Genomic DNA, 144,179 nt, shown 5'->3' on the forward strand with positions numbered 1-144,179 from the left:
TCTTTAAAACATTTAAACACATTTCTGCCTTATCAGTACCCTCTTTCCCCATCCCAGTTTAACACATTTCCGTTTTGATTATCTGTCTTTGAAACACCAATTTTTCAAATGGAAATCTTAAAAAGCAACTGTAAACCTCTCATCTCTGGCAAAATTCTTGCTTCCTTTTTAAGCCTTTGTTATAAGTGTCATCTTCTCTCCCCACGGCTTCAAAAGCAGCACAGGACTCACCCTACCCCACCCCACCCTCTCTTTGCTATCCTTTCCTTTCCCGTTGTAAGTAAAGGATGGAAACAATGGTTGACATTCATCGAGTACCTGCTCTACCCCTGTCAGTGTGCTCATTGCTTTACATACATTGTCTTATTTATTCCTTGTGATAGAGACTTCTAATTGTCTCCCAGTATCCACAGTAATCGAAATTTTAGCTGGGCATACAGCCATCCAGAGTAAAAACTATGTTTCTCAGCCTCCGTCACAGCTAGGTGTGGCCCGTAAGTAAAAGCATCCTGTGGAAGTTTCCAAGAAAACAATGCCATCCTTAAGCATATTTTCTTCTCCCCTGCCTTCAAAGATTCTCACGAATCTTTATAGTGAAAGAATCTAAAGCATAATCCACTGATAAGCTCCACTTTGATTTTTTTCCAGTGATGGTTCAGGGATTACTCACTATTCCTTGATTTCTCTATCTCACCCTTTATACATTGATGGTCTTTGTTCTCTCCTTCTTAGGTAAGCTAATCTTAACTTAAAGGAAAGAAGTCTACCAACTTCAAACAGGCTAGAATAATTTTCCTCTTGCCCTCTTCTTTCTGGATGCTGCAGATCCTCCCCTTCTCTCTCTTTTTTCTAATTCATATATAACACCACCATTCACCAGGACCCTTCAGCCTCCCAGAAGAGACAGCAAGGATAGAATCCCTGTGAGTCCTCCCACATCTGCATCTGCTGACACCACCCATACACCCACTTTCCTCTGTTCCATTTCTTCTCAGAACTTATCTCCTGGCCTACATTATTTTACTCACCTCACATGTCCTCTTCTCTCATGACTGCTATAGCAATACTGGCTTCTTCCATAACCCTCATTAGATTAAGACAAATATTTATTATTATTACCATCTTACCAATGGGAAAATGGAAGAAGAGAGCGGTGTGGGGATTTGCCCAAGGTTACACAAAAGATGGCAGGTAACACCATATGTTTGGATTCCACTCCAGGATCCTACATCTTCCCTTACATTCCTTTTTTCTCACAAACAGCCTCCTAGGTTCCCCGAAGGCCATCCAAAAGGTAGAAACTCTGACTTTCATTTGTACATACATATATAGTGACTTTTCCATGGTCCCTCACCAAGTTTGCACTGAAATGGTGGTCTTCACTATACCAGCCCTATGCTCTATTACAACCTGATAACAGAGAGTCAAGTCTATTTATAAAGATGGCAGCTTATGGAATTCCAGGTGTGAGGAGGAGATGGATACAGTTTTAAACAGTGGGTCCCTCAATACTAGAGAAGACGCACCCATGAAAATTCATGGGAACCCATGTGTTGGAGAAAAAAGAGCCTTGGCCTGAGCCTTACCAGTCATCAGCTCAGCAGAAAACAAAGAGCTCAGGATGCAATACTAAATAATCTGTGTGGCCTTGAACAAGGCCCTTCCCTTCTCTGGAAAGTGCTTTCATCCTCAGCATCACAATCTACTGAGACCAAGCACTCAGGCCCTCAAGGGATGCTGAGTATCATTCAGAAGCTGCAACGGCAGCAAGAAAGCATCCTTTACACATGGAGGTGGAGACTCAGGGGCTAGTGTATTTCATTTTACTCAGCCTAGATTTGTGAAGTAAGAAGAAGTGGATGGAAACAGAGAAGTTACTACTTCATAAGGTTAAGTGTCTTAAATGAACCCCTGGTTTTTGTCACCCGCAATAGGTCCTAAATATTTGATAATCAAAAGAAAAAATGAGTAAAATGGGAGAGGGGCCAGGAAGAATTTGACCAGATATCCCATATTAGGTAAGATCGCTCCAGATTCAATCTTGATATTTGTGGCTACATCATCAGTTCCAGATACCCAAAAGGCTGAAACTGGAGAACAGCAGATTTTCCTTATTTCACATGGTTTCACACCTTGCATTTTAAGTGCATTTTCATGCATTATCCTATTTATTGTTATACCAAAAAATAACCAACAAAGAAGGTCACAAAAATCACCGTTGTATTATGAAAGACCTGATTCTCAGAAATATTCAAGTAGCAGATTCCACATATTCTGACCCCGAACCTGTGCTTGTTCCAGGATCAGATACACAAGAAATTGGACACTGTAGGGCAGTCACCTACAGAGGGATTGAACCATCCAACATCATATAGTGAAGAAGTGCATAACACACCATTGATTTCCATTTTTTTGGACAAGGATGCTAGACATATAACCCTCATTATTGGCCCCCTGGATGGCCCAAGGCAGCACAGCAATGCAGTTGAAAAAGGGACATGCAAAGGAGTGTGTCTAAGAGATGGCTAAGAGTGATGAAGATAGTGATGAAGTGATGAACATAACTGCAATAGGTAGTTATGTTTCCAACTCGGTAAGGCAGGGGAGAAGAAAGAGCTGAAAATTAACATTTCTTGAGTAGCTACTATGTGCCCAGTTCTGAGAACATACTTTGTATACATTATGTCTTAAATACCCACAACAGTGCTCCATAGTCAATAGCATTAAGCTATTTAACAGATAAGGAAACAGAAGCTCAGGGGGTGACCTCACTTTTCTGAAGAAGACAGAAAAGCCATTGCTGAAATTCAGGTCCATAGGGCTCCCAAACCCATCCTCTTTGTACTCTTTACTCTGCCAAATTGTAAGAGTATTACCAAAGTTGTTATAAGGTTATTACCAAAGTACCAGGGCCATCACAGAGATAGAGAAATAGCATAAAATGGAGTTATTTTTGTAGGGGACTCTGTCAGTTGTCTACCTGCCCTCCATTCCCTTCTTCGTTTTTCCTAGAGGAGTCCCAATTTTGTTCAACTATCCATCATTTTCTCATGTAGCACATGTGACTCAGGAAGATTTACTCCATCTCCAGCTCTGGATTTGATTCATGATTAGTCTAAACAAATCAACGATTGCATTTTCCTGGTGATTCTTACCGATCAGAGTGAGCATATGACCAAAATTTACCCAATAAGATTAAATGGAAGAAATTACATTCATATTTGAGGAATAATTTCTCCCTTTCTCTTCCCTCTCTCTTCCCTCATGTCTCTATCTTCCTCTTCCTCTTTCTTTCTCTCCTTCTTTCTCTCTCTCTCTCTCCCCTAATGGATTAAATCAAGGGTATGAGTTTTCTCAATCTCTTTTGGCAGCTATCTGTGACTAGAAGAATTAGTTAGAAGGCGAACCCATGTACAGATGTTATGACACAGATGTGGAGATAATCTGGCTTCTTGCTATTTCTGATGCACTGAGCCAATCAACTCTGAAGTTTGTCCACTTATGGACTTGCTGCTCTATAAGATGATAAATGTCCTATTTGTTTAAGCCAGTTTGGATAATAATTTATGTTACTTGCAGCCAAAATCCTTTTTTTATTTATTTTATAAACATTTTATTTATCTCCTTATTCAAAAATCTCAGCAGGATCACATTCTTCCAGAATAAAACATTCTCATCAATACTTAGAACACTGAATAGAGTGACGATACAGTGTAATACAATAAATAGTAAGTTAAAGAAAAGATCCCTGATGTAACTATTTTTTCCTACAAAGTAACTTTTTTTTACAATTGTGCCATTTGCTGAACATATTTTATGCGTTTAAATAGAAGCTGTTGACCTCTCTTACCCCAATAATGTTCACTCACTACCTAATCAAAACCCTCTATGCAATTTCTCACATTTGTTTCTTCCTAGAATTTATAATTTATTTCTTCTATATGGTGGCTCGAAGAAGAGGTTCTTTTTTTATTATTATTATACTTTAAGTTCTAGGGTACATGTGCATAACGTGCAGGTTTGTTACATATGTATACTTGTACCATGTTGGCGTGCTGCACCCTTCAACTCGTCAGCACCCATCAACTCGTCATTTACATCAAGTGTAACTCCCAATGCAATCCCTCCCCTCTCCCCGCTCCCCATAATAGGCCCCGGTGTGTGATGTTCCCCTTCCTGAGTCCAAGTGATCTCATTGCTCAGTTCCCACCTATGAGTGAGCACATGCGGTGTTTGGTTTTCTGTTCTTGTGATAGTTTGTTGAGAATGATGGTTTCCAGCTGCATCCATGTCCCTACAAAGGACACAAACTCATCCTTTTTTATGGCACTTGCAGCCAAAATCCTTCTAACTGATAGCTTGTTTTACATCTTATATCTTTACCAAAAAAACCTGATTCAAGTTGGATGGGGGTGGCTAATGAGGAAATGAGAGTTTGACTCACTAATACTTGCCCTATAATTGACTACAGATGAAGATGATTCTCAATTTACATTCAAGTTATATGCCAATAAATCCATTGTAAGGTGAAAATATTATAAGTCTAAAATGAATTTAATACACCTGAACTACTAAACATTATAGCTTAGCCTAGCCTAACTTAAACATGCTCAAATTTGGGCTCGAGGTGGGCAAAATCATCTAACATGAAGACTATTTTATAGTAAAGTGTTGAATATTTCATGTAATTTACTGGATACTGTACTGAAAATGGAAAAGCAGAATGGTTGTAATGGTACTTAAAGTATGGTTTCTACTGAATGTGTATTGCTTTTGCACCATCATAAAGTCAAAAAATTGGAAGTGAAACCATCGTAAGTCAGGGACTGTCTGTAAAGTTGTACTCATCAACATGGAGCACTGCTGCAGCACCATGGACAGCATCTCTCTGACTTCTTGCTTTCTAGATGCCTCTTGCATTTCCTGATGTCTTCCTAGTAACTTTGGATTTTATGTAAAAAGGAACAAGACTCATGCCATATAGTCATGTGGCCTATGAGTGGTTTCAATTAAGCAATTAGAGGCTGAGATGAAGCCCGTGGTGAATTTGGAAAATCCTCTCACTTCATGGTTGTGTAAGACAGAGGTTTGGCTCAGCAGAAAAGCAGCTGCTGAGTGAGTGTATAAGAAGAGTAAGACCACACCCCCAACGGTGTGGATTAGTGTGCATGTGGATTTTTTGTTATCCATTTTGTAGGTTCAGGAATGCTTTCAAATGAGTAAAAGAGGGAGAAAAGAATAATGGAAGAAAAAAGCCTTCCAGTATAGGAAGGGTGCAAGTGAATGTGTCTAAGAGCTGGCCAAGAGTGCTGAAGGGGGCCCAGGAGCTAAAGGACTGTGACTCTCTGAGCACTTTTGATAACCTGAAGGCTTTGGGATCTCCCAGAAGAGAAAAACTATCCCCATGAAAGCACCAGAGAGGCAAGGTCTGGGAGTGCACCAGCGTTTTACAGACATTTCCAACAACAGTGGCAGTATAAAGGCACTTCTTTCAGCAGTGTGTAGACTGCAAACCACTGCCAGGAAGTTGAGGAGGAAGGAAAGGAAAAAGAAAACAGAGAGAGAGAAAAGCCCACCTTTATGGATACAAATGAGTCACTCTCTGGAGACTCCTACAAAAATCTGAGAGAATTTCAGGACACTAAGTGCTTGCCGTTGTAAGATGGGGGACCCAGAGCTATCAATTTTTGGGTATTGATGGCTATGTGGTCATATTTGAGTTTACATGCTGCTGAATCCCAAGACATCTGGATTGCAATAGTATTCCTAGGGTAACCAACTCATCCCGGTTTTCCTGTAACTTTCCTGATTTTAGCAACAAAAGCCCCATGTCCTGGAAAGCCCCTCAGTCCCAGGCAAGCTAAAATGATTGGCTACCCCCTGAAAATCCCCCTATCCACCCAACTCTTAGACTCAACATGCCCCACATTGGTCATTCTCTTAGTCTACCTCAAAGTGGTTCAACAAGATCCAACAAAAAATAAAAATTAATGATTCTGACTGCCCTGAGCCTCACTTGAGCTCCTAAAGTTATGTTGTTAGCGTTAGAAATTAAAGTGCATTCTAAGAGGCAGAAACCTGGACCCAAAGAAGTGATAGGAGGAATGGATATCAAGGAGAGGGAAAAATCCTCTGTGTACTAAGTCAACCCTTGCTTACTTTGGAAGCTGTCAAGCATCTAATGAGCAAAAGAAAGGCTAGTTCGAATGTCTCTTAAAAATAAATGAGTCAAGGAATAATTAAAGCCCTTGAATGAGCAATCAGCCCAACTGCCAAAGATGTATAAATCCTTCCTTGATCAAAACAGTAAATTGAAATTATCAGCCTTTAGAGGCAAATTACTTTTTTTGAAATTAGTGAAAGTGTCATTAGAGTGATGAGGAGCTACAAGAAAAAGGTTACTAAAGCCCTTATTTAGAAAGAAGAGTTCTAAATTTTTTATTCAAAACCACAGTAATTAAATCAACAATATATTTAGTCAACACAGGTATCCTTGAACTATTATGTTGAATATTATAGTCTGTTCCAAGTCATCTTGGAGCAGATAGGTTATACACCAAACCCAATCAAGGAAAATAAAAGTTTATGTGAACCAAATTGTTTGCTATGGTCACCCAAATTCAGTCCTTGGAATCAGCACTAGATAACATCAAATTTGGTCTATTTATGCACTGATTCTGATTTAAAAGCATCCTTTCTTCTATGTTCATTGTAGAATGTATGTTCAGTGAGATTTGGTCATTTTAATTGCCCGGTTTGGGATATTCCAATAATTTAGACCACTGATTATCAAACAGAAGCAAATTTGCCTTCGAGGGGATATGTAGCAATACCTGCAGACATTTTTGTCATACCCGGAGAGGGGAACGCTATTGGCATCTAGCAGTTAGAGACCAAGGATACTACCAAATATCCTGCAATGTACAGAATAGCTCCCCACAATAAAGAATTGCCCGAACTAAAGTGTCAATAGTGCCACTGTTAAGACACTGATTTAGACATACGCTAATTTGAAGCTCAAATTTGAAAAGCTTTCTTGACGAATGGCACTAGCATAGTAAACAAATGTTATTTTAATTGATTAATCAGATAACAGTATTTGAGAAACTTTCTTGCCTGCTAACATTGAGTGTAACAATGACAATATATTTTTTTCTTTTCCTTAAAGCCAATCTGTCAGGATTTTTAATTGGCTATTTGTGATTATTGTTTCTTCAAAGTATTTACATTATGTATTCATTCCATTTCTTCTTCTTCTTTTTCTTTTTTTTTTTTTTTTTTTTTTTTTTGTGAGACAGAGTCTCTCTCTGTTGCCCAGGCTGGAGTGCAGAGGTATGATCTCAGCTCACTGAAACTTCTACCTCCAGGCTCAGGTGATCCTCCCATCCCAGCCTCCCCAGTAGCTGGAACCACAGGCACACACCACCAAACTTGGCTACTTTTTTGTGTCGTTTTTGTAGAGACAGAGTTTCGCTGTGTTGCCCAGGTTGGTCTCAAACTCCTGGGCTCAAGCAGTCTACCCAACTTGGCCTAATTTTTTCATACTTGAAACATTTTTAGCTATTAACTGGATTTCTCCATGCCATTGAGCCAATTTACTCAATTAGTGAAGTTATTTCTTATTGTAATATAAATTAAACTCCAAGTAGAAAAATAGAGATAGAGATATATGATGCAGTTATACTAAGTGCTCACTTCAGCAGCACATATACTAAAATTGGAGCAATACAGTTATTCTAAAATGACCTAATATACTCATATTTTTTATTTTTAAGCAAATTTCTCCTAAATGAGAACTCAACTAAAGATATAATTTTAATATATTTATATTTTATTTTTTATCTAGTTAACTAAGCATCCAGAGTTTTGAGAAAAAATAATAACGAAATAGCCACTGTCTCTTTACTCAAATCTTGGCTTTAGGAGCTAATTTTTTGGCTGAGGTTTAAATACATTCCCTATTTCCAAGCATTCAACATTTATTACCTGGGAGACTCCTTTGTCAACAGAGCACATATCAACTCAGTTACTGAAAGTGTGTTAAGATTATATATGTTAATTTGCATTTGACAAACATGCCTGCTGAGACACTAGCTAAATGCTCAGCCTGACTTGTATTATCAAAACTCACATAAACAGAAAAGCCAAATCCCCACATGGGGCACAACATGAATTACACGATCCAGTGAGGGTTCCTGAGGGAAATGGCAGCCCAAGAAAAAAATATATATATTCTTCCAGGGCAAGTCACAACCTTTGTTAGGTCATGTGTTTTTTATCTTACTGGCTTTCTCCAAAGGGGTAAAGGAGTGCCCTTAGAAACAAGAACCATATGTAACTAAAACCCTAGAGTGTCACTGTCAGAACTTTGAGCTTTGGCATGGCTACTTAACTTGTAGTATATAATTTTCCTTTCACCCCCTGAAAGCAAGAAAATAACTTCAAGAGAGCAAGCCTGGTGTGTGTTAAATTCCCAGATTCCAGTGCCACTCTGTCATGGGGGCTGGGATGTGAAGTGAGACCCGCCCCTGCAACTCCCTCCCTCTCCCCCACCCATTCCCGCTTCTCAAAGTTCCTGTTTCAGGGCCTATTACACACTGGGTCCAGGAGGGCAGTTTGGCCCCAACTAAAGATCCACAAGTCTCTTTAGCATATTGTTATAGACTTTATTTTGGGAGGGATTTTAGGTTTCCATAAAAACTGAGCAGAAAGTACAGAGAGTACCTATACACACTGTCTCCCCTAACTCTCATTTCCCCCAAACATTAACATTTTCTATTGGTGTGGTGCATCTGTTACAACTGATGAACCGATCTTGGTACATTATTACTAATTAAAGATCACAGTTTACTAGGGTTCACTATGGTGTAATTTTTGCAAAATGCATAATGTCATGTATCCACTATTATCGTATCACACAGAATAGTTTCACTGCTCTAGTAATGCCCTATAATCCACCTATTATTCCTTCCCCAACCCCGGCAACCACTGACGTTTTTACTGTTTTTATAGTTTTGCATTTTCCTAAATGTTACATAGTTGAAATTCTCCTATGTGGTGTCTTTTCAGGTTGGATTCTTTTACTTAACAATATGTATTTAAGTTTCTTTCATGTCTTTTTGTGGCTTCATAGTTTTTAATCATTGAATAATATTCCCTTGTATAGAGTTATACAATGGAATAATACAGTGGAATATTTAGTGATTTTAAAATGTATCCATTGTACAGATATTGTTTCTCTATTCAGCTATTGAAGAATACCCTGTTTGCTTCCAAAATGTCACAATTATGACTAAAACTACTCTTAACATTTGTGTGCAGTTTTTTTGTGTAAACGTAAATGTTCAAGTCACTTGAGTAACTACCTAGAATCCCAATTGCTGAGTCATAAGGTAAGACTACGTTTAGCTTTATAAGAAACTGCCAAGGTGTCTTTCAAAATGGCTTTATTATTTTGCTTCCCCACCAGCAGTAAATGAGAGTTCCTGTTGCTCTACATCTTTACCAGCATTTGGTGTCATGAGTCTTTTGGATTTCAGCCATTCTAATAGGTATGCGGTGGTATCTCATTGGTTTAATTTTCAGTTTCCTGATGACTATAATGCTAAGCATTTTTTTATATGCTTGTTTGCCATCAGTATATTTTCTTTGGTGAAGCAGCTATTGAGTTGTTTTCTTATTGTTGAATCTTCAGAATTATTTGCATATTTTGGATACAAGCCATTATCAGATATGTGTTTTGCAAATATCTCCTCCCAGTCTGTGACCTGTCTTTTGAATCTCTTAACAGTGCATGAAATTAATTTTTGCAGAGCCAAAATTTTTAATTTTTAATGAAAATTAACTGGCCAGGTACTGTGGTTCACACCTGTAATCCTAGCATTTCGGGAGGCCGAGGTGAGTGGATTGCCTGAGCTCAGGAGTTCAAGACCACCCCGTGGACAACATGGTAAAATCTCGTCTCTAGTAAAATATAAAAAATTAGCCAGGCATGGTGGTGGATGCCTGTAGTCCCAGCTACTCAGGAGGCTGAGGTGCAAGCATCACTCAAGCCTGGGAGGCGGAGGTTTCAGTGGGCCAAGATCACACCATTGCACTCCAGCCTGGGTGACAGAATGAGATCCTGCCTCAGAAAAAAAAAAAAAAAAGAATAAAGAAAATTAACTCAATGTTTTATTCCACTGATTAATTATGCTTTTGGTGTTTTATCTAAAAACTCATTGCCAAACTCAAAGTCAACTAAATTTTCTGTTACTTTCCAGAAGTTTTATAATTTTGCATTTTAGATTAGTCCTGTGATCCATTTTAATTTTCATGAAAGCTGTAAGGTCTGTATCTAGATTTTTTTTTTCTGCATTTAGATATCAAGTTGTTTCAGCAATATTTGCTGTAAAGAGTATTCTTTCTCCTTTGCATTGCCTTTGTTCTTTGTCAAAAACCAGCGACTATATTTTGTGGATCTATTTCTAGGCTCTCCGTTTTGTCCCATAAATCTATCTGTCTACTCTTTTATCAATAAAAAAGAGCCATGCCTAATCCAAAAAATCAAAATTTGAAATACCTCAAAATCCGAAAATTTTTAAGGCTAACAAAAATGCTCAAAGTTCACGCTCAAAGAAAATGCTCATTGGAGTACTTCAAATTTCAGATTTTCAAGATTAGGTCTCGATGTTCCTATATGCAAATATTCCAAACTCCAAAACAAATCCAAAACTCAAAACACTTCTGGTTGCAAGCATTTTGTATAAGGCATACTCAACCTGTACCACACTATCTTGATTACTGAAGCTTTATAGTAAGATTTGAAGCCACATAGTGTCAGTGTTCTGACTTTGCTCTTCCTCTTCAATATTTTATTGACTATTCTGGGTCTTTTGTCTTTTCATATAAAACTTTAGAATCAGTTTGTTGATATCCACAAAGTAATTTTCAAGGATTTTTATTGAGATTGTGTTGCAGGTATACATCAATTTAGGAAGAACTGACATCTCAACAATATTGAGCCTTCCTGTCCATGAACATGAAATGTCTTACCATTAACTTAATTTTTTTTCTGTCAGAATTTTGTAGTTTTCCTCATACAGATCATATACACACTTTGTTATATCTATACCTAAGATTATTTTAGTTCTAATGTCAATGATTTTGTGTCTTTAATTTCAAATTTCAACTGCTGATATATAAGAAAGCAATCACTTTTTATATATTAACTTTACACCAATAGCCTTGCTATAATCCCTTACTGGTTCCAGGAGGGTTTTTTGTTTATTCTTTGGTATTTTCTGAATAGACAGTTATGTCATCTTCAAACAAATATAGTTTTCTTTCTTTCTTATTATGATGCATACCTTTTATTTCATTTTCTTATCTTATTTCATTAGCTAGGACTTCTAGTACAATGTTGAATAGAGATGGTGAGAAGGGACATCCTGGCCTTTCTCCCAGTCTTAGAAGAAAAGTGCCCAGTTTCTCACCATTAATTATGATGTCAGCTCTGTATTTGTTACACATGCTCTTTATCAAGTTGAGGAAGTTCTTCTCTGTCTTGGTCTGTTTTGTGTTGCTATAACAGAACATCTGAGACTGGGAAATTTATTAAAGAGGTTTGTTTAGCTCATGATTCTGGTGGCTGGAAAGTTCAAGATTGAGCATCTGCACCTGGTAAGGACCTCAGCATGCATCAACTCATGGCAGAAAGTGGAAGAGGAGCCAGCATATACAAAGAGATCACATGCTGAGAGAGGAAGCAAGATAGCAAAACCAAAGAAGTCAAAAAGTTTAACAACTTACTTTCTCAGGAACTAATCCATTTATGTGAGAACTAACCCAGTCTCACCAAAGTGAGAACTCACTCGCTACTGTGGAGAATGACACAAAGCCATTCACGAGGGATCTACTCCCATGACCCGAACACCTCCCACTAGGTCCCAACTCATGGCTTTGGGGATCAAATTTAACATGAGTGTTGGTGAGGACAAACCAACCATATCCAAACCATAGCACCTTCTATTCCTACTTTGCTGAAAGCTTTTACTATGAATGAGGTGTTGGAGTTTGTCAAATGTTTTTTCTGCATCTATTGACATGATTATATAATTTTTCTTTAGTATGTTGATGTGATTTTTCCATTGTTAAACCATACTTGTACACCTGGAAGAAGTTCTAATTGGCATTAGATATAATTCTTTGTATATGTTGCTAGATTTAATTTCCTAAGAGGGGTTCTTTAAATGTTCATGGAAAATATTTATTATGAAAAAAACTATTAAGGCATTTCAAAAACTTTTGCATCAAAATCAACTCATGCTAACTTATTGTAACATATCTAAATAGAACCTAGTTTGAGGAACCATTAACAAAAAGGATGAGACATCAGTTTGAAAAGGGCCCCTATCAGAGCAACATGAATTCTGCTCAAATTGAAACAAGAACTAACATCAAATTTATGGTGAAACTTGGGTGGAAGAACAGTGAAATCGTTGGCGCTTTATGAAAAGTTTATGGGGACAATGTCCCAAAGAAATCAGCAGTTTACAAATGGATAACTCATTTTAAGAAAGGACAAGACCATGTTAAAGATGAAGCCCACAGTGACTAGACCACCCACATCAATTTGTGAGGAAAAATTTAATCTTATTCACATCCTAATTGAAGAGGACCAACAATTGACAGCAGAAACAACTGCCACACCATAGACATTTCAACTGGTTCAGCTTACACAATTCTGATTAAAAAATTAAACGTGAACAAAATTTTCACTTAATGGGTGCGAAAACTATGGTACCCACATTAGCAGCAAACAAGATTAAAGCTTTTGATGGAAATTCTAAACAGGCGGGATCGATATCCTGAAGCATTTCTTTGAAGAAATGTAACAGAAGATGAAGTATGGCTTTACCAGTACAATCCTGAAGACAATGCACAATCAAAGGAATGGATACCAAGAGATGGAATTGATCCAGTGAAAGCAAAAGCAGACCAATCCAGAGCAAAGGTCATGGTAACAGTTTTTTGGGATGCTTAAGGCATTATGCTTGACTTTCTTGAGGGCAAAAGAGTAGCATCTGTTTACTTGACAGTGTTTTGAGAAAGTTAACCAAAGCTTTACCAGAAAAAAACCCAGGAAATCCTCACCAGAGAGTCCTTCTTAACCACAACAATGCTCCTACTCATTCCTCTGATCAAACAAAAGCAATTTTGCAAGAATTTCTATGGGAAATTATTAGGCATCCACTCTACAGTCCTGTTTTGATTCCTGACTTCTTTTTGTTTTCTAATTTTAAAAATATCTTTAAAGGGCACTCATTTTTCTTCACTGAATAATGTAAAAACTACTGCACTGACATGGTTAAATTTCTGGGACCCTCAGTTCTTTAGAGATAGACTAAATGGCTAGTATTATTGCTTAGAAAGGTATATTGAACTTGATGGTGTTTATGTTAATAAAGTTTATATTTCTTGTTTTTATCTTTTAGTTCCATTTATTCCATGAACTTTTGAAGTTCCCCCGTATTTTCCTGAGGTTTTTTTCCATCTATATTCACAATGAATATTGGTCTGTAGATTTTCTTTCTTGAAATGTCTTTATCTGGTTTTGGCATAAGGGTAACCCTGGCCACACAGAATAAAGTAGGATGTGTTCTCTCTGCTTCTTTTTCTCAAATAGATTATAGAGTATTCACATTATTTCTTTCTTAAATGTTTGGTAGAATTCACCAGTGAAACAATCTGAGCATTGTGCCTTCTTTTTTGAAAGATTATTAATTACTAATTCAATTTCTTTACTGTATATAAACCTATTATCTATTTCTCTTTGTGTGAATTTTGGTAGATTGTGTCTTTCAAGGAATTGACCCATTTTATGTAATATCAAATTTGTGGACATACAATTGTTCATAATTTTTTATTATTCTAATGTCCATGGAATTAGTAGTGATGGCTCTTTTTTCATTTATGATTAATAATTTGTGTCTTCTCTCTTATTTTCTAGGCTAGCCTGGCTATGTGGTTATGAATTTTCCTGATCTTTTCTAAGAACCAACATGTGGATTTGTTGGTTTTCTCTATTGTTTTCTCATTTTTAATTTCACTGATTTCTGCTCTGATTTTTATTATTCCTTTTCTTCTGCTTAGTTTTGATTTAATTTGTCCTTTTTTTAGTCTACAAAGTGGAGGCTTAATTCACTGGATTCTTTTCTAATACATGCAGTCAATGCTATAAATTTGCCTCTGAGCACTGCTTTTGCTGCATCCCACAAATTTTGATGGGTTGTAAATGAAAATATTTTTATTTAGTTCAATATATTTTTTAATTTCTCTTCACATTTATTTGATCATGTGTTACTTAGAACTTTTTCTGTCTACAAATATTTTGGGATTTTCTAGATATCTTTCTGTTAGGGATTCCTACTTTAATGCCATTGTGGCCTGACAGCATGCTTGTATGATGTCTATTCTTTTAAATTCGTCACGATTTTTTTATGGTTCAAAACTTAGTCTACCTTGTGAATGTTCTCTGTGTGCGTCGGAAGCATATGTATGCTGCTGTTGTTGTATGAAGTATTTTCTAAAATGTCAATGAGATTCATTGACTGATGATGGTGTTCAGTTCAACCATGTCCTTACTGATATTTTGCCTGCTGGATCTGTAAATTACTGATATAGAGGTGTTGAAATCTCCAACTATAATAGTGGACTCATCTAGTTCTTGCAGTTCTATCATTTTTGCCTAATGTATATTGGTATTCCGTTGTTGACACATACACATTTAAAATGATTGTCTCCTTAGGGAACAGATCCCTTTTATCATTATGTAACGCCCCTCTTTATCCATAGCTTTTCTTGCTCTAAAGTCTGAAATTAATATAGCTACTTCAGCTTGCTTTTGATTAGTATTAGTATAGTATATCTTCATCCCTTTATATCTAATCTATCTGTGTTATTATAAAGTGGGTTTCTTGCAGATAACATATAGTAGTGGGGTCTTTTTATCCACTCTGACATCTTTGTCTTTAACTGATAAATTTTGACCATTCTTATTTTAAGTAACCATTGTCATCGTTGGATTAATATCAACCATATTTGTGACTGTTTTTTATTTGTTGCCCTTGTTCTTTGTTTCTTTTTTGTCTCTTTCTGCCTTCTCCCATTTTAATTGAGCATTTTATATAATTCCATTTTCTCTTCTGTCTTAAAATATCATTTATACTTTTAAAAAACATTTTTAGTTATTGCTCTAGAGTTTACAATGTATGACTAACTTCAGTTCCCTTTCAAATAAAACTATACCACCTCATGTGTAGTACAAGTAATGTATAACAGAGTGTTACCAATTCCTTCTTCCTATCTCTTATACCATTGTTGTTATTCATTGCACTATTGCACAAACTACAAACATTTTTCTCTTGGCATTTTGGTCTAGGAAACTTCTCCTTACATATTTTCAAGCTCATTAGTTCTTTCCTTTGCCATGTCCAGTCTACTGATGGATAAGCCCATCGAAGGCATTCTTCATTTGTTACTATGGTTTTGATTTCTAACATTTCTTTTTGATTCTTAGAGTTTTTTTCTCTCTCTGCTTATATTACCCATCTGTCCTTGTATGTTGTACACTTTTTTTACTGGTGCTCTTAACATATTCATCACAGTTATTTTAAATTCCTGGATAAAATAATTAGTTAACTGCTGGCTGAAACTTCAAAATCTCTGCCATATTTGACTGTTTCTAATGCTTAATTTGTCCCTTCAAACTGTGATTTTTGCCTTTTAGCATGCCTTGTAATTGTTTATTAAAGCAAACATGATATATCAGATAAAAGGAACTGAGGCAATAGGCCTTTAGTGTGAGGTTTTGTATTTATCTGGCTAGGGGTTAGAGAGTGTTTACTGTTTCCTGCAGTTGTGGTCTCAAATGCTAACATTTTCTCTAGTGTCTTTTTTCTCCCTGTTGTCCTTGGGTGTCCCAAGAAACTCCTTAATTAGGATCTGAAGTTTGCAGTTCTTTCAGCTATAATTCCCTGTTGTTATACAGAAGCCTTCTTGATATGGTGGTAAAATGTGGAGAAGAGGAAGAATTCTATAGTCATATGATTACGTGTCAGTCTTTTAGTGAATCTAGGATGGATATTTCTCTTTCCTATCCCATTCATCCCACACGCTATTCTCTAGTCAGGTAGGCTTTGGTAAAACTCCAATCAGATTCTGATAAAATAGCTTTCCCTGAGAGCAGGACTTGTTAAGGAGCACAGAGAGCGCTGGGTATATTTCAGAATGGTTGTTTTTCCATTCTGAAAATCTCTTGACGCAAGAGACTTTTTTTTTCAGTCCTCACAGTGAAAACTTGGCAGGGTTCCTGAAGGTGAAATTCGAAAGACTGGAGAGGTCCTTCTAAACCTGTAAGTCCTTGGCATTTTTAACTCTCAATGAGCCTCCAGCAACTGGTCAATTACAGTTTAAATTGCTCCTACCAACAGTGGCTTTGACTGTGGATTTTGCTTCTGGTCTTCTGCTACTAGTAAGCTGTGATTAACTATATCTTCCAGATTCTCTCTCCATTTTAGAAAGCAGTTTGCCCTGTGATCTCCATTCTGTGATGGATCCAAGAAGAGTTTTTATTTTCAGTTTGTTCAGCTTTTTTTCTTGTTGTCAAGATGCAAGTGATGACTTCTGAACTCTTAGAAAACAGCTTTTCGCATTTTCAAGAGTAATGCATATAATTAGAGGAATAAAGCACTGAGAGAAAAAACATTCAAATTATTGTCTTTCTAGGGTCACATCACTTGTCATGCAATTTCATATAAATCTTGTGGTCAACACAATTATATTAAGAATTTGGCAGCTTTTAAAAACCATTACTTAAGTTAAATATAATCATGTAAGCTTGTCACAACTGTTTCTTCTTTTTTAACCTGTGAACTTGCCCTCCCGTTAGAAGTAGTCAGAGCTTCTCTCAGTATCTGCAAGGTTTTCCCTCTATTCAAATTCACCCTCTCACCTCTCAAAGCCCATCTCCCTTGATATTTGTACAAGACATAAAAGATAATGATCACTTGAAAGCAGAAAGCACAATAACTCATGTGAAGTACATGAACTCCCATGTAAACATGATTTACCTATAACCTAAAACACGTATAATAAAAACAACAAGAATAAATGCCATGATTATTTCAATTTATTCATTCATAAATCAGAACACACGCTATATTGTTAGTCTTCAATTCTCCAGAAAATTTTGGATTAAAGATATTAAGGATATTTGGATTCATTATTAATCATGATTAAACTATCCCTTTTACATTTTAAAAAGCAGGAGAATTTGTCCCATTCAATATAGTCTCAGTTGTAATCTTGTGAGGTTTTTATTGTGTTGCCATAGTCTGCTCTGCTCTCAGTAAAGTGCAATGGGGGACTAGAAACAACAAAACACTGATAAAATCATCTATGAAACAGAGTCCCACCCTGGTGGGGAAACACTGAGATCTGGTGGATCTAAGATCTACTGAGGAATAGAAAGGCAGAAGCTTGAAAGTGCTCCAGACAAGAGTGGGCAACCTTGAGAAGGCACTAATCCCAAGGGAACATGAGGCATCCGTTGGAGACTTTGTGATGAAGGAAAATAAGCAATGAAGTTTGAAAATTAGAAAAAACTATTTTAAAATTCATATGGAACCAAAATAGAGCCTGAATAGCCAAGACAATCCTAAGCAAAAAGAACACAGCTGGAGGCATCATGCTACCTGACTTCAAACTATGCTACAAGGCTGCATTAACCAAAACAGCATGCTACTGGTACCAAACAGACACATAGACCAATGCAACAGAACAGAGACCTCAGAAATAAGACTGCACACCTACAACCATCTGATCTTCAACAAACATGACAAAAAAAAGCAATGGGGAAAGGATTCCCTATTTAATAAACAGAGCTGGGAGAACTGGCTAGCCATATGTAGAAAATTGAAACTAGACCCCTTCCTTACACCTCATACAAAAATTAATTCAAGATAGATTAAAGATTCAAATGTAAAGCCCAAAACTGTAAAAACCCTAGAACAAAATCTAGGCAATGTCATTCAGGACATAGGCATAAGCAAAGATTTCATGATGAAAATGCCAAAAGCAACTGCAGCAAAAGCGAAAATTGGCAAATGGGATCTAATTAAACTAAAGTGCTTCTGCACAACAAAAGAAACTATCAACAAAGTAAACAGACAATATACAGAATAGGAAAAAATATTTGCAATCTATCCATCTCACAAAGATCTAATATCCAGAGTCTACAAGGAACTTAAAGAAATTTAAAAGGAAAAAACAACCCCATTAAAAAGTGGGCAAAGAACGTGAACAGACACTTCTCTAAAGAAGACATATATGCAGCCAACAGATATACGACGAAAAGTTCAACAGCAGTGATAATTAGAGAAATGCAAATCAAAACCACAATGAGATACCATCTAACGCCTGTCAGGATGGTGATTATTAAAAAGTCAAAAAACAAGAGATGCTGGCGAGGTTGTGGAGAAAAAGCAACGCTTCTACACTGTTGGTGGGAGTGTAAATTAGTTCAACTATTGTGGAAAATAGTGTAGCAATTCTTCAATAATCTAGAGGCAGTAATACCATTTGACCCAGCAATCTCATTACTGGGTATATACTCAAAGGAATGTAAATCATTCTATTATAAAGTTACACTCACATGTATGTTCATTGCAGCACTATTCACATAGCTGAGACATGAAATCAATGCAAATGTCCATCGATGATAGTCTGGATAAAGAAAATGTAATACATATACACCATGGAATACTATGTAGCCATTAAAAGGAATGAGATCATATCCTCGGCAGGGACGTAGATGGAGCTAGAAGCCATTATCAATAGCAAACTAATGCAAGAACAGAAAACCAAACACCGTATGTTCACACTTATATGGAAGCTGAACAATGAGACATGGGGAGGAACAACATGCACTGGGGCATATTGCGATGGGTGGATGGGGAGCATCAGGAGAATGGCTACTAGATGCTGGGCTTAATACCTAGGTGATGGGATGATCTATGCAGCAAACCACCATGGCACACATTTACCTACGTAACTAACCCGCACATCCTGAACATATACCCCTGAATGTAAAATAAAAGTTGAAAATTTAAAAAGAGTTCTAAAAGAGAATTATAAAGTCAAATGACATACCAATGCTCTCACCCACCACCAAAAAAAAAAGGCCTTCTAATGAAGAAAATGTATTTCATTATGCCAACAAAAGAGGGCACTCCTGAACCACGTAAGCCACTCAAACCTCTCACCCTCACTTATATAGAACCATTTGTTATAGCTGGCCCAGGAAAACATAACATTTCAAAATGAACAGAATACAGCAGTAAAATCATAATTTTTTGAAAAGCATACAAAAAAATAACGTTTCAGCTGATGATCTTTTAAAAACTCCCCAAAAAACTGACTTTACACAGAAGAACATTGTATCACACCTCAACCCAACATGAACTATATAGCCTTTAACATTTTTTGTATGGTTTAAAAAACAAAAAAAACACTCCAAATTAGAAATTCACAAATTCCCCAGACCTGAGATCCTGGACTCCGGAATGAGCATGGATGAGACCAGAGAAGGTGTGGGTGGAAACAAGCTCCATGGAAAATAAAGTGTAAACCAGGATGGTGAAGATAAAAAGGAATTCATAAATTCAGACAAGGAGAAAAAAGCAGGAAGATGTGAAATAAGAATTGACTGAAATCAGGAAATAAATTGGAGGGAAAAAAATCAAAAAATCAAGCCAGAAATTGTGCCAAGTAGTACTACTGTCCTTTTAGTGGGTGCTACATTTTCCAGAATCCCTTTCCCTGAGTGCTTCCATATTAATTTATCAAAAGATGAGCATGCATGATATATGGAAGGTAGAGGAGAAGTAGCAGTCATTATTCTTTGAAGGTCTTTGTGGTCAAACACAGTGGCAGATGCCAGACTAAGTTCTAGTTTGTCTTTGTTCTCCTTTACTCCACACCTCAACCTCATTTCCTAACCCTAGTCCCTGCTGACTAACAGTAGCCCTAAGCACACCACCAGATTGCTGGCTATAGACTATCAGTGCCAGTGGCTACACAGAGGCAATAAATTTTTGTAAACTGATTTACGACCTCCAGCTTTTAGTCCCACTTTACTGGCTGGATATGCTTGACTTTTCAGATTTCTCTGCAAGTTCTGAGTTGTCCACCCACACAAGTGCTTCAGGAGGAATAGTCAGTAACTCCTGGATCATCCCATAGTCACCCCTTCCAAACCAAATTACAAAGTACTCAATAGAGAATAAATTAAGTTGGAAATATTATGAGAGGAATGAATGATGTACTGGAGCCAACTCACACCAAGGTGGCAGAGCAAATTCTGTGTGTATCTTCTTAATGCTGTGTTCAGTGACATCCCATTGGTAGCTTGACATTAGTCATAATGGGAGTATTTACACCATTGGAATTTGCAAATGCTATAAATCAAGGATTTTTTTCCAGAAGTGCTATTAAACATTTACCAGCACATGACTGGAAATGGAGGAGAAAAGATTAAACGTCCAAGATAAAAAAAAAAATACAAATTAGTGGGAAAAAAAGATCCCACAGATAGAATTGTGGCCTTGAAACAGGAAATAAACCAATTTTAATATAGTAAAACCAGTATTTAAAAGTCTGATCATGTAATGCTTTTCAGAAATAAAAGATGTGGATCAACACATTGAAATGGTCCACTGTGTAACTAGAAAAATTGACCTCAACCAGTCATCTCTAAGATACTATATATCCAATTAAAATCGGCAATAAAAAAGAATGAGATCCTGTCACTTGCAACATGGAAGGACCTGAAAATGATTATTAAGTAAAATAAGCCAGGCACAGAAAGACAAACATCACGTTCTCACTTATTAGTGGGATCTAAAAATCAAAACTGTTCACTTATAATACAAACAAAAATAAAAATCTCTGTCCCTTCATATTAAAAATACCAAATATTTTACAAAGGAAAGAAAAGCCAGGTTGGCATTGAACTTCTAAATAGCAACATTCAAATCTTGACAACTTCAAAGCAACATTTTAAAGATTCTTGATGAAAAAAGGATGTGACCCCAAATTTTTCTGTTTAGCCAAGATATTTTATATGCAATAACTACAGAATACTGCCCTCAAGAGCTCATTTTGAAGAATCTACTAGAGGATGAACTTCTTTTAATCAAGAGATGACTGGGGAAATTTGACCAAATTCAATTGCAGTATTGCAGATAATTAATTATAACTCTAAGACTGAAACAAAGATGAGTCAAGGTTAAAAAAATGCTATGTAAATGTTATATATCCTGACAAAGAAAAAATAATGCAACTTTATAAATTAAAGCAAAATGGAAACAGAGAAGAAAACACAGAATAAGTTTATTGATTGCCACACAGAGACCTGACAAAACAGTAGTTGCTTAAAGAAGGGGAATGTTTTGATATTTTGAGTATAAAAGGCATTGATACACAAATAATTACTATAACAAAAATACAAACATTCTTTTGTGTGTGTGTGTGAGGTGGAGTTTCATTCTTGTTGCCCAGGCTGGAGTGCAATGGTGTGGTCTGGGCTCACTGCAACTTCAGCCTTCCAGGTTCAAGAGATTCTCCTGCCTCAGCCTCCCAAGTAGCTGAGATTACAGGTGCCTGCCACCACACTCAGCTAACACAGCAAATAAAACACACAGCAAACATAATAGAAAATAATATCACAGAGTTGAGACTAAATATATCAGTCATACCAATAAATGTAAACAAACTTTTTATTGCCTTAGATTGTGTTCCCCTAAAATAAAGCCTGGTATGGAATTCTTGTTAAAGTGAGTTCATGAAGATGTGCTCTCAAGAGAAATTTATAAGAAAAGGAAGCAAGATAGAGCAGAAGCAGCAGCTAAGCAAATATGTGGATTCATAAAAAAGTCTAGCTTCAGCCCATCCATACCACAGGAAGTTCTAGATCATGGATTGCACCACAGGGTTTTTCCCATCTAGAAACAAGAGTGCTGGGTTGTTATATATCAACATCAGTGAGTCACTGTCTGGCATTGGAGGCTGGGGTCGTAATTTCAAGGCATCTCCCAACTAGGTGACTCCCATCCACCAAAGGCAATCTTCCAAAGACAGGTGAAGGTATGAGCCAGTATTAGGCAAGACACGGAGTAGCTGGAAGATAAGTGCACTGGCCCAGTTAAGGGAATTGGGTCCAGGCACAAATGTTAATGCCTGTGCTTACCACCTAAAGGAAAAACATTTCAGATTGGATCACAAAGCAAAACTGAACTCTATGTTTTATACTCAAGAGACAACCTAACACTGACACAAAGACAGATGAATAGACCAATACAACAGAAGAGAGAGCCAAGATATAAACTCATGAATAAAAGGTCAACTGGTCTTCAGCAAGAGTACCAAAATACACAATGGAGAAAAAACAGTCTCTTCAGCAAAGAAAACTAGGAAAACTGGATATTCACACATAAAATATGAAATTGGATCCCCTATCTTACACAAAAAAATCAATTCGGAATGAATTAAAGTTTTAAATGTAAGACCTAAAACTGTAAAACTCCTAGAAGAAAATATAGGGGAAAAGCTTTTTGACACTGGCCTTGGCAATGATTTATTGCACAGACACAAAAAATGCAAGCAACAAAAGCAAAAGTAGACAAGTGGAATTGCATCAAACTAAAAAGCTGCACAGCAAAGGAAACAATTAGCAGAGTAAAAAGGCAACCTATGGAATGGGATAACATATATGCAAGCTATATATTTCATAAGTTATTAATATTTTAAATTCATAAGGAACTCAGAGAACTCAATAGCAATGAAACAACTTAATTTTTAAAATGGGAAAGGGACTTGAATAGACATTCCTCCAGAGAAGATGTATGAGTGGCCAATAGGTATATGAAAAGATTCTCAGTATCACCAATCATCAGGAAACAGCAAATCAAAACCCCAAGGAGATCGATATCATCTCATACCTGTTAGAGTGGCTATTATTAAAAATATATATAAGATAAGTGATGCTGAGGATGTAGAGAAATTGGAACACTTGTAAGCTGTTAGTAGGAATGTAAAATGGTGTAGCTACTATGGAAAATAGTATGGAGCTTCCTCAAAAAAAGTAAAAGTAATACGACCATATGATCCAGCAATCCCAGTTCTGAGTATATATTCAAAAGAATTGAAATCAGGATCTCAAAGAGATATCTGTACTCTCATGTTCATTGCAGTGTTATTCGCACTGCAAGATATGGAAAAAATTCAAATACTCATCAATAGATGAATAAAGAAATGTGAATAAAATGAATAAAAATGAATAAAGAAAATGTGATATATTTATAAAATGGAAATTCTATCAGCCTTTAAGAAGAAGGAAATCTTGTCATTTGCAAAAATGTGGAAGAAACTGGAAGATACTTTGCTAAGTGAAATTAAGGCAGTCACAGAGGGAAAAATATTGCATGATTCCACTTATATGAGGTAACTAAAATAGTCAAACTCATAAAAATGTTAAGTAGAATGGTGGCTTCCAGGGGTTGGAAGGAAGGGAAAATGGGGAGTTGCTGTTTAACAGGTATAAAGTTTCAGTTATGCAAGACGAATAAATTCTAAATATCTATATCAACATAGTGTCTATAGTTAATATTACTATATTATGCACTGAAAAATTGTTATAAGGGTGGATCTAATTTCAAGAGTTTTTACAACAATAACAAAGAAGAAAAAGGAAATTTTAAAGGTGACTGATACGTCTAAGCACTTTTATTGTGAACGAAGTTTTCATAAGTATATTCGTGTGTCCAAATTTATCAAGTTGTAGTCATTAAATATATACAGTTTAATGATTATACCTAAATAAAGCTATTTTTAAAGGAGACAACCTAAACCAAAATTATTCAAAGAGACTAAAATTAAAGAGATGGGCAAATGTATACAAGGCAAATGAAAAATACTAGAAAGCAGTGACTGCAATCTTGATATCACACAGTGAAACATCAAAAACAAAACACTATATGAAATAATAAAGGACATTTTTAAAAGTCAAACAATAAGTTACAGTAAAAACATAGTTAATAATATCTGTACCAAATAATTAACAATCATATTATTAAAGGAGAAACTACAAGAAATTCAGGGAGAAACGGGCAGAAAAACATTAACAATAGGATACATTAACAAACCATTCTCAGTTCAAAGTAGGTCAAATAGACAAATAAAGTAAGCATATAAAAGATCTAAACAAAATAATTAGTAAAATGTAGATTAAAATGTATATTAAGCTCCCAAATACAACAATAGAGAATGTAACTTTTTTTCAAGTGTACATGGAACATTCACAAAATTGACCATACATTAAGTCACAAAGGAAACCTCCATAAGTTTCATTTAAAAATAGAGACATAATAAAGGATGTATGGCAGACATATTCTAATGATCCATGACCTTGTACAATCCCCTCTTCGTGAGTATGGACAGAACCTACAAAGTGCTTCTAGTCAACAGAATATGACTTAGGGATGGGATGTCACTCCCATGAGTATACTATGTTAGGTAAGACTCCATATTAACAGACTAGAGTGAGAGATTCTTCTGTTGGTGATATGGTTCAGATGTGTGTTTCCTCCAAATCTCATGCTGAAATGTGATCCCCATTGTTAGAGGTGGGGCCTAGTGGGAAGTGTTTGGATCATGTGGGTGGATCCCTCATGAATGCCTTGGTGCCCTCCCAATTGTAATGAGTACATTCTCACTCTGTTAGTTCAGACAAGAGCTGGTTCTTTAAAGGAGCCTGGCACCTCCTCCTCTCTCTCTCTTGCTCCTTCTCTCACCATGCAACATGCTGGCTCCCCCTTTGTCTTCCACCATGACTGTAAGCTTCCTGAGGTCCTCACCAGAGGCAGAGGCTGGCACTATGCTTTGTGTGCAGCCTACAGAACCATAAGTCAAATAAAACACTTCTTTATGAATTACCCAGTCTCAGGTATTACTTTATAGAAATGCAAACAGACTAACATAGCTGGCCTTGAAGTACAAAGCCATGTATGAATTGCCTATGGAGAAGATCATGTGTCAGGGAACTGCGCAACCTCCAGGACCTCCCACCAACAGCAAGAAATTGAGGACTGCCATCATACAGTCACAGTAAACAAATCCTACCAACAACCTGAATGAGCTTGAAACAGATTCTTTGCTAGTTGAGCCTCCAGATGAGAATGCAGCCCAGGTCACACCTTGCATGCAGCTTTGTGAGACTCTGAGTAGACACTCCAGCTAAGCCATGTTTACATAGCCTCCTAACCCGTAGAAACTATGAGATAACATGTGCTGAGTTTGTAGTGAGGTATTACAAAGCAATAGAAAACACACACAGAAATAGGATGGTGCTATAACAAATACCTAAAAAGTGGGGAATGGCTTTGAAACTGGGCAGCACACAGAGGCTGAAAGAATTGAGTGGCATGATAGAGAATACTTAATTGCCTTGAACAGACTGTTAGTAGAAATCTGGACTTGAATCTGCTGGTGTGGACTCAGAATGAAGCACAGAATATGTTACTTGAAACTGAAGGCATGATGATTCTTGTTATGTAAGGCACAGATCTTAGTAGAATTATTCTTTGCATTTATGTGGAAAGCAACACTAGCAAGTGATGAAGTTCAGATATATAGCTAAGATTTCTAAGCAAAACGTTGAAGATGCTACCTGTTTCTTCTTGCTGCTTATAATAAAATTCAGTATGAGAGGGATAAATTGAAATTTGGACTGTTAAACAAAAATTGACCAGAATTTGATTATTTTGAAATGTCTTGGCATCTCCAGACACTAAAATTAAGAGATTCAATATCAGGAAAGCAAGCCCTAAAGAAAAGACCAAGAGTATGGTTATACAATGTTTTGCTAAAGCCTCAAAAAGAGCAAAAAATTAAATTACTCAGTCATGAGAGGACTCTTTCAAGAAATTAAAGATGTGCCTCACAAATCTTCTCAATCAACCAGAAGACTTAAGTGTGGTCCCTTAGCCATCTCAGCAGAAGTCAAGAGACAGAAGGGTTTATCTCAAAAAGATCTGTCAATATGGCTTTTGTCTAGTGGAATGAACCCCAGGGAAATCTACAGGAGATATACAAAGTTCTTACGGAAAATGTTTCAGCAGAAATACCATTGGCTTGAACAAAAAAGAAATAGAAAGAGTACAAAATATATAACGACTGTCAGACTCCAAAAATTCTACAGGTAGTGGAAGGGCTGACAAAATTACTCACCTGCATACTTGCGCTGGCTTTCATAAAAAGGAAGGGTGGCTCAGAAGGCAGAGCCAAGAGCTCAAAGGACAGAGAGAGGGAGCTATAGAGAATTTTCCATTTTCCGCAGGTTTAAAGTGTTTCAAAAAAAAGTGTTGAGCATTCAAAAGCTAGCAAAGCTAGCAGAAGGCAAGAAATAACTAAGATCAGAGCAGAACTGAAGGAGATAGAGACACAAAAAACCCTCCAAAAAAAATAAATGAATCCAGGAGTTGGTTTTTTGAAAAGATCAACAAAATTAATAGACCCGCTAGCAAGACTAATAAAGAAGAAAAAAGAGAAGAATCAAAGAGACACAATAAAAAATGATAAAGGGGATATCACCACCGACCCCACAGAAATACAAACTACCATCAGAGAATACTATAAACACCTCTACACAAATAAACTGGAAAATCTAGAAGAAATGGATAATTTCCTGGACACTTACACTCTCCCAAGACTAAACCAGGAAGAAGTTGAATCCGTGGATAGACCAATAGCAGGCTCTGAAATTGAGGCAGTAATTAATAGCCTACCAACCAAAAAAAGTCCAGGACCAGATGGATTCACAGCTGAATTCTACCAGAGGTACAAGGACGAGCTGGTACTATTTCTTCTGAAACTATTCCAATCAATAGAAAAAGAGGGAATCCTCCCTAACTCATTTTAGGAGGCCAACATCATCCTGATACCAAAGCCGGGCAGAGACACAACCAAAAAAGAGAATTTTAGACCAATATCCCTGATGAACATCGATGCAAAAATTCTCAATAAAATACTGGCAAACTGAATCCAGCAGCACATCAAAAAGCTTATCCACCATGATCAAGTGGGCTTCATCCCTGGGATGCAAGGCTGGTTCAACATATGCAAATCAGTAAACATAATCCAGCATATAAACAGAACCAAAGACAAAAACCACGTAATTATCTCAACAGATGCAGAAAAGGTCTTTGACAAAATTCAGGAGCCCTTCATGCTAAAAACTCTCAATAAATTCGGTACTGATGGAACGTATCTCAAAATAATAAGAGCTATTTATGACAAACCCACAGCCAGTATCAGACTGAATGGGCAAAAACTGGAAGCATTCCCTTTGAAAACTGGCACAAGACAGGGATGCCCTCTCTCACCACTCCTATTCAACATGGTGTTGGAAGTTCTGGCTAGGGCAATCAAGCAAGAGAAAGAAATAAAGGGTATTCAGATAGGAAAAGAAGAATTCAAATTGTCCCTGTTTGCAGATGACATGATTGTATATTTAGAAAACACCATCGTCTCAGCCCCAAATCTCCTTAAGCTGATAAGCAACTTCAGCAAAGTCTCAGGACACAAAATTAATGTGCAAAAATCACAAGCATTCTTATACACCAGTAACAGACAAACAGAGAGCCAAATCATGAAAGAACTTCCATTCACAATTGCTTCAAAGAGAATAAAATACCTAGGAATCCAACTTACAAGGGATGTGAAGGACCTCTTCAAGGAGAACTGCAAACCACTGCTCAGTGAAATAAAAGAGGAAACAAACAAATGGAAGAACACACCATGCTCATGGATAGGAAGAATCAATATCGTGAAAATGGCCATACTGCCCAAGGTAATTTATAGATTCAATGCCATCCCCATCAAGCTACCAATGAGCTTCTTCACAGAATTGGAAAAAAACTGCTTTAAAGTTCATATGGAACCAAAAAAGAGCCCGCAATGCCAAGACAATTCTAAGCCAAAAGAACAAAGCTGGAGTCATCACGCTACCTGACTTCAAACTATACTACAAGGCTACAGTAACCAAAACAGCATGGTACTGGTACCAAAACAGAGATAGAGACCAATGGAACAGAACAGAGTCCTCAGAAATAATATCACACATCTACAGCCATCTGATCTTTGACAAACCTGAGAAAAACAAGAAATGGGGAAAGGATTCCCTATTTAATAAATAGTGCTGGGAAAATTGGCTAACCATAAGTAGAAAGCTGAAACTGGATCCTTCCCTTACTCCTTATACGAAAATTAATTCAAGATGGATTAGAGACTTAAGTGTTAGACCTAATGCCATAAAAACCCTAGAAGAAAACCTAGGTAATACCATTCAGGACATAGGCATGGGCAAGGACTTCATGTCTAAAAGACCAAAAGCAACAGCAACAAAAGTCAAAATTGACAAATGGGATCTCATTAAACTAAAGAGCTTCTGCACAGCAAAAGAAACTACCATCAGAGTGAACAGGCAACCTACAGAATGGGACAAAATTTTTGCAATCTACTCATCTGACAAAGGGCTAATATCCAGAACCTACAAAGAACTCAAACAAATTTACAAGAAAAAAACAAACAACCCCATCAAAATGTGGGCAAAGGATATGAACAGACATTTCTCAAAAGAAGACATGCATACAGCCAACAGACACATGAGAAAATGCTGGTCATCACTGGCCATCAGAGAAAAGCAAATCAAAACCACAATGAGATACCATCTCACACCAGTTAGAATGGAAATCATTAAAAAGTCAGGAAACAACAGGTGCTGGAGAGGATGTGGAGAAATAGGAACACTTTTACACTGTTGGTGGGATTGTAAACTAGTTCAACCATTATGGAAAACAGTATGGTGATTCCTCAAGGATCTAGAACTAGAAGTAGCATATGACCCAGCCATCCCATTACTGGGTATATGCCCAAAGGATTATAAATCATGCTGCTATAAAGACACATGCACACGTATGGTTCACTGCGGCACTTCACAATAGCAAAGACTTGGAATCAACCCAAATGTCCATCAGGGACAGACTGGATTAAGAAAATGTGGCACATATACACCATGGAATACTATGCAGCCATAAAAAAAGGATGAGTTTGTGTCCTTTGTAGGAACATGGATGCAGCTGGAAACCATCATTCTCAACAAACTATCGCAAGAACAGAAAACCAAACACTGCATGTTCTCACTCAAAGGTGGGAACTGAACAATGAGATCGCTTGGACTCGGGAAGGGGAACATCACACACTGGGGCCTATTATGGGGAGGGGGGAGGGGGAAGGGATTGCATTGGGAGTTATACCTGATGTAAATGACGAGTTGATGGGTTCTGACGAGTTGATGGGTGCAGCACACCAACATGGCACAAGTATACATATGTAACAAACCTGCACGTTATGCACATGTACCCTAGAACTTAAAGTATAATTTAAAAAAAAAAAAAACTGTTGAGAAGAAAAAGAGAAATAGAGACAGGCTTAAGAGTCAACAATTAAAAGTAATAGGTTTGAATCCTGGTTTGAAAACAAACAACTGTTAAAGACATTTTTAAGATAATCAGGAAAAACTGCAGCTAGTATTACATGATATTAAATAGTTATTTTAATTAGGTAGAATGTGCTAAATATACATAGTTATATATTAGAAAATATGTATATATGCATATAGGCTTTGTATGTGTATACATAATATATCCACAGAGTAAGAGAATAATAAAGCAAAAGTGGTTACATTTTAATTTTGTGTGAGTCTGGACAAAGGGATATGTAAATTCTGTGTACTACTATTCTTGCAATTTTTCTGTAAGTCTGAAAATATTTCTGAATAAAAAGTCGAAAATAAACATATACAGTGTTTTGCAATTATAAACTTAGAAGCTATTTTGTTTTCAAACCACATGTAGATTTTGTGTCATGTTGAAAACTAAAATTTAAATTACAAAAAAGTAAATACTTCTAAAAAAAATGTTTGGAAGTAAATGGAACAAGAGTAGCAAAACGTTGATAATTGAAGCTACATGAAAGGTACATGGAGCTCATTATATTGTTTTATTTTATGTGTTTGAACTTTTCCATAATAAAATATTAAAATAGGCTGGGCGCAGTGGCTCATGCCTGTAATCCCAGCACTTTGGGAGGCCAAGGTGGGTGGATCACTTGAGGTCAGGAGTTCAAGACCAGCCCGGCCAACATGGTGAAACCCCGTCTCTACTAAATACAAAAAATTAGCTGGGTGTGGTGGTGCATGCCTGTAATCCCAGCTACTCAGAAGGCTGAGGCAGGATAATCACTTGAACCCAGGAGGTGGTAGTTGCAGTGAGCCGAGATTGTGCCACTGCACTCTAGCCTAGGAAACAAAGCGAGACTCTGTTTCAAAAAAAATTAAAATTAAAAACAAAACATAAATTGTAACTCAGAAGCAAGCAGCAGAAAACAACATAATACACAAGTCACCTGGAAATCAAAACAATGGGATCTCCCTCAAACGTTCTTTGTAAACTGTTATTGTCCCCATTTTACGAGTGAGCAGACTAAGAATTTAAGATGACAGGACCAAACTGCCTTGCTAGCTTGTGCTGTCAGTGGAAATCTAAGCTGCCACCAGCTTGATGCACTGCCGTAATAAATACCCAACAGCCTGGCTGTCCAAGGTGAAAGAGGTAAAACAGCAGCTCATTGGAGGGGTTTTAAATGATTTGTCCAGCCACACAGACCCCCTGACAATCCAGAGGGGCATAAAAGCCCATCAAACCTAACAGGGTTACTCTTTTGGAGTAACCTCCCATGGTGACACATTCTCACACTCCCCCTAACATCTTCTCTTACTCAGCCTGCTCTAATATCTGTGTGATTAAGATAGCCAGAGGCAGCTTCCTTTTATAGCCACTTTCCACAGGAGCAGTTGTGCCTTCCAGCTCATTTAGTGGGTGGTTAACCAGAAAATAGAGGTAGCTGAATTTCTTATTGGTCTTGGCTCTGAGATAACAGAACCAAAATTAAACATGAACCAAAGTCTCTGGCCTCCACCGCATTAAATGTAGGTAACACAGGTTTTCCTGTAAGTGCAGAGTCACCGAGGTATGACCTACCAAAGTCACCTACAGAGTTTCAAAATATAAATGACCATACCTGAATCTTCTCTTTTTCCTCCCTAAGGTATGTCAGCAACTCCACAAGGAGAGGACCAGACATGTATATTGTACATTTTTTAAAGCCCCCAAAATAATTCTGAAATTTTCCGCATATCAAGATGGCCTGAATGACTCTTGGAAAAAGTTCAGAATATAAGATGGAGGATATCATCCTGGGATGAGCTGTGAAATTCCTGGTTGGGAAGTTTTAGAACCCCATCTATAATGGATTTGGTGATGGTTCCAAAGGCCATGTAAGAACCAGCACCAGGATGTCTGCATAAGAATCACTTAGAGCTTATCAAACTACAAAATAATGGTAGGTAAGAGCTAGGAATCTAGATTTTAACAGACTTCCCAGGTAATTCTGATGTGCAGTCAGGTTTGGGACTGTATGTATATAGTACTCAAAATACCATGTTAGAGCCCTTTATGCATTCACTCATTCATTCAACAAACATTTACTGTGTACTTACTGTGTGCCAAGCACCAAAGATTAAATAATGAATACAACTCAATACCTGCCCTTGAGAGGTTCACAAGTCTAATGAGGGATGCCAATCCTTTTGACATGGACCTTATAACACAGTGTGGCAAGTACCTGCACAGACTATGTGCAAACGGTTGTGGAGAGAAATTATTTAATTCTACCTAGTGAACCAAGGATAGGCTTCACAAAAAAAAAAAAAAAAAAAAAAAAAAGTGACATTGGAGCTAAGCCTTGAGGAGAAGCGAGGAGTTTGCCAGTTGAAGAGAGAAGTGAAGTTCCAGGTAGAGGTCCAGAGAATGAACGTGCATGGCATGTCTGGTGACAAGCATGGCCAGAGCAGAGGGAGTACAGGGAAAGTGGGCAATGGCTGGGGGAACAGGCGAGAATCAGATGGGGAAGGGTGTGGTTTCATGCTGAGGGGGTCATCTCTTGCTTTTAAGCATGATAACATGATCAGATCTTTATTTTAGATAATTTTGGTGTCAGTGTGCATAGGAGAGAGATATAGACAAAAAAATTAATTAGGATGATATGAGAGATGAGGAGGTCCTGAAATGGGAAAGTGGCTGTGGGAATAGATTTGAAAGATATTCCATAGGTAGAATCTACAGAATAAGTAAGTGTTGCTTGAAAAAAAAACCCACATATACATACACACACAAAAACAAGAACAACCCAAAAAAAAAAAAAAAACCTATTACAGAAAGATGTCCTTTCTCAGTACATCTTTGTCTCTTCTCTGCTTCATTCTCACCTGATCCTGTCATCTCACTCTGAAGAAAGTATCATTTGCCCTCAGTCCTCTCACAATTCATGAAAAATGAAACCAAATTTCCACTGTCCCAATCCTTTCAAATGAGCTCAGGAATGAAGACTGTCAACTGCTATCTACTGAGATGGGAGGGCCCTTAAGTGATCTTCTTTAGCCCTACAACCTCCTTGTTGTACACAATGAAGAAATGAGGCTCAGAAAAATAGGTGAATTTCCATCATCACACAAATGGTTTTAAAAAAAATATGTACTGTATCTTCTGTTAGTACCATTTGAACCTTTCAAAATGCATTACATTCACCGCCTGTGTAGTGCTCCTGTCTGCCTTCCTTTAAAGATTCTAAGATAAGCTAAAATCTATTATTATCTCTGTTCTCTGCTCTTTTTGATAATCGAGAAATGCCATGGTTTCTCTCACACTGAAAAGGAGTCCAATGGACATCTAGTGGTTCACTTAGATAATTGAATCTTTAATAGTATTATCTATCACTGTATTTAGTGTGTTAAATTTGATTAGCATATTAACTAATTGCATTATATTAGTAGTCTCAACCCTTTCAGATCTGATGATCTGTTTGTATAGCTATTTTGAATCACCCTCCTTTTCTATCCTGAAGTGAAATTGATGTAAAATACAATCTACACAAGTAATTGTAAAATTTCAATATAGTGCCCTTTTATTTTCCTTTTACTTTTATAGAAAATAAAAGGAAATTAATTGCTAATAAAATAATACATCTTTCATATTTAAGCACTTGGCATGGTCACACCTGAAAACATGATGTAGTCAGATGCTTATACTTATATGTGGAATTTCTGTGAATACAACACTTGCAAATGTAGTCAGATACAAGTGTGTGAAGTCAACAACTACAACATTGTGTAATGTTGTTTTCTGAAATGGTGACCACCTTTTAGTAAAATTTAGAACAAAACAAAGTACAATCTTTCCCTTGTTTTATACAGCATTTTTAGAAAATTACTAAAAATAATTTGTGACAGATGTAAAGCAGAATTGGAGTCTAGGTTCTGTTCAATACAGTTTTTTCACTACAAGAATGTCTAAGACACTAAAAGCCATAAGTGAGAATACCACTTCTGTGAAGATAGAGTAGATGTACTTTTCCATATTCCTCCTGATAAGTGAAAAAGAAATCCTGAACCTTATATATAAAACAAGCATCAAGCTACTTTGAAAGGTGGAGAGAAGAAAAGGATACCAATTAAAGCCCTTGAAACCTAAAGAATGACATGGTGGTAAGCTATCTGGGTTTTCCTTCTGCCTCATATATCCCAGACTGGATGCTGGAGTAGCTGGCAACATGGAAATGCCAGTAAGTGCAGAAAATAAAGTCTCAACAAAAGCCTGCTCTCTCTAGCTAAAGGAATGGGAAATGAGAAAGCTAGCAAACCAGAAATCTTTAGATCAGGAGTTTGAGACCAGCCTGACCAACATGGTAAAACCCCATCTCTACTAAAAAAAATACAAAAAATGAGCCAGGTGTGGTGGTGGGTGCCTGTAATCCCAGCTACTCAGGAGGCTGAGGCAGGAGAATCACTTGAGCTTGGGAGACTGATGCTGCAGTGAGTCGAGATCATGCCATTGCACTCCGGCCTGGGCAACAAGAGTTAAACTCCGTCTCAAAAAAAAAAAAAAAAGAATATAGCCACTTTACTGCATTCAAACATCACAGAAAAAACAACAACAACAACAACAAACAAACAAACAAAAAACTATGATCCCACCTCAGTTCATACCAGCAAAGGCCAAGTGGGGAACCAAGACTTCCACTCTCACTAGACTATAATGAAGTACCCCAAACCCCTCATGGGAGTAGAGTCAGAGAAACCCACACCAAAACAGATCTTGGTCAAAGGTCTGAAAACTAAAGACAAAAAAGTCTTGAAAGCAGCAAGAGACAAATGACAACTTACCTATAGAAGAAAAAAATTAAAATTACAGTGGATTTCTCATCAGAAACCATGGAAACCACAAGAAAGTGGCACAACATTTTTCCAGTGCTGGAAGAAAATAACTGTCAACCCAGAATGCTTTATGCAGCAAAAATATCATTTAGAAGTGAAGAAAGATCAAAAAATTCTCAAATGAAGGAAAATAAAGATAATTTGTCACCAGCAGACCTACGCTAAAAGAATGAATAAATGAAGATTTATAAATAGAAAGGAAGTGGTAAAAGAAGTTTCTTAAAATATTAGAAAAATTGAAAGCTACTAGGGAGGCCGAGGCAGGGGAATCACTTGAACCTGGGAGGTGGAGGTTGCAGTGAGGGGATATCATGCCACTGCATTCCAGCCTGGTGACAAAGCAAGACTCTGTTGAAAGAAAGAGAGAAAGAGAGAAAGAGAGAGAGGGAGGGAGGGAGGAAGGAAGGAAGGAAGGAAGGAAGGAAGGAAGGAAGGAGAGAGAGAAAGAGAGAGAGAGAAAAAGAGACAGAGAGCAAGAGGGAGAGAAGGAGGGAGAGAAGGAGAGAAGGAGGGAGAGAAGGAGAGAAGGAGGGAGAGAAGGAGAGAAGGAGAGAGAGAGGGAGACAGAAAAGAAAGAAAAGAGGAAAAGTAAAGAAAAAGGAAGAAAGAGGGAGAGGGAGAGGAAGAGAAGAAAAAGGAAGAAAGAAAGAAGAAAAAGGAAAAGAACACAGTAAGCAAAAATATAGGTAGATACAATAGATCTTCCTTATCCTCTTGAGCCTTCTGAATTATGTTGACAGTTGGAGCAAAAATTGTAATAATGTTTAATATGGTCTTGAATGTATGTAGAGAAAATATTTAAGACAATTTTGTTATAAATAGGGAAGGGAAAGGGACATAAAAAGAGGTAAGCCTCCTACACTTCATGTGAAACTTGTAAAATGATGACACTAACAGACATTTGTGTGTGTAATAAGATGCATGTGTGTGTTGGGGTGAGTGGGTATGAGGTAATACATAAAGCAACTACTAAGACTCAAAACATTATAGACTAATAGACGCAAAACACTATTGGAAAATCAAAGTGAAATTTTACAAAATGTTCAAGCAGCCTGCATTTTGAACAGGAAAAAAAGGAAAAGAAAATTGAGAAATAAAAGTTAGAGAGAAAATACAGCAAAATATATAATGGCAGACTTAAACTTTAATGTATCAATAATCATATTAAATGCAAATAATATGGTTTAAAATAAATGGTTAAGAATAAAAGGATGGAGGTGCTGGAGCTGTTGCCACCAAGTCCGGATCTCATTGCCGCGTGCCCCCAGTGCTTGCCTGACATGCATTCCCAATTCCTTTTGGTTCCAAGTCCAGTGTTGCAACTCTCAAGGATCAGCTGATTCATAATCTTCTAAAACAACAACAGACCCCCCCCCCATTAAGATTACATTTGTTGGGGTTAGTGCTGTTGGCATGGTCTGTGCCATCAGTATCTTAATGAAGGACTTGGCAGATGAACTTGCTCTTGTTGATGTCATGGAAGACAAATTGAAGGGAGAGATGACAGATCTCCAACATGGCAGCCTTTTCCTTAGAACACCAAAGATTATCTCTGGCAAAGACCATAATGTAACTGCAAACTCCAAGCTGGTCATTATCACGTCTGGGGCACGTCAGCAAGAGGGAGAAAGCCATCTTAATTTGGACCAGCATAACATGAACATCTTTAAATTCATCATTCCTAATGTTGTAAAATACAGCCCGAACTGCAAGTTGCTTATTGTTTCAAATCCAGTGGATATCTTGACCTATGTGGCTTGGAAGATAAGTGACTTTCCCAAAAAAACGTGTTATTGGAAGTGGTTGCAATCTGGATTCAGCCCAATTCCGTTACCTGATGGGGGAAAGCTGGGAGTTCACCCATTAAGCTGTCATGGGCGGGTCCTTGAGGAACATGGAGATCCTAGTGTGCCTTTTTGGAATGGAGTGAATGTTGCTGGTGTCTCCCTGAAGACTCTGCACTCACATTTAGGGACTGATACAGATAAGGAACAGTGGAAAGAGGTTCACAAGCAGGCGGTTGAGAGTCCTTACAAGGTGATCAAACTGAAAGGCTACACATCCTGGGCCATTGGACTCTCTGTGGCAGATTTGGCAGAGAGTATAATGAAGAATCTCAGGTGGGTACACCCAATTTCCACCATTATTAAGGGTTTCTATGGAATAAAGGATGATGTCTTCCTTAGTGTTGCTTGCATCTTGGTACAGAATGCAATCTCAGACCTTGTGAAGGTGACTCTGACTCCTAAGGAAGAGGTCCATTTGAAAAAGAGTACAGATACACTTTGGGGGATCCAAAAAGAGTTGCAGTATTTTTTAAATTTTTTTATTATTATTTTTTTGAGATGGAGTTTCACTCTTGTTGCCCAGGCTGGAGTGCAATGGCACAATCTTGGCTCACTGCAATCTCCACCTCCCAGGTTCAAGCAATTCTCCTGCCTCAGCCTCCCGAGTAGTTGGGATTACAGGTACCCACCACCACGCCCAGCTAATTTTTTGTATTTTTAGTAGAGAAGGGGTTTCACCATGTTGACCAGGCTGGTCTTGAACTCCTGACCTCAGATGATTCACCCACCTCAGCCTTCCAAAGTGCTGGGATTACAGGCGTGAGCCACCGCTCCCAGCCAAAGCTGCAATTTTAAAGTCTTCTGATGTCATCCATTTCACTGTTTAGGCTATAACAGGATTTTAGTTGGAGGTTGTGCATGTTGTCCTTTTTTCTGGTCTGTGATTACAACATTAATATTAAGATGGACTGGGAAAAACATCAATTCCTAAAGTTAGAAATAGAAATGGTTTGTAAAATCCTACAGCTATATCCTAATGCTGGATGATACTAATCCTGAGTAGTCCTAAACTGGTTAGTCTGAAATAGTTCTACTACCTCTGAGGGACCACTGCCAATGCTGCACATGCTGCAGTTGCCCCTTGAGCCAGATGGAGGTTTACCGTTATGTTATATAACTTCCTGGGTCCCTCACTGAACAATGCCTAGTCCAACATTTTTTCCCAATCAGTCACATCCTGGCATCCAGTGTATAAATCCAATATTGCATGTCTTGTACATAATTGTTACAAAGGATCTTATTGTGTGAACTATGTATATCAGTAGTGTACATCACCATATAATGTAAAAAAACCTACATATAAACAGTGCAACCAACTATCCAAGTGTCATACCAACTAAAACCCCCAATAAACCTTGAACAGTGAAAAAGAATAAAATAAAAATAGAAGAATGGAAAAAGATAGATCACACAATCAAAAGAAAGTAGAAGTGGTCATATTGATATCAGATAAAGTAAATTTCAGAACAAATAAAATTACCAGAAACAGAGGAACATCATACAGTGATAAAAGAATCAATCCACCAATAAAATGTAGTAATCTTAAATGTGTCTGTACCAAACAATAAAGCTGCAAAATATACAAAGCAAAAATTGATAGAACTGAAAGGAGAAATAGACAAATCCACAATTATAGCTAGAGATTTCAACACTCCTCTGTCAACAACTGACAGAACAACTAGACAGAAAATCAGCAAGGATATAAAAACTCCTATCTATCAACCAACAGAATCTAGTCAGTGTTTATAGAACACTCTAGCCAACAATAGCAAAATATGCATTATTTTCAAGTGCCCATGGAATATATGCCAGGATTACCAGGTTATCCTGGGTCATAGAACAAATTTAAAAGAATTTAAAAGAGTTAAAATCACGTAGACTGTGTTCTCCAACTAAAATGGAATCAAACTGGAAATCAATAACAGAAAGATAGCAGGAAAATCTCCATGCACTTGGAAACTAAATAACATTCTTTTAAATAATCACAGGGCAAAGAGGAATTCTTCAAAGGAAATTTTTAATACATTCAACTGAATGAAAGAAAAATGCAGCATATCAAAATTTGTGGAATGCATTCAAGGCAGTACTGAGACAGAAATGCACAGCACTAAATGCATACATTAGAAAGGAAAAGTAACAGATGAATACTATAAGCTTTCACTTCAATAATCTAGAAAAAAAAAAAAAAAAAAAACAGGAAAACAAGCCCAAAGCAAGCAGAAAGAAAGAAATAATAAAGAGCAGAAATGAAATCTCCAGGCCCTGATGGCTTCACTGGAGAATTCTCCCAAACATTTATTTTAAAAAGAAATGAAACCAATTTACACATTCTCTTCTAGAAAACAGAAGAAAAAAGAACAGTTTCCAACTCATTTCATGAAGACACTATTACTCAAAACACAAAACCAGACAAAGACTGTACAAAAAAGATAACTAAAGGCCAATAACCCTCATGAATATAAAAGCAGTAATTCTTAATGTTAGCAAGTAGAATATAATAAAAGTACACACCATGATGAAGTGGGGCTTATTCTAGGGATGCAAGGTTGGTTCGCTGTTTTAAAATCAAAGACTGTAATCCACTATATTAACTGGCTAAAGAAGAAAAATCACAGGATCATATCAATCAGTACAGAAAAATACTGGAGAGAATTCAATACCCATTTATGATTTTTTAAAAAAAACTCAAAAAATAGGAATAAGAGAGAACATCCTCAACTTGACAAGGAACAAAACACCTACAGTAATATTATACTTTAGTAAAAGACTGAATGTCTTCTCTCTAAGATGAGGAATGCGGCAAAAAATATCCACCTTCACACTCTTATTCAACGTAGTGCTGAAAGCTCTAGCCAACGCAATTTGGCAGCATATGAAAATAAAAGAAATAGATATCAGAAAGAAAAAAATAAGACTGACTGTTCCTACTTGCAGTAGACATAACTGTCTATACAGAAAACCCCAAAGAATCTGCAAAAAAACAACTCCTAGAATTAATGTGAGTTCAGAAAGGTGGTAGGATATAAGACAAACATATAAAAAGCAACTATATTTCCATATAGTAGCAATGAATACATGAATACCAAAAATTAAAAATGCAATATAACTTAAAATCACTCAAAAAATTGAAGACTTAGATGTAAAACATGTACTATAACTTTTATGTCAAAAACTATTCAATGCCAATTAAAGAAATCAACTATTTAAATAAATGACATATCATGTTCATGGATTGAAAGATCCAACATAGTAAAGATGTTAATTCTCCCCAAGCTGATATACAGATTTGACATAACTACTATCAAAAATCCAGCAAGATTATTTTATACATATGGACAAGATTATTCTAAAATGAATACATGGAAAGACAAAAGAACTAGAACAGCTAAAATAAAAATAAAGTAATAGGAATGTGTCTACTTATTTTCAAGACTTATTGCTACCATCATCAAGACTCTGTGGTACTGGTGGAAGGAGAGACACATAGATCAATGGGACAGAATAAAGACTGCAAAAATAGAACCACACAAATATACCCAATTCATTTTTGACAAAGGAACAAAAGCAATTCAATAAAGAAAAGACTGCCTTTTCAGCAAATGGTTCTGGAAGAATTGGACATCTATAGGCCAAAAAAAAGATCCTTGACCTAAGTCTTCCATCTTATACTGACTCAAAATCGAACAAAGACCCTTAAATATAAACCATAAAACTATAAAACTTTTAGAAAAAAAAAAAAAACTTAGGAGAAAATCTTCAGGATCCAGGGATAGGCAAAGAATGTTTAGACTTGTCACCAAAAGCATGATCCATAAAAGGAAAAAATGATAAATTGGACTTCATCAAAATTTAAAAGTTTGCTCTGTGAAAGACTGTTGCTGAGGGGATGAAAAGACAAGCTACATAATGGGAGAAAATATTTGCAAACCATGTATTCAACAAATGACTATTATCTAGAATACGAAAAGAGCTCTCAAAATGTGACAGTTAAAAAATAATCAGATAAGAAAATGAGAAAATTACATAGACATTTCATCAAAAAGGATATACAGATGACAAATAAGCAAATAAAAATATTTTCACATCAGTAGCCATTAAGGAAATGAAAAATTAACACCACAATGAAATATCTCTATACACATATCAGAATGCCTAAAATAAAAAATAGTGACAACACCTATCTGGGTGCAGTGGCTCACGCTGGGAAGCCAAGGCAGGTGGATCACTTGAGGTCAGGTATTCGAGACCAGCCTGGGCAACATAATGAAACCACATCTCTACTAAAGATGCAAAAATTAGTTGGATGTGGTGGTGCATGCCTGTAGTCCCAGCTATTCAGGAAGCTGAGACATGAGAATCACTTGAACCCAGGAGGTGGAGGTTGCAGTGAGCAAAGATCATGTCACTGTACTCCAGCCTGGGTGACAGAGTGAGACTCTATCTCAAAAAATAAATAAATAAATAAATAAATAAATAAATAAATAAATAAATAGTGATAATACCAAATGCTGGCAATGTTAAGAAGGAACTAGATCAAGGTTATGAAAAAACCTTCAAGGTTATGAAGAAACTGGATCACTCATACATTGTTGGTGAGAAGGTAAAATGAGTACAAGCCACTCTGGAAAACGGTTTCTCTAAAAACTAAACATACAACTACCATGTGACCCAGCAACTGCACTACCGGGCATTTATCCCAGAGAAATGAAGAGCTATGTTCACACAAGAATCCATATATGACTGTTTATAGCAGCTTTATTTGTTATAACCCCGAACTGAAAACAACCTAGATGTCCTACAATGGGTGAATGGAGAAACAACTGTGAAATATTCATACCATGGAATACTGCTCAGCAATAATATTGATACATACAACAACTTCAATGAATTTCAAAGAAAATGGACTGAGTTAAAAAAAAAAAAAAAAAGCCAATCTCACATTAACCTTTTATATAACATTCTTGAAAGGACAAAATTATAGTAATGGAGAACAGATCAATGGTTGCCAAGTGTTAAGGAGGGAGGAGAGGAGGAAGGGAAGTGGGTATGACTGAAAAAAACAGGCAGCACAAAGGATCCTTATAGTGATGGAAATGTACTGTATCTTGACTGTGTCGATGTCAGTATCTTGGATGTGATATTATATTCTAGTTTTGCAAGATGTTACTATTGGAGGAAACAGAGTAAAAAGTGCATGAACCGCTCAGTATTATTTCATGTGAATATACAATTAACTGAAAATGAAAAGCTTAATTGTTTAAAGTAACACTATTTGGGGCAGGGGGAGTCATCTGGTGTGGAGATGGGAACAATGTGTGTGAGACTGTCAAGTGGACTGTGAGATGTCCAGAATTCCTGAATCTCCCTCTGCTCACCAAATGCCACCCTTTCCTCACTGTTACCACTTCTAAAACTTGCCCTACCCATCCCACATCACCCTTTATGGACAACACTCGTACAACCCACACTGATAGCCACTGCACTGGAAGGTAACAATAACTCTGTAGAGCTGGTAGGAAGAGGCTACTTTATAAATGAAAACTGAGGAATCTGAGTGAGGCAAAGGCGCCCTCCCAAAATCACACAAGTAAATTTCATAGCCAGTTTTTCCACCGTTTCACATCACTTCACATAATCATTTCAATCCACTATATTTCTAATCATCTACCGTTTTCAAAGCTCTTTTTAAAATGTTATCTAAATTGGTCTTAAGCTGTCCCAGCTAAAAGGAAATGACAGAGGGCTAGAATAATGGGAGTGGTTGCAATCTCTTAGCCAATGTGGGTTGCTGTGGCAAATTCCTGCCTCCACATCTGCAAGATGCCTACATTTGTGCTCATATTTGCCCCCTTTGCACTCAACAAATTAAAGTTCCTCCTACTTAAGCCTAATTCCTCCCCTCAGTTTTTGGATCCCACTCCCCATCACCTCATTTTATTGATTATGCCATCTGTTTCTTGCATCTTCAAACTTAACTCATTCTACTGCCTCTTTCCCATCAGAAGAAAAAAGCATGTTCCCTTAGCTTCATGTCCTCTTCAGAATATAGCCCCTCTCCTTTTGAAGGAGAGTGATTAAACGCTCTGCCTTCATTTCCTCTTCTTTCCACTCCAGTGCAGTTTGGTTTCTGGCCCACAACTGCTCTTAAACTTTACCAGATTCCGAGGTCTACCTTCTACTAGCTCCAACAGACACTCTTCAGTCCTTACCTTACTTAACCTGTGCTCAGCATTTGATACATTAACCTCTCCCTTTTTGAAACACTCTTCCTTGGCCTAGGCTTCCCTGGTTTTCCTCCTACTCTCTAACCATAGGACATTTCTCTTCTCCCTGTCACTCAAATGCTGATGTTTCAGTATTCTGTCCTAGTCTCCCTTCTCTTTTCCCTTTATACCTTCTCCCAGGTTTCATTTACCATCTATATTACCAGCTCATACCAGTCTCTCAAGCTCCAGACCCAAGTAACTCACATCCTGCTAAATTCAACAAGCCCAAAATGGACCAAAATTCAACAACTCCAAAACTGAACATCATCCTCCCCATCTCAAATCTATTCCTGAATAGCTCAATCTGTGGCATTTTCGTACACCAGCCACACTAGGTTCTTCTTCTTCCTCATATACACATTAAATTTTTCACCAAGCCTATTTACCTTCTCAATGCCCTTCAATCTATTTGCATTTCCAGTGACACTGCCTTAGTCCAGACCCCCAAAATCTGTCAACTGAAAATCTACAGTAGCTTCCTAACTGGTCTCAGTGCCCCTAATTGTGTCCCCTTCCAATCTATTCTTTTAATCACAATGAGTTATTTTCCTAAAAATAACTAAAGTCCTAAAATATGACTCACTCCATCACGTTCTGTCTTTAAACCTTTCAGTGGTTCCTCAGTGCCTTTTAGCTAAACTCTCACCTCACCACAGCCTGTCTAGTGGAGCCCTACCTATCTTTCCAGCCTACTCTCCCACTTGCTTCTCACATCCTGCAACTACCTCCTCTTCTCCCACAGTAGATTTCTTTCAATTCCCAATGCATCGCATTATCTCTTGCTCCTAGGACTTCGCACAAGAAGAATTCACCATCTGGAACCTCATTCCTCAACTCCTCCCTCCACTGGCTTCCCCTACTCATCCTTCAGACCTCAGAAAAGGTCACTTCCCGACCTCCACTTGATGAGGCTGGGTCCCCCCTGCTCTGTTCTCCCAACACCCTAATCTTTCCCTGTTGTGAAACTTATCACACCCTTTCACAATTATTTATTTATCTATTTGTTTTCCCCATGAAGCTGTAAGTCACTTGAGAATACTAGTCTATCTTGTTTACCTTAATAGCTATAATGCTGGCACAGTGCTTTGAATACTCAATAGATGTAGTTTTAACAGACTATACAAGAATATATAAAAAAATTAAGAAATCCAAGCCTGTATGGCAGCTCTCCGGGGACTCAGCAGTCCCCTCTGGCTCATTTTCTGGCTTATGCAACCTCATGGTAACCCCTGTGTGGCACCCTCCCTTATATGAACCAGCGTTCTTTGTTCATGTATAGGAGAATGCTGTTTGCTGTAACCTCAGCTTCGAGAAAGCAATGCCCATATTGCATTAACCTGCTAGACCAGCTTCAGAAAGGATCTCTGAATGTCACGATTTCAGAAACCGTAAAATCACCCCTTGTTCTACCGCAGAAAAAAACACAGCGGAACAAGGAGTTCCTTGAGCAATTCTTAAAATTCCTTTGTCAGGGTCAAAGATATTATTTGTCAACTAGAGGCAAGTCAAATGCAAATGACTTTTAAATTCATACTATGGAAATTAAAATTATAAACCCTAAATTTTTTAATTAACTTTTAATTAAAATTACAGTTAATAACCAGAAGTCACAAGTTTTTCACAGAGCAGTCTTGAGAGATTAAGAAACTGACCTGTTGACAGGAGGCTTTGAGAATACTCTGCACTAAGCTAATAATTACACCTTGTTATACAGATAAGAAAAGAATTGGAAAATATTTACCAGTCAGTTAACTTAAACCCACTAAGAATACAAACATTAGACAGGTAAGAGGGTAGAATGCTTTTTTTTTTTTTTTTTTTTTTTTTGCCAGATTTACATTTTTTTCTGTATCTTGTCATCATAAAATTCAGTAGTTTGTACATAGAGGTCTCTTGTAGGATTTTTCTCTAACTATAATGGTTAAATATTATACAGCCTTTAACCTTGAGACTATAAAATTCACCTACTTATCCGTGGTAGGAAATTGCAATCCCCAATCATTGTTTATTTGTTATAGGAAATTGGATTTTGTAATGTTTAACCCACTGTTAACTGTTTTACTGTTTAACACAGTGACTTCACTGAGTTTGTTATAATTAAATTAACCAGCAAAAAACCAATTCAGATCCTCTTGGGGTTAACGAAAAATCACCCATTTTTTTCCTGGTACGGATTTTGATACAAGTAAATATAAAGAGTGATTACAGCAGAAACATTTTTAAACAATATGAAAAATAACTCAACTTTTTCCTCTGCAGCCTTACAGCATACATGATTGAAACAGGGCCATTCCTCGGGTAATAACTGGGGAGAAGAGCTGGGGGGAGCACTGGACCCCAGTGACCTCGGGAGGGAGAAATAAAGGGCCCCCATGCAGAGGAAGAGGGGAGATGGAGGTAGATTCAGAATGGGGTGAAGAGGACACTAAACAGAGTGTCAATCTAGAGAGGTAATGTGGGCTAGTGGTTCTACATGCACTGGTTTGAGTCCCATTCACCTGGGCTCAAATCCTGGATCTGCCTGCCGCTCATGCGCTTTGTCATCAAACAACTTGCATAGTCTCCCTGAACCTCAGTTGTAACATAAGGATCCTAGCAGTGAACTCATGGAGGTGAGAGGATTAAAAGAGATGTTTGTAAAGCCTTTAGCTCAGTCCTGAGCATGACAATATCCAGTAACAATGCTGCATAAATAGCCTATTTTGTGGTTGTGGTTGTTGTTAATATCTTCCATCTCACTATTTCACTTAGGGCTCAGTCTTGATGACTCCACTGGGGCACTTTCTACATGTCCCAGCCATGGGGCAGCCAGCCACAGAGCCTCCACGGATGTAAAGGTGCTGCAGTCTCTTGTCCTGGTCCTCATTATCACTGCAGTTCCAACCTCAGGGCCCTGACATGGCAGCTCTCTGATGACAGCTGCATCTTCTCTGGGCATCCTATCAGAAATGGTCAAAAAGCCATTCTAAAATGTCTTCTGCCATTATGTTGAGGTGTAATGGAATGTGTACAAACTCTAAAATCAGATGTATTTGCAGACAACTTGCTCACCATGTATTCTTGGCTAATTTGCTTCTTTCCAGATTCTTCACCTTAATTTGGGTTTACTGCCACCGATCTTGAAGATTCATGGTAACAAACTCAACAAACTATATATATCACTATTACTACATTTGTGAAAGGTTTGTTGAATCCTTTCTCAGGTTGAAAAATATTGGAGATTAGAGCTAGAATTGAGTTCAAAGATCATGCCCCAGCCATATCCTCCCTCATGGAAGCTGAATGTTTCAATCTACATAATCTCAAGGCCTTCTGTTTTCTGCTGACAAGAAAGAAGTCTTGTCTTTTACACATTACCCTTCTTCTCCAAGTTCTTTCTTTGTAATCCCCAGGATGCATACATGTACTCATGGCTTAAATCTGTAATCATAGCCAATGCCATGGTCTCCGTCCCACAATGGTGTCATGGAGTTGTGAGTTGGCCCTGCACAATAAGATCAACACCTCCTTTCAGAATGAGAAGGATAATGTTTTTTCTGTCTCATTTCCAGCCATGGGAAGAAGGGTCCTCAGCATGTGTTTGTTGGTATGGCACTTTAGATTCACAAACAAAACTCTTTTCTCCTAGGATGGCTGGATCTAGATGAGTTCAAGATTGATTCTGCTGCCACATTGTATCCCAACACTTGTCTCATTCTAAAATCAAGTTCCCTTTGCCCAAGTCCTTTTTCTCTTCTTTGAAGTTCTCTCTCAGTGACCTCCATCACCCTCCCTCAAATAGGACTTCAGACACAGACACACACACACACACACACACGCATCAGTTCATCAGACATGGCTACAGATATTTTAACCTCTGGCATCACTGTGGACAGCAAAGAAGTCTTTTTTCCCTAGGCCCTTTGTAAATTAATGGTTACAAATAGGTACACAGAGATAGCAATGTCTCCTCATTCTATTCACCAAGAGTCCCACTCAGCCCAGCCAAGACACACTTACAACAGATGAGGAAAACGTAAGGTTCAGGGACTTAGCCAGGACACATAGGCATCTGTTGCCCAAGTCCTGGTTCAGGACTCATTCTCCTGTACCACCTGCCCCCTCTCACTGTGCAGGCTCCTTTTTCAATATTGATGTCTTTGAGTTAGCCAGATGGTTAATTTTTTTTTTTTTTTTTTTTTTTTTTTTTTTTTTTTTTTTTTTTGGCCACAAAGACAATTTGCTTTCTGAAAATCTCAAACTAAGCAGCTCATGACTGCTTCTTAAGATAAATAGAAAGGAATTCTAACACAGCATGGTAGAAACAACTTGACAGGACCATGTTGCTTCTGTTTCTTATCTCTGGATGCCAGAAGCCTGCTGCTTTCTCCTGTCCACCCACAAGGGATTTGTGATTGGGTTTGATTCTCCAACCCTGTTTCCTGGAAAAGGCCCAGAGCCACTGATGGTCTGCAAGAAAGGAAAAACATTTTGCCCACCAGGTATTGATGTGCCCTAAGGCACTTTGGAGTCCTGAACTTAGCTTTGGGTAGTAAAAAAGCATGTTGGCAATTACTGAGTTTCAGAAGCAATTTTTTGGAAGAAAAAAAAAAAGATAGGTAGTCCAAGACTCCACATTGGCTGTGCTGACCACAATGCCACCAAACTGCTGACTTTCAGAAGCAATTTTTTGCAAAAAAAATTTTAAAAATAGGTAGTCCAATGCTCCAGATTGACTGTGCTGACCACAATGCCACCAAATGAAAACTGAAAACTTAATCATCCAGTTCTGTATCGATAGCTAAGTGTTGGGTATCATTTAGGGCAAGAATATTTTAACTAATATTTAATCAGAATTTTTATTTTCAATTGTTAAAGTATTTTACAGAAATTTTCCATTTCTCAAATGTAAATTAAGAAAAATCAGTCCACAAAACACAAATGGAAACAAGTACAAATTTATTTGACCACCTTTTGGAGAGGCCAACTCAAAGTTGACAATGTATATTCACCATTTGAGAGGACATCTAACATATTACATCCTTGGCTTCTCAAGGAGATGTTAGTGCCCACTTACTCAATATTGGCAAGCTCCTTCACTAATCTCTGATTATTTTACAGTCAAGACTCCATTCTCCCATCCCTTCTCATAACCCCCTTTCATACTTTAAAGCATTGATCTAAATACAAAATGGGAGAACCTGTGTATTAGTTCACGAGGGGTGCCACAACAGAATACCACAGATTGGATGGCTTACACAACAAGAATTTATTTTCTCACAGTTCTGGAAGCCGGAAGTCCAAGGTCAAGGTATCAGCAGGCTTGGTTTCCTCTGAGGCCTCTCTCCTTGGCTTGCAAATGGTCACCTTCTTGCTGCCTCTTCACATGGTCTCTGTGCACAAGTGCCACTGATATTCCCCTGTACATCCAGATTTCCTCTTTTTAGAAAGACACCAGTCATATTTGATTGGGGCCACTCTATGGGCCTCATTTTAACTTAGTCATCCATTCAGAGGCTCTATTTCCAAATGCACTCATGTGCTGAGGTACTGGGAGTTCAGGCTCCAACATAAGAGCCGGAGAGCACAATTCAGCCCATAACAACCTCTCTTTATGAAAAGTTTCCAAATTATATCAGACAGTAAAAAATCTGCTCCTAACTTAAGAGTCCTGTTGTTTTGGGCTGTGTAGAAAGATACAGCCAGACCCAACATGTGGTTTAATTTTAGGGACTGCATGCTTCCTGTTCCCCAAAAATACTCCACATGCCTTTGAATTCTCTCATCAGAAATTCATATCTTCTCAGAGGCTTTCTTCTGTTAAAATGAAGAGAGCCTTGGGTTGAGCCTCATCTGTCACTAGACTTCGGTGCAACCATTGCTTCCTTTCTGAGAGCAGTTTTTGATGAAGAGCAGAGGACTGGGTACCAATAGGGCCAGGGAGGAAGTGAAGGGAGGATCATAAATGGAGACAAAGGGAAGAGAAACAAGAAGCTGGAGGCATGAGAAGACAGACCTTACTGGCTTTACCATTTCGCCCAAATAGTGGCAGAGGCTGAGTATTCATGCTCCAGTCCATAATTGTTGCTAGAGAATGGGTGCCTCACCCAGACGCCATATTCCCTGCATGGCTCCTCTTGCCTCTAGGTAGTGCCATGGGACAGACTTCTGACAATGGATTGTGAACCAGGAACAACTCCAGTGCCAGATCTGATCTATGGAAATTTCCTACACATTTTCTACCTTCTCTGTTTTCCAACTACCAGTGAAATAAAAAGATTCTGAAGCCCTAAAAAATGGCAGAACCGCAAAACGGAATGGAGCCTGGATCTGTGAATGACCACATGGAAGGCCTCTCACTGAACACTTGCACTAAACTGTCACTGTGTGAGCAATAGCTCCTGTGAGTTAAACCACTGAGATTTTCAGGGCTTGTCCTTTTTAGCAACTATTAATGTTATAACTAATAAGTTAATACAGTCAATATTAGGCTGAATTTGGCAAAAAAATAATAATCACTTCAGTGGTGATTTTATGCTGGTTTTATGCTGGTTTATTTTATGCTGGTTTTATGCTGGTTTGTTTCAAGAGTGAATGCTGATAGTAAGAAGAGTATAGGCTGGGCACAGTGGCTCCTGCCAGTAATTCCAGCACTTTGGGAGGCCAAGGCAGGAGTTGAACTCAGGAGTTTGAGGCTACAGTGAGCTATGATCAGGCCACTTCACTCCAGTCTGGGTGACAGAGTAAAATTCCATCTTAAAAATAGAAGAGGAAGACAACAAAGAAGAAGAGTATTACTTCATTTTTACTGTAAAATGACATTTAGATATTATTATTCAATTCAGGTTGACCTGTAATAGTAGTGATAATAATCACAGACAGTTGCAGTTTGCAACTATCATTGCATTTCAAACTACCAGGCATAATGAGAAGTACACAATAAAATAATAAAACAAACCACTGATAAGGTAAAAAGAGTGCTGGACTGAAAGTCAAGCATCCTGAATTCTAGTTTCACCCGAACACAAACCATTTATGACCAGGAGTCTCACCTCTCCAGTCACTACCAGCCCTAAAAGCCAGACTGGAAGTGTCTGTTTAGGAGAAATAGTGCCTCCTATGAGTGAAAAACAAATGACAGGAGAACTGGTCACAGTGCTTTGTGCAGAGAAGATGCTCAATACAGATTTATTCAATTAATAAAAGTTTTTAAACAGACTCTGATAAAGTAATTCAACTAAAATGACAGAGGGTGAATACAGATTTAGACACCCACCCGTGTCCCCTCCCACCGAACTAGAAGTGTCTCTGTGTATTCATGTGTATAAAGAAATTGGCTCCATTTCTGAACAGTGAGAACAGGGCAGAAAAATGAATAAATCTGGGGATGACATATAATCAAAAATATAGCCATCTGTTTAAGTCCGTCATCTAAAATTTAAAAAATAGAAGAGAAGCCACCTGTCTTGCAATATTGAAGTAAAATGCAAATCTATTTAATTGAAAATAATAATGTAATGTAAACTTCAGTCACAAACTTTCTCTATGTAGTTATATTAAAGGGCTTAGACCAGTGCCTGGAGTATGATAGACACATAATTGTTGAACGAAAACATTCGTCATTGGATGCAAAGCATAGGGTAGGCATAGTGAGAGATGCCGAGATGGACAGAAAGTCATCCCTGCTCTCCAGAGACGTGCAGGCTGGGAAGAGAGAACCATGTCTTCAACCCACTGGAGCACAAGAGAGAATGAAATACATGCTAAGTAGAGGTAAAAGAAACATGCTAGGGGAGGAAGAAACATTTCATTCTGATGGGAAGGAATCAAAAATGAGGTAGAATTTAGGCTGAGCCTTAAAGTGAACAATCTCCAGGCTGTGAGGATGGCATGACCCAGGTAATAAAAAGATTGGAAGTAGTGAGCTGGTTGGGTCCATGCAGAGAACTTCAGGAGACAACCTTGGAAAAGAGTGTTGGAGACATATATAAGAGTCTGGTTGTGACTTGGGAACAAAACTCTTAACAGCCACAAAATTGGGTGCCTAGGAAAAGAAGTAGATCCCCTTTGTTTTCTTTCTCCAAATTTGTAAAGCATTTACCTCTCTTAAACCATATAACATGTCATTTTATTAAGTCATTTAAATATGTGTAAGATGACTGTCAGGCCCAAACTACTTTAATACTACAAAAGTTAAAATAAGGTGAAGAAAATGTGTTATAGAACAAAGCATGTGTATATTTGAGTCCTGTCTTCTTAAGTTATTTTCATTTCTGGATAACAAAACCTCATTTTGTTTCCATTCTAATCATTAGAAGAGACTCCCTTAAGGGGAGTCTGCATTAGCAATCCATGTGCATCCCTGGTATACCATTTTGCTTCAGAAAAGGACTTGAGCTCAGTATAGAAAGTATTTATATGATGGCATCTAAAGAGAGGGTCGGCTAAGAGGTCCCCAAATGTCGGCAGCATCCTATTGGTAATCCATGGTCATTCAAAGCATTTTAAGAGGAACAAAGGAAACAGCCTTGTTTCAGTAACTGAAAGAAGGCCAGTGTGGCTGGTGCAGAGCAGCAAGAGAGAGTGTGAGAAGAGTCAGGGATATGGACCCAACCATATCGTGTAGGGTTCTAAAGGCCACAGAAAAAAGAATAAAGAAGTCCAAATCTTGTACAAAATGCAAAGAGAAGCCATTGGTGAGTGTTAAGAAGGGTGATATGATGTCATTTATCCTTTATTTTGGCTGCTGTTTGGAGAAAGAATTGGAATGGGACAGAAACGGAAGCTGAGAGAATAATTAAAAGACCATTAAAATAGTCCAGAGGAGAGAAGTTGATTATTCAAACTGAAGGCGATAGTTGTAGAAATGGAAATAAGCTAACATATTGGGGATATATTTTAAAGACGAAACATATATATTTTAAAGATTAACTGGATGTTAAATGCAAGGAAAAGAACAGAGTGACTCCCAGGTTTTTATCTTAAGAAACTTGGAAGATGGTGCCATTTTCCAAGAAAGAGACCAGAGACAATTTAGGGAGAGGAAAAAGCAGATGATAGAGTTCTGTGTAGGGCTCTTTACATTTCAGATGCCTGTTTGACACTCAAGTCAGGTAGGCAGTCTGACATCAAGTAGACAGTTTGATTTATGAGCCTGCAGGCTCAAGGGAAGGTCAATGGAGATTTACATTTGTGAGTCATCTGCATATAGATGGTGTTGAAATTATGGGACTAAATGAAATCCACCAGGGAGGTGGCATACATAAGAGCCAGAAAGGTGCCTAGGAGGTCAAGCAAGGAAGATGGGTCCAGTAAAGAGACTGAAAGGGAGCATCCAAGGAGATTAGAAGTGAGGAATGAAACATGAGAAGCTGGTGTCGTAGAAGCCAGGAAAACAAACTCTCTGGGTTATCTTTGCTTTGAAATTAGTACAGATAATTTTACAAAGCTATCTGAGTTGCTTGGAGCCTTGAGCCAGTAATTTCTATCTCACTATTCCTCATAGGAAGAAAAACGTCAGGGTTGTTGAGACAATCTGCCTCCCAAAGTATAGCTGTAGTCTCTTGTGGAGTTAATGAGCATGTTAACAGCCCTGCTTCCTCCTATCACTGGAATAGTTCATGTCTTTGGGGCACTGACTCAAGAGAATTTTCTTCATAGTCAAAGAACAACACTTTCAAGACAGAAGTTCAAATCAGCTATGCCTTTGAGAGAATAAATTTATCTTTACAGATATATTACACATATTAGAATATTAAGCTATGGTTTACAACCAGACAGGTCACAGATGATGAATGTGATAATTTGCTTGCTATTAAATGGGTTGCCTTTGAGAACATATTGTAAGTGAAATATTGTGAATGGCTATCACCTTGTCTATAGAAATAGTTTGACCTGCTGCAAATGTTACCTAATTCAATACTCCATTATCACTTCCTTGTCTTTTCGTAAGGCTGTCAAAAATAAGAACATTTAATGATCAAATAATATATGAAAAAAATTCCTTAGTCATCCAAATAACCTCATTTCTCACATTAGCTGTGGCTTATAATAAGACAGTTCTTTCAGTAATATAAAGTTTCTAGATTAGCCAAGGTGAGATATATCCAATTCTGTACCAACTTTAATAGACTTCAATCACAATACTTGAGAGTTTTTCAAATTATAGCTTGAAATGTCAGAGTTGGACACCTTCAGAGATCGTTTGCTTGTTTTCATTGATATGTTCATATTTGAAGGGATACATATACTTTTTAGTTGCTTGAGTAACAAGGAAGAATTTAAATAAAATTTTCTAGTCACCCACACATATCTTAAGAGGTCCATCAAAGTACATAAGTTGTACCTAAAAGCATGTACATTGGTGTATCCAGAATATTTCCACTATGAAGTGGAGAAATATTTCCCCATCCATGAAAATATACGTGCATAAGCTTCCTCACAAATTTACATACAATTTCATGAGGGTCTCAGATCCTCTGAAAACTACATGCACCCTCACAACATCAGAGTTTCCAAGCTAAGCACTCTGGGTTTAGACTATTTTCTCCTATGGGTGCACCATGTGTGCCTTCTCCTTATTGGCCACCAGAAATCAGAACTTTCAGTTTCCAAAAGTATGGATTTAAGGAATGCTGGTGGTGGTGGTGTTGTTTCTAGGAAAACGAGCATGCTTCCTTGAGAATTAAAGTAAATTTCCCACAAGGTATGGAGTTGGAAATTCTGGGCTCTGTCTCGGGTCCTGAAACCTAGGTCCAAGGTCACAAGGAGCTGTCCAAGGTCCCAAATGTCTTAGGCCAGTGCTTCTCCAAGTATGATCTACAGATAACCTGCATTAAAATCAACTGAGTGTGTGCGTTACACTGCAGATTCCTGATCCATCCAAGAACCATTGAATCAGAAACTTTGAGGGTAGGTCCCACAAATCTGCATTTTAAGGAGTGCCTCAGGAGATTCTTATGTCTGACGCTAAGATAATGTCTACCAAATGTTGGTACCACTTTGTTTACGGCTGGAAACCATTTAATCCCATTTAAATTCACTGATCATTATAAATGCACCTGCTACCTTTAATACCATCTATATTAACAATCATAATGAGTTGCTATATTCCTGTAGAAGACATTGACCAACTTTCTTCCAGATGTTTTCTGTCACAATTTAGCACCAACCAAACATAAAAATCCAAGCCCTATCAAATCTCAAGAAAAGCAAACTCTTTTGAAAGTCAACTTCCTTGATCTTTTCACAAATCTTTCCTCCTTATCCACTTTAATAATGAAAATAAGTACAATTATGGGTAACCAATATTTACTGATTATTCACTCCATGCCTTCCATTAAACCCATCATAACATAGTAGTAAATGCAACAAAAAACATTTAATGAGTGCTTACTATATGCCCAGAATACTTCAAAGTTCCTTATGTGATTGCATCATTTAATCTTTATAATACTGTACCTATGAGACCAAGAAAGACAGGAAAATGTGTATTCTATATTGCTTAAGGTATTAGTGCCATTTATAGGCTTTGTCATATAACTATGATGCCAAAGTTAATTCCCTAGTGTTCTTTTTTAAGGTATGAAAATGGGGAAGAAGACAGTGCCCATTACTGATCGCCTGCTGTATTTCTGGCACTTTAACGTGTTTTCTTCATTAAAATATCACCAACTATTTGTGAATAGATTTTATTACCCCATTTTAACAGGTTTATTGAAAGACTGACATATCATAAACTGCACATATTTAAAATATGCAATTTAATAAGTTTAGATATATGTATATACCTGGGAAGCCATATTGCAATCAAAGTAATGAACATATCTCTCAGCTCCAAAAGTTTTCCCATCTCCCTTTGTAATCCTTCCTCCTGCCCCTCCACTTGCTCATCCCCAGGCAACCATTGACCTGCTTTCTGACACTACAGATTAGTCTGCATTTTCTAATCTCTGTGTGTAATCCTTTTGTCTTGCATCTTATACCCAACATGATTATTTTAAGATTCATCTATGTTATTGCATTTATCAAAAGTTCACTCCTTTTTACTGCTGAGTGGTATTCCAATTGTCCCCATTTTATAGATAAGCAAACTGTGGAAATAAGCAACTAGTTCTGAGATTACATAGTAAAGGACCAGATTCAACTTTAAATCTGCCCAACACAAAAGCCCCATATTTTCCCACTAAAAAGTATGCCTCTCTTCATTTTTAACTGAGAAATAACTCTACATATATCTTCAGAATGGAAGAATCTGGCCTCCAAAGTCACCAGGCTATAGTAACCACACCAAAAATTGTTGCTGGAGGATTAATTGGAGAGGGTGTCAGCTGTCCTACCCACCTATCTCCACAATATGTGCTTAGCAGTACCACCCTTAAACTTTGGGCTTCAATTACAAAGTCATTCACCCGAAGAAGAACCCAGGAATCCTGGGGCTGCCAATATACATGAGACCACTGTATGCAGGCCCTAAGCTCTAGCTAGAGTCCTCTCTTATAGGCCAGAAGGGAAGGAAGTATGTGGGGCAAATGATGGAAGGTGGTCAAATGTATGGTAGAGTAGGAAGGCATCCAAAGAACTATGAAGGTCCTTATTGAACTGGGTCACTTGTGTGACTTGAAGGATAGACTTTTAGACTTTTAACTAAGGACAGAAGAGGAGATAAGAACTACAAAATGGGAAAGCAAGGAAAGGTAGACTAACCCTTGCCAAGCTCCCAAACTGTTAATTTGGTGATCTTAGGTGCTCATCACTCTTGAAATATAAAAATTTAACAGATTACATTTTTCCATGATTCTTGCAACATACTTTTGAGGAGGAATTATTCATAACACTATGAATAATAACTAGCAGTTATAGAGTGCTTATAATGCACTACACAAAAGAATCATATTCTATTTTCATTTTACTTCAGAGAAATCAGTTCTCAGAAAATATAAGTGACTGTCCAAGATCATACAGCCAGGGAGTGATTTAGTTATAGCCAGAATTCAGATCTCCAAGTCTTAGTCCAGTAATCTTCCCATGACTCAGACTCCAGACTTCCCTGCTTCCAGCCAATCATCCAAACACCACCACACACCTCACCATCATTGGTCCCAACCCAGGCTCACCCTAGAGTATATGCTGACTTATGTCCTTTGATTTCAAACCCCTGAAACCCTTATCTTCATCAGTACATGTCCTTCTATGTACACTGCCCTCAGAATACTGTTCAACACTAGAGTCAACTTAAAAGATACTCTAATAAACTAATAAACTAATTCTGCACCAAAAAGTTAATAATTACAATGTTATGCTTTTGTTGGGTACCAGTGGGGCTTAAGAAAACAGTGCCTAAAAGAATAATGCACATTGTGGACAAGAATATGATATACAGATTTTCCAAGTCCTATCTTCATACATGTGAATGTCATAGGTTTACAGACTAACTCCAGACAAAGCAAGCCACTATTCCTCTTTCAGAAGGGCCAACTCAGGATGAATGGCCTCTTGCCTGGGGGAGGAAGAAGGGAAATAATAATCATAATAGTTAAATGATATGAATAATAGGAGCCAACATTTATGGATTGCTTTGTATTGGGTATTTTATCAGTATTATCACAATTAAACCACAATTCCATGAAGTAGGTGTTATTGTTAGTCTCATTTCCAGATGAGGAAACTGAAACAGGGAGGCTATGTAATCCCACCATGCTAGTGCTAAGCAGGGCTGGGACTCAACAGCCGTTCTTTCAAACAGCAGAACGCTTTTTTGTTTGTTTGGTTTTTAGTCAAGGTCTCACTCTATCTTCTAGGCTGTAGTGCAATAGTACAATCTCATCTCACTGCAGCCTTGACCTCCCAGTCTCAAGTGATCCTCCCACCTCAGCCTCCCAAGTAGCTGGGACTTACAGGCACACATCACACGTCTAGCTAATTTTGTTTTACTTTTCGCAGAGAGAAGGTCACACTATGTTGCCCAGGCTGGTCTCAAACTCTTGGACTCAAGTTATCCTCCTGTCTCAGCCTCACAAAATGCTGAGATTACAGGCGTGAGTCATGACACCTGATCCAGAATGCTCATTCTTAACCAGTATACTGATCCCCACCAGTTATTGCTTATCGTGCACCTACTGTGTGCCTGGCACTGTGTGAACCTTAAACATATTAATTTCATTGAAACCTCATGGCAACCCTTGGAGATAGGCGTTATCATTGTCCCCATCTGACAGATGAGGCCCAAGAAAAAAAGGAAACTGAGTTAGTGTGGAGCTGGAACCGACGACAGGCATTCTGGCTGAGAGCTCTCTGAGAAATAAATATTCAGCACGACTGATTCCTATTCAAGTTTAGGTATTTCTCTTTCTACTTCATTTAGGTTAAAAGGCTTTCCTCTCCAAGAGCCTGGCAAGCCAAGCCTGCCCTCCGCGGGGCAACAGCGCGAGGCATTACCCCTACAGACCACTTGGGGGCACCATCCGTCCTGAGTTGGAGAGAACGAAGGGAAGCAGGGCTCCTTCACAAGGCTGCGGGGCTCCTCTCTGGGCCCGCCCCCATCCAGCAACAGCCAATCAGAAACTCACTGACAGCACTGGGCTCTCCACGGTAATGGCCGTGGATGATGATTGGCTAAGTCTCTTAAGGTCCGTCTGGTTTCTGGGGAGGTAGTGACACGCGCAGGACGGGAGGTCTCTGAAGCAAGAGGGGCTCCAGACATCATCTTTACCTGAATAAGCCCCAACGCTGGGAGTGTCAACCCGACCCTTCCACGGTGGAAAAGGCAGCAGCCAATTGCTATAGTCCCTTGAGGCTTTTCTCTCCCACCAGTCCTCACTCTGCCCTGTAAGGGGGTTCCTGGCCGCTTCAGCTCAGTTTGCTGCTTACCAATCCCTCGGCCCAAGGGGAGCGGGGCTCTGTGTGGCCGGAGCTGGGGGCCCACACGGAGCCCCTTGCCGGATGCCCCCAGGTTATGCGGAAGGGCCAGCCTAGGACAGCAGCCACTGCATTTCTTTGGCTTGCGCTGCGGTCCCGATGGAGCTCGGTTCTGACCCAGAACGTGAGATCAGGTTCTCATTCAGCCCAGGGCCTTGCACATGTGGCCCCACTGCTCGAACCTCTGCCTTTCAGAATCTCACACAAAGTTTTTCGCTTTCCCCTGCAGGGATGGTCCTCTCTAAGCGCCTTTGGAACTTTGTAAATAGCCGCATTGCAGCACTGCGCCATTGTTTTATTTATTTCACTCATGTTGGACTCAGGGTAGGGACCATATCTCCGTCTTTGCTTTGAGTAAGACATTTAAACTCTCTGTGCAGCATTTTTCTCAAGTGTAAAATGAGCCTAGTAGTACCTCTTGTATAAAGTTGTGTATACCTCGTGCATAAAGTTGTGTGCACTAATACATGTACAGCGCTTAGAAGAGAGTCTTGCACACAGCAGATGATCAGAAAATGTTGGCCACTTGTTATTCCTACAATGCCTAGCACAAACACATCATAAATACTCAACAGTGTTTAGAATCAGTTTCATATATTGTTATTGGAGGTTTAAATCTCAACTTTGTCGAAACTGCTACAAGAAGCAAACGGTAAATATATATACATGGCTGTAAATGTGTCCAAGTGCTTCAACATGCCGTGGCAGTTGAGAACAGAAGGGAGCCTGGGTTCAAGCTATGACTGCAGCTGAACAGCCCAATGACCAATAGAAAATTAACTAAAAGTTAACTCCTCAACTATGGAATGGAGAGGATCATAATAGTATCTACTTCATCGGGTTGTGGTGCTTGCATTCTTATCCCACTTTCATTTTGGGAGCTAGGACAAGAATGTAATGACACATTATAGTATTTCTACCTTACATTTGTCTCCCACTTTAACTTTTGCAAGCACATTCATATATTATCTCATTTAATACAGCAACCCTGTGGAGCTCAGAGCACTTCCTGGTTTGTTGGAGTCCTACAGCATGTCCATGGTGAGCTGCAGCTCGGTTTTAGTGCAATTTCAATGTCAGTGCCATTGCTCTGCATCAGGACTGAGCCAGTGACCACCTGGATCTCAGATAAGCAGAAGGATTTGGATCCCAGATTTTCAAGCCAGTTGTTCTGTGTTTTATTTCTGATTACAGCAGAAAGATGTAATTACATTATCTTTTAAAATGTGAACAAAACAAAGTACAAAGTCCGGTTGACCCTCACACACACTGCCCAGAGGCAGCCACTGTCATCCATTGAGTATGGCATCTTCCTCACCTCCTGGGTATGGTTTCATCTGTGTACATGTTGGGGGGAAAGCTAGGATTTTTTTGTTGTTCTTTTGCATAAACATGATTGTATTTTTAAATTTATTCTACTACTTGTTTTCTTCAATTAACAGTACATCTCAAAGATCTTTTTATGTCTATATCCTTATTTCTTTTTAACTACTGCACAGTCTTTTATACCTGAACTCATTTAACCATTCTCTTGTTGTTAATTCTAATGTTTAAAGCCAAGTTTTGTTGAGTCCCCCTCAAGTCCCAATTTTGTAGCTGCTTAGATTCTAAACAGTCTCTGGGCCTCAAGACTCAAGTCACCAGGACATGAAATCCTTATGGTCAAGAGTTCCACCTGGCTCCATATTCTTCCCATACTACAAGCCCAAGGCCCTGGCAAGCTGTGAAACTGGAGTCCCTCCTCCCAAGAGGAAAGAGTGGGAAAGAAGATGTCCACATAGGGCCAAAATGGGCTGATGATGACTTTACTCCTCAGAACATTGCTCAGAGCTAAAGACATCTCTGGAACTTTAAAAGCCTCATAATTACCTCCAAGAATCTGCATGGCTGAGATCCCTTCTGAAGAGGTAAAGCTGGTGAAACTCATTCTCTTCCTTGAGGCCCTGGTGACCTTCATGACTCAGTCCTTCCCCAGGCCCACCCCTCACCCCCAACACCCACAAGTGTCTCCCCAGGGCTGAAACCTCTGCTTCAGAACACAGACTTGGAATTGAATTGCAGGGGAATGGTGGGCACGTCCTGTGGATACTTGTGAAACACATGGACCTCAGATCCTCAGATAACCCCAAAAGAAATGATGCAGGCTAGCCAGGGACTGGTCTAGGGACAGTGTCACTTCAGGCAAAATGAGAGGTAGAAAATCAGGGTAGAAATCAGCATATTACAGGCACAAATCCACAACGGAATGTACTGACTTCATGACCCTTCACTCCATGCCCTTTCTACCCAGCTCCAAAAGGAATTCGCTTGCCTTTTCTCCAGCTACAACTAAAGATTCTCTGGAAGGAGAAATAGGTAAAGGTCTCATCACATGAATTCCAGACACATCTCTGGTGCACCCAGCATTTGTACATTAGCCAAAAAGCACATATTCCCAGTTGAATACAATCACACACATATAACACAGATGTAGTCATGTTCACAATCAGGACACCAAACTGAATCTATGTTGAAGATGTTCTGTATTCTAATACTCAACAGATTAATGCACTGGAGCCATACCAGACAAACAAACAACTTACAAAAATGGAATTCAAACTGGAAAATACATATGAATAAAATGCAATCTCACTAGTCGTAAAAAAACATATAAAACTTAAAACCAGGATTCTATTTTTCACCTATAAAATTGTCATGTTACAAATTATAATAATGCATTTCTTTTTTTTTTTTTTAAGAGGAAGTTTTGCTCCTGTTTCCCAGGCTGGAGTATGAATACGGCTTATGACATGCTTAAGAATGACAAAAATGTGCTCTGTTCTCTGTTGCTGTTCGTAGAATAAATTAGTTAAAGCCTTTTGGAAAACTAATTTGGCAATACATATCCAAATCTCCTTAACCCAGCAATTTAATTTCTGAAAATCTAGTTAAATGAATAATTTCAAAGATTTTTGCATCAGGAAAACCTGGAAGCAAATATCCAACTTCAATATTCAAAAATAGGAAAATGGTTAAATGAATATTGACACTGTAAACATGTATAACATGGAAAATGAGTATGATGTGGCATTGAATAAAGAAAATAAGATTCAAAAGAATCCGTTCGATATTATCACAACTACATTGAAACCTGTATTGCATACACACACACACACACACACACACACAAACCCACACACAAATGATTTCATTTACTCCTCTCAACAATCAGTGAGGAAACTGAGACACAGGAGGGTTCAGGAACTGGCAGCTGGTCACGTAGCAAATGGTAGAGCCAAATTGTATGCCCATGTTCTTCCCAAAATATCACAAAAGAAACCACTAACTGTGAACAATGCTTGTTGAACTTGGAATCTGAAAGCTCCTATTTACATATTTTAAGTCTATGATTAGATTTTATAACTCAAGTAATCCTACTCTGTGAGATCTCAAAGAGTACTTTTATCTCATCCAACTAGGCCTGCTCCAGGAAGAAGCCTCCAGAAGTCAAGTCAGCCTTCAGAAACAGACAGAAGAATCTGGTGTGTTGCTGACCGAACTCCCAGGGAATCCACCCATCTTTGGGCAGAAGGCCCTTGCAAAATGACCCTAGGCCAATTTCAGCGATTTACACACAACCTGTGATGGTTAACACTGAGTGTCAACTTGACTGGATTGAAGGATGCAAAGTACTGATCCTGGGTGTGTCTGTGAGGGTGCTGCCAAAGGAGGTGAACATTTGAGTCAGTGGGCTGGGAAAGGCAGACCCACCCTTAATCTCGTGGGCATAATCTAACCAGCTGCCAATGAATATAAAGCAGGCAGAAAAACATGAAGAGGAGAGACTGGCCCAGCCTCCCAGCCTACATCTTTCTCTCATGCTGGAGGATTCCTGCCCTCAAACATTGGACTCCCAGTTCTTCAGTTTTGAGACTTGGACTGGCTCTCCTTGCTCCTCAAGCTTGCAGACACCCTGTTGTGGGACCTTATGATCATGTAACTTAATACTTTCTCTCTCTATATATATATATACACACACACACACACACATATACACACATATATATACACACATACATATACACACACATATATATACACACACACATATACACACACATATATACACACATATATATACACACATACATATACACACACACATATACACACACACATATACACACACACATATACACACATATATACACACATACTGTTGAGCAGTCTTTCTTCCTTGGTAATAACAGAACCCAGACTTTTAGAGAGGAACATTGCCTTTTGGAATAAGACTACACTTCCAGCTTCTTCCCAGCTAGTTTACTGGCCAATGAGATGCAAGAAAAAACTGGGAAGCACAGTAAAGGAAGGCCTGGCCCCCTTTTCCCTTTGCCCCTTCCCGCCTCGTATTTTCTGGGAATGAGAAGACCTTCACCAAAGATGGCAGTCACAAACTAGGATGTTAGGGCAGAAACATAAAAGGACGCTGAGTCTTGACATACAGAGACCTTGAACTGCCTACATGCAGACTTCTTTGATGTGAGAAAATCAAACCCTTATGTGTATAAGTCACTGTCATTTTTGGCTGTTATATACAGCCTGGTCTAATTCCTAAATGGCTAGCCTCTCTTTCCCAAGGTTTAAAAGTATCTTAACTTACATAGAAATATACATTTTTTTTTTTTTTTTTTTTTTTTTGAGACGGAGTCTTGCTCTGTCGCCCGGGCTGGAGTGCAGTGGCCGGATCTCAGCTCACTGCAAGCTCCGCCTCCCGGGTTTACGCCATTCTCCTGCCTCAGCCTCCCGAGTAGCGAGGACTACAGGTGCCGCCACCTCGCCCGGCTAGTTTTTTGTGTTTTTAGTAGAGACGGGGTTTCACCGTGTTAGCCAGGATGGTCTCGATCTCCTGACCTCGTGATCCACCCGTCTCGGCCTCCCAAAGTGCTGGGATTACAGGCTTGAGCCATACATTTATAAATTAGAACATTCTTATGACTGGGCCAGGTTCACCAGCGCAAAGTTAACCTTGGACTCATGAAACATTTTGGACCAAAACATATACTTTATCTAAACCACACATTGGCATAGTCTTGGCATTCTATTTTCATGCTGAAAGAAAGCAATATTCTGCCAAAGAAGATCTTTTTCTTTTTCTTTTTCTTTTTCTGTCACCCAGGCTGGAGTGCAGTGAGGTGATCTCAGCTCACTGTAACCTCCACCTCTCAGGATCAAGCAATTCTACCACCTTGGCCTGCCAAGTAGTTGGGACTACAGGCACGTGCCACCAAACCCAGCTAATTTTTGTACTTTTAGTAGAGACAAGTCTTCACCATGTTGGCCAGGCTGGTCTTGAACTCCTAAGCTCAAGCAATGTGCCCGCCTCAGCCTCCCAAACTGCTGGAATTACAGGCGTGAGTCACCACACCCAGCACCAAAGAAGGTCCTTAACACATAGGCAAACACCTGGACATTTTTGCTGGTGGTCATTGTTCAATCCAAGCGCCAAACTGAACTCTAAGTAACAACTTCTTTTCAACCTAATCAGATATGTTAGAGGTCTCCGAAAAGTGGTCAAATGTTCACAAGCTGAATTCTGGTTGAAAGCTTTCTACACTTCCAATCTGTTTCTCCTTAGGAGGAACTCCAGCTGGCCCCTCTTTTAGCAAGTTCTCATTCTTCTTTAAGACCTTTAGAGAAATGTCCTTCAGTGTGGTTAGAGGTAGCTGGACCCTAGTGGTGGCCTCTGCATAGCCACTCTGAGAGTCAACCTGCCAGGACCTCTCTCTGTTCCCCTGCCACAGGGCTGCCTTCCAGCCCCTCAGGCAGTCCTCCTCCTCACTGGGCCAGCTCCATGTCCCTTATGGTGTGGGGAATTGGTGAGGGGGTGGACTTAAATAACTTATTTTTATAATGACTAAATGTTAAAATATGTTATTCCATAAGAAAAGAAAAATGTTAAGGAGTACCTTCTTTGGGAAATGTTTGTTAATAACTAACATTTATTGAATACTTACTATGTTCTGGGCACTGTACTAAACACCTTTTTAAATACTGTCACCACGTTTGAGATCTAAAACAGGGTTGGAGAGGTGAAGTAGCTCTACCTGATGTGACTGCAGGGATTTAATTCCAAGTCTACCCAATTCCAAAGCCTGATCCTGTTTTGTTTTGTTTGAGACAGGGTCTCACTCTGTCACCTAGGCTGGAGTGCAGTGGCACGATCATGGCTCACTGTAGCATCAAAGTCCTGGGCTGAAGGGATCCTCCAACCTCAGCCTCCCAAGTAGCTGGGACTACAGTCATGAGCCACCACACCCAGCTAATTTTTGTATTTTTTGTAGAGATGGTGTTTCTCCATGTTGCCCAAGCTGATCTTGAACTCCTCAGCTCAAGCAATCTACCTGCCTCGGCCTCCCAAAGTGCTGAGATTACAGGCATGAGCCACTGTACCCACCTGAGCCACCGCACCCAGCACCCACCTGATCCTTCAATGCTTAGGGAACACTGCAGTTTGAAAATGCTACCAATGTTCTAATGCCACTAGAACACACGTTCTCAACAAGGGTGATATTGCCCTCAAGAGAGCAAAAGCTGGTTCTTAGTGGCCAACTAAAAAAAAAAAAAAAAGAAAACCAGTCCTTACTCCTTTTAGGTATAAGGCACAGATATACATACAGTGCATAATGGATTTGCAGTTTACCTGTGGTATTAAATTTTCCTGAGAGGAGGGGGCAGTTAGGGAAAAAAATATAAAAAGGCTCCTTACAGGGACAATAATCAATAATGAAAACAAGGTTGAGCAACAGTGTGTTAGGACATTTTGGCAAAGAGCATGTTTACTGAAAGCAAGCACTGTCTTACACAACTCCCAAGGTTTTCTCAGGGCACAGAAGACAGCGTCAACACCTGAGCTTTGTTCACTGAAACCTTTTAGTCATTATGCCGTGTGATCCTCCCAAGAATCCCTTCATGAAATCACTAAGGAAGATATTTACTCTCCACTTTTAATAGATGAGGGATCTGAGCTTTAGAGATGGTAATCACTACCTACATTTAGTACCAAATAAAACTACCCTTTAAGAATAAAAAGTGATATAAAGAAATTTGTAAACAAAGCAAAACCGAGTTTGTTATAAACAGAACTTCAGTAAGAGAACTGTAAAGTCTGAGATGTATGAAAGAATGAAAGAAAGCAAAGTGGTTAACATGTGAACAAATCTATAGGAATGTTGATATATAAAACCATAGTTGTAATGTCTACTTTGGGGGCTTCCAGACATAAGACAGAACTAAAATACCGGGCAACAATGGCATATAAGTCAGTGGGGAGTGGTTAGAGGTTAAGCATGCTCAAGTCGTTGATTTGGTCAGGAGAAGAGTAAAGATAGTAATTTGAGAAAGTAAGCTAAATATACATGTTAAATTTCCAGGTTAAAAAAAATAGAAGACATCAAGAATTAACTGCCAAATCAGAAGAATGAAAAGTGGAAGGAGGCTGGGAGCGGTGGCTCACACCTGTAATCTCAGCACTTTGGGAGGCTGGGGTGGGCGGATCACCTGAGGTCAGGAGTTCAAAACCAGCCTGGCCAACATGGTAAAACCCCATCTCTACTAAAAAATACAAAAATTAGCTGGGAATGGTGGCTCTTCCCTGTAATCCCAGCTACTCAGGAGGCTGAGGCAGAAGAATCACTTGAATCGGGGAGGTGGAGGTTGCAGTGAGCTGAGATGGTGCCACTGCACTCCAGCCTAGGTAACAGAGTGAGACTCTGTCTCAAAAAAAATAAAATATAAATATAAATATAAATGGAAGGAGCGAATCCTATACTTCTCATGACAAATGTTATAAATCATTCAAAAATTATCAAATTGAGTCTTTAAATTCACTTAAAATTATCATCCTTCAATATAGTTGAATGTTGCTTAAAATCATTTGCATGGGTACAAAATTTTTTATACTAAAAATAAGAAAATGTTTTTCTTTATGGCTTAAAAATTGCCTATGGCTTACATAGTGTTTCCTCAAGGGTGGTCCGTAACTCCAGCCTCCTGAGATGCTTTGCCCCAAGGGAAAGCATCCATGATCCAGCCATCTGAGGGATGCTGCACAGCACAGCCTCACCTGTAGACTCACAAAGCTGTGTGGCCCTAAGACTTATACTTAGTAAAGAAGTCTGCCTGCCTTGATTAACTCTGGTGTTTTCCAACCATTTTTTTCCCCACTCCATGAAATACACTAAAACTCCACACACTAAAACAAAAACCAAACTCTGGGGAGCTCTAAATTAAAGCTTTTGTTATTGTTGTTGTTGTTGTTGTTGTTGTTGTTGAGATGGAGTCTCTGTATCCCTGGCTGGAGTACAGTGGCGCAGTCTCGGCTCACTGCAACCTCTGCCTCCCGGGTTCAAACAATTCTCCCACCTCAGCCCTAAGTAGCTGGGATTACAGGCGCCTGCCACCCTGCCTGGCTAATTTTTATATTTTTGTAGTGATAAGGTTTCACCTCATTGGCCAGGCTGGTCTTGAATTCCTGACCTCAGGTGATCCACCCACCTCGACCTCCCAAAGTGGGATTATGGGCATGAGCCACCGTGCCTGGCAGTTAAAGCCTTCTTGTTTGAGCCAGATGGCTAAGATTGAGAACTCACCAAAAATGCAAAATGTAGACTCAATTCTTTTGAAGTTTCACAGAACTGTTTTAAAAGGTTGAAACTGCAACCTCAAGCATTTTGAAACATGGCCGTGTCAGCCACTCGCACAACCTCACAAGTACACTCCTTGCTACCCAGAAATAACACTGCCTCCGTGACCCCACACACGTGCCCACGGAGTTTCTCTGGTGTGGGCTTGTAGGAAAGACAGTGATTGAAACAGCATGCCCAGCATTCTCTCACAGCCTCACGCCTTCTGCCGTCCCACCACAGAAATGATCATGGTTAGTTTGCTCACCTCATTGTTCTCCTTCGTTCACTGCTTACCCACCATCTTCTTCCTCTCCAGTCTAGCTTTGGAAGCTTGAAAGGAGTTGAGACTAAAGAGATATTTCTGAGATAGTCTCCTGGCTCCCTGGGATAAAGTCCATGGATTAAAGTCCCCCAGAATAGTCACTTTCTTTCCCTATGTGGGCCTCAGTTTCCCCAGTGGTCCAAGGAAAGGGTAGAAAGCATGGCTTCTGAACCCCTTCTAATCTCTAATTGTACATCTGTAAAATGAAGGGATGGAAGATGATGATGCCTGACTTTTCTTCCAGCTCTTACATTCTCCAATCTCAGGAATCACCTCACTTTACTCTCTCTCAGAAAAGACAGCTGTAGCTCAGAGAGATGACGTGACTTGCCCAAGGCTATGCAGCAGGGACTAGACTTGCCGGGCCCGAGTCCTGCCTAGCTCAGCATTCATGTGTTTTTACATGTGTGCTGTGTGTGTATATGTGAGCACATATTTGTGAATACATGACAAGGTGGCATATTCTAAAGATTCTTTGTGTGCACGTGTGAGTCTAAGATTTATTTCTTCATTTCTTGTATTTGAAGTACTCTTCAATGACATCCTTGGCCTGAGACTCTTTGCCATAGTCCTTAACTACTACACAACTGCTACTAACCACTTTATAGGGTTTCCCCCCTCTGTCAGTTTTACAGAGGCCTGCCCATTCCCCTAGTTTCTTGTTGTCATCACCCTTAATTAGGTTGATTTGGTGTTCAGCACAAAGGGCCTCCACCAACTTGACATACATAGGCCCATCACAGTTGGCTGCAAGCACACAAAGATGGGCTTGGCGCTTGTCCAAGGCTTTGGCAGCTTTGCAAATTCTGCATGCTAGGCCATCGTGGATGAGGGCGGTCTTCAGCACCTCTTGTAAAGCAGTATTAACGTCCATTACACCTCTAACAGAAATGCCTTTCTCGGCCGTGGCGGTGGGTTATGGGGGAAGCCCAATCTTGAATGCACCAAAGCCTCCGCCTCCGCACAACTCAGCGGTGTCAGGGAAAAAGCATATTGTAAAGATTGTCGTTGAGCTCAGACATTTCCTAAGGCACCCATGCAGGTCAGGGGTGCTGTGCAGTCAGTCTTGGATGTGAAGCAGGAGGGAGCAGACGTGAGGAGGTAGGAGCTACAGGAATGCTCAAAGGATCACATCTCCTTCCTCCTCCCCAGTCTCTGCATCACAGGGGCTCATGCTCCTTGCTTAGCCTGTTGAGGTTACCTGAAACCAGTCCAGGCTGGTGAGCTGCTTTCTGCTCCCAGCTCAGGAGCACCAGGCAGGACTAAGCACAGCCAGCCATCAAATTCTGCCTGATCTAGCCCAGTGCAATTATTGGCATTTTGTTTCTACCTCCATGTTTTGACCCTGGGTTCATCAGCTTGACCTTTAGCCCTAAAAGACACTATCATATTTGCTGAGTTTGGCGGCATTTCCACAGCTGCTTCTGTCTTTACACCCTGCAGCTCCTCCTCTGCCATTCCACTCAGCACTTCTCTCCCCCAAAATCCGCAGGTGCCTATCCCCACAGTGGCTGTTCCTGCAAGTCTCCCTGCTTTGATCAGATTCCCATGCTGTCTGACAACCATTTTTTTTTAATGTTTGTACCCTACTGCTAGTCACCCACTCAAAGGAGGCCAAAACTACAATTCCTCTTTCCTCTTTTCCATCCATGCTGATATCATGTCTCTAAGGCTCACTTACACTTCTATTATCTTCTCCACTGAGGTAGAGATTATAAATCAATACATGTCATAACCTCAGTGTACGGGATGGCTGTGTGTGGGTGAGAGAGAGAGAGAGAGAGAGAACACAAATGTTGGGATAGTAGAAATTGCCACTAACTGATGTGTTACAATATAAAGAGGGAATACTGCTTATCTTCCAATTCCTATTTTCAAAGTCAGACTCATCTTTCCAGAACTGTCACTCCCAGCTGTGGGAATAAAGTTCAGGAGCTCAGATTGCCTTAGCTCCCTCCTTCTCACTCCAATGGGTAGTTCATACCAGCTCCACCTTCCATCCCCAGGAGGAGCCCCTTCCAGGTTCCTTGACACCTGCCCCATCATACATCTTACCCCATGGTGAGCTGAAGCTCCAGCTCAGCCCCAGGGGCAACTGGCCTAGAGTGAACCATTTCTCAGGATCTCACTGGAGGTGGGAGGAGGTGGGTGGAGGAAGGTTTTGGTGGGTAAGCAAGGGGCAGAGGGACATGGTAGCACTGCTCCAATTGTTGTTGCTTTGAGATGGAGGCATTAAAGGATAAATTCGTGAAAGACAGAGAGACTGGAAGGATTTCCTCTCATGGGATCCAACCCTGGCCACACCACAGAATCCCTGTGACGCTTTCAAATAATGTGAATGTGCTGAGCACATCCCAGACCAAGGAAACTGAAACTCCAGGTGCGTAGCCCAAGAACCTGTGTCTGAAAAAAGTTCCCCAGGTGATTCAGATACACAGCAATATAACCTGACCTCCTGATACAACAGGAAGCATACAACATCACCAATGAAGATACAACTGATACAACAGGAAGCATACAACATCACCAATGAAGATACAACTGATACAACAGGAAGCATACAACATCACCAATGAAGATACAACTGATACAACAGGAAGCATACAACATCACCAATGAAACATTCTTGACAAAAATGTCTAACCTGAATCCAACCATGAGAATGCAATGTGACAAATCCAGTTGTGGGACATTCTATAACACAACAGGCCTGAATTCTTTTAAAAAGTCAGTATCATTTTAAAAAAGGAAGGAAGGAAGGAAGGAAGGAAGGAAGGAAGGAAGGAAGGAAGGAAGGAAGGAAGGAAGGAAGGAAGGAAGGAAGGAAGGAAAGAAAGAAGGAAGGAAGGAAAGAAAGAAGGAAGGAAGGAAAAAAGTTGACCAGATGCAGTGGCCCACTCCTGTAATCCCAGCACTTTGGGAGGCTGAGGTGGGCAGATCACCTGAGGTCAGGAGTTGGAGACCAGCCTGGCCAACATGATGAAACCCCATCTCTACTGAAAATACAAAAATTAGCCAGGCGTGGTGGCAGGCGCTTGTAATCTCAACTACTAGGGAGGCTGAAGCAGAAGAATCACTTGAACCCAGGAGGCAGAGGTTGCAGTGAGCCAAGATCACACCACTGTACTCCAGCCTGGGTGACAGAGTGAGAGCTTGTCTCAAAAAAAAAAAAAAGAAAGAAAGAAAGAAAAGTCATGGACAGCGGGCTGCTTTAGATTAAAAGGTACTTAAAAAGACATAATATGAGACATAACACAATGCATAAATTTGAATTAGATCTCAGAATTAAAACACACATGCAAATATAAAAAATATTTTGGAGCCAATTGTAGAAATTTGAATATAGAATGCAAATTAATTATAAAATTATTAATTTTCTTAGTTGTAATGATAATGTTGTGGCTGTATAGAAGTTTCTTACTTTTACAAACTGCTGCTAAATGTGTGAGAGTGAAGTGCTATGATTTCTACAGCTTTCTTTCAAATGGATCAGCATAAAAGAAATGTAGAAAACAGGAGATTAATGAAATGTGGCAAACTGGTGACAACTGGTAAATCTAGTGAAGGATATTTGTGTATTTACTCTGCCTTTTTCTCTCTTTCTCTGAGATAGGGTCTCGCTCTTTCACCCAGGCTGGAGTGCAGTGGCACAATCATAGCTGACTGTATCCTCAAACTCCTGGGCTCTTGTGATTCTCCTACCTCAGCCTCCTGAGTTGCTAGGATTACAGGTGGCCACCACCCTGCCTAGCTAATTTTTCTTTAGTTTTTGTGTAGAGACAGGGTCTTGCTACGCTGCTCAGGCTGTTCTTGAACTCTGAGATTCAAGTGATCCTCCCACCTTGGCCTCCCAAATTCCTGGGAGTATAGGTGTGAGCCAAAGCACCCAGTCAGTTCTACCATTCTTTTAAATGTGCAGTTTTAATATTTTTGACACCCCAGATACCTATGTGGCTGCACACAATCAAAGTTACCACCCTTCCCAGCTCTTCTCCAGCCCCTCCCTTCCAATTCTGAGGTCCTAGAGTCCCTAGAACAGTGGTTCTCAAACCTCTGCACGCAAGAGCCTGGAGGTCACATTAAAGCACAGACTGCTGGGCCCAACCCCTAGGGTTTCTGCTTCATAGGTCAGCTGTAGGGCCGAGAGTGTGCATTTCTATCAAACACCCAGGTGATGCCGATTAGAGGCCTCACTCCAAGAACTACTCCCCCAGAGGGCTAGAAGATAGGCCAATGCCCCTATTCACAGTTCATCTCCGAGATATGCTATAGCCTCCAGCCGGCAAAGCCAAGATGCTTCATCTTTTCCAGGAAAAGTTTGGGTAATTTGGCAATAACACCCACCAGAGGGCAGCAAACTCCAGTGGAAAGAAATTTTCAGGAAAGGAAAGGAATTTGACTGAACTCGTGGGGCCCCTTCCTGAGGATTCTGACATCCTACAGAGGACTGAGGTGGTTGAGGCCATCGGGGTCAGACTATAATAATTCCCTACATTTGGTTAACGCTTCATGTCAAACTTTCCCGTACTATACAATGGTCCTGAGGCAACAGAGCTTCAACATCTCTATGTGACAGATAAGATAACAAGGCTCAGAAAGATGAAGTGAAGGTGACTTGTCCAAGATGAGAGGGCTGGTGATTTATCAGATCAGGAACTTGGGTGCAGGCTGCCTGATGCCTCATTTCTTGCTTTCCCTCACGCCTATCTGCAGTAATAGCCTCTGGGATTTCTTGATGATTTTTTACGTATTTCCTCTTTTAATTTTCACAGTTACCTATAAGGCATGCTTTCCAGTTACCTCCACTTTACAGACAAGGTAAGGGAGGTGGGAGGAAACGGACTCGCCCAATTAATAAGTAGTGAAGCTGGGATTTGAACTCAGGCCTGTCTGACTCAAGAATCCACAAACACCTGATTCCCTAGAGTCATGTGTAGTCAGCAGCCAGTCAAGCAGCACTTACAGTAAGTCTGGGACTATGCAAGTCACTGGTGATGCCATCCTGGCCCTCTAGCAGCGGCCAGTCTAGAAAAATCTAAGATGAAGGTGCCCATGCCAAGTGTTACAGGAAGCCCACCAGGTGAGTCCCATCATCCCCATTTTACAGATGAGGCAATGGGGCCTAGAGAAGTCAATCAACTTGCCTAAGACCCCAAGACAGTAAGTGATGGATCAGGGATTCACACTTGGGCCATTTACTATACCTGCAGCTTTTATGCATCTCACCCCAAATTTTCTGAGCCAACATGTGGGAAATAGAAAATGTCCCAAAACATGTGGAACATTCATTCAGCTGCAGCGGACATTCATTCCATTGCTGTCGTCCTCCCATCAGCTCTCTGCTGCCCCTCAGCTCAGCCTGCAGCTCAGACTCCTACCGGGCAAGGCCCTCCTCCCCTATAGAACCTCCCTTCCCCTTCCCATTGCCAAGTCAGGGTTTTCTTCTAGAATGGCCCAGAAAAATAAAGTCAGGCCATTTTGCATATTGATGACCCTTGATGAAGAACTGCTGTTGAGAGTCAAAGAAGTTTCCCTAGGACCCTCACCTCTCAGCCTCCACTACCACCAAGAGGCATAAAGTAAGGGCAGTGTCTGACAGCAGATCTGGGGCTGGGGACGTGCAGATGTTTTCCTATTTGGACCTGGGAGTCCCCTGACCCAAGCCAGGCTCCCTCCCTGGGAAGCCCTTTTGTTATTCCCGCAGATTCCAGTCATCACACCGGTTCTCCCATCCTTGTGGTTCTCCCTCCTTTACTTCCTACAAGTACACTTGGGGATTCTGATTCTTTCCCTTCAAGACTCAGTAGAATAACATGTCCTTTCTGTGCTGCCTCCTAAACCAAACTCACATGCCCACTACAAGAGAAGTCGTTTCGTATGTAGAAAAGAATATTGGATTTTGAAATCTGACTTTAAATATCTGGGTATAAAACCCAGTTCCAGCACTCACAAGCAGGAGACTAGGACAAATCTCTTAATTTCTCTTGGCTGGACATCATTTTCCTGTGCCCATGGGAATTATAGCCTCCGGGGCCATCTAACAAAAATACAGGGTTACTGTGGTGTTAAAGCAATATATCATGGAAGGCACTTTTTTTACTCTTAAGTTCTTTATACTAAGTATGAATGTTGAAAACAAAAATTATATCATCTGGTAGCATTCTCAATGATGTAGATGGAACACGTAGGACAACAAAAAGGGAGGATTAATGAAACTATGTTGTTATGCCTTTCACATTTTGCTTAGTTGCCAGAGTGGAGGGGTTAGCAAGGGATAAATGTTAACTCTAAGTAGAATTAGGAATCAACAATAGGAAACATGTGTAAGATACAAAACCAGAAAGCAGGCTTGGATTCTTTGATTAACAGTAAAGGAGGTCCCTGAAACTGATATTTCTCACCTTTTCATTTGGTGCCTCTGAGGTAGCACTACAGAGTAGCAGATTACAGGAAGATCCTGAACGGAGAGGAGAACTGCTGACCTGTGCAAAGCACAGAGGATAATCACAGGAGGACAAACAGCTTGAAGCTGCTGAGAGAATGGCTCCAGCATCTGCTTTGGGGCAGGGAAATTTTAGGAAAAATATCTATGGAAATTAAGGATCTGGAAATACAGTCCCTTCCCATGCCATCAAAACTCTTGAAAAGTGCTGCTGTAAACCCAGTTTGAAGATTCTCCCGTAATTCCCACGTGTCATGGGAGGGACCTGGTGGGAGGGACCTGGTAGGAAGGAATTGAATCATGGGGCTGGGTCTTTCCCATGCTGTTCTCGTGATAGTGAATAAGTCTCACAAGATCTGCTGGTTTTATAAAGGGCAGTTCCCCTACACACACTCTTCTTGCCTGCTGCCATGTAAGATGTGCCTTGCTCTTCCTTCACCTTCCACCATGATTGTGAGACCTTCCAAGCCATGTGAAACTGTGAGTCTATTAAACCTCTCTCCTTTATAAATTACCCAGTCTTAGGTATGTCTTCATTAGCAGCGTGAGAACAGACTAACACACCTTCCCACGTTCCTGCCTCTCTCTACTGCGTCTGTTCCCAAGGGCCTCCTCTTGCTCTTGTATAAACCTGGGTTTCCTGTCCTGCCCAATTCAAGAAGTCTCCCTATAAACTCCTGGTCTTCAGCCCTGAAAGCCCCCTGAAAACCTCACGTCTTTGAAGACTCAACTTAGGCTGCCTCTACCTATCCTCCTTCCTATATGGAATTGTGCCTCTACTGTGCCCTATACACTTTTACCACAATGTTTATAATACTTTGTTGATTTTGTTTATACATCTGTTCCCCATTTTTGGAATTAATACTTTATTCCTTTCTGTATCCTCAGTTCAGGAAACACTGTAGAAGTGCATTAAATGTCAATTGAATGGATAAAACCAAGGTCTACATGCTCTTTCTTTGTAATGACAGCCTCTTTCAATCTTGCCAACCTTAGTTTGACCCAGACCTGACATAATGTAACCACAATCTAGCCATGGCACGACCTGGCTTCAAAGCTCTTTTAACCCTGTCAGGATGCTGTTTGCTATCCAAGTTACTGATAACTAGTTTCAGTGCTGACTGCACATTAGAATCACCTGGGAAGATTTTTTTGTTGTTTTTTAAGGCTAGTCAAGTGAAGCAAAGGAGATAGAGAAGAAACCAAGAATTCTATAGCTGGTTGTGATCAACTAGTTATAAACATCACTGCATTTGGCCCAACCCTGGGAAGTTTTGTGAAGTGCTGATGCTCAGGACTCAACATAGACCACTAAATCAAAAGTCCTACAGAGTGGGGAGCCTGGGCATCAGCATCTTTAAAGCCTCCCAGGTGATTCTAATGGGTAACCAAGGTTGAGAACTGCCATCTTAACAGAAGGGGCTTTGGGTTTGCACTATCTTCAGATGTGGAAGAATTCTTAATTCAACCTCAAATTTGTTTACTAATCTTCCCTCCAAGTGTGGGCTCCCAAATTTTTTCCTCAAAGCTGAATGCCCATTCACCTGGATGTCAGCCCAGCGTTTAAGCCTAAAATATCATATCTCTAAATATTTAAAAGTTATAGATTGAGCTAAAAATTGTTAAATACAGTATGCCCTTTCCTCCTTCCTGACAAATACAACTTTTGTAACACCAAAATTGAAAAATGTGTACAAAACTAAGCTTTTACATGACTAAAAGTTGGCAAAATATCAAAGAGAACTGATTGCACATGTCTGGTTGCATACCTTGATGCGCTGTTTATGTGGGTAATACAATAAAGGTGTACTATAATTACACTTGGCCCTTGAACAACAAGGCGGTGAGGGGTACCCCCTCCCCATCCTACACAGTTGAAAATCCAAAACTTTTGACTCCCCAAACTTTACTAATAGCCTACTATTGACTGGGAGCCTTACAGACAACATAAACAGTCAATTAACACACATTTTGTGTGTTATATGTATTATATACTGTATTCTTACAATACAGTAACCTAGAGAAAAGAAAATCTTATCCAAGTCATAAAGAAGAGAAAACATATTTACTATTCCTTAAGTGGAGTGGATCATCGTAAGAGTCTTCACGCTTGTCATTTTCACAATGAGATGGCAGAGGAAGAGGAGGGATTGGTTTTGCTATCTCAGGGGTGGCAGAAGTGGAAGAAAATTCACATATAAGGGGACCCACACAGTTCAAACCTGTTCTCAAGGGTCAACTGTAATTAGTTAGTATAATTTATTCCATAAATATGTGTATTTTGGCCGGGTTTAGTGGCTCAAGCCTGTAATCCCAGCACTTTGGGAGGCCGAGATGGGTGGATCACGAGTTCAGGAGATCGAGACCATCCTGGCTAACACAGTGAAACCCCATCTCTACTAACAAATATACAAAAAACTAGCCGGGCGTGGTGGCGGGCGCCTGTAGTCCCAGCTACTTGGGAGGCTGAGGCAGGAGAATGGCGTAAACCCGGGAGGCGGAGCTTGCAGTGAGCTGAGATCCGGCCACTGCACTCCAGCCTGGGCGACAGAGCAAGACTCTGTCTCTTTAAAAAAAAAAAAAAAAGTGTATTTCTTGCTCTTCATTTCAGTGAATCACTAATAATGTTGCTATAATCAAAATTGTTCACAGTCATGCCGAACTGGCAATTTCATTTAAGGGAAACACTGCTAAGCTAGTAGCCATTGGAATTGTCAATAAATTTATTAAAATGATACTTAGATTGGAAATGAACCACAATTTTCAAACCAATTTCAAACATTGTAATGAGGTCATCTATGGTTAATTAGTGTTATCACTGGAAATACAGTCAAATATTTTAATTCCGTTGTAGAAATTACTATTGCTTATTGTACTAGTCTGTTTTCACACTGCTGTAAAGATACTACCCCAGACTGGGTAATTTATAAAGGAAAGAGTTTTAACTGACTCACAGTTCTGCATGGCTGGGGAGGCCTCAGGAAACTTACAATTACGGTGGAAGGGGAAGCAGGCACCTTCTTCACAAGGCAGCAGGAGACAGACAGAAAGCACAGGCGAAATTGCCACTTATAAAACCATCAGGTATCATGAGAACTCACTCACTATCATGAGAACAGCATGGGGGAAACCGCCCCCATGATCCAATCACCTCCCATAGGTCCCTCCCCCAACATGTGGGGATTACAATTCAGGATGAGATTTGGGTGGGGACATAGCCAAACTATATCACTTATACAGTTATTTTTAGCTTCTTTTGAAACAATATCTACATTGATACTCTAATCCATAAGTTCTTTTAACTTTTTCTGGACTGGATTATTACAAATAAAAAAATACCAATATATTGGTTTGTTTAGATTTCTCTTCAATCAATACAATACCTTAATCTAGAATGGCCACAAAACAGTCTGTAGAAGTCAGTTTCCAGATTGCATATGTGTGAACATTCTCCTTCATAGTCATGCAAATGTTTTTGTTTTGTTGTTCAAATTGCCTTGTATTTTGCTGGAATTTTACTTTTGTTACATATTCATCATGCATCGTTTTTATTTAGAATAACAGTTTTCTTTAAATCTTTAGATATATTTGTAGAATCCATTTTAAAGTGAAATAAAACTTAAAGAGATCATGGTTTTGTTTATTTTTCAGCTAACATTGTTTACAGCAAGCTGTGGTTCATAACAAATAACTGAATGATGAGATTTAAAATTAATTTCACATTCTGCCAAAGACTGAGATTTGTTCTTTATTTGAGGATTTTCTATGGTTTTGCTTAGCTCTATTAATGGATTTCATATCTTGCCTAATAAAATCTAATTGCTTTGACAGTGTTTCGTTAGAATTTTCACTGTGTATCCAAGCATGTTATAAGGTCAGATTTGGTATGTGTTTCATCAATATGTTCCACCTTTACAGAGATATAGAAAACAAGGTAAATAATATTTGAATTGTTCCAAGGAATACCATTGCTATCAGCACAGGTAAAGCCAACATTTCCTTGTTAAAATTCAAACTACAGTTCAAAGGATGTTTCTATATTTTCAACCATAATTCTGGATTGCATACCTTTTTCTTTAACAACTATATTAACATCATTATCACAGGCTTACCCACAATCTTTTAAATCAATGGCTAAAATTTAAAGCTGTGTCTTTAGTTAAGACAAAATCTCTATTTTTCAGAAGTGTAAAACCAGTAAAATACTGATTAATTTCAAGTTCCTTGTTTTCCTCTCCAGATAGTTTAACAGTGAGTATCATAAATGTGAGTCATTCAGGCTGGGCATAGTGACTCACTCCTGTAATCCCAGCACTTTGGAACCCTGAGGCAGGAGGATCGCTTGAGGCCAGGAGTTGGAGACCAGCCCGAACAACATGATGAAACCCCATCTCTACTAAACTACAAAAACATTAGCTGGGCATGGTGGCACACGCCTGTAATCCCACCTACTCGAGAGACTGAGGCAGGAGAATTTCTTGAACCTGGGAGGTGGAGGCTGCAGTGAGCTGAGATAGCGCCACTGAACTCCAGCCTGAACACAAACACATAAAAAAAGTGAGTCACTCAACTTGACTTTTGACCTCTGCAAGCTAGTTCAACTGAGTCATATTTGCTTTTTTAAATGTTAAATATTTATCATTTTATTGTCCTTTAATTTAATAATCTCTTTTAATTCTCAGTCCACAATAGAGATCATTTGTGTGTTTTAAATCTCTTTTATGTTTGATCACCCTAGCAGCAAATTTTTAAATCATTCAAAACCCAGAAAACTTCACCGTTTTCCATAAGAAGTGTATTAAGGCTATAAAAAGCATCATTTTGTTTGGCTAAATAACATGTTTCTTTTAGGAATATTATGGCAGATGTTCTTTATTGGTGTTTACTTGTCTTTGCTGACTACTACTCATTGTCTGCTGCTTATTAACCTTTTTTTCCTCAAACAATTGATTGTGTGCTTTTTGTATGTGCACAGGGCTTTCCTCATCTGGCCATAATACATTATTTAACCAAAGCTAATCTTCAAGATTGGTGATAATTGGTATAGAATTCACAAAATATTTTGTATTTGAACTTAGCATATAAAAGCCAGTTTCTATGATGTCTTTCCCAGTCAGAAGAATTTTGGTGTAAAATGGAATATTGGATGTTCTGCCATGTTCATCCAAAAATTGTAACCATTCACTTGGATGGGACTGTGTTTTGAGAACACAGTCTCCTGCCATAAAAAGGCCATTTTGGCTGGGTGTTGTGGCTCGTGCCTGTAATCCCAGCACTTTGGGAGGCTGAGGCAGGAGGATCACTTGAGGCTAGGAGTTCGAGACCAGTCTGGCCAACATGGTGAAATCTCGTCTCTACTAAAAATGCAAAAATTAGCTGGGCACGGTGGCACGTGCCTGTAATCCCAGCTACTCAGGAGGCTGAGGCTGGAGAATCGCTTGAACCTGGGAGGCGGAGGTTGCAGTGAGTTGAGGTTGCACCTCTACACTCCAGCCTGGGTAACTGAGTGAGACTCCATCTCAAAAAAAATAAATAAATAAAGAAGGCCATTTTCCTGAATCAGCATCCCACAGGTGCAGTAAAGCCCCAAGGTTTCAGTTTCATCTTTCTCCTCTCATTGGGCTAATTTCATGAATGTAACTTCCTTTATGTCTCCTAGGCAGGCACAAGTCGCATCCATCTGTGGCTTCTGAATTGTGAATTTGATATGAATAATTCCCTTTTACATTCTCATTGTTTTGATCACTAATTAGATCTACATTAAGTAAACAATTTGTAAGGTCTTGTGTAAAAATTTTTTGTGGGCTAGTCCAACAAACGCCTACTCACTTTTATTATTTCTCCAGTGTTAAGCAGATTACCTCACTGATTTTGTTTCTTTTCAGCTTCTGAACTTCACCCTATTTTATCTTTTTATCCCAATCTTGACTTATATCCATTCTCAATAATAAAGAAGATTAAAATAAAATGTGATTCAAATTTGTTCAATATAAATATATTTCATCAAATGCATAAACATTTTACATATATGTATTAGTCCATTTTCACACTGCTGTTAAAGACATACCCAAGACTGGGAAGAAAAATATGTTTAATGGACTTACAGTTCCACGTGGCTGGGGAGGCCTCACAATCACGGTGGAAGGCAAAGAGGAGCAAGTCACGTCTTACGGATGGCAGCAGGCAAAAAGAGAGAGCTTGTGCAAGGGAACTCCTCTGTATAAAATCATCAGATCTCATGAGACTTATTCACTATCACGAGAACAGCATGGGAAAGACTTGCCTCCATGATTCAGTTACCTCCCACAGGGTCCCTTTCACAACACATGGGAATTCAAGATGAGATTTGGGTGGTGACACAGCCAAACTATATCACAATATATTTTTAATTTATTTTAACAGTCTTTCAATATTTAAAATTATCTACTAAAATTAAAAGTCAGATATAAATTATAATTAATGAATATAAATTTTAAATAATCGTGACAATTTAATTTCCTGAACACTTAATTAGGTCATATTTAATGTTTTTATAAAAATAAAACATCCTTTTTTTTTTTTTTTTTTGAGATGGAGTCTCACTCTGTCACCCAGGCTGGAGGGCAGTGGCATGATCTCAGCTCACTGCAACCTCCGCCTCCCAGGTTCAAGCAATTCTCCTTCTTCAGCCTCCCCAGCAGGTGGGATTACAGCCACCTGCCACCATGCCTGGCTGGCTAATTTTTGTATTTTTTTTTTAGTAAAGACAGGGTTTCACCATGTTGGCCAGGCTGGTCTTGACTCCTGATCTCAAGCAATCTGCCTGCCTTGGCCTCCCAAAGTCCTGGAATTACAGGCACATCCTTTAATTTTAAATTGCAATACAGCATTGCAATTCTAGCATCCAAAGTCTAACTGGTTGGTTGCCTTCTGAAGTAAAGAATGGATGCTATGCTTCACACATGTTATATGGAGATGTACATAGACACAAGTTAAGAGTAACATCAGTTGTTTGGTGTTGCAAATATTTCTCAACCCTTAGATACAGTTGTTGCAAATATCACACAGATTCCTGAATAACTCCAGCACCAGGAATTTGAAGTTGGAGAGAAGTAGGAAAAGGGATACTTAGCACTCCTAGAAAATATTTAGTAAGAATCTATAGCATTTATATTACCTGAGATGAATGTTTTCAAAAGTTTATTGGTAGTTTTCTTTTCCCTACCTGTGTTTCTGGCACTGAAATCCTCCCTGAATTTGGATTAGTGTCCTCTGATATCTGTAGCAACACAGCCCACAAACATACTTCACATGGCAACACAGACACCTTTCCTTTCTAGGACATACCACTCAGGACAAATAGAGAAGCATTTGCTGGAGCCTGAATGGTGTTAGAGAGCAAAAGTCTAGGGTTGCAAAGCGCCACACACCTGAGTGGTATTTTCTGCGTGCTCATCACAAGTGGGTCTTCTAGAGCCCTCCTGTCCTAGCCCCTGGCCTCACCTCCTTGACGAGAAAGGCACTTTCTTATCTTGCCCAAGAGAGCCCCTTCCTAGGCTTCATCCCTCCATGCCCTAACATAGCATTTTTCAAGACGACCCTCCTGGGAGTCAGAGGCTCTATGGATCCACTTGAAAACCCTACCTACCCATCCCAATCTGCAGCCTGAGACTCTCTGCCCTATTTACCTCAAGAATATTCACCCTTTCGTATCAATTAAGATGCTGTCACTGCACCAAGGTTCTGCTCTGGCATTTTGGCCAAATGAAGCTAGACCAAGCAACACATGCAGACTGACAACCAGGTAGGCTAATGATTTGAAGACTCCTCATCCAATGTTGTGTTGTTGTTTTAATATTCAGAATCAGCGGAGCAGAGAGCTTAAAACATGGAACTCTGTTGCTCCACTGCCTGGGTTGGAATTCCAACCCTGACACAAGCTGTGTGACCTGAAGTCAGGTTCTGTATTGTTTCTCAACCTTAACTTTCTCCTCTGTAAAATGGGAATACCTACCTACCACATAGCATTGTTGTGAGTCATATAAACAATGAAATACATAAACTACCTGGGCTCCGCCAGGCGCAATGGCTCATGCCTGTAATCCCAGCACTTTGGGAGGCCAAGGCAGGCGGATCACGAGGTCAAGAGATTGAGACCATTCTGGCCAAAATTGTGAAACCCCATCCCCACTAAAAATGCAAAACTTAGCTGGGCTTGGTGGTGTGTGCCTGTACTCCCAGCTACTCAGTAGACTGAGGCCAGAGAATCGCTTGAACCTGGGAGGTGGAGGTTGCGGTGAGCCGAGATTGTGGCATTGCGCTCCAGCCTGGGTGACAGAGTGAGCAAGAATCCATCTCAAAAAACAAAAGCAAAAACAAAAACAACTACCTGGGCTCTACCAACACTCCATAGCTACTCTTTTTTTTTTATTTTTTTCTTTTGTGAGACAGGGTCTCTTTCTGTCACCCAGGCTGGAGTGCAATGGCACATTCTCAGCTCACTGCAGCCTTGACCTCCCAGGCTCAAGCAATCCTCCCACTTCAGCCTCCTAAGCAACTGGAACTACAGGCGCACACCACCATGCCTGGCTAATTTCGTTTCTTTTTTGTAAATACAAGGTCTCACTATGCTGCCCAGGCTGATCTTGAACTCCTGGACTCAGGCAATCCTCCCATTACCGGGCCTCCCAAAGTGCTGGGATTACAGGCGTAAGCCACCATGCCCAGTCTCCTTTCATTATTTGTTTAACATTTAGTTACATATTTAGAAACGACCTTGTTTCACAATGAAACATTTTACTTCTTTCTCTAGGCTTAGGACATGATATCTATCATACGTAATTTTCCAAACCAATTTACTGGGGAAAGTGGGGAGCATAATAAAAGGTCTTAATTTTGCATAATAAAGTATATCATTTGTAACTAGCATATATATTGGGCCAACTTGTCTCAGAATTGTAGCAACTGCAAAACCTAGCATCAAACAAATAGCAGCAGCTGGACTCAGAGTTACTGGAGTGGCCTATAAACATGTCATGCAAAAAAAAAAAAAAAAAAAAAAAAGGTCCTATTTACATGTATAAGTCAACTGGCAATATATTCCTGATGTGGTCCACCAGTGTCTGGATGCCCCTATAGACTGGCACTCCAGCTGGCTGAGACTGCCGGCCACTCACCTTGTCTGGTACCTGGTTTTTCTCATGGCCCCTGCCCTGGGCAGCAGCTTCCCACAACCCAGGGGCTGGCATTGACCACGCCAGCATCGTCTAACAGCCTATAGCACCTACATGTCTTTTTCTTCAGAGCTGTGTGCCTCCTGGGACCTGTCACTAAATCCCAGTTTCTAACGCCTCCAGTCTAGGTTTGCTTTGGCTGGTTGTTGTTTTTTCCAGACCTACTCTGAAGCCACTGAGAACATATGCTTACAGGTCTACAATATCAAAATACCTCAAACGTACAGTAACACTCAAATTTGCCTTCAAGAAAAGGGAGCCTTGTTCTCTCAGCAAGCCCTGAGCCCCAGTGCTGGGATTTGTCTCCACGGGACGCCAAATAGGTCAGTCTCTTCCATTTAGTGCAACAAAAGTCAGTCAAACCAGTTGTTTGGCATCATGTGGACCAAGCCCAAGTAAACTAGAAAATAGATGGTAACCAAAAGAAAGAGAAGCTACGCATTTGTGTAAACCGTGGGTCCTATTATCTTTGAGAGACATGGGCACATTAAAATTTGGGCTATGTCTAACCAGTTTCCCCAATCAAGATTGCAGTGGTTTCAACCAGAGGAGCCCTTCAAAGTCTTCACAATAAGAAATAAGTCTTGCACAATAAGAAAAGATTATCTGTGTGATCACTTAGAAAACAATTATCCATTTCCTTCTTTGTCCCAGATTTGAGCCTAAAATGGATCTTCTGTTTGATATTTATTTTGAGATGAAAGAATACTAGATAAAGACATATTCTCTGATATGCTAACATGCAAACAAAGTTTTCCCCATATTCGCCTAGTTACTAAAAGGGAACCCTAATCCACATGCTATCATTTTCCATCAGTGGCCTTTGTCCTTCATCTATCTCCTTCTTCCCTTCTTCCTCCCACTTAGTCTAGACATGCCTCTTTTAAATGATGGACATGGTTGATAAATTTCCATGTCATTTCTTTGAAAAATTGTTTCTCTTTGTTATATATGTAAAAGAAGATTTAAGAGTACAACTTATCAATGTTTCCTATTGTATTAGTAAGTTTTCATGCCGCTGATAAAGACATATGCAAACCTCGGAACAAAAAGAGGTTTAATTGGACTTATAGTTCCACATGGCTGGGGAGGCCTCAGAATGATGGCGAGAGGCAAAAGGCACTTCTTACATGGCAGTCGCAAGAGAAAACGAGGAAAATGCAAAAGCGGAAACCCTTGATAAACCCATCAGATCTGGTGAGACTTATTCACTATAACGAGAATAGCAGGGGAAAGACCAGCCCCCATGATTCAATTACCTCCCCCTGGTTCCCTCCCACAACATGTGGGAATTCTGGGAGACACAATTCAAGTTGAGATTTGAGTGGGGACAGAGCCAAACCTTATCACCTACTGAATTGCTATTATTGCATACCATCTTTTTAAAATAGTTATCACATTCCAAGAGGAAACACTATCATTATTCATAAATTTACCACACACTCAATTTATTTCACCCATATTTATTCTACACAATCTTGAACAAGTGACATTAACTTTTTGCCTTCTAATTTTTCTCCCTTAAAAACAAATTGTGTCTTGCTTGAGTTTTGTCTTCCAAATCTCCACATTCTAAATCCTCATTCATCTGCCTATAATGAATAGTGCATATACTCCCCCACTTTTTGAGTGTCTCTTTCAAAAAATCTTACCAGAAATACAAAACATTAACACAATGTTTAAACCTACTGATGTGGAACAAGCATGAACTTTCTGTTCAAATGCATTGCACAGAATGGTCCTCAGTCTTCTCATATTTAAAGCAGTCGGATGCACTAGACTCAAGAGACGGTCTGAGTTCCTCTGCTGTTCAAATTTTTATTTATCCTTAGTTATTCTCACAGGGCAGATGGTGCAGGAATCTTCCGGTAGAAGGAAACAAAGACAAGAGAAATCAACTGCGAGAGAGAAATGGAACAATAGCTAAAAGGAAGCTGTCCCAGATCCAGGCGAGAAAGATGTCTGACCCAGGGCGAGCCCCATCTGGGGAAAGGAGCTCTTGTCCTGTTGGTTCCTCCCAGCCACAAATACCAGCGCATGTGCACACTCCACATAGACAAATCACACTCTGCACATACACACACACCACACACATACACACCATCGACATCCACACAAAGAGCTGGCTATGGCTCCTTCTCTCGAGTTGAGCCTGTATTTGAGATCTGTTGAGGAGGCGGAAGCTGGGAGTGGCCAAAGAATAAGAAAACAAAAAATGAGCTTTGTGTGAGAGTTCATTGGGATATCACAAAATGTCTTTTTAGTCCTGGAACGATTTTCTGTTGTGTGGGAGGAGAGGAGAGGAGCAAGGGTGATGCCTGAGGATGGAGGTCTTGAGGAGGACGTGTGCAATTTCCTAGGAAGGGCAGAAACCAAAAATGAAAGTCAAGGTCAGGTGGATGACACAGCGTAGAAAGCCAGTGAGTCTTCACAGTACCCTAGAGTCAGAAGGATCTGCTGGTTCTGCTCAAGGCTGGGATGCACTTTACCTAGATCCTGGAAAGCAAGAGAAATTGCTGCCTTGACTGGTCACAGCTGACCATGGGGATGGAGGTGACGAGGGCTAAGCTCTGTATTCTAAGTGGAGTGTAGGAGTTTACTCAGCCCCAGCCGCGCAACTAATGCCTTCCCTCTGCAAACATTCCACAAATGACCATAAACATCCCACAAATGACCATTTCCATGCAAGCTTTTAACACTTGGGCTCTCAAGCCTTAAGAAATTCTCCACTCTTCAATTTCTAAAAGAAAATCACATTTGGGCATTTTACAGAAGGTCAAGAAGTTTTGCCACCTACATCAGAGACATACATCTTTCCTTCCCTCCTCTTACTTTTGAAATGATAGCCAAACCCCAGTGGTTTCATTGCCTGGGAGAATGCTGTGCCACACACATCTGTAAGTAGTTAGTTTTCCAAATGGGAGATGGTCACCACAGATGCAGAACTTTTAAAAATAAACATTAGAAAAATATTACTCCAGCAAAAATGAAAGCCTAGAATCCACGTGAGTGAGTGGGAGGTAGCTGGTGCAAGGTAGATCAAAGCTGCATCCTAGTTTGCCTGGCCATGCAAAAGCAAGAAAAATAGAACCACAGAACTTCAGAGAGAGAGAAAAAAAAGGACCTTTGCAGGGTATCCTAGCTCCCATATAGTGGAGAAATTAAGGCCTGGGCCAGGAAGTGAGTGCCTATCTACGTTAGAACTGGAGCTCAGGCCGAGCGAGAGCTTTCTGCTCTCATTAACCCTCATTTTTATTAGGGTGTCTCAGCTTTTTCCCTTTTAAGAAAAATAAAAATCCTCTAACTTAACCATGGCCTTTAGCCCCTACGTGGGGCCCTTTTGAGGTGGGCGGGTGACTCCAGTCCTGGCCTCCTGAGATGGGTGTATCCCCTGCCTATACCCCTCATCATGCATGCCCTGCGTCTGGATGGCAAGCCATGAGAAGCGAGGACACTGAAGAGGCCAAGGCTAGAGCAAGACTGACAAAGGCCTAAGAGAGGGAACTCCACTTGGGTAGCTACTTCTTATCTATTTTATGGAATGAGGTAGCTAAGCTTGAGAATCTTGTGCCCTGAGACTGAAGAAAGCCTTATCATTGTGACCAGCATGAGTTATAGAGAGGTCGGGGCAGGGCAAGCTGGACATCCAACTGCACCCACATCACCCCACAACCATTCCTCTCCTGCCTCAACATGAGACTGGTGCCTATGGACAGGAGCAAAGTGAGGCACAAAGTATGTCCCCTACACAGAGACAGGCACAGAACAGGCATTCAGTAAACCATAATTTGGCCAGGCACGGTGGCTCACGCCTGTAATCCCACCACTTTGGGAGGCCAAGGCGGGCGGATCACCTAAGGTCAGGAGTTCGAGACCAGCCAGGCCAACATGGCAAAACCCTATCTCTACTAAAAATACAAAAATTAGCTGGGTGTGGTACTGGGCACCTGTAATCCCAGCTACTCAGGAGGCTGGGGCAGGGAGAACTGCTTGAACTCGGAAGGTGGGTGCTGCAGTGATCCGAGATCACACCACTGCACTCCAGCCTGGATGACACAGTGAGACTCCATCTCAAAACAATAATAATAAAATAATAAACTGTAGTTGTTTAGGCTTGGAGTGAAATGGAAGAAATATAAGGGACAGATAGCACATTTAAAGGGATCGATTGTTCCAGCCCAGACGAGCTCCTGGACATTCCTGTGTGTTATGCTTTACCAGGTGCCTTTTCACTGCTTTATCCATCTCTTCCCTACAGGATAGTTTTCTGCAGGGAGGCTCCAAAAGACAGAAGCTGAGTTCTGCCAGAAGAAAAAGGGAATGGAATATGTCAAAAAGGATAGAAGAAAACTGTGGGCAGACAGGCAAGGCTAGTAGGGAAGCGGGAGTGGGGTGTCTGGGGAGAAGAGAATCCTCAACCTGGCAAGAAGGGGAGGCTTAAAAGCAGAGGGGAAAGCGGTGGAGGTCGGGAGGGCAGAGGAAATCTCAGATGTGGTGGCCAGCAGGGGTCGCTAATGCTCCACCAACAGCCTCAGGGCTGGTGAAGACTCAAAGGGAGGAAGATTTTCAGCAGCTCAGGTGGGCTTCATTCCCTCCCCTACCCCACCCCACCCCCATGCCAGACTCTTTCTTATGGCATTGAGGTCTCTCTTCTTGGGTTCTGGAGGTTCCTTTCCCTGTGATCCTTTTCCTGAAAGTGAGTGAGAAAGCCTGGCCAGGCAGCTCTGGGGATGATGGAGGCACCGGCTGGGGAGGGAGATGCCTCCCGGATTTGCCCTCCAGTGCTGCTCCCATGGGCACCCATGGAAATGGTGGTAGGAGGGCCCCTCTCACCACAGGCTGCTGATGGGGTTGGCACAGGCAGAGGAAGGGAGGGAACTCCTCTTCCTGGCTCTCCTCGTCAAATAGTAAACTCAGAGCAGAGCCACGGTGAAGCCTGGAGGTGAAGGAACGCCCCGCGGCCAGCAGTGGTTCAGGGCTGTGCTTAGGGACACCAAACCTGAGCCTGGGTGCTGCATGCTTTTAGGGCCAGTCCCAGCGCACACTGTTCCCCCGCTGTCTGAGGCCTAGCACCTGTTGTCTAGGATCAGCGTCTACTTGCCTCTAGGCAGACACCCTGACCAATTCTCTACCCTCGTTGGCTTCTCCGTTTTCAGTTCTGCTCCTCAAACACCAAAAGCTCCCATCACTACAACCTTCCTCATATTACCTTTTCCAAGATTCTGGCTTAGCAAGTGTTAGTTACAGTTCAGGTCAAACAATGTCCTCCAAGAAGAGTTTAGGAAGACCCGTGTGTCCCAAGTCCTAATCACATCTCAGGATGGTTCTGCCACAAACTCTGAGATTCTTTCGAAAAGTGTGTATTGATCTGCTCTTGCTTTCCTAGGGCCATAAAAGAGGCAGGCTTATGGAACCAAGTATGTTGCAACTCTGAGCTAATGGTTCCGTCTTTGGAGGCCACTCCTCAGGGTAGTTCTTAACTGACAGATGACCCCGAGATAAGAAGAGATGTCAGCATAGTCCAGGCTTGGGGTAGGACCCTGAGCTATTTATCCCCAGCAGTCAGAAGGAAGGCTGCAGTGTCCCACGGGCACCCAGCCTCCAATTGAGCCTCAAGGAAGGGTCTGGGATGCCAGACAATACTATGATCAGATTATGGACTTAGGAATTGCTGTGGATGCCACTGGAGGTAAGGAGGAATAGGAAATTCTGGGACTCAGGAGCTGCCCAGGCAGCCAGGCTGCCTCTGACACACCCAATCCTCATTCGGATTTGAGGAAAGGAGACTTGAGCGCAGGAGAAAGGCACCCAGGAGCCTGTGAGTCGTGCCTAAGCCTCTGGATCCCACATCTGAGGAAACGACTTAATGTCGGCTTTGAGTGGTGCTACCACCGTCGCCTCTGAGGTTTAACCGAGGCACGATTGTTGCTGATTGAAAACATGAGACCTAATTCCAGCCCCCCCTCCCTCCAGTGGCAGGCGGAGGCTCCACATCCATTTCCTGCCTTGGTCAGAACTGGCTCCAGAACGGGACAGGCCTGCCCGTGGCTCCAACTTGGGGAGATTGAGATGGATAAAGACACTGATGGAGAGTGATCCAAAGGAAACCAAGGATGGATGTGAAGAGCTGGTGCCCCCTGCCACCCATCCAGGTCCTCCCAAATCCCAGGCTCATGCCAAGGGAGGGTGTAGGTGGTCATTAGTGTAAGTCAATCCTGTGTCTGTGATGCTGAAAAAACTGTACAAATGCCTATCACCTCTCTGGGGACAGCCCTGCTCCCCAGCCATTCCCTACAAGAAGTCACCGCCCTTATACAACCACTTTCCCCCAGTCTTGGAGATGGTCAGCTCTGCAGAGCTCACAGAAAAGCAAAGATATATAGGGTGTTATTAGACGGATCCTAGCAAAGGGCAGGTTTAACCAATGCCCTCACATTTTATAACTGAAATTCAGAGAGGTTAAGCAACCTCACAGAACAAGATCTAGTCTGCAACTCTTTTATTCTTGGTTTTTGGGAAAGGGTCTCACTCTGTCACTCAGACCAGAGTGCAGTAATGCAATCATAGCTCACTGTAACCTGTATCTCCTGTGCTCAAGTGATCCTCCCACCTCAGCCTCCCAAGTAGCTAGGACTATAGGCACATGCCTAGCTATTGTTTTTGTTTGTTTGTTTTTGTTTTTTTTTAAGAGACATAGTCTCACTATGTTGCCCAGGCTGGTATTGAACTCCTGGCCCTGGCCCCAAGAGATCTTCTCGCCTTGGCCTCCTGAAGTACTGGAAATATAGACTTGAGCCACGGCACCAAGCCTAGTTTGCAGCTCTTGACTCCTGATTCCTGAGTGCTCCTTCTCTGACACCAGAATTTTCCAGAAGGTCTCTGAAAGAGGTCAAGAAATAAGCAGCTCTGATCCAACTATTAAAAAGTCAGCTTCAGGCCAGGCTCAGTGGCTCATGCCTTTAATCCCAGCACTTTGGGAGGCTGAGGTGGGCAGATCACTTGAGCTCAGCAGTTCAAGACCAGCCTGGCCAACATGGTGAAACTCTGTCTCTATTAGAAATACAAAAACTAGCTGGGCATGGTGGCACATGCCTGTAATCCCAGCATGCGCCACCACACCCAGAGTTCCAAGAATCACTTGAACCCAGGAGGCAGAGGTTGTAATGAGCTGAGATCATGCCACTACACTCCAGCCTGGGCAACAGAGCAAGACTCCGTATTTTTTGTTTTAATAAGCTTCAAAATTGTAATAGGTGAATAGTCAATGTGGCTGTTTGCAGGTAAACACACTAACATGTCATTTCATTTAGCATGATCCTAAGGGCCATGCCTCATAGAGAGCCATCCTCATACTTTTCTGTTTCCCCCCAAGTCTGCTCCCCTGAGAAATGAAACCACTTCCTGGCCTCAGAGCAACGCCTTGAGGTTGCCATGGTAAGACATATGTGCGGTAGTGTCTCACCAATCCTGAAATCACCTCTCCAGCTGATGGTCAAGGACAGCGAAGTGAAAAAGACCCCCAAACAGCCACCGTAGACCTCACAACGTCCGGGTTCCAAAGTTCATGCCAGGCAGTCACAGAAAGGCCTTTCAGACTCATTTGGATTCTTTTCATCCTTGCTTCACCAACAGCTGTAACAGACTTACCCTTCTGAATTTTTGTTGTTGTTATTATCACTACTTTTTTTTTAGTCTCTGGAATATTGGAAGCAGGCAACAAATTAGAAAAATAGATACTGAACTGCTAGTGATAGGCATACTGGGAATCAAAAAAGGGATGGTTAGCTGAAAGACACAGGACAGCAACAAAAGCACAAATAGGAATCCCAGAAGCATGGAAATCTGGAGTTATTTTAGTATAGAGATAAATAGCCATGTACATTTCAGTAGACCTGAAGGTATCACAATGTTCCTGAGTCATCAAACATAATTTCTATAAAAGGAGTCCTTCCATTCCATCTTTCATCCCAAGAATAATGGCACAGCCTCATCCAGTTCATAGGATTTTTACTCCTATAAGTCCAGTAAGTTGTTTTCAATATCAAGAATGAGATTCTCCCTAGGGAATCTAGCCTGTGTTGGCTCTTCCTCTTCACATGCACTGCAGACATTCAGAGGCAATGGACAGAAGCTCTCTGCATTCCCACTCCCTTAGCAGAAAAGAATATGACTGTAAATTAGCATAAAGATTCTTCAGAGACAAGGCACAGAAACAGTGTATGCAGAATATTGGAGGGATGTCCAAAACACTTGAGCACGAACTGTTTCCAAGCTCCCATAAGCAGCTGAGCTGCTTCTATTTATCTACAAATAACCAACATGCTCCAGATAATCTTTCTTCCTTATTTATTAAAGGAGGCCCAAAGAGCCCCTCTAGGCCACTGGTGACTGATTACACCAATGGGTGGATGGATGGTAAATAAATAAACCTGGTGACATAGCTGGAGTTCTTTTGAAAATAACAGATCACTTTCGTTAAATACAGCCCTACAGCCCTATACAGACTTTCACTGATTTATACATTCCCCCCCAAGAAATCTGCACCAGCGAGACCTGTGTTCATATTTATGTTTCAGATCATTTTAGCTGCTTATATTTTAAGATGACATCCAATATTTAGATGAAAAGTCAAGAACCCATCATGTTGAAGCATTTGAGTATCCAGATGGTTGGCATCAGTAGATATAAGCCTTGTGTATCCATTCATTGAACAAATATTTATTAAGTGTCTGCTCCACGCCCGGCTCTCTGCTAGGCCCTAAAGATCCCAAACTGAGTAAGATTAATGACTCAGTCAACTTCACAAAACCAAATCATCTTGAAGCTTCTGCTTCAAGCAAACTACAGCAACTATAGGAAGAAAGCAACTATAACCTGTGCCGTGCCTGCCACTGTTTTAGACACCTTTATATAATATCTCTTTTTGTTTCATGACAAATCTCCAAGAGTCAACCCTTAAACAGATGAAGAAACATACTCAGAGAGGTCAGATAAGTTGTTTAAGCCACACATCTAGCAAGGGTCACAGCAAGAACTGGAGCCCATTTCTTCGCACAGCCCGTTAGAGTGGCCTGTGGTGGAAGGCAGAAAGCAGACTACACTGACTCTGGCCCCTGCTGCTTGCATCTCTTAAAAAAAAAAAAAAAAGACAAGCTCTTCTGAACCTCAGTTTCTCCATCTAGCCACTGGGATCACATGCCTCTCTCAGACACTAGTTATGAAAATCAAAAGAAATCATATATGTGGGGGCTTCTGACTTTGGATCTAACATGCATTAGGTGCCCAGCAAATGTTTATTACATGGATGGAGAGGATCTTCAAACCTTCCTCCACTCTCACCTCCCACCCACAGTGGTCCTCTACACTAGCGTCTGCTGACAGCAGCATCACCACACACTTCCAGAATTAGGCAGCTCACGACTTCCTGAAGCACCCTGTTTTAGAATTGAAAGGTCTCACTCACCTGGCCTCGTGTACTAAGTGTGCAGAGGACAGGAGAAGACACAGGCCACCCCGGAAGGTGACAGTGTAGCTCTGGAGACAGTCTGGCCATTCTTGAAATATTAAAAAGCATTAAGGGGGCTGAGCATGGTGGCTCACACCTGTAATCCCAGCACTTTGGGAGGCCAAGGCGGACAAATCACCTGAGGTCAGGAGTTCGAGACCAGCCTGACCAACATGTTGACACCCTGTCTCTACTGAAAATACAAAAATTAGCCAGGTATGATAGTGGATGCCTGAAGTCCCAGCTACTCAGAAGGCTGAGGTAGGAGAATCACTTGAACCCAGAAAGTGGAGGTTGCAGTGAGCTGAGATTGTGCTACTGCATTCCAGCCTGGGCTACAGAGTGAGATTTCATCTTAAAAAAAAAAAAAAAAAAAAAAAAAAAAAAAAAGCAAGCATTAGAGAACTTTCCAAGATGCATCATCTTCAAGAACACGAATGGGAGGCAGTGGAGGCGTGACATCTCCTCCTTGGGATGCAGAAGCTGAGCCAGCCCCCAGGCCAAACAAGGGTGGCCAAGCCTCTCCCTGGATCCTGGTACTCACGGAACTAACTCTTCGTTTCCTTCATCTCACTTCTCTCTCCTGCTCAGTCACCTTTCGAGCTATTGTCCCATGTAATTTCTCAGCCAGCTAGGTATCCCGGCCTCGTGAGACACCAGTCTTGCTCTAATGTTTGGAATGTGAACCATCATGAAAAAGTAAGAACGATTAAAAAGGAGATTTTGTAACTATTCGTCAGTGTCAGAGGGAGCAAAATCCTTCACATTCTACTACTCTAGCTGGATATCCCTAAAGGGTAGGTGTTTAAGCTCTTGAATCTGGCTTTTCTTTTATTTTTGAGACAGGTTCTTGCTCTGTCACCCAAGCTGGAGGGGGCAAGGGCATGATCACGGCTCACTGCAGCCTCAAAATCCTAGGCTCCAGTGATCCTCCCACCTCAGCCTCCCAAGTAGATGGGATTATATATATGCACCACCATGCTTGCTTTTTTTTTTTTTTTTTTTTTAAATATATAAAAACAGAGTCTCACTATGTTGCCCAGGCTGGTCTCGAACTCCTGGCCTCAAGTAATCCTCCTGCCTTGGACTCCCAAAGTGCTGGTATTACAGGCATGAGCCACCATGCCCAGCCTGAACCTGGCCTTTTAGATTACCTCCCAGCTCTATTGCTTCTAACTGGTAAACCTAGGCAAGGTATTTAACCCCTTTAAGCCTTGATTTTTCTCAACGGTAAAATAGTTCCTCCCATAAAGGACTGCAATAAAGAAAAGAGGTCAGCAATCTGTGGTTATGGGGCCAAATGTGGCTCACCGTCTATTTTTGTGAAGACCTATGAGCTAAGAATGGTTTTTACATTTTAAATGGTTGAAAAAAATCAAGAAAATATTTTGTGACACAGAAAAGGATATGACATTCAAATGTCAGGGTCATAAAGTTTAATTGGAATATAGCCACACACATTTGTTTACATGTTACCTGTGACTGCTTTTCTGCTACTACAGCAAAGTTGAATTGTTGTAACCAAGATGTTATAGCCCACAAAGCCTAAAATATTTACTGTCTGGCTCTTTATAGAAAACGTTTGCCAACCTCTGGTAAAGAGAAAATGAAGGAATGCCTAGATGTGCCTATAATAGAGCAAAAACCTTTAAAATGTCAGCTCTCATTTTCTTTTATTAATATCTAGCTCCTGTCCAGCCATGATATTTATGCCGCTCTGTATTTGCATCAGGATAATTTTTTAGATTATTACAAAATATGCATCCTCCTACAGAACACATGGGAATACCTAGTGCTTAAATGGCATTGCTAACACAGAATGCACTGACCTGACCTCATAGAAAGGCGATGGAACAGAGGTCCCATCCTTCCAAACGTCATCCACTGGTTTCATCCTTATTGAAATAGACAGCACACGGATCTGGAATGGAAGCAAATAACAACCAGGTCTCCAGATTCCATCATATCATAGAACATGGAACCAAGAAGGTACCTCAGAAGGTATCTGATCCAGGCCGGGCGCGGTGGCCCACACCTCTAATCCCAGCACTTTGGGAGGCCAAGGCCGGTGGATCACCTGAGGTCGGGAGTTCAAGACCAGCCTGACCAACATGGAGAAACCCAGTCTCTACTAAAAATACAAAAATTAGCCAGGCATGGTGTCGCATGCCTGTAATCCCAGCTACTCGAGAGGCTGAGGCAGGAGAATGGCTTGAATCCAGGCGGCGGAGGTTGCAGTGAGCTGAGATAGTGCCATTGCACTCCAGCCTGGGCAAAAAGAGCGAAACTCCATCTCAAAAAAAAAAAAAAAAGAAGTTATCTGATCCAGTCACCCCTGTTTACCAACGAGGAATCTAGACCCAGATGAAGTTAAAGGACTTACCGAAGAGTACCCAACAACTCTTTGGCCACCCCCAGGCTCCCATCTTTGTGTCTTTCCTGTGTGGGCTGTTCCCTGAAGTTCTTCCTGATAGGCCCATTGCCTTTCCCTTTGATTTTAAATTCTTGGCTCAGATGACATGCCCGGACTATATCGTGTGATGTGACCTTGAAAAAGAATCCCAGCACTTTGGGAGGCCGAGACGGGCGGATCACGAGGTCAGGAGATCGAGACCATCCTGGCTAACTAACACGGTGAAACCCCGTCTCTACTAAAAAATACAAAAAACTAGCCGGGCGAGGTGGCGGCGCCTGTAGTCCCAGCTACTCGGGAGGCTGAGGCAGGAGAATGGCGTGAACCCGGGGGGCGGAGTTTGCAGTGAGCCGAGATCGCGCCACTGCACTCCAGCCTGGGCAACAGAGCGAGACTCCGTCTCCAAAAAAAAAAAAAAAAAAAAAAAAGAAAAATAATTTACGTACAAGTCTTGAAAGCAAATCAAGTTTTAAAACAAAGTAGCATCTACTCTGTCGCAGGCTTGACGTCTATTACAAAGCAAATGCTGGCTCTTTAATTTCCCTAATCAAGGCTGTTCCTATTTAGCCAACCTCCTCAAGGGGTCCCAGCACCAGGCCCACTCCAACGCCTGATGGAGCTCCAGAACAGGTGAGAAAAATGAGAGGGTCCTGCCCAGAGCTCTGGGAGTCGGCCCTCACTGCCTGCCCTTCAGACAGCAAGACAGAAAAGGCATTCATTTTCTTCCTCCACGTCATGATACCAACCGAAATTACCTTTAAATGAGGAAGAAGGTCATTATTTAATCAATAGGATTGCGTCAATTGAGGAAAATTTGTCTCCAGTGTAAACAAGCGGAACGTCTTTGCGCTCTATGAAAACAAGGTTAAATTACTTGCAGATCCAGGCGACGTGGAGAGATGTAGGAAGTGAACCTGAAGCCTGACACATTCAAGGTCTGGGAACCGAAAATAATAGGAATTGTTCTTATTTTTCCAGTGGAATCGAGCACAGAGATGGGCATGCCTCTTTACAGAACCAAAGATTCAGAACCGTGCCTTACCCTTTGCTTATGAGGCGGAGGAGGAGGTAGAGGAGGAAGAGAAAGAACCACCACAAAGAGAGATGGCAACAAAAGTAAAACAAAGGCTGGGCCAGCCGATCCCACTCAGGCTGACCACAGTGAGGGAGCAGCATTAAAATGAGAAATGATCAGGTTTCAGAAGCCCAGCCCTTCCAGCTGAGTCTTGTCCTTTGCTTCATCCATTCCATTCAAGAAGTCATATTGAAAATAAATTATTAATACAATGGTAGCTCACATTATCGGGTCTCAGTCCATGCCAAGCATGCCAAACCCAGGTCATGTGTGGTGCTACTCAATGTTTACAACAGCTCTAGAGGTGGGTGCCAGTCATGCCCACTTGGCAGATGCGGAGGAGGGCAGTCGCAGCTGGAGAATGGCGGGCAGTTCTGTGTTTCTGAGTCCCCACTGCTTGAACTGCCAGCCTCAGAGCCATCTGCTCGCTGGGTGCTCAGCCCCGTGCTGCATGCTGTCGACTCACAGGGGAGGTACGAGCCAGGCCTACCCCTAGGGCATCCCCATATCCCTGGCAGAAGGGGACAGAGCATTTACTCCTGTTTAGGGAGAGGCTCAGCTCGTCTGGGAATCCCTGGATGAGCGGACTCTGTGCCTGCTCCTCTGCCGTACCCCTTCCCCATCCATGTCGGCTGCTTTGGCCACAGCACATAAAAATGGGTCCAGCAAGCCACAGCCTCTCCCAGAGGAGGCCCCAAAGATCTCTTGCCCACACCTCCTCGATCGCTGCTAGGATATAAGCTGGAGGCTGTCGGTGGTAAATGTGATCTCTTGTCACTCCACAGGCATCTGGTGAGGTCTAAGTTCCCTGTTTCCTGACAGAACTTCTTGGTGGGGATTTGGCTTCCAGGTTCTCCTCACCCCCTCAGGAGACTGGGCTAACACTGAGTGAGGTTTGCTGACACCCTCCATTCATTAACAATAGGACCAAAACCAAGTGAGTTTTAGCTCTGGGCTTTTGGACAGCCAGATTCCAACACTTTGGTGGTGAATCCTGACTCATGTTCCTGCCCCATCCCTCCTCCTCCCATCCCCCAACCCACCCCGCCCAGCTCCATTTCTGAAGTGTCGGAATGTAGAGTTCATAAGCTCTCTTCCTTCCGTGACCATGCTGCCCACATGGCCTTCACTGAGGATCAGGGCAACACCGTCACCACAGGAGTAGGCCCTCAGTTGCCCTAGCAGCGATCTGAGGAGTGTGGGCTTTGGGGCCTCCTCGGGGAAAATTGTGGCAGCACAGCCAAGACAGCAAGAGTGTGGCCCGGCCAAAAAAAAAAAAAAGCAGCTTTAAAAAAAAAATTTTTTTTTTTAATGAAATGAAACATATTTGACCTGGGAAGAAATAAAAGACCTTTCACGTTGTCAAAGTGACAAATTAGACAAAGAGGCTGAGCAAATGTGAGCTCCTGGGGAGTCCGTCAGAAGGAGCCCAGATGGAATGGACGAGGCTGGGGGTGACCGGAGGGAGGCAGACAGAGGATTTATCCGGGTCGGGTTGGGAGACCAGTCAGAAGGCTGCACAAAGCTACACACAGTCTCCCCTTTGTACTGGTATTTATCTAACTTGTCAATTTTATAGCCACATTACCTTCCGAGTGTTCAGGAAAGCAGATATTGGTGCTGTCAAGAGGCCTGGCTGTGGTTTGCACAGCATAATGACAGATGCAAAAAACAAAGGGGAGGGGAGAGGGGCCTTCAGAAACCACAAAAGAGCCTTTAGAATTATGCCTCTGCCTCCCTCCTCCCCTGAGAGCATGCCTTTCCCTCGCTGCAGAGGTGCTCGCTCCAGGGGTGCTCTCTCCCCCTGTATGCAGCTGTGCCGGGCAGCTGCGCTGGGCAGCTGCCTAGCACGCGTCTACCAGTCACCCCGCATGGACTTGAAGGGAGCTGTTACATGACTGCCTCTCTTCCCCAGGCTAAATAACTACAGTCCTTTAACCTCTCTTCATGGGCCTGATTTTCCATCCCTTTAATCATCCCTGTCACTTTCGGCTGCAGCCTGTACTCACCACAGCCCTCCCCCAGAGTGGAGACGCAGCCAACGAGGATCATGGGCCCAAGGGCCTCCAAGAGCTGCTCCTTTCAGACTGCCCCCACCATGGGCCCACCCTGCAGCCACAGGTCCTGGGAAGCCTATGGTCATGGAGCCCCTATGGCTGAGTTACTGCAGCTCATGACCCAATTGGAGCTCTTCCCTCCCTGCTCTTGGATATTCCCCATGACCAGAAAGTCATTAAAATCCCACAGTCTCCTTCTGAGCTGATTCTTGCCATTTTTCTCTTCCTCTTCATCCTTAGTGCCTCACTCCTACACACTAGACTCCTGGACTATCATTTGGACCATGGAGCCAGTCCCCCAGCCAGCTTCCCTGCCACCATTTTCCCCTCCGAGACACTTAAAGGCCAACTTTGGAAACATTTTTTTAAATTGAATGTCATTTTTATCAAGTCCTTCCCCTACTCAAGAGCCTTTAGTGGCTCCCTATTTCTTCTTGTTATAGCAGATATAAATAACTCGTCAGATTCTGAAAATACTCTCACCACTCTCCCAACCCCTCTTCTGCCTATGTCCAGATCTACACTCAAAAAAAGCCTTCCCTAGTTAATCTCCTCCCCTCTCTGTCCACCCCTTTACCCATCCCCACAGTTTATTGGATACTGTTTTGGGTGTCTCGAGATATTGGGTTAGGGTTCTTTGACAGCAAGCAACAGAAACTAACCCTGACTAGTTTAAGGAACAGAAAGGGATAGATTGGAAATGAATGGCATAGTTTGGAGAATTAAAAGCAAGCCTGAACTACAGTCCTGGAAAAGACAGAACTGGACAGCTCTGAAGATCTTCTGGAACATTGTCATCAAATGATCAGCTCCAACTGCCTTCTCTCCTCATTTCTCTCTCCTTAAGATTCAGAATTTCAGGACTGAACATCAACAAGCCCCGTGATCAGGGAGCGGAGTCCTGTGATTGGCTGCCCTACCAAAACCACTCACGGTGTGGGAAGGTTGCAACATTTAGCAAATAAAAATACAGGATGTCCAGCTAAATTGAATTCCAGATAAACAGTGAATAATTGCTCATATAAACATATCCCAGGCGATATTTCCTGATTTGTCTTCTCATTCTTCCCTTCCCTCAGTCCCACTCTGTTGCTCCCAGGTGGGTCAGCACACCTCAGACCTGTACCTGTACCCGCTGTGACTGTACCTCACTGTTAACGAATCTCTTCAGTCCTTTCAAAGTGACTGTGAATTTTATTTCTTCCTCTTTAATTGTAATAACCAAGCTTCCATTGACTGGAAACTATACATTAACTGACACAAATAAAAGGGTACACATGCCCTTTGGCAACCTTTCTTGTTTATTTTCTCTTTAGCCCTATTGAAGAAAAAAACCAACTTTCTCTGTCTTCTCTCTTTTTCCAAATACTTACAAAACAGCCCTAATAACACTTTGCATTTGCATAACTCGTTAGATCTTAATGTACATTTTCACACTCGTTTAATTCAGTGTCTTAACTCCTCAGTGAGTTAAGTGGTTAGCGGGCACACGTAACATAGTGCCCTATTTTACAGATAAGAAATTCAGATGTTGAAAGGTGGGTTACAAAAGCTAGTATGCATCCAAAGTTGTGCATCCAGGACTTGGAACAATGTGTCCTTTCCTCTTCTCTGTAAAGGGCCAGATAGTAAATATTTCAGGCTTTGTATGCCAGATGGTTTCTGTTGCAACTCCTCAACTCTGCCATTGCAACACAAAAGCGGCCATAGGTAATACATAAATGAGTAGATGGATGTTCCAATAAACTGCATTTATAGAAACAGGCCAAATCTGGCCCACGGGCTATACTTTGCAAGCTAACCCCTGCTTTACACCACACAACAAACACTTTCCAATCTTTTTAAGTCTATCAGTTTGCCTCCAATTGGGATGCCATAATTTTGACCCTCAATCAATTTTAGATGACTACTTTTTTCTCTCCTCTTTACCTCTTATGCATCAGGATTGTTGGGACAATGACCAACTTGGCTTCCCACACCCACTTGGTCCTTCCTACACTGTGGCAAAGTTTTCTCTCATACGTGTGAATGTGCTCAGCTAAGCCCATTCTTCCTCCCCTGGGTCCTTCTTTACCCGCACATGAGATCAGTACCAACAGACCTTGTGGGGAGGCAACTTTCTGGGATGGGTCATCTTCTGAGGCTCCCAGGATTAACCAGGATACCCAGAATTAACCATTAAACAGGATTAACCATCATCCTTCCCTCTTTCCTTTACTCTGGGCTTCGCGTGCTTCCTCTCTTGGGCCTTTTCCATGGCAAGTTTGTCCCCAGGAAACTCATGCCTGGAATGGTAGCTCTACGACCTGATCTTTCTGTGGCCTATGGAATATGGGGACTAGGTTCAGTTTCTTCCTTAACCTACAGAGTGAAAAGACTGGTTCAAGTGCCCTCCCTAAGAAGGGCAGGAGCTCCTTGAAGGCAAACTAGTTTAGTTTATACCTGTCACTGTTTATAAACAGGATCTATAGATCCTGAGCTATAATGAGGGCTGGAGGCTGTACGTGGACAGCAGCCTCCTGGGCAAAGAGTCCAGCTGCTTAGATGACTGGGCTTACAAATCCTCAGACATGCTGACTGGCCACCTGGAACCTGAATTCTACATTTTGGGAGCCAGTGGGCCATGACTGATGCCTCACGAAGGGGATGCCAGGTCTTTAAGTGGGCTTCACAGGTACATATGTCCGTGTGCACACTGGAGTGTAAAGGCAAGAGACCGTAGAGATCAAGCCGCCCAAATCTTTCATTTACAAATAAAGAAACCAAAGCCCAATGATATCACCTCGGTTTTCTATGATGCCAAGAGGTAAAAATCCATGTTATTTTTATAAATAGTACCCACAAAGATGATGATAAACTTGATCAATGAAACTGATATTTATAACTATAAAGCTTTCTTTGGATTTTTTGGGGTTTTTTTTGTTTGTTTGTTTGTTTGAGAAGGAGTCTTGCTCTGTTGCCCATGCTGGAGTGCAGTGGTGCGATCTCGGCTCGCTGAAACCTCCACCTTCCAGTTTCAAGTGATTCTCATGCCTCAGCCTCCCAAGTATCTAGAAGTACAGGCACACACCACCATGCCCAGCTGATGTTTTTATTTTATTTTTTTAGTAGAGACAGGGTCTCACCATGTTGGCCAGCCTGGTCTCAAACTCCTTAACTCAGGTGATCTACCCACCTCAGCCTCCCAGAGTGCTGGGATTACAGGCGTGAGCCACGGCGTCTGGATGAATATCAACATAATTTAAATAAGGGGCAGAGAATATGCCCATCCCAGCACAGCCCAAAAGCCATACATGAGATCAACGTTTTCAGAAATACTTAAGATTTGTTATCAAGACTTCCATATGTCCAAAGGTGGAATTCTATAGAAACACCATGAGCCTCCTCCAAATATTTTTGTAAAGTCTCTAAAAGGGTCAAGAGAGGCAACAAAGAGTAGAGGGCACAAGGAATACTTCAGCTTTGAATGCCCTCGCTCTGCCACTTTAAAATTGTGTGACCTTGAGCAAATTATTTAACTTCCCTAAGCCCCAGTTTTCTCATCTGTAAAATGAGCATTATGATAGTACTTACCTCATAGAGGTAATGTAATAATTAAATGAGACAATATATACAGACCACCTAACAGGGCTGGCAATAACTACTTAATATTCACTAGTATCATGATGGTTGTTGACACTACAGACTTTTTGCATTAAGTTCAACTCTAATTTTGAGTTGCCTCCTTTTTCAACTTTGAAAAAGGGATAATCATTTAACAGGAGAGACAGATAACTAGAAGTTAGTTATGACCTGGACAGAGTGCTCTGGCTCCCTGCCCAGAGCCACAGTCTGCCCCAAATGATCTCCAGGCTAAGAGACAAAGTGGCTTTTCTGAGCAGGGTTTCCTCTGCGGGGGTGGCCTCCAGGCAGGACCCAGCTCGTCTGGAAGAGGTCATGATCTCAGGTCAGAGGTGCGAGTAATCAGGGGAACAGGCCAGGAAATGTGAATAAGGCTAGTGCACAGTTTTCTTTGTGGACAATCTTTTTGGCATTACAATGTTTTAGTCAAATTGTGCCCTGCTTGGAAGTCCTACAGGTTGAAGGCAAGGGAAGTCAGAATTTCTACAACAACAACAACAACAAAAAACAGAAAGCCCAGGATAGCTCCTAGATAAACATCATCCTTCAAGGACATCTCGGGTTGGGCAGACTATAGCATTTGCATCAACTCATGCCATTAAAAAAAAAAAGACAAAGAAAAAAAGCCACCTAGAACTTGATTTTTCCGGTGATAGAAGAAACACAGTAGACAAAACAACTTTCTCCTTTTCCCTAGGTTACTTGGCAGCAGCAGAAAACACTTGACAAAAAGTTCCAGAAGGGCTCGATATTGAGTTTGAAAAGTACAAATTCCCACAACAATCACTGACTAAAGTAGCAATATTTTAGCCCTTCACAGGAATCTGGTTATTATTACCATTTATGCCAAGTATCTTGTTTCTATTCTTTGTGATTTAAGGTCATTTTCTCTGTAAAAGACCTGCTTTGTTAAGCACTACACATTGACGTTGGTTTCAGGAGAAAGAGGACTGGGCAAGTTGGGAAAGTATCATATTGTGCCGAAACATTAGACGGCCTGGTTGTAAAGAAACCCTTTGTTTTTGATCTGAACCTGATGTATTTTTCTGGTCTTCGTTTCCTAGTTCAGTGCACTAATTTCAGCATTGTCCACCCTGACAACGATAATACCTCTGCTTGAGCGTGGCAGGTTCCAAGGAGGGAATCCAAGAGGCTGTACCTACCTGGACGGGCTGGGGTGCAACCTGGCCAAAGGAGACCCAAGTCAATACCCATGTCTAGAAAGTTACCCTGTGACTCGGGGTCCATTGTGTAGACATCTTGTGAGAAAGGATACCAAGAGAGTGAAATATCTTGCTCAGTGATATACTACCAGGGACAATTTTTCCCCTTGGGGGACACTTGGCAATAACTGGAGACATTTTTGGTTGTCACAGCTCAGAGCCAGAATACTATTGCGCCTACTGGGTAGAGGCCAGGGATGTTGCTAAACATCCTACACTGCACAGGGTGGTCCCCACAGCAAAGACTAACTCAGCCCCAAATGCCAATTGTGGTAAGGTTGAGAAACCCTGAGACACAGAGAGGCACAGAAAGCCCTGAATGGGTGGGCCCCTGCCCACCTGCCCAGTCTTATTTTGCCCCACTCCCCCATTCTCTGAACCCCAAGTGCATAGACACCTTCCAGTTCCTGACTTCACTGTGTACCCTCAGCATATCCAACCCCTCTGCCTGCCAGGCTCTTCCTTGCCATGCCTAGTTAACACCTTCTTCTCCCCCAGAGCTCACCTCAATACATACTTTCTTGAGATGCCTTCCCATCGAGACTAAGTCAAATCCCCCATTCTGTGCTGTCTCCCCTTTATTCTTTCTTTTTCCAGGGCTTTTAAAGTATCTTCATGGGCCTAGGTGTGGTGGCTCACACCTGTAATCCTAGCACTTTGGGAGGCCCACATGAGCAGATTACCTGAGTCAGGAGTTTAAGACCAGCCTGGGCAACATGGTGGAGTCCAGTCTCTGCTAAGATACAAAAAATTAGCCAGTTGTGGTGGCATGTGACAGAGTAAGACTCCATCTGAGAAACAAACAAACAAAAAAGTATTTTGATGGCTTCTCTGAATTCCCCCAAGCTCCCTGCCTCTCAGCTCTTACATCTATGGGCTAACAGCACGAACTCTAGAGTCCCATGATTCGTGTTTGAATCCAGTTCCGGCACATTCTAGTTGTGGGACCTTGGACAAGTGACTTAACTTTTCTGTGTCTTTGTTTTCTTACCTCCAGCATGAAGATAATAGCAGTACCTAGCTCATGTGGATATTGTGAGGATTAAATGAGACAGGCTGATATAGTGCTTAGGACAGTGTCAGGCCCACTGTGAGCGCTAGAGAAAATTCTGCTATTACTATTACTTCGAGAATTTAAAACTGCCATTCTTAGACGTGGAGCTACAAGATGAGCAACATATGCGGCTAGGGACGGTGGCTCACGCCTATAATCTCAGCACTCTGGGAGGCCGAGGCAGGTCGATCACCTGAGGTCAGGTGTTCGAGACCAGTCTGGCTAACATGGTAAAACTCTGGCTCTACTCAAAATACAAAAATTAGCTGGATGTGGCAGCAGGTACCTGTAATCCCAGCTACTCAGGAGGCTGAGGCAGGAGAATTGCTTGAACCCGGAAGGTGGAGGTTGCAGTGAGCCAAGATCATGCCACTGCACTCCAGCCTGGGTGACAGAGCAAGAATCTGTTGAAAGAAAGAAAGAAAGAGAGAAAGAGAGTGAGAAGGAGAGAAAGAGAAAGAGAAAGGATGGGAAGATAAAGGAAGGGAAGGGAAGGGGGAAAGAAAGAGGGAAAAAGGGAGGGAAGGAGGAAGGAAAGGGAGAGGGAAGGAGGGAAGAAAGAGAGAGAGAAAGGAAGGAAGGAAGGAAGGAACTAGGGAGGGAGGGAGGGACGGACGGCGGGCAGGCAGGCGGACAGGCAGGCAGCATATTTTCTTCCCAGCAGCACAACCCTACATCACTGTCTTTTTTTTTTTTTTTTTTTTTTTTTTGCTACCAGAGAAATCAGAGCTCAGATCATTTGAGGCAGGGGAGTCAATGTCAAATGCTTTCTATTTACAGACAGAGAAATTGAGACTCAGAGAAGTTAAGGGATTTGGAAAGGTCACATGGCAGGTTTTCTCTACCTGATAACTCACTCTCTCTCTCTCATTCTCTCTCTCTCTCTCTCTCTCTCTCCTTCCCCACCTCTCCATCTCCCTCTGTCCTTCCCTTTTGAGATGATAACTGGTGTGATTTTTAATCTACACTAAATGAATTATTCCTTAGCAACTATCTTCATCAGGCTACAGGTCTCTACTTCCAGTCATTCTACAAAAGACCTGGCAGTTATAAAATCCAGGCTTATCAGAACAAAACACACCAAACAGAACACAGCAAGGTTTCTAAACAGAGATTTAAGGTGCTTGCACAAAATCCTGAAAAAAAGAAAAAAAAAAACAAAAAAAAAAACTAAGCCTGAAAAAAAGTAGACCAAATGCAAATAATAACCTAAATAATAATTTTTAAAAAAAAATCACTGAGACTGTCTCTTGCAGCTTTCTGCCATGAAATGATTTGTCCTGAGAAAGGGCTAGGAATGTCCCTGCAGGGCTCCACAGGCTGGGCCACATCTCATTTACCTTAACTTCTCTAAATGCTAGTTACCCTTTCACACTTCCCAGCTTCTTTTGACAGTTCTTACTCTTTTTCCACCTACTACAGGTTTTGGAAGCTGATTCTTTGCCAACACTGTGATGTTTTAGCCCAAAGACTTCTTGGAACCTAAGACCTCATGGGGAAGAGTGTGGAATCCAGAATGTAGAGTGACAGTGGGTTCTGACCTCTTAGTCTAACCATAAGTGAGGAACGCAGCTTTGGCTGGGGTCCCACTCTTCAGGAAGCACATGAACAAACTGGACAGCAGAAGAAAAGTCCAGTGGAGATAATGCACCTCATCATGTGAAGGGCAACTGGTTAGAGAAGTCTTAGGGGGGAACATGAAAGCTGTTTTCAACAATCTAAAACCCAGTCAGATTTTCAGTTTTCAGAAACATTACACACTGAACTAACATGGACTTCCACTCCCTCTACTAACCCATTAAAATATTGGTAATACATAGCAAAAGAAAAAAGAAAGAAAGAAAAAAAAAACAATTTTGTAAACATAGCTAAGCTCATAAAAATAAAGTAAAATTGGCTAGGTGTGGTGGCTCACACCTGTAATCCCAGCACTCTGGGAGGCCAAGGCAGGTGGATCACTTGAGGCCAGGAGTTCAAGACCAGCCTGGCCAACATGGTGAAACTCCATCTCTACTAAAAACACAAAAAAAATTAGCCAGGTATGGTGGAGTGCACCTGTAATCCCAGCTACTCAGGAGGCCAAGGCACAAGAATCACTTGAACCCAGGAGGTGGAGGTTGCAGTGAACCAAGATCATGCCACTGCACTCCAGCCTGAGCAACAGAGCAAGACTCTGTCTCTAAATAAATAAATAAATAAATAAATAAATAAATAAAGTAAAATTTCTAGGTGCCAGAAATTAAAAAGAAAACTCCTAGTCAGAGTAGAAAACCTCAGCTGATGTCTTGATGGTCCAAGATTATATTTATCAAAATATAGGTCCTAATGTCTAGAGGCTAGAGTTTTGATAGCCCACAAAACTTCAAATCCATACCAAACACAAGTGTGTTCTACAAATTTACACTGCTTACCTGGCATATTGGTCAGGGTTCTCCAGAGAAATAGAACCAATAGGACAAAGAGATGAGGGGAGGAAGGGATGGGGGATAGAGAGATGGGGAAAGAGATTGATTTTAAGGAATTAGCTCATGCAATTATCAGGGCTGGCAAATCCACAGTCTTCAGGAGAAGCCATCAAATTAGAGACCCAGGGAAGAGACAATGTCATAGCTCAAGTCAAAGGCAGCCTAGAGACAGAATTTCTTCTTTTCCTTTTCAGGCCTTCAAGTGACTGGATGAGGCTCATCCACATTATGGGTGGTAATCTGCTCTACTCAATGCCCACTGATTTAAATGTTAATCACATCTTTTAAAAATTATCTTCACAGCAACACCAAGCTAGGTGTTTCACCAAAAACTGGGTACCATGAGTTAGCCAAGTTGATGCATAAAATTAGCCGTCACAACCTAGTATTTGAATCCCAAATCAAAAAACTCTTCTTATATTCTTAATGTAAGAATTTGTCCTCAACAGTCTCCCTGGGGCACATGGAGAAATTCTAGAAGAATAGAAAACTTTTCTACAGAAGATCCTCTCTATCCCAAGGGGAAAAGCAGCTAAAGATGAATTCACAACAAAAAATTACAACCCACCTGAGGAAATGAACCACCATAAAAAAGACTAGAAGATGAATAGGAAGATTATCACCTCAAGAATTTAAAATAAAATAATCTGAAATAAAGAACAGAAACCATAAAGTACAAATAGAATAGTGTTTCTTAAAAAAGATAAACTTGAAAAAGTAACTTCTAGAGCTTCTGTAAATAAAAGATACAGTCAAATAATTCATTAAATAGCAGATTAGACAAAACTAAAGGAGAGGAAAATTTTCCAGAATGTAACATTAAACAATTAAAAGAGGAAAAATATGCAGAGCAAGTACAGGACATAAAGGATAGAATGTGAAGGTCCAACTTACATCTAATATGAGTGCTAGAGGGAGAAATTGGAGAGAAGAAAGGAGAAGAAATATTCAGAGGTAATGGCTGAGAACCCTTACATTGACGAAAGGCATAGAGCTTCAACTGAAGAAGCTCTTGGAATTCTGAGCAAGATACCTAAGTAGAAAATTAAACCGAGGCTCATTTTACTGAAACTTCAGAACATGACTAAGAGAGAAAAATTATAAAAGCATCAGGAGGCCAGGCGCAGTGGCTCACGTCTGTAATCCCAGCACTCTGGGAGGCTGAGGCAGGTGGATCACGAGGTAAGGAGATCAAGACCATCCTGGCTAACACGGTGAAACTCCGTTTCTACTAAAAATACAAAAAATTAGCCAGGCGTGGTGGTGGGTGCCTGTAGTCCCAGCTACTCAGGAGGCTGAGGCAAGAGAATGGCGTGAACCTGAGAGGCAAAGCTTGCAGTGAGCCAAGACAGCATCAGGAATTAAAGAGAGATCATTCATAAGAAAAAAATAGCAGACTGGGCATCAGCAAACAGAGACCCAATAGAATAATTTTTCTGTGCTAGAGGAAAAAAAAAAATATATATATCACTGTAGAATGCCCAGCCAAGATCAACTATCATTCAAGAGTGGGGATTTTTTTTTTTAAATCACATCTTCAGAAAAATACAAGATAATTTATCACTTCTAGAAGAAAATTGAGCTGAGAAGAAGGAGTAGAGTGGAAGAATCAATGGTAAGTGAAGAAATGGATGAACATGTGGGTAAATCTAAAAAAGAATTGACTGTAAAATAGCGGTAACAATACTATTGTCTGATTTTTATGACATTTAAAGACAAAGTGGGGCTGGGCACGGTGGCTCATGCCTATAATCCCAGCACTTCGGGAGGCCAAAGGAAGAGGATTGCTTGAGGCCAGAAGCTGGAGAACAGCCCTGGCAACATAAAAAGATGCTGTCACTACAAAAATAAAAAAATAAAATAAAATAACAAAATTAGCCAGGTGTGGTGGTGTGTGCCTGTAGTCCCAGCTACTCAGGAGGCTGAGGCAGGAGGATCACTTGAGCCCAGGAATTCAAGGCTACAGTGAACTATGATCATGCCACTGAACTCCAGCCTGGGCAACAGAACAAGACCCAATCTCATAAAACAAAACAAACAAGACAAAAGTGGACCTAAAATGCTAAATACTAGTAACATAAAATTTAGGATGGAGTAATTAGAATAAGAGCATCCTAAGGATATACAGAGTCTAATTAATTGTAAAATTGTTAGTCATATGCATGAATTATGTATACTTATAGCAACTCACACAGTATATAGTCTCTCTTTAATAGAATCTTGATTTTTCACAGGGCAACACTGTGCCCAGCTAAAAATACACACCTTCCCAGATTCCCTTGAGGCTGAGGTAGCAATGTATTGCAGTTCTGGCCAATGAAATATAAACAGAAGCCTGCTGGTTGACTTCCAGAAAGAATGCTTTGCCCTTTACCCGTCACCCGTTTCTCTTCTTCCTACCTAAAATAAGGATGAAATGCTTGGAGGAACAACAGACACCCTGCGACCATGAAGATAGGACAAAGTCACATACTAAGGGTAAGAGAAAAGGATAATTAAATTTAAAAACCCTGGGTGCTTAATGATATCCTTAAAGATGTGTACTAGCTCTGAACTTTTTACTCCAGTCTTCTCGTTTCAAAATAAACCCCTAGATGTTTAATCCACTGTTTTCTATGATGTACAGCCAAGTATAAACCTAAATTGCAGTATGATATAATAAAAATCAGTATTTGATCTTTGTCCCTGGTTCCTGGCACACACCTCCTAAAACCCTTAGCATCTATGGAGTGGGGAGTATCTTTTATATGTTAATAAGAGGACTGGTAGTTGACAGTATGTGGACAGATTCAGGAGTCTTGGTCACCTGAAAGACCTAGGCAGGATTAGAGGTTTGAAACTTTCAGCCCTACTCCACCCACAGCCTCCAGGGAAGGGAGATGGGCTGAAGGTTGAGTTCAACCACCAATGGCCAATGATTTCATTAATCCTGTCTATATCATGAAACTCTCATTAAAAACTACACGAAGGGGTTCAGCGAGTTTCAGAGTTGGCAAACACATCCATGTGCTGGGAAGATGGCAGACCCCGACTTCATATGACCAGAAGTCTTGTGTTTGGGACTCTGCTGGACATTGTCCTATATGCCTCTTCATCTGGCCATTCATCTGCTCCTTTACAAAAAAAAAAAAAAAAAAAACTAACAGTCAGCAAAGTATCTTCCAGAGTTCTGTGAGCCCTTCCAGATGATTATTGAACCTGAAATGGGAAGGTGGTGGGAACCCACAACTTTGTGGCCAAGTCTGACAGAAGTGGTAGTATCTTGGGCACCCAATTTTTAATAGGCACCTGAAGTGAAGGGAGACTTGTGAGACTGAGCCTGTAAACCTGTCGAGTCTGACACTAACTTCAGTCAGTAAGTGTCAGAATTGAACTGAATTGTAGGACACCCAGCTGGTGCCCAGAAAGTTGGAAACAGTTGTGAGCAGGGGGAAAAAAAACCACCCATTTGGTGTCAGAAGTGTTGTAAGTAAAAACAGTTTAAAATTGGTAGCATTCACAGAATGTTAAAAATTTAAGGATAACCACTCAAAGGAGAGAATTCAAATGTAACTGTTAAAACAGTAAGAGAGAAAAATAGAAAATTGTCAATATACTAACAGAAAGAAAAAAAGAATCGAAAGAAGCTAAGAGTTTAAAACAAAAACATGAAGATAGCAATATATACCAGTCATAACTGTGTTCTAACAATCAATGTAGCAAATGTAAAGAATTAAAATTACTTCTTAAAAGAAACACTAAGATCAAATAAGAAATTCAGCCTTTTGGTTTTTCTAGTAAACACACTCAAAATGTAGTAACACAGAATTATTGAAATGAGATCAGAAAAAATATACCAAGTGATCATTATCCAAAAAAAGTGATAGTAAGCAAAGCATCTTCCAAAGTTCTGTGAACCTTTCCAGCCAATTATTGAACCTTTCCAGCCAATTATTGAAATGGGAGGGTGGTAGGAACCCACAACTTTGAAATCAAGTGGTGAAGCAATATTAAAGTCAGAAAAAGTAAAGAAAACAATTACAAAATGATAAAAAGAAGAATTCTCCAGAAAACTAAAACAACCCTAAACATGAATATACCTAATAAGATAGCCAAAAATAAAACAAAAGAAAAACTAACAGGTTTACCACCATGGTGAGGGATTTTCAGAGGGGAGGGAACAGGCTTATTGCCCTGGGTAGATGTGAAAGTAGGCGGAGACAAGTGAGTGGAAGTTATGAAGGGGAAGGACTTTGACTCAATCTGTGGAGGGACACCTATAACTTTCAGAGCTGTCCAAAATTGAAATGGATTGCCTTAGGAGGGAGGGAGAACTCCAAAAACATGGTTTTCTAAGCACAATCTGTATGGCTACTCAATGAGACTATTGTCCAAATATTCAAATATCAGACACTTAGCCCCATGAGGGCAGGAACCATGACTGCTTTGTCTACCACTATGTACCTGGTGTCTGAAGCAGAGCCTGGCACAGAACAGCTATTCTTAAATGTCCACTGTATGAATTTACTTTCCAGACAAAAAGAAAAATGGAGAAAACCACCCCTAGAGTGGCTTTTAATTCAGAGATTCAGTAATTCTTATCTACCCATTCCTCTGCTCTTTGTCCTCATTCCAGTCTGAGGCCCAGGGTCACCAAAAACCCAGGAGACCTGAGGCCAGCCGGGCCTGAGAGGCACAAGCAGGCTGAGGAGTGGACAGAAGAGCAAGGAATGGACAGAAGAGAAGCCTAGAGGATGAAAGCCAGCTCTGCAAAGAGCTTCCAAGAGTCTTTCTGCCACAGAAATTCCACCTGGCCACTGAAATGGCCCTGGCCCTGGGCCTGGAGAGAGGTAGCGACAAGCTGCCCACGGCAATGACTTTCAGTCAACATATCTTGCCTGTGCTTCTAAGGGTGGAGATGCAACTGTGAGTAGCTCACTGGGTCAGGCAGGTCACAAACCAAGCTCCTCCCACACAGTGAGTTCACGGAGACAGAGAGAAGGAAGGGAAGGAGGTTCCTGGCTCTAGGGATTCCTTAGGTCAAGGAGGGACAGGGTCCCTGTACTTGGGGACCCCCCAGTCTGATGGGAAGATACAAGTCAACCCTCTTAGAGCCGTGGAATGAATGCCACCTACAGCTCCTCTCTTCAGGAAGGAAATCCAGTCTGATGGAAGAGACATGGCCCCTGTTGTATCATTCTTGCCTTCTCACCTATGTCACACAAGGGAGTGAAGGAGGTGGCAGGCCCTGGGATAGGTCTATTTCAGAGGTGAATGGAGGCTCTCAGGGGACGTTCCCACAGTCCTGCTGTCAAGGGCCCCTTCCCCTCCTCCCTCTCTCCCCGCCTCGATGCCTTACCCACTAGAATGAATCCTGAGCTCTGAGCCTATTCCTAACACAGAATGCTGACCCCTTTGTCACGTCCCGCTTTCCCTCCAACTTTGTTTTTTGTTATTTTTCCCACCCAGACTTCCCCCAGCCCACTTGCCATTTCCCAAGCTCGCCCGGGGAGACTAGACTCAACGGCCCACTGGTGATCTTGTTTTACATGAGACATTTCCAAAAAAGACCAAAAAATCCTTTCCAGGAAAATGCCATTTTAAAAAGTCAGCTCCAGACACTGCGGCAACATTAGGAAAACAAAGGACTTGGCAGAAAGGTTTTCTGCATGGAGACTTTCTCTCGAAAATACCTTTTCCAAATTGTCTCCGGTGGGGATGACTCCAAGGGTCAGTTCTGGAGCACCCAGGCAATTGCAGACAGAGTCACTTCGGTTTGTACACTGTCCCAGGTCTTTCGTTACCTGATACCACCCTGGGATCTTCCAGGCTTAAACAAAGAGCCCCTTCCAAGGGTCCCCAAAGGAAGCAGCTGTCTCTGAGGGTCAAGAAATAATGCTGCTTCCTCCCTCCAGAGGGGACTCCTTAGCCCCTCTCTTACCACCGTCACTAAGCAGGGGGCCCAGGTTAGGAGCTGGAGGGACATAGTGCGCTTAGTAGAGAGCTTGTCTTCTCTTATCATCCAAGTGAGAGGAATACACAGCTTCCCCTGGGACATACATAGTGGTGTTCCCCTTTTTGCATGTATCAGGTATAATTAATCAGGTTGATGTCACATATATAATAATAATGGCCATTATTTATTAAACGCTCCTGATGTGTCCACCCGTAACCTATTCTTTATGTTTGTTTTACCTCATTTAATCCTGGTAACAATCGTCATGGGCTGAACTGTATCTACCCACTCCCCACCACTCAACAAGACTCATATGTTGAAGTCTTAATCCCCAGTACCTCTGAATGACTATGTTTGGAGACACACACTTAAAATAGGTAATTAAGTTAAAGTGAATCCTAATTAGCGTGGGCCCTAATCCAATAGGATTGGTGTCCTTATAGAAGAGGAAATGCGAACATTGTTAGGCATATGCTGGGAAGCAAGGACACAGCGAGAAGGCAGTCATCTGCAAGCCGAGGAGAGAGGCCTCCGAAGAAACTGGACTTCGTGCCTCCAGAACCATGAGAAAATTAATTTCTGTTGTTTAAGTCATCCAGACCATAGTATCTTGTTATGGCAGCCTTAGCAAGCTAATACAACACCCATACAATCAATCTTACCATCTTACCATTTTACAGAGGACAAAACAGTCTCGAGAGGGTATATAACTTTCCCAGCAAGCACACAGCAGAGCTGAAAATGTGTAATCAACTGCGCAACTCTGGAACACAAGGTCTTAGAACTGGATCCTGCTGCTTCTTCTCTGTGCTCTACTATGCATGTGCATGATCCATTTACTTATTGCTACAAAACAAACCATCCACAATTTATTGGCTGCAAACAACAACATTTATTTTGCTCATGAATCAGCAATTTGGGCAGGGCTTATTGAGAACAGCTCATCCCTGCTCCACTTGGTATCAGCTGGGACAACTTCAAGGATGATCTGAACTCTCAAGCACTCATTTGTCTGACAATTGATGCTGACTGTTAGCTGAGACCTTAGGTGGGGCTGCTGGTCCAAAATTTCATGTGGACTCTCTATGTAGCCTGAGCTTCCTCCTAATATAGTAACTGGTTTCAAAGGCAAGCATCCCGGGAGACAGAGCCAGGAGGCAGCTGTATCTCCCTTCTCTAAACAGCCTTAGCAGACACACAGCATTACTTTCACCACTTTCTCTTCCTTAGAAGCAAGTCACTGAGGCTGGTCCATGTTCAAGGGGAGAGGAATTCAATGCTACCTCTTAGTAGGAGGAACATCAAGGAATTTGCAGACATGTTTCAAAACCATTACAATGCATGTGCCACTGACATGCTTGAACATATTTTATGTCAAGTGTCTATTTACCAGCAGCACAATATCATTGAAAGGACATCAGACTGGAAGTCCAAAGTCCTGAACAAGAGCCTGTCTGCTATATGGGGCTGGGATTTCAACACCCATCTATGGGAAAAAAAAGCAGTACCTGCTTGTTCACTCAGTTCAGCCACCCTCCTCTGTATGGAAATGAGGTCAGTTAACCCCATTCCAGTCTCTCAAACAAATACTAATCCCAGTCAGCAGGTTAGTTAGAATGCTGCTCCTGGGGCACTTTATTTGACTCTGAGTTATGATAGCCTAGGTTCTCCCTGTCTCTGTGCCTGAGCCCCTATCTTAGAAATGTAGCAGTCTAGGTATGGAGTCCTTAATATTTAATACATCCTTAATACTAGGCACTGCCACTGGTGCTTTATATTTGCTATCTCATTCAGTTATTTCAACCCTATGAAGGAGGTTTCTTTATGCCCATTTTACAAATGAAGAAACTAAAGTTCAGGGCAGGTAAGTAATTTGCCCAAAAGTTAGTAAAGGGCAGAGCCACAACTACGAGTTATGCTGTGGCCAGCTGTCTCCTCCAGGATCTGCTGTCCTGCCCCTGGACTGCCTGCCAGGACATCTGATGCTTCTGGGTTGTCTGTACCTCTGCTCCTCTTGCCTTTTAGGGCCTCACCATACTTCTTATTGAACCTTATCCCTGTCCCCTTCATGAATGACTCACTGGACTTCTACCATCCTGTGTTCATCCTCCTGATCTAACTCCATATCCCAGCCTTCTGCATCTGTCCCAGTCTATGGTGCACAACTGCACAGTGTCCCGGCATAGCTGGAGAGCAATATCAAGCAAGAGAGCATCGCCAATGAAAAAACAAAAGCTCTGGAGTCAGACCGATCTAGATCCAAATGGTGGAGTGAGCTCCACCGTTTATTATTTGTGTATAAAAATAATGACACCCATGTTGCCTCGTTGTGAGGATTTGCAGTGAGTTAATACAAGTATAGGGCTTGGCATAGTGCCTGGCACCTAGCAAATGCTTAGTAAATATTAGTTATCTTTGCTGTTATTATCAATAATACTTGTAAAAGATCCACTAGAGAGCCTAGCATATGGTAGGCATTCAAAAAATGATAGCTGTTAATCTCATTGTTTAAGTCCTGGAAAAGCTACAGGAATTCAGAGAAGGGCCAGATAACAAGGTAGCAGAGACAGAAAACAGGCTGCCCAAGCAACTGCACAGATCTGCAGATCTCTGTCTAATCCTAGAGCTTGGGTATGACTGGCCTTGATTAAGTGGAAACGCCTCCCTACAGAACTCTCATCTTCGTCTGCCTCGATTAGGAGATGACAAGAGCTTCCTGAGCTTGGAAGCCCCTGGGAAGAGGAATTTCAAGAAGGAAAATCAGAAACACCCTGTCTGTGCTACTACTGCCCAGGATCCTCTGCTGTGGCAACAAGTATCACTGGCCACCCCATTGTGCCCTGATTGTCTAGTTGTCTTATCAGTCTGTAGTTTCACAGGTTTCATCTGAGCCTACAAGTTCTCAGAAAGCGGGTGAATGTGGTCAGAATATGTTTCAGCCTCCCAGCCTCAAACCCACTCCAGGTTGAGATGTCAACAAAAACAGCAAGCAGGTGGGTGGAAAGCAACCATCAGGTTTATAAAAGAAGAACCATTAGATAGCCACACACACGCACTCACACTTGTGAGCATTTGAGAGCTGCGGTGCTGCTGCCCTCTTTTATTTTTCCTGCTGCTACCTTCCCAGGATCCTCACAACTAGATCCACCAATGCTCACAGCTCCTGAGTCAATGCTAACCAAGCTGGGGGGTATGTAAAGTTTGAGCAGACACAACGGCTTAGAATAATGTCACCAGCTCAGTTACAACTACTTGGCTCCTGTGTTCCTCCTGATTTTCCTTCCAGCCAGATGATCAATGAGGTGACAGGTATTTCCCCCAGACCACTCTCATTTCCCTTTTCCAATCATACACGGATCTGGTGCCCTCTGGAATGACCTCTAAGAACCCACATTCCCGCACCACGTTGCCTCTGAGCCTGAGCTCACCTCTCCCCTCCCCTGGGCCCATTCTGATACAATCAGGCTCTTCTGTCCCTAATATTGCCTAGGACCCAATTCTCCTCTGTATAAGTCAGCCATTGCTGTGATAATACTATGTAATAAATCATCCCATAATCTTAGTGGTTATAAAAACAAACATCTTCCTCACTCGCAATCTGTGGGTTAGATAGAAGGGCTGTGACTCAGGTGGTGAGCTGGGTACAGATCAGTTCCCTCTCTCTCTCCTGGAACCAGCAGCTACCTGGGATAGGCTCTTCTCATTACATATGGAAGCAGCACAAAAAGGGGCTAGTGGAAGCTTTCCATGACTCTTAAGGCCTCAATTCAGAACTGGCTCGTCACGTCCATCCATATTCCCATTAGCCAAAGCAAGGTAACTGGCCAAGCTCACAGTTGACAGGATGGGAATATAGGCTCTACCTCCTTTAGTAGGGTGTATGCAAAGCCATATGGCAAAGGGCATGGGTATATAATTCTGTTGCAGGGAAGGAGCAGAGAATTGGAATAATCATTCCGTCTCCTACATTTCTTAACCTAGAACTCAGTTACAAGCTCACCTGAGGGAATACACATCTTTTACTTGCCTGCTGGGCCTTCTACCCCTGATCCCAGCCCACTGGCCTAGGATGTGACTGAGTGAAGAGGCCTCTCACATGGAGAACCCCACCCACTTAGCTGCCAGTCCTTGGCTGTCACCAGCATCACTTACTGTGATTCACCCACCCGACTGTTCCTCTTAAATTCTTGAAGAAGCCTACCAGCCTAATTAGCTCCTCAGCCCTTATCTATACCGGCCTCAGGAGGGGCTAGAACCAAGAACTAGAAAACCGGAAAACCACTGGGGAACCAAGCAGTTTCTCCCATTCTCTCACTCTGTACTTCTGCTTCCTTCTCGCTGTGGGCATCGGCTTTCTCTGCTCCTCTTGAATGGTGGAATAGGGCCTTCTCTAGGCCTAGAGCCACTTTCGGCACCATCACCAGGATAAAGAGAATTCCAGTGTCCCATTTCCAGAGTCCCAGAGAAAAACCCCAGTCAATCATGGTTGGTATCACAACATACAAACATGGTTGCCCACCCTTCTAGATGGAGGAGCAGAGAAGTGTGAGCTGCCAGACAGTAAGAAAAGCATGGAAACCAGAGGTCTCAGGCTGTAGTCTTCTGAGCTGACTCTAGCCAAAGATGTGTTTTGTTTGGCCCAAGGGATTTTTTTAATGTTTTGAATTACTTGACAAAACTTAGAAATTGAGAGTTCACATATGAATCCAAATACTTTTTTCTTCAAAAAGCTGAAAGGTCTCAATTGGAAAGAAGTGTGAGGGGCCTTATGGGTCCTGATGCTGTTCTGTTCCTCGATCTATAATCTATTCATGAAAAATTTATCAAGCCACATACTTAAAATAGATCCACTTCTCTATTTGTACATTACACCTTCTTTAGGTTTAAGAATTCAGAAGGTCTATAATGAAATCACATTCCAGCAAGGAATGAGTCCTCTGCAGCTGAATAGTTTTCCGTACCACCATACCCCTTACTACTCCCCATTCTCTTCCTATCACTGAGGTCGAGGGTCAGTAGTCACTCATTATCGTCCTAGACTGTGATTTTCTTATAAAAGAGTTGGGAAGAAAGTAACTTTTATATGGACATTCATATATATATATATATCCATAACTCAGTCAAAAGGACAGACACAAAAAACCATCAAAGAGAGCTATGTGTTCCCATGTTTGGAAAAAAAAATGGAAAATAGCTTTTTATTTTCGGAGAAGTTAAAAACACTCTTCCAAGTTTGACATGCAAATGAAATGTGTCAGTATCAAAAGAATTCAAACAAAAAAGCTGTGAGGCTGGTAGGGAAACTTAACGATCCAAAATAAAGGACTGACGTTTCAACATGTTTTATTTTTCAAAGCAAATAAAACAAATGACACAACTGTGGAATGAAGTTCTGGAGAAGGAGAAAATATTGCTCATGCATTGAAATCTTTTATGAATGGTAAGTTTACAAAAGAGTATCTACTGAGGACAGAGAAATTCATACCTCGAACAAAAACAAGGATTTGCAAATGGAAGACTAAACAGAAACACCGGTTGCTCAACAAGATGACGACATGGCTGAGAACTTACAGGACAGGTTGTGTGAAAAAGTTAAATCATTCGTGGCATTTCCTAGTGAAGCTTATGAGAGCCCAGTTAAAATAATACCACCCAGTCAGCTATATTTATTTATGGTTCCAAAGAGACTTCGATGTGATTGGAGAACTTTTGGGCATGGTGTCCATCACAGGCACAATTTCAGGAAATGACTTAGCTTTGTGTGTTGAGAAGCCTTGAAAAATTTAAAGCAGACAGGTCAAATTTAGTAAGCCTGGCTACAGAACAGAGCTCCTAAGATGATCAACATTAACACTGACCTTGTTATGAATCTTAAATCTAAGGTGGCCAATTTTGCACAATTATGGAAACTTAGTAATTCACCAGGAATTGCCTTGTGCTAAAAAGTGAACATAGAACACATATCATGGGCCTAGTGAATGAGATTTACTCCCACGGCTAAAAGCATAAAGAGTTCAGTGCTTTGCCTGATAAAGTGGCTATGCACTAGTCATAACATTCGTCTGTTCTGATAAATAAAGGGTAGTTAGTGTGCAATGTCGGAGTCTTTCATTGATGGGAGGGGAGGAACAGCTGAAAAATTATTAACTTGTTCATATCATCCAACAAAAATACTCACCCCAGCTCACCAGCAAAGATTGGATCAAAGTATATGCCTTTTCAGTAAATATCGCAAGCCATCTAACCCTTTTGGGTACCTCTCTTCAAGAATCATCACAAATATGCAAATGGACTATTCAGTTTTCTCATTCTTAGTGAAATTATATCTTAGGGAAACTCATTTGGCAAAGAATCATCTGGCTCATTTTCCTATGCTGAAATCAGTTTTCAAAAATGAAAGAGGTCTCTTCAACTGCTCTCTAAAACTTGTGGAGCTGAAGACAGGATAAGAGTCCAAAAAAGTTTCTAATTTTGTGAAAATGATCTTTCCTAATATTGTGCCATAGACGCAATTTTTTGAACTCACCTTTCTCAATATTGTAATATAAATGGAATTTTTTGAACCACAATTCATTCCCCGAAACTAAATTTTGCAACGTTAGAATGCCAGAATTCTACAAATATCTCAGGAGTGGTTACCCTAAATATAAAAACCATCATACAAAGATTCTATCAATGCTCAGCCATGAACAGCTGTTTTCCATTATGAAACTAAATAAAACGATTGCTCTCAGTTAAAAGATTCAAGGTTGAATTCTATACAGCACATCACAACATGAAATGCAAGACTCAACATTGACATGTTGGGGTAAAAGAAAAAGTGTCACATTTCTGGTTCTAAAGCAAAGAAGTAATGAGGTATGAAAGAAAAAAATTAATAATTACATATTTCTATTTTTTATGTTATGTTTTTCAATTTCAAACTTAATATATAATCTCTAATATCATACATGTTTATATTGTATTATGTACTTATGCCCTAGTTAAGTAAAAATGAAAGTTGATTACATTTCTGGCAGTTGACTTTTCTTAAACCCAGTTCACTTTACACATTTTTGTTGCCATTCTGAATTCTGTAAGAATCTGAGTTTACAACCTCTGGTGTACACTCTACATGTGTGTTATTTTCTAGGAAAAAAAAAATTCTAATTGAAAAATAACACATGCTCAGTTGCTCAATGATGAAAACAGAAAATCTAGAATAGAATGAGAAGACTGTCTTACCATATGAGAGTGTTTATCCAAGAAATTCATTTGTAGAATATACAATTTTTTTTTGAAACAGAGTCTCTCTCTATCACCCAGGCTGAAGTGCAGTGGTACAATCTCAGCTCACTGCAACCTCTGCCTCCAGGGTTCAAGCAATCCTCCTGCCTCAACTTCCTGAGTAACTGAGATTACAGGCAGACGCCACCACGCCCAGCTAAATTTTTTGTATTTTTAGTAGAGACAAGGTTTCACCATGTTGGCCAGGCTGGTCTGGAACACCTGACCTCAGGTGATCCGCCCACCTCGGCCTCCCAAAGTGCTGGGATTATAGGAATGAGCCATTGCGCCTGGCCTAGAATATGTAAATGTTTAATTAAACATGGGATAACACTATACAGAAAGTTTCATAGATTTCTAGTTTTAAGTGTTCTCGGAGTAGAAATATTAGTGATAACGTTATTCTGTAAAGTACTTGTAATATAACTATCATAGCTTATTTGCTATTATTGCATATGTATGTCATTTCCCATTTTTAAATTATTAGTCTTGATACCTAGCCTGGCTCCATCTTTTTCTTTCCTATAGCCATGTTATTACTGAAAGTCTTGTGCCCAATACCTGAGTTTCTTTCCACTTACACCTTCCCGTAAAGGCTGGCATTGGTTCAAGTTAGAGTTTGGTAATCCTCTGAGGGAACTGAAAATGGTTCAAACATTCAGGCCCTTCTTGAGCCCAACCTCCTCTAGCACTTCCATTTTTCTGGACCCTTAGTTCTTGTTGCTCAGAAAGTAACAGGTTTATTCTGTTTGATGAGAGGGGTCTCTGACTGGTTCATTCGCCTCCATGGACCTCCTTGAAGGGAAAACAGAGCTATTCCAGAAAGATAAAATCCAATCTAAGTTAGGAATTATTAAATATGGTTAGAGAGGACACCTCATTGAGGTTTAGACCAACAGTCAACTGCAGCCCAATCAGCCCAGATATCACTGTATTTTCCTTGAGCTTGTGTCTCTTGACTGCCCCCATCACCAATCCCCTGCTTACCGTTATTTGTGCTCATCACACATGTCTAGAAATCCTCCTGCTCCTAAAAGTAATAGAGGTATAGATAGGAGGCCTCCAATCTGATGAGGAAGGCAATCCCATTTGGGGAGGCAGTCCCATTTGTGTCATTAGGAAGTCATTTACATCCCTGGGGATCCCTAGTTTGACAGGGAGGTAGACCCCACCATCAGGGAGCCTCTGGTTTGATGAAAGAAACCCAGTTTGCTGCTATGATCAAAGGCTCTCAGAGAACTTGGTGATGGCTTCAAGTGGGCAGGTCAGCATGTGGAAATAAGCAAGAATTTGCAAAGGGGAGAGAAGACCTTCAGACTAACTGCTTAGTCTGGGGCTCCAGGACTGCAGAATGGAGAGATGAAGAAAAATGTATCTCATCACAGCTGAACAAAGGATGTCATGAGCTTACCAGGGCAAAACTCTGTAGAATAATTATCTTTTCTAAAAAATGATAGACCACACATGGTGGCTCACATCTGTAATCCCAGCACTTTGGGAGGCTGAGGCAGGTGGATCTCTTGAGCCCAAGAGTTCAAGACCAGCATGGGCAACAGGACAAAACCCCATCTCTACCAAAAAAATAAAAATACAAAATGTAACTGGGCATGGTGACATGTGCCTGCACCCCCAGCTACTCAAGAGGCTGATGCGGGAAGATCGCCGTAAGCCGAGATTATGCCACGGCACTCCAGCCTGGGCAATGGAGTGAGACCTTGTCTTGAAAAACAAATTAAACAGATTATATAAATAATTAAAAAATGATAAAGATCCAAATTAAATAGCATAGCTGTACGTTTTTAAGTGAAAGAAAAGTCAAGACTGTCCCATGGCAAAAGAGCAGATGCATTCACCTTCTCTTCCTCTTGAGACTTTACCAAAATTCATTTTTAAAATGTATAAATCCTTCATAGGGAAGAAAATGGAAGGAGTCCTTCAGCAGAAGAAAAGTTTCAACCCATTTCTAGAAATCTTAAAGCCAATCGAAAAGAATTAGCTGACAAAGCAAAGTAGCTGGCAGAATAGAAATCCTGATCTTCTAGAAGCTTCCTAGAAGGAGCTGTAGCTGCCCCACCTGGCCCTACGCTGGAGAGGGTCTGACTCATAGACAATAGACAAGGTGGGTGATGAAAGTGAGAAGAGGTGGGAGATTAATTCAAAATATGTATACAGCATGGTAAGGGTACTCTAACCACATCCTCAACCCCAGCTGTCAGAATGGTTTGCAACCGGGATCTGAATCCTAAGGCCAGAGATGCGAGAGGCAAAGAGAGAAAAGGACAGAGGGGAGGGGAAGAAGAGAATAACTCTCCTCCAAGGAAATTTCATTGTCTTGGAGAACAGGGACAACAAGGGTTATTGGTGGTACACCAGAGTAAAGAAAGCCCCAATATCCTGGCTTTCAGAAGCCCACAGCAAGATGACCAGCCCCTCAGCCCCAGCCCCCATCTTCCTCTCACCAAAGCCTTCCAGTGACCAGCCATAAACACAGAGCTCCCAAATATATTTCCCAGTCCCTCATTCTCAACAACCCAGGACCCCAGACACTGAGGAAAGCCTGCAACATAAAAGAGCTATAGAGGGCTAGCTCCTCATCCATCAGAGCCAAAATCAGCAGATAGTGCCTGAACTGGATAAATGAAGGAAGAATGGTATACACACATTATTTAGATATGCTTTAGAACTAAAAACAGAAACAGATAAAAGTGGATGTCTCTTAGTAGCAGAACAGGAGGTGGAGGGGTAGGATTGGAAGGGAAGGCGACTGTTGCTTTGCATTATAAGCTCTTCAGTAGTATTTGGTTTGATTTTTTTAACTTTTAAAATACTTTTAAAGAAAGGTCATACTGTAAAACTATTGCCAAAAAAGGAATCATGAAAATAATTCATTGCTGTGTAATCTTAACTTTTTATTCCTGAATTTTTTTCAAACAACCAATGCAAACAGATTCTCTAGCAGCTTCTTCATGCATGTCCGTATCAGGCAGTAAGTGCCTTATGTTTTAGGGAATTGTTATAGAGAAGGAACCAGATTAAATTACTCCTAAGTTTTTGTTTTTGTTTGCCAGTTAAATCAAGGAGAAAGTTTAAGATCTAAAAGATCAGGTAAGGCTTCCATCACCTCCAATATTTCTTGAGCATACACTTGTGTATTAAGCAATGTTTTAGAAGCTGCAGGACCAGGACAAGGTACCATCCCGGAACTAACATTCTAGTAGAAAATAAGAGGCAGAAGACTATAGACAAAAAAAATGAGGCAATATTAGATAGTATCAAGAGTTAAGCCGAGGATTGAACTGGTTTAGTGATAGAAAATGGCCTAGTGTAGATCATCGGGTTGGTTGACCTCTTCGAAGGATAAGAGTGACGTTTAAGCTGAAGTCTAAATGAAAAGAAAGAACCAGACTTATAAAGACTGGGGTGGGAGGGTGAGTGGTATTTCAAGTAGAAAAGTTCCAAGTGGGCCAGGCACGGTGGCTTACACCTGCAATCCCAACACTAAGGTCTCTGCATAAAGCCTTGTGATTATAGATAAAACATTATCTCAGGAGTTTGAGATCAGCCTGGGCAACACAGCAAGACCCCATCTCTACTAAAAATTTAAAAATTAGCAGGCTGTGGTGGTGCATGCCTATAGTCCCAGCTACTTGGGAGGCTGAGGTGGGAGGATCACTTGAGCCCTGGGAGGTCGAAGCTGCAGTAAGCTGTGAAGGCATCACTGCACTCCAGCCTGGGTGACAGAGACCAACTCTATCTCCAAAAAAAAAAAAAAAAAAATCCAAGTGAAAGTGCTCCTGCAAGTGAAAGAAGGAAAAACCTCCATTTCCTATGATACATATTTATGTATTCTAAGAACTGAGAGAAGGCTATCATGACTGACCTCAGTAGGTAAGAGGGTATGAGAAGAAATAATGATAAGGTAGATAATACAAAGACCAGATCATGTTGAGTTTCTAAGCCATAGCAAGGAGTTTGGGTTTTATTATAAGCATAACAAAGTCTTTGAAGACATTTACACCACAGAGGGACTTCATCTGATCTATGTTTTTAAACTACTTCTGGGATGGTTTGAGTCCAGTTATTTGATATGTCTTTATTAAGCAAATAAAGAGGGTTAAGGTAAACTCAAATCAAGTTAGAATGACTTCTCTATTAGGAAGACAAGCTTTCATTCATCATTCATTCATTTGAAACTATTTCTTCATCATTTGCTAATTGCCCAGCATTATGCTGAGAGTCAGAGATAATACAAGTCCCTATCCTCAAGGAGGTTGCAGGGACAACTGGCATGGAAAGATCTTATTGAATCTGATACTGAGCTGGGATAAAGTTTGGGATGAGGAAATGCAAGATTTTCCTTCTCTGAGAAAGTTATCAGGTCATCTGGATTTGATAGGACTCAAGAAGGGATGCCTCCTTTCTCTGTTCTCAAGAAGAAACATAGTAAGCTTGCAAAGATGACCTCCCTCTATCCACGACTTTTGATACGCCCTCCTACCCTGACTCGGGGCTGGCCTTGTGACTCGCTTTGGCTGATGGAACAATGGCAAACATTACCTAAACAGAGACTTGAAAAGCACTTGCACATTGAGGCTTGCTGTTTTTTGATACTCTTGGGAAACTTGCAACTACTGCCCTGTGAACAGCCCAGGTTAGCCTGAACAATGAGAACATGTGGCCAAGTGTTCTCCGTTGCTCCAGCTGCCATGGAGCCAACCACCAGACGTGAGTGTGAGGCCACTCTAGACCATCCATCCCCAGCCAGAACAGTCTGTACCAGACAATCTACCCAACCTATCCCCAGAATAGTAAGAAATTGTACTCTGTTAAGTCGGTACATTTCGGGAGTAGTTTGTTATACAGCAAAAGCTAGCTGATACAAGAATGCAGACAAGTCCATTTATCTCTCCCAAAGAAAGGCCTCTCAAATCACATACTTCAGACAAAGGACTGGTTCCTCTTTGTCAATGACTTCTGAAAACTGTCCTTTTTTTTTTCCTAACATTTCATAACGTATATTGATTCTTCCTTTGGACACTCACCTACCTTAGAAGAAAAAAAAAAAAAATTGACAGCTCTGGCCAAGGAGGAGCTGGTCCTATCAGAGGTATGTACAAAGGAATCAGAACAAGTACAGTGGAACCCAAGATAAGCATGTGATGGCAAAGTCAGAGGGGCTGCACTACAAATGCTGAACTGGGATAGACAGGAACATAACAGGGAAGACACCAAGGCAGAAAACACCCTAAGCAGCTTTGCTCTGAACTCTCCCCTCTGCAAGAACTCTTCACCCAGCCCAGGGATCCGCAACTCAATGGAGAGCCGGTAAGCACAGTAAGAAAGAGTTTACAGCTTCCTTCCTCAAAAGCTTCCAAGATAAACAGAATAAACACCAGTTGGTCTCAGCTGGTCACACGTTGGCCTGCCTGGAGGAGGGGGATGCCAGAGATAGCTTCTTGAGGTTGCTTCCAGCATTGCATTCTAGGAAATAGACAATTATGAACAACATGGATTTTATTATTGTGACATCTCTAAGGTCTCTGCATAAAGCCTATATTTAAAAATATAAACATGTAAGTGAAAAAATGTCAGGGGAATAAATATTTGTCTTAAAAGAGACCATCTGTTTCAAATTTTTATTTAAGAAAAAAACCCAACATGTGTTTTATTTTAAATTTGTATGTGTGTTGTTATCCTTGGGTTAAGTATTAGGTAAATAGACAGAAGCATTGAGAATCCATTTTCCAGCAAATTTTGGTTAGAAATCCTCACACACGTGACGCAGGAGATAATTTGGGGGCTAATTGGAGCTTTGTGGGTAGCCAACTCCTTGCAGACCTCTCCCCCATGCAGTCCCTATTTGACAAGGATGAGGATTTCCCTGGCACTAGTGTTTGTTTTGGACAAGATGGCATTTTACACCTCTGGGGACTCAGCCAACACAACACAACACATCGCAGGCTGCTCCGAGGCTAGCCCAGTTGCACACCCAGATGTGGGTGCAGCCAGCGGGGCAGAACCACAGAGCCCACTTCTGTTTGGGCCTCAGTTGTGGCCTCAAAGCTCAGTCCACTTGCGTAAAAATCCTGTTTGGTGGTGGTAGCTAGGCTGGTAGGGGTGGGGTGTCAAGAAAATCTTCCAAGGAAATGACTGAGAGCTGGTCCTGGTGGGTGACCAGGGGAGAGGCATAGAAGAGGTTGGTCCTCAAAGAGGGTGCATCATGGGATAATGACAGGGTCAAGGGTACTTGGGGAAAGGCATCAAACTCGGTCACTGCAGAGCAGGGCACGGGGTGGAGAGTGGCGGGAGATGAAGCTGAGTGGTGGCTGGGAACAGGGAGTGGCTCTCACTTTTTTGTCTATTCTTCATCGCTTCACCATTGGTTCCAGGCGATTCTGGCGGGTCTGTTAAGCTCTCCATTCAGAACACCATCCCACCCCACCCCGACACAGCCATCGGCCCAAGAGTGCTCATGACCTGGTTAGGGCCACACGGAGTCCTTTTCAGGGAGATTAATGGGGATCTACGAGAAACTGCTCTCCCTTTCCTTCTGCGATCATGGACTGAAAGCACCCAGTAAGGCATCTTTCTCTTTCCCACCTTATGGAGAGTTCCTGTTGGTGGATTAAGACTAGCATAGTAAAAGCAAAGGGGAGGGAAAGGGGGAGGGAGAAAAAGAGGAGGAATTGGGGAGGGATTCATATTATTTGAGGTCCTAGGTCCAGCTTCACCTAACCAGGATGTTTCTGGTTTTACTAAAGCTGGTCAGGGTTGGTTTTCCAAGAAATGATTGACCAACACAGTTGGAGTCAAAGTTAATCTTGCAATAAAAAGCAGACAACTTTACCTGCAGGCAACAGTTCAGGGGTTCCCTTCAGTTGAAAGAGATAACTGCTTGCCAAAATACATGCTCCCATCTCCTAACTAGCAAATAGATGCCCAGCTAAGGATCACATTACCAGCCCCCAACCCTCCCTTGCATCTATATGTGGCCTGTGACTGTTGCTCACCAGTGGAATGTGAGAAGTTCTCTGAGTCATTTCCAGACCAAGACTTTAAAAGTGGCCCTGCCTTCTCCACACTCTCTTTACCCTTCTGCCTGCATGGGGAGGATGATGAGAGGTCCTGCAGGATAATGACACGACAGCATGATTTCCATCAAATTTCCATCAAAAAAGAAATAAACTTATTTTGCCTTCGAGCCATCAATGCAGTATTGGATCTAGTCATTACAGCAGCCGGGGTTAGCCTAAGTGGTATATCCCCTTCAACATTCTGGAAGTTGCTTGCAGTTCCAGAAGTCCACTGCCTACTAAATTGCTCTCCATTGACAGTTACCCAGATCAGTGACCCCTACTGTTGAAATCCACCAGCACAAAATCTGTTAGTTTCATGTATTTATTGGGCACCTACTACATTCTAGGTTAGGTAGTAGTGTTTGCGGTTATGATGGTGAATCAGATAAGCCACATTTCACGACTTTAAGTGACTATCAATTGTGAGACATCATTATTTTATGTACCACTAAAACAAAAATTATGGAACACTGAGAAATATACTGCCAATTGAACTATGATGACAGGTCATCGAAAGCTGTAGTAATTTCAGAAATGTAAATATATGGAGGGAAAATAGATATCTTAAAACTGATAAAATATTATATTTCTTACCTTCAGGTAGCTGAAGGTCCTGTGGAATAGGCAGATAGGCAAATAAATATAAACCACACAATACAAATACTTTAGCAAGTATATAGATGGTTCATCCAGAAAGAAATAATCAACTTGGCTTTAAAATGGGGGCAGCTTCACAAGATAATGTTTGCACTGAATTCTGAAAGAGGAAGAGGGAAGGCAATTGCCAGGAGAGGTTTTCCCCTTTGCAAGCAGGTCTTCTAGGTTCCCTCCCCACACCTTCAGAGAGGTGTGCATGCATCCCCAGGAACTACGATGGTTTAGCAGAAACTCAAAACACTATAGCAATAAATTCCAACCAGACAGCTTCATTTTCTGGAAAAATGGAAGCTAATCCTTTAGGTGCCAAGACATCATTTTAATGGGATATTTTTTAATGGAAAACCTTCCAAAGTGTACCATAGTAAACTCTTGGCATCTGCAAGGAGTACATCAGGGGGTCTTGGTGAACCTCCAAATTCACAAATACAGCTGAACCTGGACGGACTCCTGGCTTGCTCAAGGATCACATTTACAGGAAAAGCCACAGGTGTCCACTGTGTAGCCTGGCACCATACACCATCCCCCTTTCCCCTGACTCTACACTTTTGCCTCTTGCTTGATGAGCAATTATATGTAACCATTATATTGACCACGCATGACTTATGATGTAATCAAAGCACAATTTTATTTTCATCTCCCATTATCCCTTTAAACCTGATTCCACATGGGTAGTCTTTCTCTACTGCTGAATAAAACCTCCTGCAGGTCCAGAAGATCCTGCAGGGGATTTTATTCAGCAGTAGAGAAAGACGGAACTTTTTGGTTCAGTCTTGTGTGGTTGACACGCTACGTCACTTGAAGTGAAAAACAACAGTCCCAATGTGGTGACCTGAATGGCCATTCTGTGCAATAATTAAACTTTCCAACTTGATTGAACAGCATGCCCTCCTCCCTACCCGCAGCTGCACTTTGTTTTAGGCTGGAAGCCTGTGGTGAGAAAGGAGGAGGCAGTTGGCCCGTCTGCCTTGTGTGTTTTTTACCACACACAGACCCCGTGGGGAGGGAGTCACAGCACTGTAACAGCTCTCAACAGAGAAATCTCATTTCTAATCCATTCTCCCTTTTCAGTGCCTCAACCATTTTATTTTCTCAAGGTGGATACAGCAGTGTCGAGTTCACTTTCCTGTGTACATTCTGCAAGTGGTGATCTAACTTTGTAATTCACATCTATTGTACCTTGGTGTCTCTGTCCACTTTCTTTTTTAACATTCCATGAAATATATTATGATGGACTGAATGTTTGTGTTCCCTCAAAATTTATATGTTGAACTCCAATGAGATGGCATTTGGAGACGGGGCCTTTGGGATGTAATTAGGGTTAAATGGGGGTGGGGCTCTTGTGATGGGATTAGTGCCCTTATAAGGGATTCCTCCCTCCCTCCCTCCCAAGTGAGCACACAGTGAGAATGTGGTCACCTGCAGTACAGGAGAGGACTCTCACCAGAACCAGACCAGGCCAGCACCCTGACCTCAGTCTTCCAGCCTCCTACACAGTGAGAACATAGATTTCTGTTGTTAGCCATCCAGTCTATCATAGTTTACTATTGGCAACCACAGGTGACTAATACAATTACTAAGCAGAGACTGCAGTGAAATAATTTTACAGATCTTTCTCTCTAGTCTTTCTCTAGTTTTTGTGCTGGGCACATAGTAGCCATTCAAAAATATTTATTAAATGAATGAATAAGTGAACATATGGCACAATGACAATCACTCATTTCAGAAATCGAAGCCACTGCAAAATGCCACATTCCATTCTCTGCATGTGTGTGTGATTTTGTTTTTTAAATATGTAAGTAATACATAGGCTGCGCACAGTGGCTCACACTTGTAATCCCAGCACTTTGAGAGGCCAAGGCAGGAGGATTGCTTGAGCTCAGGAGTTCAAGACCAGCCTCAGCAGCATGGCAAAACCCCATATCTACAAAAAAATACCAAAAAATTAGCCAGGTATGGTGGTGTGCGCCTGTAGTTCCAGCTACTCAGAAGGCTGAGGTGGAAGGATCACTTGAGCCCAGGAGGCAAAGGTTGCAGTGAGCTGTAATCACACCACTGAGATGGGGCGATAGAGCCAGACCCCATCTCAAAAGAAAGTAATACATGAACACATTCTTGTGTGTTTTAAGTTAAACATCATACAAGCAATACACGAGTCCTTTCTTGTTTATGTATGTGCATGTGTGTTAAGTTAAACAACATAGAACTAGGTAAAAGAAAGTTCCCATTCACCAGTATCTTCCCCAGACCATCATACTTCCCTACCAAGAAAGTACACACACACAGTTAATGTGACCTGTTTCTTACAGACCTTTGTCTTTGCAGCTCTGTGCCTGTAGACCTGTATTACATGGTGTCATGCCAAGCGTATGGTGCTGCAACTTGCACTTTGCACTTCCTCTTATATCTCACAGATATCTCTATACCAGTGTATCCCCCATTCTTTCAAGTGCAGAAACAAACCATGCTTATCTAAATCTATCCCCATGGATGGGTATTTCAGGTGTTTCTACATTTCCTCTCATATAACATTGCAAAATATATCCTTTCCCATGCCTCCTGGGCACCTGTATGAGAGCTTCACTAAGACCATTTCTAATTTAAGACCTAGCTTTAGATGATTTGCACACTGACATTTTTGATAGCTTCTACCGTGTGGCCATCCTGGAGGCAAGGTCAGTTTACACTTTACCAAGAATTGTCCCCACCTCATGGGATACTTTAAACCTTCCTAAATTTTTATCTATCTGTTATTAGGAAGACATCTCATTGTTAACTCTCAGTTTACCGATTACTAGTCATCTATTTCTACTGTGACTCGCCCATTGCTATTCTGTGTCTGCTGTTTTAATCTGGTTGGTCTTTTAACTGTCAATTTCTAGAAACTCATTTTGTAGTTATTATTCCTTTGTTATATATGTTACAAGTGCTCTTTTCCAGATACTCGTTTGTCTTGTAATTTTGTTTGCGGTGTCTTTTTTTATACAGAAGTTTTTATTTTTCTGTAGTCAAAAATAACAAATATTTCTTTTGTGGTTTCCTTTGCTACGTCCAAGATTAGTGCAATATTCATCTATATTTTCTTCAGCTATTTTGAAGTTGTTTTTTAAGTTTAGCACTTTATTCCATCTGGAATGCATTTTTATTTATGGGAAAATAGGAAACCAACTATTTTTTTCTAAATTTCCAGTAGTCCCAATGTCATTTATGGAATAATCTATCCTTTCCTCCACTTACTGGCAATGCCACATTTATCATATACTAAATTGCTGAATGTACATATATATAATATTTCACTCTAATTTATCCAAAATATCTCTTCTTTAATTCTTTCTCTAGCACCTGGAGTTGACTTTTAGGGAGGATCTATTTCTCACATACACACATACATAGAAAATTGTTTTTACTTCCATGACGAAAGACAGAATGCAAGTGCTTGAGGCCATTAATAAGGGGTTCCTTCCCCACCCTGGGTTTGCACTGTTACCAAATCAAATCCATGTTGCAGCAGTGTCAAATTCTTATGCGTCAAGGAGCATGCAAGCTTCAGATGCAGCTATCCCACCTCGGATTACTATTTCACTCAGCTCTAAGAGCATATCGGATGATGTGCAACAGTTGTTGACCTGAAGTGAACCCTGACTCAGGCCGCTACTTAGAACTTGGATCATTAATGTCTGCCCAGAACCAGTTCTGAAAAATAGGAATGATCATTCATGTCAGTAGGATTTGGCTTCTAACTATAAAATATGTCCAGACACGTATTATAGGGATGTGTTCTGGAATCATTTCTTTCTAGGTTGTTTCCTAATGATGTTTTGGACATCCTAGATGTCAATCCCGACCTCCGCTGCAAAGCAAAAAGACACACATTCTTGTATAGAGAGATGACGTTGTATTACCTTAAATTAGAAGTGACCTGAAAATAAACTTGCCATGTTAGCCAATTATTTTCAAAAGGAAAGCCCATAGATCTGTCCTAAAACTAAAGATGTTATCTCTGATAGGCTCCACATTGAAACTGATTTATAAATAATGACCCAATACAAGTTACTTCATTCAGTTACCTTGGCACTAACATGGAGTTTGTCTTGGACGGGGTCCTGACAGTAGCATTGCCCAAAGCCAGGCATTCTTGGGTTCTTTGCCAAGATTTTATTTGGCTGTGGCAAGGTCTAGTTATACCAATCTTAAATATTCTGAGGCATGGGCGCTACTGCAGCCATGTTAAGTGAGGTAGACTTTGGGGGCCTGATTTGCTCGTTCATTTACACACTGGAGTGGACTCAAAGCAACTTCAGAAGAGAATCCTTGTCTTGCTGGTGGACAGTGATGGAGGGCTCAGCTTCCAAAGGCGTATCAACCTCATCCCAGGTTGATTGTCATAGGCACAACTTGATTGATGTGGTACTCAAATGGCAACAGAGAACACCATCTTTTGAGTTCATCTAGAGAGTACAGTTGTATGCCCCACTACTAAATATTTATGTAAAAGCCCTGCTTAAAAATAACACTATTTCAGAGAAGATCACTTGAAGGACAAGCAGTTCATCCGTTCTTCCAGATTTTCTAACACCAATCCCTGGATCCCACCAGACCAAGGGAAACACGGATACCTGGAGTACATCATATCGGCCCCAGAAGAATTACTGTTGCTGAACAGTTTTTGGTGTGATGCAATCAACATTTTTTTAAATGTCATTACAAGAAACAGTCCCACGAAAAGCATCATTGTATGTGGGGTCACATCACAGTGCTATCACAGTGTTCTCAGTACCCTCAGGGGTAATGCCATCTGAATTTAGTACTAAAAATAGTAGTGTTTCTTCTGGGCAACTGGCTTACCTATCTGTGGCATGGTTTTCTAGAGGGTGCTCTGAGGAACACTGGGGTAAAAGGTAGTTAATTGGTGTCCCATGAAAGGAGTATTCCATAATCAAAAATAATTTTAAATCTCTAGGGAAAAACCAGTCATTGGTTATTTGGCTATTTACCATAGGACTTCTCTAAGTTGCTAATATGCATTATGTAATATTACTGACTGTAACGTTTACTTGGGGACTAGGGATTTTCATAACAAACCACTATCTTTGTGTCGGGCCCTAACCATTGAAGCTGACATAAGTATCTCTATGCCAAAATTGGCCTTCTCTCCCCAACCCTGAGACCTCCGACTTGTCCTGGCCAGTTCCCCTTCAGCCTGGCACTGAACTCTTTGAGGTCCTGAAATGTGACACTGTGACTAGTTTGTCTTCTGTCTTGCTCCCATCCCCCTCCTGCACCCTGTCCTGGGCACATACCCCAGGAGAAACATCCGGGTCTTCAGCAGCTTTGCTACTCACCCAGACTGCCTGTGCTCTCATCTCACAGAACGTCTGCTGCCAGCCCTCTTTCCACCACTCTCACTCTTCGGGGCTCTCCAATTCTCTTTTCTCTTTTGTTGCCTGGTCTTGAGAAATTTACCTGGTTATTTCTGGAAAATTTCTCAAGACCTTGAAGAAAAATGCTAGGGTTTTGTAGATATCACTATATACTCACAATTCTGCTTTCCTTCTGTGTAAGGAATAAACTAATCAGAGGTGACATGGTTTGGTCCTGTGTCCCCACCAAATCTCATCTCGAATTGTAATTCCCGCGTGTCAAGGGAGGGACCTGGTGGGAGGTGACTGGATCACGGGGATGGTTTTCCTCATGCTGTTCTTGTGAGTTCTCATGAGATCTGATGCTTTTATAAGTGGCAGTTTCCCCTGCTCTTCTCTCTCCTGCCACCTTGTGAATAAATTGTCTGCTTCTGCTTCTGCCATGATTGTAAGTTTCCTGAGGCCTCCCAAGCCATGTGGAACTATGAGTTGATTAAACCTCTTTCCTTTATAAATTACCCAGTCTCAGCGAAGTTCTTTATAGCAGTGTGAAAATGGACTAATACAGATGACATATCGTCCTCTCAGAGTATTTATCTTTTTGTGTGTGTGTGGGCCTCTGTGGTTCTTGGTTACTGGTTGCTAGAGCTCCATGGCTGCCACTTTGCAGATGAAGAGGCTGTCTGTTCCCACTCCCACCAACCCATCCTCTTCTGGATCCATGGCTAAGGCAGATGCCTTAAGATTCTAGAAAACTGCATTCCGGTTATAGCAGAGACTATTGCTTACCAATTCCCCTCCTTCTTAGCAAAAGCAGTCCTAGTTTTTAGCATCTGACTACCCAGAATAAATATTGCATTTCCCAGACTCTTTAGCAATCAGGAGTGAACATGTGACTAAGTTTTAGTAATGAAATGAAGTGAAGCTGGCATTTGTAACTTCCAGCAAGTGTGCTCTAAGGTTTGCCTTTCTTAATCTGTCCCTTCTTTCTGCTGGTTGGAAGGTGAATATGATGGCTGGAGCTCTTGTGGTCACTTTAAATCATGAGGTAGCTCACCATGGATGACAGAGCAGCAAAATGCAAGAAGCCTAGGTCCTTGGCAATTGTGGACAAACCATACAGCCCTGGAGTTCCTAACTACGAATGCTTTTATGTGATACCTTGTCTAAGCCTCTGGTATTTGGGGCTTTTCTGTATCTCACACAGCCATACTTTGTCCTAAAATACCAGGTAACTGGGGTTTTACTAGAACTGGAAAGAATTTAGGATTCAGAGTCTAAGGTTGAAGGGACCTTCAAGGGAGGAAACCTTTCAGTTGTCAAAAACAAAGAGAACATGTAGAACAGAAAGTGGGAGGTAGAGCCACTGGAAGCCCAGGAGTACCTGGCCAGAGATGTACCTGAGGACTCTGCTACTCCAAGCACAGTCCCTACATCAGCAGCATTGGGATCTCCTGGGAGTTTGTTAAAAATTCAGAATCTCAGGCCCCATCCCAGACTTAATGAATCAGAACCTTCATTTTAACAAGTATCCCAGGTGATTCACACACACATTGAAATGTAAGAAGCACTGCTTTAGAGGGGCTTTAATATCACATAGAAACACAAGCCAAAGCCACAGTTCCTATTCATCACAAAGAACTGGATCTATGCAGAAATTTTGGAAAGAATGATGCCATTAGAAAAACTCTTTCCATACTCAAAGTTACAGCAGAGAAGCTGGCTGACCACTCCAAGGTGTGGGTAGAGGGAAAAAAAAAAAAAGAATTAGAGGACCTAGTTTGTATATACTGGTATAAAACCCAAATTCTCATACTTTTTACCAGGAATAGAAGCCCACAGTCTAAATCTAAAGAAAAATTGGTCTAGGGTACAGCAATATGCACCTGTAGTCCCAGCTACTTGGGAGGCTGAGACAGGAGGATCACTTAAGCCCAGGAGTTCGAGGCTAGCTTGGGCATCATAATGAGATCCCATCCTTTCTTAAGATGGTCTAGAAAAGAGACTTTTATAATGCAGAAACTACAGCAGAGGGTGGCCTCATGTCCTGGAGAATATACAGGACTCCACATGAGATAATTCCTGCTGAGGATGAGACGAAAGTTACAAAGCACATAGGGACATGATACTGCTAGTGTCAGCAAATGTTACAAATTCATTCCTCAGGAGAATTCATTCCTAAGGAATTGCCAATAATTGAGAATTCTGAAAAGGAATTTAAAATCAGTATGTCTAAAATGTTCTAAAATTAGAAGACCATAATCTATATTGAAAGCACAGAACAGTATAAGAAAAACTGGTTTGCAAAAGAACAAAAATCAAGTTGTAAAAATAAAAAACATAATTATCCAATTTTTTTTAAATCCTCAACAGGCTGTTTAAATAGCCTATTGATAGAGAAGTGGAGAAAAATGGTGACTTGAAAAATGGATCTGAGAAAATCATCTAGAACACAACAAAAAGATAAGACTTTTTCAATGAGAAAGAAATTGAAAAACATGAAGTTTTTTTTGTGTGTGTGTTTTTTTTTTTTGCGATGAAGTCTCATTCTTGTCCCCCAGGCTGGAGGGCAATGGCACCATCTCAGCTCACTGCAACCTCCGCCTCCTGGGTTCAAGCAATTCTCCTGCCTCAGCCTCTTGAGTAGCTAGGATTACAAGCATGTGCAACCACACCTAGCTAATTTTTGTATTATTAGTGGAGACAGGGTTTCACCATATTGGCCAGGCTGGTCTCGAACTCCTGATCTCAGGCTATTCACCTGCCTTGGCTTCCCAAAGTGCTGGGATTATAGGCATGAGCCACCACCCCTAGCCAAGAACATGTTTTAATAGCCCTGTATCTCTCAATAAGTGCTACAGAGAGACAAAGGAGAATAAGGGTGAGAGGAAATACTTGAAGGGAGGTTGCCTAAGAATTTTCCAGATTTGAGAAAAGCTGACGGGCTTTGAGTTGAAAAAGCATACAGAATAAGTAAAAACAAACACACATTTCACATGAATGTGAAACCACAAAACATCAAGGAAAAAGATTATAGTTTTAGGCTGGGCACGGTGGCTCACACCTGTAATCTTTGCACTTTGGAAGGCCAAACCTAGTGGATCACCTGAGGTTAGGAGTTCAAGATCAGCCTCACCAACATGATGAAACCCCATCTCTACTAAAAATATAAAAAATTAGCCAGGCATGGTGGCAGGTGCCTGTAATCCCTCCAGAGGCTGAGGCAGGAGAATCGCAACGGGGGTCCCCACGTTTATCTCCACAATGTGAAAAGAAGTATTAAAAGATGAAGAGATAAGAACTAACATTTGTGGAATGTATGCTTTGTGCGTTGTATGGGCTGCTTTGCATATATTTTCTCAATTTTCCCAACAAGGGCACAAATATCATTAGCTGCACTTTAGATGTAGAAAGGGAGCAAAAACAACTTAATGTATGAGTTGTTTCTCTTATGGAAAAAGATTGAGGGATAGATGCCCCAGGATCCTAAACACATAACTCTTGCCCTCCTTACAGCCACCCCCAAAATGTTCTCCAAGGTTGTAAAATGCCCCAGGATGATGACAGCAATAACAGCAACAACAACATAACAGTAAATATTTAGCGAGTGCTGAATATGTACTATGCACCATACCATGTCTATAAACACAATGATAACCTCCATTTCACAGAAAGACAAAAAAACTGGAGATTTATAGGGGTTATGAGATTCGCCCAAACTGAAGCCTATAAAACGACAGATGTGAAACTGCAACCCAGGTAATTTGACTTCAGAACCCAAAAGTGTGACCACCAGCTTAGTTAGGGTTGGATCCCATGTGACAGAAAAGCCCAATATAACAGTGACTTAAATAAGACAGAAGTTTCTTTCTTTCTGAATTAAAATAATGCTGGAAGCTGACAATCTAGGGCTATTTGGCAGTTTCTCAATCCTCTGGATCCAGCTTATCACTCTGTCTAATGTATGTACCTCATCCTCCTGTTCTAAGATAGATGATAGAGTACCGGCCATCACAACTGCATTAGCAAGAGAGAGAAAAACGCAAGTGATCAAACATTACCTGTCTTCTAAGGAGGTTCCCAAAAAACCACCAGTGCCAGGCATAGAAAAACTTTATTCTAGCTGGGCCTTTGGTCCCACACTCATCTCAGTGAGTTGGGCTAGACCAAGTATGAACCCAGGACAGACAGGCCTCAGGCCTAGATTAGGACAAAACAGGCCAATGACGTCACTGTCACCTTTCCACAAGACCTATCTTGCCACAGATGCAACAAGGAAAAATAAAGAAGTCTCTAGAAGGGATGGGAAACAGAGAGGAAATGGACCTAACTCAGGGGCCCAGCAGACATCTCCTCCCCCTCCCACAGTGGTTTTTGTTTTTGTTTTTGTTTTTAACAGATGAAGTCTCACTGTGTTGCCCAGGCCGGCCTCAAACTCTTGGGCTCAAGGAATTATCCCACCTCAGGTTCCTAAGTAGCTGGGACTACAAGCTTGTGCCACCATGCCCAGCTACCCCTAAGTGTTTAAATATTTCTTTTAGTAAAGGTGGGAAGCCTTTGGGATTTGAACCAGGGTTGACTGACCCCAAATCCCATGTTCTTTCCAGTATACCACATCATCTCTTTTTTTTTTTTTTTTTTAATTCAACATTATCATCCAGTAGTTATTCAAATACATACAGGGGCCCGTGAGGTGAAGTGGCACAGATGTTTCTAGAGCTAGGGAACTGCTCCCAGGGCCCCTGCCACCCAAGCCAAGAGCTACTCTGCACAGCAATGAGAGCTTATGTCCTGAGTCACTCAGTGATGGAGGGAAGCCTGCAGGACCTGATAGATAAGGATGACTCCGCGATGAGTCACATTTGGTCCTCACTTGGGCCATGAGAAGAGGGGGACTGCTGAAGGGGGTTTTCTAATTCGCTGATGTCTGCATTTTCCTATTAACTATGTCCTGTGACAGCGCAACAGCCCACAAGATGGTGGCAACTTCTTTTTACTCTATAAGCGGGCTTGCTTCCTCCTGCCCCAAGAATGTTTCCTGCCAGAGACACTGAAGCAGGTTGTTTGGACCTCATCGCTTGATCTCATGGACATTTATCCCAGAAAGACATTCAAACTCACACCTAGTAAAGATGCCCTTCAGATTTCATCTCGCCTTCTGTCACTGTACATCGTAGCCCCCTAGAAAACATCCTATGGCCAAAACAATCATTGGTAAGGAAGTCAATTCTTTTTTTTTTTCTGATTTCATCTCGCCTTCTGTCACTCTACATCATAGCCCCCTAGAAAACGTCCTATGGCCAAAACAATCATTGGTAAGAAAGTCAATTCTTTTTTTTTTCTGTAATGAAACGTAACTGCTCAATGAATCTTCTCTTCCTATAACATTTACACAAAGCTGAACTGATTCAGGTAGAAATAATTTCAATAAAATGAAAATGGGAAAAAATAGAAATGTTCTAATGGTGTCACGTACAGAAAATTGATTGCGGAAGTAAAAAGCATACTGGTCCCTTTAAAGGAGGCAAAACTTATCCTAGCACGTAGCTCTAAAGGAAGTTTCTCACATGGAGGTTCCATGTTCACTTCCAGCACTTTTGAGTCACCAGCTTCTTTGTGAATGTGTTAAAATCTGTTAACCCATTCCCCAGAAAAAAGCACACACAACAATCCAACTACATTGTTCAATTTCTAGAAATTCACAGGCTCCAGAAACCCATCCATAAATCCCAAGTTAAGAATCCCAATCTAGATTATGGGTGTGAGAGGGACACTTGCCTCAAACCCTTTCCAGGTGAGGAGGAGACAGAGAAGGGACTAAGGACTGATGGGGAACAACATTGGCAGAAATTCCTGAGAAGTGTTTGGGTTGAAGCCATCATATGCCTTTAAGCCTTACCAAACATTCACAATTAGAAATGTACAAACTCTTTCAATGTTTAGTTCTCTCCCTCCCCTGCTTTTTAAATTAAAGACCTATTTTAATATAGTGAACTAATACCAAGGGCTCGTGACAAAGGGAACTTTACCTTGATGCTGATCTAGAGAACAAGGTTATTCTTACAGGCTTAGAGTTGGGGTATGAACCACCAAGAAAGTGAGCCTAGAAGTACTGGGCTGTAGACAAGATGACAAAGACTGAGAATCAAAGCACTCTAAGCCTCTGAGTTCATGAACCCCTGGTACAAGGAATGAGGAAGGGCTTGGCTATCACACAGACATGCATGTGGATGTCACTTACTGCCTCCATGGTTTGAGCAAGTCATTCCATCTAAGTCATGTGCTCAGTGTCTGGTACATTGTAGATACCAAATAAACAAGGGTTCCCTTAGAGAACTGACATGCTTAGGGATGCAATTACCTCAGTGCCCCAGGGCAATAAAGAGGCAGAATGCCCATCCTTGGAGTTCTCAAGGGTGTGCTTTGAGATTCATTAGACGCAGGGGGTCGGGGGCAGAGTAGAAATCTCAGACTCACTCATAAAGACCCAGAACCCAGCAGCACAGCTGAGAACTGCTCTCTGAGGAGAAATTCAAGGCTGAAATGGAGGCAGCACTTTTGTGGAAAAGGGTAAAAGAGAAAGATTTTTAAATAGCCATCAAAGATGGAACAGAGAGCACCAAAGACAAGGCATGGTGCTTGGGGAAGGATTAGAGATGATGCTGCTATTGACATTTCGACCAAAGAACAATTCCTGAGTCCCATCTCCACTGCCAAGAGTCAAACCAAGTTCTGCCTGGGGGTTCTAGAGACCTCTTCAAACCACCCTTCCTCATGCCAGGTCTCACCATCCAGAAGCAGCGGTAGCTGGCTCTGCCTACCCTCAAAGACAGCAACTACCACCCAAAGTGAAATAGGTCAGCCCAGCCTTTTCCCCATATGAAATTATTTCCAGAAAGAAAAATCCGCCAAGAGACAAGTGCTGCCAAGAGTAGGGAGAAGAGATGGTGTATTGGGGCCACATGGGACACTTCTGGCACTGCCCATACCCAAAAGATAACAGAGGAATCATATACATGAGGAAGGGACATCTTCCTTCACAGCCTCCATCCCTAGACATTTATTCGGAGAGAGCATGTCTCTGTCCTCTGGAACAGAAAGGTGCTGTACTGGTCCTGCTGGTCTTCCTGAGAGGAGCCATGCAGAGACAAGCCTCTCCCCAGTTCCACCCCTCCTCCTTTGGGCACCCCTTCTCCCCACACATCAAATTAGCCTGAGAGTCCAATCCAGAATGCAAGGAAAGGAATGCAGGCAGGGAATCTCAGAGCCTCTCCCCACTGAGCTTATCTCCCTCGGCCCCCACCCCCCATCTCAGGCTTGCTCCCCCTTGGTAGAGTTCAAGGCAGGCTTATTTCCTCCAAGGTTGTCACAGACCAATTTTCTAAACTGCATGAAAACAGAAAACAAACAGAAAATCAGACCCACCAAAGCTCAAGTCTCAAGAACAGCTTGGCAGGCCTGAGCAATGTGCTAACAATTTCATGCTGTTTTAAGAGTTTCTAACTAAGCAACATGTACCAATAACCAGATGTGCCCCAACACCGGAAGAGGAGAACATGGGCTTCTAGGGACAGAGACTTAGAAAACAGGAACACACTCATCAAGAAACACAGCTTCCAAGCATGCTGGGCCTGGGGTTAGAAGGGAGGCTGTCTCCATCGGCCTGGATATGCCAAACTCACACTCATTCAGTTAAGTTGCAGATATTTTGATCAATGCCTGCTTTGTGCAAGTCACTGTGCTGGGTACTTGGGATACCACATAGATGCTCAGAGCCTGTGCAGGACAAAGTCAAGGGAATAAACATAATCACAACGCAATGTTATGCTCTGAAATGGAGAAGAGAAGCCCAGGAGAAAAGAGCTGATTCAGGATGCTTCTTAGAGAAAATTTGATTTCATTTCTTTCAATATATACATGGAACACTTATTATATGCTTAGGATACAGAAGGGAAAAGTCAGGCATAATTCCATCTAATAGGGAAAGCAGTAGTCATCAAATAAGTGAATAAGAGCTGTTGACTGTGCCTGCAGCAGGTGACTCGAGTATTTACTCAGCACCCACCACATGCAGGCCGCTGGAGATGGGCTCAGCATAAACGCTCACCAGCCAAGAGCCACACAACCTTTGAAGCAAGCCAGACCCACCTCTTGTTTACAGGCATATTATGGCTTGTGAATGGGTCTAAATTTCCCCATAAGATTAATCATCTCCAGGTCTCTGTCACCAGGGCCCCCATCCAACTCTGAGATGACCACTGACCACTGTGGCTGGCAGAGGCCAGAGCCCTGGGCTGTAAGCTGTCCCATGGGACCATCCCCATGGAGTGGGGTTGGGGGTAACCCAGGACAGAAGGGTTCTTTAGACTTATATCCCATTATTTTGTCTTACCACCTGCTTGCAGTACACAACAATATTTTTTAAAGCCTTAAAATTATTGTGAAATAACACATTCATATTGCCTTTGAGGTTTAAACTTGTTAACTTGATAAATATAAACATGTAAGTTATAACATGATTTTGTAATGTAACACTATTTTGGCAATTCTTCTTTTTTTAAATATACTTGGAAGTAAAAAAATAAAAAGTAGCTAGCCCGAATTGGCCTCTCCTGGCCTTAGAGGTCGCTCCAAGTCAGGAGTCCTCCTTTGCCTCAGGAAGTCCCTGGTTCCTAGCAAAAAGTACATTAACTCAGGCTTACTGCTGTCCTAAAGCCAGTGGCCTTCTTTATGAGGCTGTTTTTGTCACCTGTTAACTTGTTTATTGCACCAGTTGTGGAGTGGGGAGGGGAGGATAGGCATGAAGGTCACAAGTAGGTGGGAATTGCACACCTCAGGCCTGAGCCTCTCCTTGGTCATTATTTTCCCAGAATGACCTCTGGGTGGATAGAGGCTGAGGGTACAAAGCCCTCCTTGAACTAACACATGACAAGCCAGCACAAAAGAATTGCAAACAGGCCCCCCTAATTAATGGGTTTGCTTAGAGCTGTTTCCCTGTTTAGGGACTTCATCCCAATAATTGCAGGCTCCATAATCATTAATCAGTCACCACTACTTTTCTGGGTGCCGACCACAAGCCCAGCCCTGTTCCAGCAACTGCGAGGAGAGAAGAGCAGAGAACAGGAACTCAGATTTACTAAGCGCCTGCCCTACTCTGGGCATTGTGCCAGGGGCTTAGGTTGCATAAGCTTGTAAATCCTCACAATGATCTGGAGAGGAAAGCATTATTATCCCCCTTGTACAGATAAGGAAACTGAGTCTCAAATTAACTAGCTCAAAGTCATCAGCTTGTAAGTGAGAAGCACAATTTGAACCTGGGTCAGGCCAACTCAGAAGACTTGGTTCTTGCACTCCGGAAGGTAAGAGACTAACTGCATTAGTCTGTTCTCATCCTGCTATAAGGAACTGCCCACGACTGGGTAATTTAAAAAGGAAAGAGGTCTAATTGAGTCACAGTTCCACCAGGCTGGGAGGCCTCAGGAAACTTACAAACATGGCAGAAAGGGAAGCAAACGTGTTCTCCTTCACATGGTGGCAGGAAGGAGAAGTCCCAAAGGGGGGAAAGCCCCTTATAAAACCATCAGATCTCATGAGAACTCACTATACTGAGAACAGCATGGGGGTAAGCACCCCCATTATTTACCTCCCACCAGGTCCCTCCCATAACATGTGCGGATAATGGGAGCTACAATTCAAGATGAGATTTGGGTGGGGACACAGACAAACCATATCACTGTTCAAAAATGATACAAAGGGACAACAGCTCAAGCCGGGCTGTGCAAGGCACACTCTCTGGACCATAGGAGCCTAGAGAGGGCAGGGGACAACAGGGCTGAGGTCCCAAGAGAAGACTTCTCAAAGGAAAGGCAGCACACACTAGGCTCTGAAGGGTGGAGAGGATGGCACACATTTAATAAATTGTACTCGGCACTTTCTCCAACCACTAAGGTCAGGTTTGGAAAGGACTGTGGAATTTGTGCCTCACTCGGGGGCCAATAAACATTTAGTAAAATGTCCAAGGAGGACATGTAGAGACACACACACACACACACACACGCACACAGATCCACCTTGGCAGCTCCAGATAGAGCCTGGAACTGGCACAATGAGAAAGGACTTCAGCAGGCAGCAAGTCACTGGCATCAGACACCAGCAGGGATTAGGGCGAGGGCCAAACCGAGAGGAGGAGATGTGGAGTCAGCAGGTCCTGTGACCACCCTGGACCTGGAAGGTTGGCAGCTCCCTGGGAATGTCTCATCCAAGTGCCCAATTTAGACCTTACCCCAGAACTTGAGAAATGCCAGGGAAGAGGAGAAGAGCCAGGAAATGATGATGAAGAGCAGGGACTCACCGAGAACTGGACCCTCTCTCCTTTCCCAGTCATTCCAGCCATGCCCCCAGCTCTGAGCTTCCACTTCTCGACCCCCTAAACAGACACTAGTTGGGTATTCAGACCCCTCAGCTTCACGGGAAGTAATGCACACAACACAAGCCTGTCAGGATTCACCTATCAATCTCTCCTGGGTGCTGGCTCTGTCCACGTGAATGTCTCCACCAGGCAGAGACTCAGGGCTCTCAGGCCAAGCTTGGGCCTGGTTAGAGGTAAACATATGAGAGCCAGCCAAGATCTGGCCAGAGGGGCTCATGCCAGCCCAGCCCCAACTGGGGTATATGTGCCAGCCTGGGGGAATCCCACAGGACAAGCTGTTCTTTCCTAGAGCTCGGATAAGGATGTGAGCCTGACCCCAGGGGTCACCCAAGCCCATCTTCCATGGCTCCCAGGGCCTAACACATTGTCTGTATGACAGTCCACAGCACACTGATTTTGCCAATAGGCTGTGACTCCGGATTAGGTTCCAGAGTGAACTGCTGGCCTGGAGGCCCAGGTCAGCTCTCTTTCACCAGCTAGGCCACTCAGCCTTCTGGAAAAGAGCACTGTGGTCTTGGAGAAAAGGCATGGAGGTCTGGGCCCTGGCTGAGAACCTACAAGCTAAACCCCAAAGAGTCAGCAAGGCCCAGACCCATTATCAGTCAGGATGCCTCACCTGGAGACCCGCCTCTCACTCAGATGCCCCAGCCCTAAGCAAAATCTGCATGAGGACCAACCCTTTTAGACTAGGGGACCTTGCACGTAAGAGTTGAGGCTTGTCCTGTCCTGGAGCTGCCCCTCCCATCACCTGGCTTCTCTCCCAATCTTCCACAGAGCCTCTCACTATTCCTGCCCTAAATGAAGTGGCCAGAGAGGCAAAAGGACCATTTATCATTTTAATTAACCACCAGATACCGATGTTCTCTGGAGAGCCCTCCCACGCCACATCTAGGTTGCCTGTGGGAGAAGATGTTCTGGAAAGGCCATCAGGAAGGAGGCACAAGAAGACAGAAAACAGAGAAGGAGACAGAAGAGCCTGGATTTCCCAGGCTAGAATCCCAGAAGAAAGACAAAAACCAAGTCTGTGACCATCAGGTAAACGACAGCGCTTTACTATTCTGGGAAGATGGTGGTGTCAGGAGGGAAGTGGGGAGGACTTGCAACAGTAGATATTCTAAGTGAGAGCTCCTCCTGGGAGGCCTGCCAGCTCTCCCAAGCCTCACCACGCCTGCGGGGCCTGACCAGCAGAGGAGCCTCACAAAGGGGTCACTCGTCCTCTAGAACATCCAGAGAAAATTGGCCATGGTTCCAGAACCTGGCCCAGCCCATTTTCCAGCCTTCACGCGCCCTCCTGAGCTTTTCTTAAGGCTAATTGGTTCGGATACTGCTTCAGGACAGACCAGCACCAGCTTTAGACCTTTAGAAGGATAGGCTGGAGGGACAAGCCAAGGGTACCTTTCCTGATCATCCTGCATCTGGCTGCACGTCCCCAGCTAAGTAACCAGCAGTGGTGACCTCCCTCTCCCTCCTTCTCTAATCTTGCACTTCTGTCTGGCTGTAGCTGTGCATCTCTTGCTGGCAGCTGGCTCTTCCCCACTTCTCTGCCTCCCTTTCTCCAAGCCCCTTCACACTCTGAAGCCTGTGAACCCAGAAAATCTGAGACAGGTCTCAGTTAATTTAGAAAGTTTATTTTGCCGAGGTTGGGGACGCGCCTGTGACACAGCCTCAGAAATCCTGACAACATATGCCCAAGGTGCTTAGGGCACAGCTGAGTTTTATACATTTTAGGGAGACAGGAGACATCAATCAACATATGTAAGAAATACATTGGTTTGGTCTGGAAAGGCGGGACAACTTGAAGCAAAGGCAGGAAGACTCTTCCAGGTCACAGGTGATACACAAATGGTTACATTCTTTTGAGTTTCTGATTAGCCTTTCCAAAGTAGGCAAATCAGATATGCATCTATCTC

At 41.3% G+C, this 144,179-nt stretch overlaps 2 protein-coding genes, 1 long non-coding RNA gene and 1 other non-coding gene across 4 annotated transcripts; 3 read left to right on the forward strand and 1 right to left on the reverse strand.

Annotated features, from left to right (window-relative positions):
* Positions 1–35,783: 35,783 nt before the first annotated feature.
* On the forward strand, positions 35,784–61,080 carry LOC103221011 (L-lactate dehydrogenase A chain-like; the record flags this gene model as incomplete). Its single annotated transcript, XM_038007666.2, is given in 9 exon segments — positions 35,784–35,864; positions 35,867–36,259; positions 36,261–36,330; positions 36,333–36,795; positions 43,879–43,987; positions 56,964–57,167; positions 57,430–57,618; positions 58,478–58,697; positions 60,953–61,080. Coding segments are annotated over 9 exon segments (1,857 nt in total), but the record flags the coding sequence as incomplete, so codon positions are not given.
* A 5,907-nt stretch (positions 61,081–66,987) lies between these two features.
* LOC119627222 (small ribosomal subunit protein eS12-like) lies at positions 66,988–82,163 on the reverse strand. Its single transcript, XM_038006846.2, has 4 exons — positions 82,077–82,163; positions 80,126–80,179; positions 72,881–72,961; positions 66,988–67,392 (listed from the first exon to the last, which is right to left on the reverse strand). The coding sequence occupies exons 1-4, from the start codon at positions 82,161–82,163 to the stop codon at positions 66,988–66,990; spliced, it is 627 nt and encodes a 208-aa protein (XP_037862774.2).
* Positions 82,164–88,004: 5,841 nt separating this feature from the next.
* LOC140713456 (U4 spliceosomal RNA) lies at positions 88,005–88,144 on the forward strand. The gene has a single exon (XR_012095529.1). It is a non-coding gene; the product is annotated as a U4 spliceosomal RNA (small nuclear RNA).
* A 6,735-nt stretch (positions 88,145–94,879) lies between these two features.
* Positions 94,880–111,691, forward strand: LOC140713425 (uncharacterized). The gene is made up of 3 exons (XR_012095503.1): positions 94,880–95,167; positions 107,957–108,024; positions 110,162–111,691. It is a non-coding gene; the product is annotated as an uncharacterized lncRNA (long non-coding RNA).
* The last annotated feature ends 32,488 nt before the right edge of the window (positions 111,692–144,179 follow it).

Source organism: Chlorocebus sabaeus, chromosome 14 (assembly GCF_047675955.1).
Source record: "Chlorocebus sabaeus isolate Y175 chromosome 14, mChlSab1.0.hap1, whole genome shotgun sequence".
NCBI classification, from domain to species: Eukaryota; Metazoa; Chordata; class Mammalia; order Primates; family Cercopithecidae; genus Chlorocebus; species Chlorocebus sabaeus.

What these genes read in the sequence shown, in the direction of transcription:
- LOC119627222 (XM_038006846.2), bottom strand. Translation starts at nt 82,163, where the DNA reads ATGCTGGCGTGGTCAATGCCAGCCCCTGGGTTGTGGGAAGCTGCTGCC. An exon ending in TTTCAGTGCCAGAAACACAG is followed by an intron (nt 72,962 to 80,125) that starts GTAGGGAAAAGA and finishes TGCTTTGCACAG; the next exon opens with GTCAGCAGTTCTCCTCTCCG. An exon ending in CAGAGGCACCAAATGAAAAG is followed by an intron (nt 67,393 to 72,880) that starts GTGAGAAATATC and finishes CCCCCATAACCC; the next exon opens with ACCGCCACGGCCGAGAAAGG.